Source organism: Chenopodium album, chromosome 20, assembly GCF_948465745.1.
Source record: "Chenopodium album chromosome 20, dcCheAlbu1.1, whole genome shotgun sequence".
Lineage (NCBI taxonomy): Eukaryota > Viridiplantae > Streptophyta > Magnoliopsida > Caryophyllales > Amaranthaceae > Chenopodium > Chenopodium album.
In genome coordinates, this window is record NC_137853.1 from 39995993 (window position 1) to 40139566 (window position 143574).

Below are 143574 nucleotides of genomic sequence, written 5' to 3' on the forward strand. Positions count from 1 at the left end.
ATCACTACAATTCATTTTAATAATTGTAAGCCACACCACGACGGGCCGGAATATACATGAACATTACAAAAAATTCACCGACGCCGATAGGTTGTTCTCCGGCAACACATTCACCCACGGCGTTCGCATTTTAACCAACACCTTATCGCACCGCCATCAATCTGTTTCACGCTGAAATTTAGAAAATCAGATTTGTATATTGTTCTTCATTTGTTATTTACACAGATACATTAGAGGGGAAACATTAGGAGAGAGAAATTGAAATGTTAAGTTAAATCAATATTTTATTTACATTTTATTCATTGTTCTTCATTCGTTATTTACACAGATACATTAGAGGGGAAACATTAGGAGAGAGAAAAAAAATGAGGTAAAAAAATCTGATTTTTTTTTTTTGGGGATTATATACTACATTAATTTGGATAGGTGAAAGGATAGATAAATTTGAAATTCAAAAGTTGAAATTTAAAAAACAAGTTTGAAATTCAAATGAAAATGAAGGTGGCCCACAAAAAAGAAATATTCCCAATCAACCAATAGAAAACTTGTGTACAAGATTCCTTTTGTACACTAAGTGTACCTTAAATTGTTAGAAAATATGAATATAGCGAAATGATGACGCTTTTGACAATCATCTGATAGATACTTACCCCGTGACACATTTTTGTCAACCTCTTTTTATCCATTTGCCGCACGCGTAATTGCCTTTTCATATACAAGTATATTATTTTTGTACATTATTAGAAATATTATTTTCTTAAAAAAAAAAAGTGAACTCTCTTTAAATAATACGAAGTACGACTTACTCCACTAATAGTGGGTAATATTGTAATTTTAATAATAATTGTATTAAATTATTAAGGTGATCAACTCCCACGGGAGATGACTTCTTTGAAAGTTAGGATTTTGGTTATTTTAGGACTTGAAACCTAACTCCCATTTGACAAGTGATTGACATTATGTGTTTTTTTTAAAGTTGGGGAAGTCATAACTTATAAAGGTAACGAGCTTAAGCTTACTTGATTATGACATTGGATCTATGGTTCTAAGAGCAACACTAATGACAAGCGAATTTGACAACTAGTTTGTCCTGCGGTCCTGCCACATAAGCTTTTAAGCTAATTATTATTTTAGCTACTTTTTGCTCCAAGGCTAGCTATTAGCTTAGTAAAAAAAAAAAAAAAAAAAAAAAGTTTAGTAGTAGCTGTTGAATAGAAAATACATGGAAAGAGCTTAATCGGCGCAATGAGCTTTTATTTTGGAAAGTTTAATTCCCAAGCAAAAGCTAATTTGCTTAGCAAGCTAATTGAGTTTTCTTGCTCCAATGATTAATCTAATAGCTAGGAAATTATTAAAATTGCAAGCAAGTCCCTAACTACAACCATGGAGTTGCTCTAATTGCGTTGAGAAAGAGGAGAATAATCTTCCTCAATCGTTGATCGAAAGCGTGTCCAAATATGTCATTATATTATTGGTTGATTGCCTTCTATTATTATTGAAAATTACTTTAGATGTTTGCGGGAAGTAAAACATAAGCTTTCAAGCTTTCTTGACTAAGCTAATTACATATTTTTGCTCCAATGGTCAAGCTAGTAGCTAGGGATTATTTAAAATTGCAAGCAAGTTCCTAGCTACAATCATTGCAGTTGCTTAATTGTCCCCTAAATTCTTTGTGATATCTCTCGTATAGCAACAAGTATTTTTGATCATTCACAAGATTGTGCGATACATTACTTACTCTTACCCAAACTTACATGAGTTTTCTCATGTCAATATCTATAGCATCCAGTTGGCTTATATCTATAACATCTTCAAACTCACCTTTATGATATCAATTATCAAGCACCCACTCATCTGCATCTTCTTGGTGATTGAAGATTATACTTGTGAAATTGTGGCACCTTCAAACTCACCTTGATGATAACAAGCACTTTTTGACTATGGTACTCTGCAACATGTGTAATGTGTTGTTTACTTTAATAATTTCAAAATCAAATTCAAGTTAAATGGTTTGACTCGACCATTTTACTAATCTTTTAATCCTAATGTTGCTATTTGCTTATCATTCCTTTAATGACAAATGATAAAAATATTAATAATAATAATAATAAAAAAAATAATAGAATTGTAGACAATCCTATAATATAACAAAACTTTGCAAAATACCTAAAAACTCATATTCTAAATTTCAAACAACCACTCATATGTTGTTTGGATATGTTTGTCTCTTACCTACAACTACAATTCCTTCATAACTTGATTCATTGAACCAAGTACATGAACTAAAACTCTCTAACATAACTTACCGTTTTCACAAAAATTAATTTCCATAAATACTCAATATAAATGAAGTTCATCTTCATACTACAAAGTACATAATACTTTCCATCTAGCTCATTCTACCAATTTTTCCCATTTTGACATTTTTTTTAGATAATCACCGTTCAAATAAGAATAACTTTTAGAGACAAATGGATTACGAGTACCTTTGCTTTTTAGCTTTATCAACCGACTAGATACATCTTCAAATGTTAAATTAGCTCATATAACCCCACAAAATATGACATGGCATAATTCAATTAGTGCTCCTAAGCTCTATCATCCATCCCATGATTAAGACCTAAACAAAGTTAGATAATCCTAAACAACTCCAAAACAACACGTTATTATATACAAGTATCTATACAAATTATCATAATTATTTCTCCCCCATTTTTATTTCTTTACAGCTGCCCAAAAATAAAATTATTTAAAAAAAAAAACCCACTTTTTTTTTTTTTTTTTTTTTAATAATAACCATATTTTTAAAAAAAAAAAAATTAAAAAAAAGTCTACCAAACACCCAAAAATTCATCATTTCATTTCTTTTCTTTTTTTTTTTCTTCTCTCTACTTTCTCTCTCTTACTACTACTTAACAAAAAGAACCCAAACACTCTTTCCCTTCATTCTTTCTTCTTCTTCTTCAAAAATTCTTCCTTTCTTCTTCTTCTTCTTCAACAATGGCGAACAACCCAGATACTCCTAACCAAGATTTCCTCGAACAGCTTCTTGAGATGCAAACTTACGCCGCCGCAGCTGCCGCCGCCGGCGACCCTAATTTGGCGGGAACTGATGTGAATTTGGGTCCCGGAGCTCCGATGATGCTCCAATTAAGCTCCGGCCCAGGTGGGTTTCATGGGCCGCCCGTTTTTCCGTTGGGCTTGAGCTTGGACCAGGCTGGTAAGCCCAATTCTGGGTTTATGAAACATGACGAGGGTTCTAGTAGTGCTAATAAGCGTTTTCGTGATGACCCTCAACATCATCTTGTTGATGCTTCTGCTAATTCTGCTCATAAGAATGTAAGTTTTTGATTTTATTCCATATTTTTGCTGAATTTTGGGATATTATATGTTTGGAAGTGTATAATTGTGTAACACTTTTGATGTATTAGGGATTTAGCATATGGTATGTATGTGTTAAATTTTGGATTAGGGAGTTTGGAGGTTGAATTTTGGGGAAGAAGGGTGTTAATTAAATGGGTTTGTAGGCAATAATGGATAAGAATTAATAATGAATATGATATTGGGTAAAGTTACAATATATGATTGTTGCTCAGTTAAATGAAGGGTGTGAGAAAAGGTTGAAGCTTTACATTGTTTAATTAAAGTTGCTATCTTTATGTTGAGTTGTTGAGGATGTGTTTGGTGTGGAACATTTTTTAGGTATACCATGGCCAACCAATGTCGAATCCTGTTCCTGTGGCGCCGCATCAACCTGCTGTTCGTCCGAGAGTACGAGCGAGGCGAGGACAGGCTACTGATCCACATAGTATTGCTGAGAGGGTAAGATACTGAGATTTCAGTTAATTTGGTGTTAGAAAAGAAGTATTGATTATGAGCCTGACTATCTGTCAAATTTATCTCATTGGTATAGTTTTTGATGTACTTGAGAGTCTAAATGCAACTCTTCCTTCCATCATCAATAGGAGAGAAGAGGTTGTGTCTTTGAATTTCATGTGGATCTGCTTAGACTTCCATATGTCGGTTTATGTTTCTAAATTGGTTATATACGGCTTTGTGAATATAATGCTCGTCTTGCTATTATGTCTTGGATAAGAGAATTCATTCATTGATATTGTCAAGAGTTGTATGTTTGAGCCACTTTAGATGAAAATTATGCCCTACATACTCTCATTTTCTTTCTGAACAGTTGCGTAGAGAGAGAATTGCTGAAAGAATCAGGGCATTGCAAGAGCTTGTTCCAAGTGTCAACAAGGTCAGTTTGCTTTTTTTTTTTTTTCCTCAGAATAACACGGATTGTTTGGTGCTAAGATGTCTTCCCCCTTGTCATATGTGAATGCCTTAGCTTTTATTTTAGATATGGCAGATAGTGTTTGGTTGAATTTGATTAAACCTATAACATAATCTTGGGATTACAAATCTTTGATGCAATACACTCGTCGTGTGATAAGCATCTTGTGTTGTTCTAGATTGGAATTGAGTTCTGCTACTATGACACCACTTTTGAGGCCTCGAGGTTATTTTATGTGGCTTCATGGACATTATCACGATACAGAAGGGTTTAGGTGCAATTGTGACCTTTGCAAATGGTTACACCCTAATCTTCTCAAGATCTCCACATTCCCAGTCTAGTTTCATCCTTCTTCATGTTCATAGGGCTCACATTGGTTCAAATTAAGGGTTTAATCTAATGCAGTTCCATCACACAGAGTGTCCACTATACTTCATTTTGAATGGCAGCATATTACACTATATTGCCTATCATTGCAAAATACCCTGCCTGCAAGCATTACTAACTCATTGACCTACCTATGTAGTTGCATTTTTACTGTTGAAAAGAGTTCATTTCAGGTTGTAATCTTTGCATCGTTACATTTGTTTTTGCAGACAGACAGAGCAGCTATGCTTGATGAAATCGTGGATTATGTGAAATTCTTAAGGTTGCAAGTCAAGGTAACCTTATGTTTGAGTTTGTTTTGCTCATTCTTTGTCTCATGATGGAAGCAGCTGTTTCCTGGTGGAAGATAACTCAAGATTATTCAGCTGCTTAGCATAATGTTAGCATCGTAATTTTAATCCAAAAATAATGTATTGGTCTCTTTTCCCCAGTAGTTAGCATCCAGTGAGTTGCTCCATTCATTATGCTATTCGGTTGACACATGGACCCATACTAATAGCCCGAATTATTAAGCAAATAATGCCCTATGATCCTAGTACGGTCTTTCATCATTTTCTATTATGACTTCATGATACAGTTATCTATAATTCTCATTAGACCCTCAATCATGACCCTATATTTAGGCTCTCAATTTAATATAAGTATCTATAACCCAGAGTCCCAGACACTATAATTAAATCATTATAATTAGATTGTTGTTATTATATTTTAAACTTGTCCTGCTATTTTTAAATTGATTGTTTCCTTCTTTACTTCAAGGAGAAGCTTTCCCTCAATTATATTAGTGTAGTAGTTTTAAATTAAAGTTAGTATGAATGCTGATAATTAACCATTGATTGTCAGGTTTTGAGCATGAGTAGATTGGGTGGAGCTGGTGCAGTGGTGCCACTCGTTACAGATATGCCAATATCATCTGTTGAGGTATAAATAAAATATAACTAAAAGAACTGTCATATTATATCGTTTCTGGTATGAGAAAAAGAAAAGGCAGTAGTTTGACATTTCTCATCTCAGATCACATGATATAATTTCAGACATTACATTAACGTCGTTTTCTTGTACACTTTCCTTTCTCAACAGGAAGAAGGTGGGGAAGGTGGGCGAGGTCAACCCGTGTGGGAAAAATGGTCGAATGACGGAACTGAAAGACAAGTTGCAAAGCTCATGGAAGAGAATGTTGGGGCCGCAATGCAATTCCTTCAATCCAAGGCACTTTGCATCATGCCTATCTCACTCGCATCCGCAATCTACCACACTCAGCCGCCAGATGCAGGGTCACTAGTGAAGCCCGAGTCAAACCCACCTTCATAAATCTCCATATCAGAAGGTGATTTTCCTCAGTTTCCTTCATCTTAACTCGCTAATCTGATCATGGGTCCCACTCTATATAGCTGTCGAAATCCAACCTCTCCAAAGAAATCAGTTCAATCATCTCATCTTTGAATTTGATATCAAAGTCAGATGCCATAGTGCCCAACCTTTTTTTAATTAGTTTTGTCAACAAATAGGGACTAATATCATGGCTTAAAAATTGGAAGCACACCTCTAACATTAGTCTTTGTTGAGTTCAAGTAAAGGCAAGAAATGGGGGAAAATTGTCAAAGCTTAACTTGATTTTCTGAATTTTGAATTCTAATATGGTGGGGGTGAAGAGTTAGTGGTGGATGACAAAAGCACTTTATGTAATATTATGTTAGTGGAGGGTTGTCAATTTTTTTTCCTCTTTGTTAGTGGGTGGTGGGACCTTGATAAAGGAATGGATGAGTACATATATCTTTTGTAATATGTTATGTATTTTTCTTATCAGGAAAGAATGCAGATTTTAGAAAGGATAATGTTTAGTTGTCCAGAATAGCTTCTTTTATTGTATAGTTCAATTCATATCATTTAATTATGTTTTATGTTTTGATCTTTATTTAGGAGGGTGGTTGGCCTTATGTTTTATAAAGTCAGCTGTCAAATTTGATCTCTTTTTAGCCCCATCCCCTGAATAATTATATGCCTGTAGAATCAGTTTTTTTTTTTTCCTTTCTTTTTTGTTTGGGGGGAACCCATTTGCTTACTTTGCAGCTTAGGTGGGTATTTCATTTGTCGTCATATTTTGCTGCCAAATTAGCTGTTGATTCATCTTACCAACCTCTCTTGAAAGGAGTCTAGGTAGGTGTACATACTAGGGGATACCCCTGAGTCGCTTTCTTAAGCACTATGAGTTTACTCTTTTGTTTTCTTGTGCGAAGTGGGGTGGTTGGGTTTTATCTCCAGCCACTCTAGTAGTTAGCGAGCCTGAGCGAGCGAGGGTTATAAGCTATTGGAGGGGTTAGGGAAAAAGGAACATCCACCAAAAGCATCCTACTCAGAGCTAGATAAGATATGAGACGGTTTAACATTAGTATTCTGAAATCAAGGATTATATGTATTAGTGTGTTACTATAAATTCAGTGTGAATTGGTTTTGTTTTAAGTCTAGCTAGTCACAAACCCATACTTGAAGCGCTATAATATTGAGGGGTGGTGTAATCACTTTGCTTCCACAATCGAGTCAGCTAAGACACTAAACACACTGAGTTTAATAATTTGGTTTCCTATGTAAGGGTAGCTGGTTGGTTGGTTATTGTCTTTGTATCAAGCCAGTCTAGTATTGTTTTTGAGGGAGGCTGAGTGGCTGCTAAAGGTCTTTGGGTGATCTCAATTTTTTGGTGGTGAGGGAAAGAGATCAAGGGTGAGTGTGTGTGCGCATATGATGGGGTATTTGGTAGAGTAGGCTCCCTACTTCCCTCCTAGCAAGCTAGCTTGTTTCTGACCTAAGGCTGAAATTGGGAACCAGTGACTCGGGGAGAAGGGGTTCGGCTCAAGGCCTGGGGGGTGCTTTGTGAAGCAGGTTATGGTATTTAACTTACACAGCCTAAGAAATTGGCCTTGATAGGTAATAAATTAATAATCAAGAGAGCATAATAAGTTTATAAGACTAACACAGGGTATCATCTCTACAACATATATTTGACAGTGTATATATGTAACCAATTATAAACATTGTATAATCTGCATCTATTCGAGTGAAGTCACATGAATAAATACTCCACAACCATGTTGTAAACCAGGGGTAGACTGATGTATGGAACAGGGCTGTCTCGCGTAAAAAGCTGGGCTAACTGAGTTAGCCTTGTTGATTTGTGTTTGATCAATTGTTGGAGACTTGGATGATGTTCCAGTCTATGATCTGGTCCATTAGCCACCTCAAGTATACTTCTCTTTGATCGTCTCAGGTTGAAGCACATGCTTTCTTTAGAACTTCCACGAAATCGCCTGGCAATGTGCCTTCTAATTGTAGTTGAAGAATGATGAGTACTAGTAGACTTGGCCCTTGCTAGAGGATGATGAGTACTAGTACACAAACTACCAATTATGAAGATCAACTTCACCTGAAAGTAGGAGATCAAGAATACAAAAGTGACCAATATTTTATAATAGCAGGCGTATATATTAACAGTAAGATCAGAAAAATGAATTCAAGTCGGATGCTTCAAGTACGTAACTCTATCGACAGGAGAACAAATAGTAATGGCTAGATCCTTTTTCCATCAGATTAGAGGAATTAGGGTTGTATAAATTTCAATCTATATTATAATTTAAGAGTCAGTTTTAACGTGAAGCCTCCAAAACCCCAATGCTAAATTCTCATGCCTTTTTCTTCCTTTTTTTTTTTTTTTTTTTTTGAAAAAAACAATAACTACCCATTCATTACTTTATTTATTTATATTTAATTTAACATTTTAAAAAAATAACTACCCATCACACTTCTTTTTTTTTATTTTTTTATTTTTTTGTATTTTTTCATGGAACTACTAAAAATATATTTTTTTTGTTCAAACCACTACTAACATTTTTTTTTGTTCAAAACACTACTAACATTTTTTTTTTGTGTGTTACTTTTTTTTAATTAACAATTCACCATAGCACGGGTATACAATTTCTTTATTAACAATTCACCATAGCACTCAAAATCCCCAACCCTTCATTTATTTGCATTATTTTAGGGACACCTTCCAAACAACTTCAACTTATCTAATCATCAAAACAAAGAAAAAAATGTACATCGCGCTTTTTGCGTGACAAACACCAAATAACTGCTTGCAAAGAACAAAGTAATTCCTAAAGCATTGATGGAATAACCCTTATGACATTAACCGAGTAAGATCCTGTTCTTTTGAGCTTTATAGCAGAGCAAAGAAGACCAATAGGGGTGTTTGCGGTGCAGTTTGGTGCGGTCCATGCGGTTTGTGGTTTAACCATATTTTTTAAATTATAATTATTTTTTTATAACTTCCACTATTATTTTTCCTAATAACACACACTACCCCAAAAAACAACCAACGTAGTATTTTATTATATTACCCAATTTCTTTTTAAAAACACCAATATTACAATAATGTTTTTCCAAAATTATGTGTTCCTTTTTTTTTTTTAGTAATATCGCTACCATAAGTTCCACTATTTTCCTCTTTAAAAATTCTTCCAATTGTTAAATTATATTTTTTAAAATCAGTTAACTACCTTATTATTATTTCAATAATCATTGAAACAAAAGATACATACAGAATGGTTTTTATGTGACAACACTTTTTTTTTTGTTTTGTTTGCAACAAGCAGACTAGAGTATGTTTTTTTTTTTTTTTTTTTTTTTTTTTTTTTTTTTTTTTTTTTTGCGACAAACAGACTTGAGTAACCCCTAAAATATTGACGGAGTAACCCTCTATAACACAAAACACATAACCCTATAACATTGGCAAGATAACAACAATAACACTGAACGGGTAACCCCTATAATATTGACAGAGTAACCCCTATAACACTGATAAAGTAACTTCTATAATAGCTGGCTACACGAAGTATCCAGACACATAAAAGAGTCAGTTACTATAACACAAACAACTTCACGTATTTAAAATATATTTTTGTTATTGGATTTTTGTAATATCTTTCTATAAAATATATATCCCGTGCATTTTGCACGGATACACTCTAGTATGCCAAATTATGCAGTACATTAAGATGCTTTAACTGAACTAATTTTATTTTTTAATTATAATTTTATTAATCAACTTTTGGTATAGAATATGTGTGACTAATGTTATTTTTTAATTATAATTTTACTAATATTCATTTTGCATCAACTATAAACAAATTCTTAAAATATCGTTCACGTAAGATCAATTATAAAGAATTTTTTTTTTTATTTTGGTTAGGAAAACTGCCAATATCATTAGCAGCTTTATATTCAAATCGCTAATAGCTTTAGCGGTTATAAGGGTCATTTTTTTTTGAAATAAATTAAAGAGACCTGTTAAACAAAAAGTCGGGTCTCTTTTGAATTCAAGTGTTTACTACCTCCACTTACCTTGTGTGGTGAGCTTGTCATTTAGTTAATGTTTTAAATTTTTACTAATGAATGGTATCTTTGAATTTTGCATATTGCAAATAGAACCGCTAGTGTAATTAGCGATTTTAAGCTATACCAATGTTTTTTTTAAAAAAAAAAACATTTAAACTAAGTTTGATCTTACGTGGACAATACTATAAGCCATCTTTTATTTTAGCCTTAGCAATATTAGCAAATCGTTCGGCATTATATTATGGGGAGATTATTTTAAGTTTAGGGCCAACGGCCAATATTTAATAACTACAGTATTCCATAATATTATTAAAAACACATAGAGATTACATGTTAAACCGTTCACAAACTCTACTTTGATTAGCTTACGACGACAATTCTTTCCCCAGCCCAACTCAAACGCAAGTCCACATTTCTCAACTGGGCCAAGTTTGTGGCAACCACACTCACCTCGTTGCTCAATTGCTCATCATCTGTATTCACTACACAAAACCATCGTTCTCTTTCTCTCTCTCTCTTTCCTCCCAAATCTCCATTGTTGAAGCTTCCATTTTCTCTCTCCTCCCAAAAATGTTCGCTCGTAGGGCAGCCCAACGGCTGCTGGAGATCCGTCAAGTTTTCCGTCAATCTCCTCAGGTTACTGCTAATCCCTCCATTTTTATCGTCGATTTTTGTTTTCTCTCTCCTCCATTTTCTACCAATCAATCTAATTGTCTCTCTCCTATTATTGTTTTTTGCAGGTTTCTCGATCCTTCTCATCTGCGCTCAACTACGTAAGTTTTGATTTGTCATTTTTTCGGGTTGGGTTGACCCGTTTATTTGAATTTTGAGCTAAATTTAATTATTTAGGTTTGTACTGGAATTTAATTTGATTCATTTGATATGATTCACAGCACATTGATACACCGGATAACAGTCCTAACAATCAATGGAAGTTCACTGAAACAAACAATCAAAAGGTGATTAATTTTTTTATTTTTTTTATTTTGTGTTAATTTAACTTGAATTTCAACAATATAGTTAATTTTATATGCATTTTTCTGTTGCAATTGTGGTGTTTATGAATATAATTAATCATTCATAGATGGAGTATGATTTAAAAGTTAATTGATATTAAGTGTAAGTTTCATGTAATATATTGCAAGTATTTACCAAGCTCATGATTAGTGTATATGATTGTACAATTTGTATGCATAGGATAATCTGATTTAGCTTATGAAGATAATTTTCTTCCACGAGTAATTCTGTAGCCGATTTTTACCCTGAGATGAGATACATTATGTATAACGGGCCAACGATCAATTATTTCATTGAGGTGTAGATGACATTGTATTCATCAAGGGATACAATGTTTACAAACTAAATGAACATGTAAAAACTATCGGACGACAAATTGAATACTTTAGTGCAATCATCAAAGATATGAATGTATTAAATTATAACATAAATGTACCCTAGTTGGCTGTAGCTCATTGTTATTATGAAAGCCCATGAAATTATGATATGCAAACCTTGGATCTAAGAAACATATGCTCTTACTCCTTGCCAATGAGAATGTAAAACGTATCCCCGAGGAGTTTGGACTATTCAAAATGTCAGGTTATGAATGCAAAAGATATTCTGATACCTAGAGACCTGGAGTTTATGATGAAGGGTTTTGCTCTAGAATTTAATCATTACTTTGTCTATGAACGTTGGAAATTTGGGGTTTTAGATTCCTATGGCTTGTCTATCTTCCGTTGAAGTTGGATCATCCCTCCATTCAACTACTTGAGGTGTTGATAAGACGTCTAACAGAATCTCATCCCTCGTATAAGGAGTTGTGTGTTCACATCAGTCTTTCAACATTATGTCATTCTGTTTGTACCAATATTTGCTTCAATCTTTCTCTATCCTCTCTACTAGGTGGTCTACCTGTTATTGATCTTCATTGCTTGAATTTATCTTTACGTTACCTTACTCCCCCACCTCCTCCTTTTCTGTTATTTTGCACTCTTCTTCCAGTTTCCTATACCTAACTATTTATAATGGGGTGTTCTTGTACCACTCTTAGCGCTACTGTTTCAGTTGTTTGCCTTTTAGAAACTGTCTCTATACTACTTGGAAAGTTCTGCCTAAAGTGTCATTTAGCACGTAGAATTTATGATTTTTAGGATTTAGTTGTCTGCTGCTGTAATACTATCTCAGGATATTATCATTTGCATACGCAATGTAAGATGGCTGGCTTTGCATCAGTTTTAACCTTAAAATCCTTTTCTGATTATCTGTTCATTTTCATGTCAGATATGCTTTTAATTGTTTCCATGTAAACTTGAATTCTATTGTTGATAGTCTTGATACCTGTAATTCTAATAATTAGAACAATTAGCATTACAACAATGACGGGCTATTTTCTTGAAATCCTGTGCAGCGATTGTATGTTTCAAGCTTTAATGGTGGCAAGTTATTTTAGCAGTGTTAGAGATGAGTTATGTTTACGACACTTAAATTTGATTGCAGGTGAAGGAAATATTGTCTTTCTACCCATCCAACTACAAGCAGTCTGCTGTCATTCCTTTGCTAGATCTTGCACAACAACAGCATGGAGGTTGGCTACCTGTTTCTGCTATGAATGAGGTATGCCTACAAAATGTCTTGCTTATGGTTTTGTTCTAAATATAATTTAATAATTTTTAAAATTTACTTATTTTAATTAGAATATAATTTGGAGTTTGTGATGGTAAGGAGGAATTGAAGTGGTGCTAGACTCATATAACATGGATGCAATGATCTATAATGTATCGGATTAAATAATTTTCTTACATACTACTTGGCTACAAGCCTACAGTGCTGAAGTGAACTTGATTTAAAGATTTTGAACACATAACCACCCCCCTCTCCCGTGGCCTCACCCAAAAAGGATGTTATTCACTATAAGGCTTGTTGCACTAATGTAGACTTAATACTATATTTATATATAGGGATATCTTTGATGCTCAAAGTCATGGATAATAAAATTTTGGAATTAAGAAGTAAAGTGTTCAACATGTAATTGGAGTGTCAAATTTTGATCTGCTGATATGGACATGGCCAGATGGCCTCAGTTAAGTTACATGCTGTTCCTTGGGTTCTTCTTAAGTTTTTGAATTGATTTTTGGAATGGAGATTGTTGATTGAGATTTCAGCAAATCACACTTACTCCATATATATATATATATGAATATTTTGTAGCACAGTGTCTTGAATTGTGCACCAGATATCATAATAATTTTTAAGCATGCATGCTCTTTAGTCTTTACTGTCCAAAGGGGAAATTAGTAAAGCTATAATGACTGCCATTTGTTTTTAATTTGCCAGAGCTGTGACTGACTCCTGACATCTTTGTCGGTGTATTCTGAAAATTCACATCAATGTAGCAATCTGAGGAACACTTAGTTGTTCTTTCTACAAATATAAAGACACAACTGAATAATATCTTTAGGAATTTCTTTTGGAATAAGTAATTAGCTTCCTTGCATGAATGGATGAACGGAAAATTAAGAGAGTGATTGCTGCATTGTAGCATGTGTCTTCTTTTGCTCAAGATACTTGGATTACTTTATCATTGAATTTTTGTGTATTATGCAGGTGGCCAGGATTATAGAAGTCGCTCCTATCCGTGTATATGAGGTTGCAACTTTCTACTCGATGTTCAATCGAAACAAGGTTTGAAAATTAATGATTGGTTGATTTCCAATTGTATTATGGGATACTTTCCTCTGGCTTCATCAAATAATTGTCGTTTATTTAGGTTGGAAAATATCATCTTTTGGTTTGTGGAACAACACCTTGTATGATCCGTGGTTCACGAGAAATTGAAGAAGCCTTATTGAATCATCTGGGGGTGAAGCGAAATGGTTAGTCATGTGTATCTTTTTTTTTATAAGGTTTCTTAAAGACCCTCCATGATGAGATCAGGAATTGTTTAATAGTTTTTGTTTGTATTCTCATCTACAGAAGTGACAAAGGATGGTCTTTTCTCTGTTGGAGAAATGGAGTGCATGGTGAATGCTTCCTCATTTTTCTGATTGTTTGATGCAGTTTATTTCACTTCTCTGACTTTGATTCTAAATGAAGTAAGAAGTCACCTTTTGCTTTATATTAACAGGGATGTTGTGTGAATGCTCCTATGATAACCATTGCCGACTACTCCAATGGATCTGAAGGATATACCTACAACTACATAGTAAGGCTGCCTTTCTCAATTCTCACTGTTAAGTCATCAGTCAAGGCATGTCTGGAAATTTATGTTTGTGTGCTCTGTCAAATGCAGGAAGATGTCACTCCAAAGCGTGTTGTAGAAATTGTTGAAATGCTGAAGAGGGGAGAGAAGCCACCTGTAAGTCTACTCAGCTGACTCTTTTTTTTCCTCAATAAACCCCTGGACTACTGCTTTGAAGTTTTGTTTGTTTACTCTTATCATATAGCAAGGCTTATTAAGCGGACAATTAGGCAAAAGCTGATACTTTGAATTCTCTATTATATAATATGTCTTATACAATTATGCATGAAAAATGGAAGTGAATCATGTATAAATTTAGTCAGAATTTCGGAAAAAGTAGTAAGAGGCCAGATACAATCCTGGTCAAGCTGTCAATATTGTTTGACATCCTAATTGTAGCATGACAAAGCTACATGTTCTTTCTGGTAGTCACTGTAAAAGAGAAAACGGACCTTCTGGAATCATATTTTTTATCCTAATAAGTTCTACGCTTGCAATATGTTTCTGTACAATCCTGATGAAATTATGATAGTGAGTAGCTCACTGTTACTCTATTACTCTAACTAGTTAGCCTCTATCTCTACCTGTTTCTACCCATGTACCTAGGGCAACTTTCAGAGCTCAAAAACTATCCCTGCAAGGCTGTAATTGCTGTATGGGAGTATCTCATTCCATCTAATACCACACCAAGTCTCTTCATGTCTAGAAACATCCCTGAGCTTTTTAATGGATAGATACTGAAATGGTCTCATTACACGCTCCACAGCTTAAGGGTATGCAGCATCTGTTGCTGCAATTTTTGCTCATCACTGTTTTGTATTGCTGCCAACGCTTCATGTCATTGATCTTGATGCTCCTTTGATTTTGATTTTTCTATGCTTCTCTTCAGTGCTGGATATGATTGTTAATCTTTGGCAATATTTTAATGAATTTGTTTTAATACTATTATTTGTCAGTCTTCACAAACCAAAAACAACAATACATGAAAACATTACTAATATGCTCATGTCTTAGTGCCCATTTTGGATTACAATAGTTATTTTGTATTTCAATACATATGCTAGAAATAGTAACATCTACAATAACTACAGTATATATATTTACAAGGGCTGTGTGATTCTGAATTCTGCACAACCTTTAACTTCTCTAACTTCCATTTAGTTACAGTTACACCCCTGAAAATACCAGTTATGTTAGAAAAACATTGCTTGCCATTCCCTGAAGACCTTTTAAAATACATGGTTGTGAAACTTTTGTACTTATAGATGCACCCAAAAACACTTGATGGTACTTAGGGTTGGAAACAAAAATGAAAGGAGAAATATTTTTCTAACTTTGATGTTGCCTTGAAGAGCATTTTTCATTTGTATCTGCTGTTCTGCCTTTATGCTGACTCTGCAAATGCATTTCTAACTTGACCCTCATCCTTATGTGTGTTTTTTCTAAAAATATAGAGTGATGGGAGTCAAATAGATCCATGTAAAATGCAATGCACTGCTCTTACTCTGATTTTCTGTTTCAGCCTGGCACTCAAAATCCAAACCGATTCAAATGTGCTCCAGAAGGAGGAAATAAAACATTGTTAGGTGAACCAAAGCCGCCTCCATGCAGGGATCTTGATGCTTGCTAAGGTGGCAGCTGCAGGACGATGCTTCAAATAACGCGATGTTTACTTCAAATATACACCCTGTTGCTCTGAAGAGCTTGTAGCAATTTTTTTGTACTGATGCCATCGCTGTTTCCATTTTCACATCTCTGGTGCTTTGTGTTAGTTGTGATTTTAGGTGACAAGATTGTTGTACGGATGAGCTCTTGCTAACCTGCATGAGCCCCGTGATTGGAAGAACATAATAATCCTCGTTACTCTGTATGTACTTCTGGTATTACATGTGGAAAAAGCTTTCAGTTGAATAGTGATTTTTTGGAGCTTGTTGTACTTCACCCTGTATTTGACTTGGTAATATGCATTACAACATTGCCATTTGCCAAACATTGATATTGCCTTACCCCTTCCATCAATTTTATGAGGGTGAAGAAAAATTTAAAAAAGAGTAGGAAGGAGGCATGAAGCTTAACGTTATGTTTCACACTTAGGATGCGTTTATACACAAGCACAAGATTATGCTGATTATCTCTCAACTAAACTTTAGTGATAACTGATAAAGAGTCCTAACCATGGGCATGAAAGCTATTAGCTTATAAGTTATAACCTTGTACCAATTGGGACGTGAAACATGTACCTTGTTATTTTGGGTACTAAATAGTGGATGGATTTTCTCATTTTGACAGCAATGAACAATACCTTATGTATTTACGTGGGTGCACATAAAGGTAGGTGCAATCTTGCATCCAACGGTAGCTTTTTTTTTTTTTCATTTTGGGACCTCCTAGTTAGAGTCTATCTTTTTAAGTTTTTCACTAGGAAGTTAGAGTCTATCTTTTTTAGTTCACTAGGAACAAAAAAACCAGGAGGTCCCAATTCCCAAAAGGTGAAAAACAACACCTTTTGTATTCACCTGGGTGCACATAGGGTTCAACTTCCTAGTAGAGATCTACCTGATTTCGTCACTGCTAAGAAATGTGCTTGATAGGGGAGTCCACTATTCGGATTAAAAACGAAATTCAATTTTTATCTATCTTATCAAATTAACAAGTTCTAATTTTTTTTTTTTTTTTTTTTTTTTTTTTTTTTTTTGGTTGGGAGAATTAATAAGCTTAATTTGGCTCTGTTTTGTTTCTCCTTATAAGTGTATTCAATCTTGGAGTAATTAAGTTATGTGATTTTTATTTTACTTTTTTGTTTGTTGATAGAAATTTGTGTTACTAGCTCTCTATTAACCATTACTAAAACAGAAGATAATGTTGACATCACCAATTCACCACTGCTCGCGTGTCACTTTTTTAATAAATATTTTCCCGCCTATGCAATGATGATATCATCTTTTTTATTTTTTTGAAGAGTTATCATACTCCCTCCGTTACATATTACTCGCAACAAAGGGGTATTATTTGTGAGACATAAAATATTCCTTTGTTGGGAGTAATATGAAACAGAGGGAGTATTTAACATGTTTAAAATTTAAATATTAGAAGATCTACATTACACCTAAAACCTATCAATTCAAGATTAAGTATTAACTAAGGAAACAACTCATTTATAAAAATAATATTATTTTTTATACTATAAAAATAGGCATATTGGGTTTCGGCACTATTTACGAATCCCAAGGCCCTTAAGGCATAATGATTAAGGATGAATTAGATGTTCCGGGGCACTATTTACGACTCCCAAGGCCCTTTGGGAACCCATGGAAGTACTTGGATGCATAATCTTATCAGGTTGAAAAAATGATATACGGAAGCCATATATGAGCTATAATACACGAAATTAATGCGTCTAAACCCGGGTGTCGGGTTTCGGTGTCGGAATTCCACGGAACATTACGGGATGCATCCCGGGGTCATTTAATATTGTTTCGACCCATATATGATCATTATTCGGTTGCGTAGAGGCCCCGTGAAAGCTTATAACCAATATAAGAGGCGTGTACGAAAACGGGTAAATTGATCGTTTTAAGGCAAATTGGATGGTTCCACCCACCCAATTGGACTCCCGGAGGGCATCAGGGACCATGGTAAACATCTCGATAATTTTAATTTTCGGGCACAAAAAAGGTCAAAAAATACCAAATTTGAAGGCTATAATCCACGCTTTTTGAGAAAATTTTGAGGTTACGGGGGCCGGTGGTGAAAAGTGTTGAGACCCTAAGGGATATATCTTGGGCCACTTGGGGTCATATAATGCTGTTTGGAACCATATATGACCATTATATGTTGTCATAATGCCCGTGGTAGGCTTGAGTTCACGAAATCGGTGCAAATTGCGAACATGTAAATTGACCGTTTTAAGGCAAATTGGATGGTTACACCCATCCAAATAGACTCCAGGGGTGTATTAGGGACCATGGTAAGCATCTAGGAAAATTTTATTTCTGTGCAAAAAATGGTCAAAAATCCAAAATTGAAGGCTATTATCCACGCTTTTTGAGGAATTTTGGAGGTTACAGGGCCCGGTGGCGAAAAGTCTTGAGACTTTAGGGGATACATCTCGGGGTCATATAATGCCGTTTAGAACCACATATGACCATTATATGTTGTCATAACTATCCGTGGTAGGATTGAGCTCACGAAATCGGTGCAAGTTGAGAACTGGTAAATTGACCATTTTAAGGCAAATTGGATGGTTGCACCCATCCAAATAGACTCCCGGGGTGTATTAGGGACCATGGTAAGCATTTCGGAAATTATTATTTTTGGGCGAAAAATGGTCAAAAATTCCAAAATTGAAGGCTATTATCCACGTTTTTTGAGGAATTTTGGAGGTTACGGGGCCCGGTGCTGAAAGTCTAGAGACTCTAAGGGATACATCTTGTAGTCATGTAATGTCGTTTGAAACCACATATGACCATTATATGTTGTCATAATGCCCGAGGAAGGCTTGAGTTCACGAAATCGATGCAAGTTGCGAACTGGTAAATTGACCGTTTTAAAGCAAATTGGATGGTTGCACCCATCCAAATAGACTCCCGGAGGATATTCGGGACCATGGTAAACATCTCGACAATTTTAATTTTCGGGCAAAAAAAGGTCAAAAAATTACCAAATTAAAGGCTATAATCCACGCTTTTTGAGGAATTTTTGAGGTTACGGGGCCCGGTGGTGAAAAGTGTTGAGACCCAAGAGGATATGTCTTAGGGTCATATAATTCCGTTTGGAACCATATATGACCATTATATGTTGTCATAATGCCCGTGGTAGGCTTGAGTTCACGAAATCGGTGCAAATTGCGAACTGGTAAATTGACTGTTTTAAGGCAAATTGGATGGTTACACCCATCCAAATAGACTCCCGGGGTGTATTAGGGACCATGGTAAGAATCTCGGCAAATTTTATTTCTGTGCAAAAAATGGTCAAAATCCAAAATTGAAGGCTATTATCCACGCTTTTTGAGGAATTTTTGAGGTTACGGTGCCCGGTGGCGAAAAGTCTTGAGACTCTAGGGGATACATCTCGGAGTCATATAATGTCGTTTGGAACCACATATGACCATTATATGTTGTCATAACAATGCGTGGTAGACTTGAGCTCACGAAATCGTTGCATGTTGCGAACTGGTAAATTGACCATTTTAAGGCAAATTAGATAGTTGCACCCATCCAAATAAACTCCCGGAGTGCATTAGGGACCATGGTAAGCATCTCGACAATTATTATTTTTGGGCGAAAAATGGTCAAAAATTCCAAAATTGAAGGCTATAATCCACGTTTTTTGAAGAATTATGGAGGTTACGGGGCCCTGTGGCGAAAAGTCATGAGACTCTATGGGATACATCTTGGGGTCATATTATGCCGTTTGGAACCACATATGACCATTATATGTTGTCATAATGCCCGTGGTAGGCTTGAGTTCACGAAATCGGTGCAAGTTGCGAACTGGTAAATTGACCGTTTTCAGGCAAATTAGATGGTTGTACCCATCCAAATAGACTCCCAGAGGGTATTAAGGACCATGGTAAACATCTCGACAATTTTTATTTTCGGGCAAAAAGAGGTCGAAAAATTCCAAAATTAAAGGCTTCAACCACGCTTTTTGAGGAATTTTTGAAGTTACGGGGCCCGGTGGTGAAAAGTGTTGAGACCCTAGACGATATATCTTAGGGTCATATAATGGCGTTTAAAACCATATGTGACCATTGTATGTTGTCATAATGCCCGTGGTAGGCTTGAGTTCACGATATCGGTGCAAATTGTGTATAGGTAAATTGACCGTTTTAAGGCAAATTGGATGGTTACACCCATCCAAATAGATTCACAAGGTGTATTAGGGACCATGGTAAGCATCTCGGCAAATTTTATTTCTGTGCAAAAAATGGTCAAAAATCAAAAATTGAAGGTTAATATCCACGCTTTTTGAGGAATTTTGGAGGTTACGGGAATCGGTGGCGAAAAATCTTGAGACTCTAGGGGATACGTCTCGGGGTCATATAATGTCGTTTGGAACCACATATGACCCTTATATGTTGTTATAACTATCCTTGGTAGACTTGAGCTCACGAAATCGGTGCATGTTGCGAACTGGTAAATTGACCATTTTATGGCAAATTGGATGGTTGCACCCATCCAAATAGACTCTCGGGGTGTATTAGGGGCCATGGTAAGAATCTCGGCAATTACGAAAAATGTCAAAAATTCCAAAATGGTAGGCTATTATCCACGTTTTTTGAGGAATTTTGGAGGTTACGGGGCCCGGTGGCGAAAAGTGTTGAGAGTCTAGGGATACATCTCGGGGGTCATATAATACCGTTTGGAACCACATATTACCATTATATGTTGTCATAATGCCCGTGGTAGGCTTGAGTTCACGAAATCGGTGCAAGTTGCGAACTGGTAAATTGACCGTTTTAAGGCAAATTGGATGGTTGCACCCATCCAAATAGACTCCCGGAGGGTATTAGGGACCATGGTAAACATCTCGACAATTTTTATTTTCGGGCAAAAAAGGTCAAAAAATTCCAAAATTAAAGGTTATAATCCACGCTTTTTGAGAAATTTTTGAGGTTACGGGGCCCGGTGGTGAAAAGTGTTGAGACCCTAGGGGATATATCTTAGGGTCATATAATGCCGTTTGGAACCATATTTGACCATTATATGTTGCCATAATGGTCGTGGTAGGCTTTTGTTCATGAAATCGGTGCAAGTTACGAACTGGTAAATTGACTGTTTTAAGGCAAATTGGATGGTTTCACCCATCCAAATAGAATCCCGGGGTGTATTAGGGACCATGGTAAGCATCTCGGCAATTTTAATTTTCGGGCGAAAAATGGTCAAAAATTCCAAAATTGAAGACTATTATCCACGCTTTTTAAGGAATTTTGGAGGTTATGGGGCCTAGTGGTGAAAGTCTTGAGACTCTAGGGGATACATCTCGGGGTCATATAATGTCGTTTGGAACCACATATGACCATTATATATTGTCATAATTATCCATGGTAGGCTTGAGCTCGCGAAATCGGTGCAAGTTGCAAACGGTTAAATTGACCGTTTAAAGGCATATAGGATGGTTGCACCCACCCGAATAGACTCCCAGGGTGTATTGGGGTCTATGGTAGGCATCTCAGCAATTTTTATTTCCCGGTAAAAAATAAGTGGAAAATTGTCCAAAATTGAAGGCTATACACTATTTCAGTTCAATTTTTGACTTTTTTCAAAAAAATGAACAGAATGTGTTGGATGAGTTCTGGGGTCATATGAGGAGGTTTGAAACCATAAGACACTGATAAAGATGTTCATAAGGTACCAAAAATGAGTTATGACTCTATTTTGAAAATCATGAAATATAGTGATGTCATGTAAGTGTAATAATTTGATCTGACTTGACTATAATTATGTCATATATTTATAATGATGTCATATAAGTATATTGAAGTGATGTGACTTGACTATAATGATGTGACTTGGGAGTCGTAAAATGTGACCGGAATTCGGACACAATTATAGAATATTAACTAAGGAAACAAATCATTTGTATACATAAGATTAATTTTTTTTTTTTATATATACATATTCCATATTAACACGTAGTAATAATAATATTTAAAGATATTACAAATCTTTCTGAATAAATTTGGTAAAATTTTAAAATAATGTGACTAGTTTTACAATAAGAAAAAATATTGCTCAGGATTTTTTTGCCTACTTTTGTTTAGTTCTGCATTAGAAGGTATCATTAAAAATTGCAAATACCAAATCAATAATTTATTATTCTTCGACTAATATATAGTTAAAATACTTTTCAATCAACAATCTACAACTATATATAACTATAGCCTATTTGTCATCGTGCATGACACGGGATCTAACTTAGTTTAGTTTTTTTAAAAAATCAATAGTACTAGAAAAGTAGCAATTTCCATTTCTAAATAACCGCCACATTAAATAGCAACTTCTCTTTGAACTGATAAAAAAAATAACGATTTATTTTCCACTAATTTACGTGAATTGTATTTAGGGAATTTATGTAAAAATGACCGTAATTTGGGAATGGAGTCTTTAGGTACTATTTAAAATTAAGTATTTGTATAGTTGTACTCCCTCCGTCCTTGTAAGAACGACCCATTTGGACTAATTTTAGTCCCTAAAAGAATGACCCATTTGCATTAAAATACCCACCAATTTGCAACAATATTTGTGCAAAATTAGCTTCCCCATATAAAAATTAGATTTTCCATGCAATTTTATTACTCTCTCTCTATTTTTTTTACAAACCCCATGTAAGTTTATCTTTTCAATATACTTTTACTTTTTCTTTTTTTATTTAACTTTCATATTACCCGCGTAATCAACCCAAATAGGTCGTTCTTTCGGGGACGGAGGGAGTATTATATAGGGAGTGAGGTCATAAAAAAATAATCACTTCCACAATCACAAAAAAAAAACCCACAAATACCGCCTATACGGCATTGAAGAAAACAATCGTCCCCAAGCTTTGGCGCCGAGAAAAACCCAAAAACAACACAGAAAGCCAACATTCAACACAAAAATGGCAACATTAACAACAACTTTGTGTTGTAAACCTCAAAAATCTCTGAAAACCCTAATAACCATTTCATGTTCATCTCCATTAACCCCTTCAATTATCTCATTTTCTCTCAGGCAAAACATCAAACACTTGGTGTGCAAGACATTGCCGCGATGTTCATTGGACAACCGAGACTCCTACGAGTCTTCTGGAACATACCCACGACCCTCCGACATTCAGTGGAAGAAAGAACTCTGTAATTCTGTTCAACTTATTGGGATTGTTGCATTGCCTGTTCAATTTAATCAACTTAGCTCTGGCAAAGTTGTTGCTTCTACCCGTCTTGCTGTTCGGAAATCTCCCACTGATACTAGTTGGTACTTTTAAATTTTGCATCTTTTTTTAGTTATGATTTTAATTTGCTTAGCATATGATTTGGTTTTATGAATTTTATTGTATTGCTCTGATGATAGCGGTTGCGTTCTTGTAATTTGGTGTTTTCATAGTCAGTGGGAAATTGGGATAGTGCTGGAATTTGTAAATTGTTTATACTTTATCGAGCATGTGATAGGAAGTCGTATGATTCCGTTGTCGTGTTTATGTAATGCCGGGACAAGAGTCACTAGACAGATTGTGTATTTGTGTGACAACTAAATTGAGAATGTGTTTGTAGTTGGTGTTTGGTTCCTAAAGGTTATGAGATTTAGACACGACTTTGATTTTGGTTCTTTCAATTTAGGGGGCGTTTGGTTCACGAAATATAGGTATGAGGTATGGGTTTAGAATGACTAAAACCCATACCATATGTTTGGTTGACAAAAATATGAATTTCAAACCCATACCTCAAACCCATGAGGTATGGGGTTTAGAAACCTTGGGGGGGAGGTGGGTTTGGCTCATTCCATTCCCTTAGGTATCAAATAAAAGGAGAGAATAGTGAGATATTCCATTCCAGAATTAAACCAAACACATGGTATTAAGTATCAAGTTCCAACCCGATACCACCTTAACCCCATTCCTGATTCCAACCCCATACCACTTTGTGAACCAAACGCCCCCTTATATAATGTTTAGGGTGTAATTTGAAGAGACCAAATTTTGTGTAGGATTACTTTGTTGAGAATAAAGAGTGTAAATACCATGGAAACTTGTAAATTTTTAAATGATGCAAATGCTTGATGCTTATCGGAGCTGAAGTATTTCTTTATGGAACCTTTGGGGTCTGGTTACAGGTTGGACATTTTAAATTTGCATTTCGTGCAAGATTTATGTAGTTAGAGATAGAGGTGTTGGTGACAGTAGTTGGAGAAGAGACGTTGGTGACTTAATGGGTTATATTGGTACTTGTAGCATATAGTGGTTATGGACATAAATTATGCGACTTCTCTAGATTTTGGATAGAATTATCTAGGCGTGATAAAATGGAAATAGTATTCATGTAACAAGGAAAATAAGGTTTGGATGTTTTGGTTGATTTATTATGTATAAAAGCAATAGCCTTGGTAGCTGTAATTGTAGGTAAGGCCAGTCTATGTTTGAATTGAGGAATCGAAGCTTTTATATAAGGAACTTATTCGATACATTGATGGTCATTTCGCTAGCTTTTTGGTTGGGTGAGGATGACTTTCCCTCCTATGCATGATGATAATTGGGAAACATGTCTTGACAATTTAAAATTTTTGACTTGCCTGACTAGACAGATGCAATCCTGTGCTGTGTTATTAAATCCTGACTGTGGCTCCCTTTTTTGTAAATCTTTCTACTTAATAACTTGAACATTGTGGCTTGCCACATTTAGAAGGCTGAAATTCCTTAGTTGTATGCATTTAAGGTTCTTCAATATCAACAGTTTGTTGTCAAATGTATTTTTCAATTTTGGCTAATCTATTGTCCATCTTTGTCAAATGCAATAGGATTCTGAAGGTTACTTTCAGTTTGTGTAGTAAAATAAACTAGGGATGTTGTTGGTTGCACTGACACAATAATTTCCAGGTTGTTTACTGATTCGTTGTATACTTGTATTTTCTTGGGGGACTTTGTGTTTCTGATGATTACCCTTTTTTAATTTTAAATCTTTTAGTAAAATATGTGTGGTTCAGTTAGAAATTTTCATCAATTAGCTACTTTTTGTCTTATTTACTGCCAAAATCCAGCTATGTGTACTGTGTAGTTTGTCATCGGTTGCATGTTGTCAAAAATACTTCTTGCTCCTCTTGCCAGAACCAAGACCCTTATAAAAGACTACACTGTGGGTAAATGGAAAAGTGAATGTTCTGCCTTATAACATTGGTGTCTGCAGGAGTTAAGATTATGTTGAGAAAATTAATCTCCTTGCTAACTACTGTAAAATTATGTTAGCATTTGATTTGATTTAATTTCTCTCATGGGATTAAGACTTTGATTGATTAATTGATTTGATTCGTCAAATGCAAACTAAAACCTTTTGTGGTAAAAGTATTAGTCTCTTTATTGGCTGATGAAGTAAGTCAATTTTACTTGTGTTGTAGGATCAATTTAACATTTTGGGAAGATCTGGCACATGTAGCTCATCAGCATTTGGAGAAAGGCCAGCAGATATATGTCTCTGGCCGTCTGGTGTCAGATACTGTTGAAAGTGAAGATGGGAAACAACAGACTTACTACAAGGTTAGTTATATATGATTATAATTCTTGCAGCTTGCTTCATAGCTTTGTATACGGTTTTCTAATATGCAGACTCATAATTCATGATTCTCAGGTAGTTGTTCAGCAACTAAACTTTGTTGAAAGGAACTCTTCTTCTCCAGTGGTCTTATATGATGGCAGCTCTGGTTCAACAACAGGTGATTCATTTATTTAGCACAGTTGCATGGGCATGATTTTGGAATTTTCTTTTTAATTTTGAATGTTTCAACTGACATGACATGACATTTTTTTTTTTTTTTTTCCTGACTTTCTTACAGTTGGGAAGTTTGACAACTCTGCTTCAACTAATAAGCTTTCCACTCAAGAGCTATGGCAAGCATTTTTTGCCAATCCAACAGAATGGTGGGACAATAGGAAGAATAAGGTAGTCCATTGAGCTATTTATTGTTTTCTGATTGCTTTTATTGCTAGGTCAAATATGAACGCTCTAAGGACAGAGAGGGAGTATAATATTGGAAAGGCCTTAGAAAAATGAGTTCAAATCTTCTACAACCTTGCCTTTAGCTTCCTATTGTGAACATATGGTGGCGGACCTGGTGGTATAAAGGCATGTGTTAAGAGAGCCATTAACAGGACTCTAAGAGCATAAAATTTGATTTCTGAATGAGAATTTGCATTTCTGTCCAAAAATATCTCTTATGTGTGCACTCTGAGCTCTTTGATTCATCTTTGACCCAATTTTGGGAGTGGTTTTGGAATGTGGTTTACTGATATAGTTAGCAATTTTAGCGTCTTCCTTCCAACAAAAACTCGATTTATAGGCAAATTACTAGAATGGCTAATAGACTAATCTTAGCGTCTTCCACAGTGTAATTTTAACGTCTTTCAAATATAACAACAGAAACTCGATTTGGAGCTGTGTAAAGACTAATCTATTGACTTGATGGCTAATAGAGGGGTAGAGCCATCAGCAATCTGTAGGACTGCCATTTGTTGTCTCGAATTCCTGATTGCTAATGCCTAATAGAGCCATCTGATACCTCAAGGGTCTTCTATTGTTCTTAAATACTTAGTGAAATTTGTGAATTGTGTTTTCCCCCTTCAGTTTGTAGCAGTGTTACTGGACAATTTTGATATGGTTTTAATTTAAGGCCATCTATGATTTTCCTGACCGCAGCATTCCCTTAAAGTTGAAGGGAAAATTCTACAGGACTGCCATAAGACCAGTGTTGCTCTATGGTACAGAATGTTGGGCTTCTAAGAAAGAGCATATTAAAAAGATGGAGGTTACGGAAATGCGCATGTTAAGGTGGATGTGTGGAAACACTTTAAGAGATAGAATCAGAAATGAGGTTATTCGCAAGAAAGTAGGTGTGGCGGGCATTGTAGATAAATTAAGGGAAAATCGTCTGCGTTGGTTTGGACATGTAAGACGGAGACCCGAGGGTGCACCGGTGCGAAGAGTGGAAGAGTGGGACCATGGAGGGATTAAACGAGGAAGAGGGAGACCAAAGATGACTTGGTTGGAAGGAGTGAGGAAGGATATGAAGTGCATGGATTTACGTGAGGATGAAGTTTTGGATCGTAAGGGATGGAGGAGAAAGATTTATGTTGATGACTACACGGAATAATCAAATTTGGTTCATGTTAGCCGACCCCACTTTTGGGATTAAGGCTTTGATTGATTGATTGATTGATTGATATGATTTTCCTGACCATCAGGGGACCACTCACTTTAGGAGAAAGTCCATTTGCATCTTAACATATAAAGATTTGATTCAAAACTTAAGAAGCACGAACTTAGCTTTATAGAAGTTAGTTTAGGGTCATCTATTCTTCTCATGTCCAGCTTTTGACCTTAGGTGGCATTAAGACCCTTTACCCAGATTTGTGAATTTTTCTTCAACTTTCAAAAGGGCATAACTAGTGTGAGTTATAGCCTTCAAAATCGGATTCACCGTGAATAATTTGGAGGCTTTGATTGCTATTTGGGATTCTATAGTGAGAGAAAATCTGCGATCCTCCCGATTTCAGGTGTTATTTGGGTGCCGACTTGGTTTTGCAGCATGAACCATATGCTTTATTATTCATTATGTAAATCCTTGCATGAAAACTTGCTATTACTTGTAATTCATAGTGTAATTTCTTGAAAAGGTAATTATCTCATGTACTTTGTATATAACTTGTGGCAGAGTCTCACCGATGGAGTGCTAAACTGCTAATTCTTCACTAAATCTTCTGTAATTTGGGCTTTGTTTTATTACTTGAAAAACCATTATCTGAAATTTTGTAAATTAATTAAAATTTATTGGAACTTGTGAAATTTTCAAAAATTATAGGGTTCTTTCCAAACAAATCATGTTGAGAAAATGCGTAAACCCTTAACTAGGTCTCTGGGGTGCAAGTTATGTAACCTTCAATATTGATTTGACTGAAGCTAATTTTAGAATAATTGTCATTTGCGATCTTAAGCTCTTAATGATGAAAGCCTTCCCTTTAGTATTAAATTGGTTATGAACTATGAAGTATAAGAAACTTTTATGATGCTTAAGTCATAAGTGTGATAGTGTGTTTAAAAAATTAGTTTTGAGTTTATATTTACATGCTCACTGAATCAGTTTGTTTCCAAATTAGTTGGGACATTATCTAAGATACTTCAGTGAGTACATTGTTTGAGAATAATACAAGTATCAATTTTGTCATTTTACATTTCTGGATTGTCTACCGTGCACTTTTGTTTAGTGTTCTGTTTTGTTAAAAGTTTTCTTTATGTGTCTCTTGGATTATTTCCTTGTTAGTTTCAGCTAGCAGAAGGTTAAGTCATTTATCACCTGCCTATATGGATTCTGCCCTTGCTGGCACGGTGTTGTTAAAATTTGGATTTGTTCAATTCCTCACTTGCTGCTGCTGATATCTGTTCTGCAGAAAACTCCCAAATATCCTGATTTCAAGCACAAAGACACTGGCGAAGCTCTGTGGGTAGATGCCAGGTATAATCCTCCATGGGTGAAATCTCAATTGGAAATATTGGATTCAAGAATGCAATCTTTTGAAAAGCAGGAAGACTCAAGTTTTTCCAACTATTTCAATGGTGGTTACTAGATGCAGCAACTTCTTTGCTGCTATTAGATCACTTCTGTATAATTTACATGCTCATTCATGGTCCATTTCTGCCCTTTTGTTGGTTGATTTATAAACTTTGAGCTCAGCACCTTTTCTATTGTACAGGATATTATGGTATTAGTGTTCTTTTCAAGTAACCTTTTAGTGTAATGTACATTTTGTCCCGAGTTTATCTTTAGGTGAACTTGTTATCACTGATCTATTCTAAAAAAATCTTGTTGAGTGATGAATTTTGTGCAGTATTTAACATCAGCATGTTTTTTTTACTTGACTTTTGGATGAACCTAAATATTGTGGAAGACCAAGTTGCTGTCAAAATTTGATGGATACCCAAATAATATCACATGATAATAATGTATATGGTTGGCAAGATGCTAAAATGGCTACATGGTAAAGAATATAAACCCTCAATGACATTTTTCCCCTCCCCCTTTTTTCCGGATATGATTTCATTTTTCCTATTCATCGATTTACTGGTTTAAATATCGAGAAAGTGATTTGTTTCTTTGGTTGCTCTATTGACATGGTTGATCCTCTATTTCCCTTAATGCCTTCTTTATTAAGTAGGAGAGTAATTATCTGGTCTGTGATAACTTAGCGTTTGACATGCTTTACTGACTTCTGAGCTGTGTTTCTTAGTGCCTTGAACCTACTTGACAAAGAAGGGGGAAAATCAGTTGGTCACTAAATTTTTGCCCAGAAATGAGTGTAACTGCGGATAACTGGATCTCTTTGTCTGTTACTTTTCGTCTGGCAATAATCAAACCCTTGTATTTATGGTGAGCCACTGAATCTGTCTGAGGTCGGGTTGATGTACTGACAGTTTAGTTTTCTGTTAGCTTTTAATGGTTTTATAAAGCTTTGTTGTGCGTCCCTAAGCTTTAAGGGCAGTTTGACCAACTTATCTCACATTCACATACACTGTACCTTTCTTCATTATACTTTATCATCAATGTTTGAAGGATTAGTGTTGGCTTCCTTGTGAACAAAGTACCTTTTAAGAAGGGTCAACCCTTAAATCACTCTTAATTATTTTCAGATCTAGTTTTGATTTGCAGTTTTAGTCATTTTTTGTTAATGAAGTAATGTGTTATCATACAACTTGCAATCTTCCTGCCTATTTTTTGCACATGGATAACAAGTAGGTTAATGGTGGAAATGGGTACAAAACCTTTTACCAGTGATTTTAATGAACTTAGTCTACTTTGATTTTGAATTCCGCTAGTTTAACGAACTATCCCCTGTTTAAAGATTTCATATAACTGGGATTTAGCTATGATAACTGATTGCAAATCCGTCATATGGTCCATGAACTTTAAGATGGCCAAACATTTTATGTTATAGTTTAGGACAGTCTGAATATTGTGTCTCTTATGGTCATGTTTGATACTTGTTTTAGACATTACATTGTGGCAAAGGCAGCACCAATAATTTCCTAATTTTGGAATACTGATACCATTTTTATAACGAAAACATAGGAGTATGTCCTGCTAAGGTGCTACAGCTAGTCCCTTGCTGTGTCTGTGATAGAACCTCCTGCTTCTGCTTATCAGTAGTAATTTGGTAGAATTGATTACTGCATGAACCTTCATCTAGCTTCTTTCTAGTTGTTTATAGTTCTAGAGAGTTCTAGGGGCTCTTTAGTCTGACTAAATGCAGTCTGAGAGAAGTATGATATGTGCTACTTGGACTTGAAACAAGAACTAAACAGTAGATTTGTACAGATGCAGGTAAATAAACATCTGTTGCCAAGGCTTTCTCATTCTACTGATATTCTGGTCTAGTTGAAGAGATACTAGTGTCATGTTACACTCAGGGGGTGAAGTGGATAGAACTTAGAATTAGACACTCTACTTTGGAATGAAGAGTCTGTGTAACCTAGACTACGATTTTTACTATTACTCAATGAACATTTGGGATGTGATTCTTTGGATTTGTTTTCAACTTCCAAATATATTTGTGTTGTGGCCGAATTTAGCTAAATTTTCTTCAATCTCATGTTTCCTTTTGCTGTGAGATGATGTTCATGACATGGTTGCTTTTTAACATTAGAAATTTTAAACTTTTGAGGTGCTGGATCTTAATTTGTCGAAATCATTTTCTTTTCTACGAACATCAAAGAGTCAGACTATTGTTGTCATATCTTGATTAAGAAAGTAAATTATGAGGATATCTGAAGTACAAATATTGCTAGAAGAGATGAAGGAACACTTTAGAACATAAAGAGTATATATCATGTCAACAATGTCATTGTTACTTTTGGCTTTTTTTTCTGTCATATCTATATTTCTTGCATTTGTACAATTGAATCTTAGGCAAATACATATATATCCAAAGTATAAAAAACAGTACAAGTTTTGACTTTTGTTATCAGTTTGTTGCTGTAAAACCAGAATGAAACTCAAAACCATCCAAGAAGGTCATCACAAGAAACCAAAATGAAAAAAAAAGGAAGAAAAAAAAAAGAAAAGAAAAATCTGATCTGACAATTCCCTGTATGTGTTCCTAAGCCTCTCTTTCAGAGAGACACAAAGTAAAAAACCTCGAGCAGAAGCTTTTTTTTTTTTTTTGTTTGTTTGATAATTTGCTGATTCTATATGTTGTGAGTTTGTTTGTTTTTTCATAGACATCCAAGTCCCTTTGCTTCGGAAGACTTCATGATCCGAAGCCTTTTGCAGGAGGTAATGAACATCTCCCATGGTACATCTCCAACCAGCATCCAGTCACCGTCCTTGTCTTCGTAAGTGGGTGCTACATCAGATCCATTATATCCGTCTCTTTCGGAGTATTGTCCGATACAGATCTTGAACATACTTTCCATAGCCTTTAACAGCTCTGGATAACTCTGGTACATCTTCAGGTCAATCTTCCTCAGGTATGGTGCTCCATCCATGCTTACTTTCACAAACATCCCAGATACATCAGACTCGCTTTTCTTGGTCTGAAGGGTGTTGTTCTTTCTGTATGAACGGATTGGTGGCCATCCAACTATTTGTGCCCTGCATATTTGATGATGAAACTCGTTTAGTTTTCGATTCATTTCGTGTTATTATTGTTTTTTGATTGATTAATATTATTTTCTTAGGTATGATTTATGAATCAGAACTTACTTGGAAGGAGGGGGGCAATCTTCATTTCTAGCATCAGAAACACTAGAGTTGTTTGTTGAAGAGGAATCAGAAGGAAGTTGATCAGGTGATGATCTCTTGATACTTCTAGCCACATTATTAGAGTTAGATTGATTTTCAGGCTCTTTGCTCCCTGGTAATCCTAACCTGAGCTCAGTTGCTTCGAGATGGAGGTCGTTTTCGTATGTCTCAGACCTTGCCATTGTTTCTTGATCGATGATATTCTGTAGAACTAAAATAAGATAAATCCTTGTTAGAGAAACGAAAGACGTACTCCGAGTTTGGTTGTTGGTTGAACTGTTTGATCAATATGAATATGACAGTTGCTAATGATCAGAGAAGAAAACTCCTTTAGGCTATTTCAAAGCTTGAGAGAATGAAATAATATGTGCTGAGTTGTGATGAGGAGATAGGAAGAGGAGGAATACTATTATATAAAAAGAGATTGATTAGGCAAAGGAGACAGAATAAAACACACATCTAAGTCGGAATTTATTCTGCTTTCTTAAGGGGAATTATTTATTTAGCCATCCACACTAGAAAAGCTCGGACCGGGGCCACGCGCCTCTTGTGGACCGTCTGATCACAAGGGGGTCGGTGGGGAAGACGGACCCTTAGATGGATGACCCAAACCCGAAGCACAAGCAGTGTTATATGATCTTTAGTCCTGTGGGGTTTAGTTTTATGGTTAAGGGTCTTCTTTTGTGTTTATGGGCACAATATAAAAACAGCTAATGGGTGTTGGGATATTGCATTGTGGTGAGGAGACAGTGGAGGGACAAAGAACAACCAATTAGTCTAGAAGACTGTGGACCCCGTTTCGAATCAACGGGCGATATGGATCCTTGATTCGATTTTAGAGCCGTTCGATCACGAGGAGAGAGAAACCGAGAGCTTGCTCACCATGTGATCAAAGTCCCCACATGGATGATGATGGATGTTGCAACTGCATACCAATGTTGAGAAGCATGACCATGTGTTTTAGAGGTTATGTTTATATTAAGGGACCTCTTCTTTGGGTAATACTACTATTTCATTATTGATTTCATGTTTTGCCCTTGACATGTGGGGTTTCATTTTAGGTGTTACCCTAATTTATTGCTAACTCATCAGACATTTTAGACTTTGACTTATAATTGCAGTCTGAATTATTATCATCATCATCATATTCTACTGTTATTATATGTTAGTCTGTTATTTAACTCATTGAACCTGTGTTTTAATTCCTGCTTCTGGGTGAATTTCAGTCAAATTTGTTTAGCACCCTTTTGTTGAACATCTTTTTGATTTTGATTTTGTTAATTATTAACCAAATTTAAAAAGAAGTTTCCTACGAACTTTCTCATGTTTCTGCTGAATTTGCAAGAGTTTCAGTTTCAGGTGCCTTCAATTATAAGTATACTACTAGTGTAAAAGTTTTGACATAATTATTTGATATATATAGGAAGTTTCATCAGTATCCCCTTTTCTTTAGCAGTGGAGTTGTTTTGTTGTATATATGAGTCATAACTAATTAAAACTTACTGATATTTTAGTAACTGCTTTTGTTCTTAACATGTTAAACTGTCGTATCCTGCAAGATCCTAGATGATGGGGCTATAAGTCCTGTAACGATATTCTGTGTTGGACCAAGCTAGAACTCGAAATGTCGTTTTCGGAAGTTTTGGGATCTGATGCTCTTACTATATAAAATTATCGTAAATCTTGGGTTTTAGATTATGTAGTTGAGCAGTTGAGCTGCTAAACTATCACTCTTAAAGGGTGTGACTGAGAAGCACTAAAGCATGACTATTGGGCTTGACATGATGGTATAATCTGATTTTGAACCGACCTGAAGTCTTGAACGAGTTGATTTTAGTAACTCCTGAGTTTTAAATAGTTGAATTACAAATAGACTTGAATCGAACTGATTACCAAATTGCGTTACTCATTACCTGAACAAGACCCTACCCGAATTAATTAACATGTAACGACTTCTCCATAGGCTAAAATTGTAAAGACTTTCCAAAAAGTTATGATTTTTTAGTAGTTTCTAAAATTTTATTTTAGTGAATCTTGTTCATATGTGATCAATTTGTTGTGGTCCTAGATCAGGCTGCAAAATAATAAATCCCTGAAAATCAACTCTTAAAAATATTGTGCACATTTTCTACTAACACTACAAAAATGGGGAAATTTAGCTACCAAAAATAGCTACGTTTATATAATTGGTAGCTAAAATAGCTACAACTACAATACATTTGTTGCTATTCTACAAATCCCAACTTGTCCATTCAAATTTTGGTTGCTAAAATGTATAGAGACAAAAATTTATCATATTGGTTGCTAAATCTAGACAACTAAAATCTATTCATTGAACACATTGTTAAAAAGAAAAAGAAAAAAGAGAAAATTCTAAAAAAAATTGGTCACTAAATTTTTATTATGGCGCAAAAATAAAAATTTTGGCGGAGCCCAAAATTTTTAGAATGAAAACTTTACTTTTTGAAATAACAAAAGGACCAAAAGCATTTTATGAGTACTGAGTAGCTTCTCTCTCCAACATTACAAACCCTTTACATTCTACTGTGCATAGTTGCTACCTCTTTCTATCTCAATTTCTCCCTAATTTTTATATTTTTGCAAAATTCGTGGTCAGACCATCTCAATTCAGCAAAAGACTTACAATTTGATGAGCATTATGGTTGCTTTGACGAAAGGATTTATGCTTAAGATGGAGAATTAGGGTTAACGTCGTCGACTTAATTTCACCGTCCATTAGTTAGCAATTTCAGGTATTCCAGCCTCTCAATTTATTTGAATTTTGATAAAATTAAACAATTTAGCAATTGTTTGTGATATAGTATCTTAATTTTTCTGGGCTAATCTTAATTAGTTGTACACAACAATTGTGCTTTATTGGTTAATTGTGTGTAGTTCTTGTTGTGATATATCATATGAAAGTAGTTTTGCTTGTTAATTTACAATACTGAGTGAAGTATTATTGGTCACAATCTATCTTTAAATTTGCTATTCAAGTGTTGTTATTAATTTAATTGCTATAGATTTTATGCGATTGTATTTCGTTAATTTACAAAGATAAATGGCTTATAGATAGTCTCTGCTTTGTTTTGATCACACATGAACCTGCCTAGTTATAAGAAAATATCTTACTTTTCATTTGGGAGTTTCATTTATAGAGTAGATATTTAGCTTGCTATTTTTACACCAGAAGTCAAAAATTTTTTTATTTCTTAATATATAATTGGAATATAGCAAGTCAAAGTTTGATTTCTATAATGAGGTGGTTTCCACGTGATTATAGATGTGTTTAGTGAGCTTACATTATTATACACCATTAGAATAATCCAATAATTGACATAATGCGTAAGACTACTATGTCACAAATCACAAGGCACTAATTTGCAAGTTCTTTATAATAATCCTATCTATTTCAATATACACATCATAACTTTGCAATAAGTTTAATCTTTTCACCACTTTATGTTGGATAACGAGTAAACATTTATATACTACAGTACCTATTATATAAGTCAATGATATACTATGAACCAACTATTATATCTAACCACACCTTATGGCATCTTATCAAAGTAACTAGCTACTTTGTTAGTAGAAGTATAGTTTTAGTTTCTAGTTTACTTTAATAAACATGAGTAAACAATTATAACACTTAAAATAAAAAAGAACAAACTAACAAAATTAATTTGCAGCAGTATGAGTTCAGATCGAGGTTGGATGTATAAGAGACTTGATGATGGAAAATTTCTTAGTTCAATTTTTGTTAACAAAGTTGATGAATTCATTGATTTTGCTAGTATCCAAGAAAATGTATTGATAGATGGCTTAATGAAATGCCCTTGTTCAAAATGTGAAAATATCCCATATCAAAGTGTAGACACCATCAAGTTACATCTTTACAAGAATGGCTTTCAACCTGATTACTATCGTTGGACATGTCATGGGGAAGACTACGTTCAAAACACAACTTTAAGTAGTCGTTTCACCACTACACCAGAAGAGTCTAACCCCTACAAGGACATGGTAATGGATGCATTTGGACAAGAATATGTTGTAGAAGATGTTGTAGATGAGGACCCACCTCTAGAGCAAAGAAAGTTCTTTGACATGTTGGCAGCTGCTGAGAAACCTCTATACAATGGATCTAACATGTCTTTGCTTTCTGTTGCGGCAAGAATCACAAATATCAAATGTGAATATAACATCCCTCATATCAAATCTGAATTCAATTATTATAATTGCTCTGAAATCTCATGCTTTGTTATGAAAGTAAGTTAGTTTTTTCATAATTAAGCTTTTTTGTTATACCGTTTGTCTTGTTTTTATATAATTTGATGATGATATATAGAGCAGGTGCTAATAAATTTGCTTTTTCACCTAGTAGTGGTCATATAACTTTCTTGCCCATAAACAAGAAAAATAATATCACATTTGGTAGTACTTGCCACATTTTTGCATTTGTATCTGATAAGGCTCAAAATAAGATCAGGTTTTGATCTTAGTCAAAAATATATATATATATGTATATATATATATATATGTATATATGTATATATATATGAAGTAATGATTTTGGTTTTCTACAAAACTTATTTTAATTAATGTTGTTCCCACGTGTTGCTTACCTATCAACCTTGGTAAATATTATGTTTGTTTCTAAAACTATGTATGTATGTTTTATCTGTTTTATTAGGCTGATTTTGAGAACAAAAAAGCTACTAACTTGGAAAGCGAGGATAAACGCTCAGAAGATGAGTTGTTGTTGGAGGCTTTAGGAGGGTGGAAGCAAGGGAGGATATATGGTCTTGGTTCGGCAGCAACTACATTTTTTGATAAGTCTCAAAAAGATAACAATGCAAAGAAAGCACGAATTGATCATGTTAATCAATTGGAAAGCCACGTTGAGCAACTAAACTCGGAGAATTTGCAACTAAGAAAAGAGCTCGATGCTGCTAATGAGAAGCTTGATGCAACAACTCAAAAGCTAGATGTTACAACCGAGAAGCTTGATGCAACAAACCAGAATGTGAAGACTCTACAGGATCAGTTCCAGCTTATTATAAGTGGGCGTTATACTTTAAATGATCTTGGTTCTTCCTCATCACAACCCCGTCAGCCTTAATATTTGCTCCATCTAAACTATAAACATTGGTATTTGACTTGAGGGCTAATTTTGGTGGAATCATGGGAACATTATTTCAAAGGGGTCATTTTGGCATACAATTGCAGTGCTGAATATGCACATATATGATGTAGTTGGGGCTTTTTTTTGCACATGATACATGATCTTTAGTTTGAACATGTTCATTATAGGCAGATACTTTATAATTGAAGTTTGTGGATATGCTTTTTATAGTGAGCATATAATTATGCTATGAAGTTTTTACAATTGTAATGTGCCACTAACGCTACATTTTGTTAAGTAATGAAGTATATTTTGCAAATGTTTGTACATTTTTACAATTGTATTATTAGCTAGTAGGTTGGAGTATAATGATACACAAAACATAATCCAATTGAAGTATTATTAAAAATATCATTTCTAATTTAAGTGGAGCAACAAAATTTCGTTTTTGGTTGCTAGCTAACTTTAGATACAAAAAATTAATTTTGGTCGCTAATGTTAACAACAAAATTTCATTTTTGGTAGCTAATTTTAGCAACAAAATATTAATTTTGGTCACTATACCACTAAATTAATTATATAATCATATCTTTGTGTAGCAACGAAATATAATTTTATGGTTGTTATTTTAACAACGAAATTTAGTTTTTTGGTCGCTAAAATATAGTGACGGATTTTAAAACCGACTCTAAATTAGCAACCAAAAAATGAAATAGTTAGTCTCTATTTAAGGCTAGCGACCAGCTATTTTATGACCAATGTGATTGGTAGCCAAATTGGTTGCTAACTATTTAGCAACCAATAATTGTTGTTTAGCAACGAATTATTGTGGTAGCTAAATTCCTTATTTTTTGTAGTGTAATAAAGATTTGCCACTACATTTTTCTTATATGATTATTGCTGGTACTTGTCACAACAAATGCTGAGATTTTCACGGGCAACTACCCTTCTTTCAACATCCTTTTGCTAATTATATCTTGATGTTGAAGTTTCTCTACCCAGATTTTCTGATTGATTTGTGGCTAAAAAGCGCGTAAATGGTTCTTTTCATTGGTTCGACGAAGAAGATACATACGTTAAATATTATCATCCAGGATTGTAGCTGGAAATTCTTCCATCAAAATCAGTTTTGTTGTCCCAGATTAGCAAGTTGCTAATCTTTACCTTAAGATTTTGCTTAATATTCTTAATTATTAATTAATTGCAAGTGGAATAAAGTTTAGTTTTATTCTTATTGCTAAAGAAGCAGAAAGCATCACATTTATTGATCCTAAGTTTTTCTGCCATACATATATTTGATTTCCCAGCAACAAAATCTTATAATTATCAAGATAATGATGATTAATACTATTTTTTTTGTCTAATATGTAAAAATTAAATCTTATCAAGAAGATTGGTGATTAATTTAATTATAATGAATTTTCCTAGGGACAAAAAAAATATGGTTTGGGGTTACACATAATTAGCTGTGATCTCATATTTTTGGCTGTGATGTTTTTTGGCAGATATTTCTCACAATATCTGTACTAGTTCAAACTTGAGGATGAGAGTCATGAGACATGTTCCACCTTGCCAGCGACGTACCATTTACTACTCGATAACGAAATATCGTGACACATTGACATGTACTTACTATTATGTAGTTTCGCTACTCATGCATGGTGTCGAACTTTTTGTATTCTTACCTTGAACGAGACGGGGACGAAAACCTCTTCCGTATGTAACTGAATGATTATTGTGAATTATTTTAACTTAAAAAACGGGAGATTAGAGAAACCTCTTAGAACTTGAAGTGGTGGGGTTTTAATACAAAAATGGTTGGAAACGTTTAATAATGATCCACTTTTATTTGGCTAAAATTCTAGATTAGAATTGATTAAAGTTGATTCTCGAAAACCTTAAAAATTTGTAACGACAATCTTTATCACGCAGAAAAAGTAGGTCACTGGTACATACAAGTCAATGAAGTCATCTCTAATTAATCGTACATAAATAGTAATATGGAAAATATTCCACCAAATGTTCATATGGAAGCACCTTAAAATTCAAAAAAATGAAGCTACGTACAAGCTGGTATGGGAGACCAAGAAAAGCCAGTAAATGCAAACCAACATTGTCTATTATAAGCCTAACACAACTTTTTGGGGTGTTACCCACGTAGGGCTTGTGCACATTCATAAATAGATATGTAAACATGGGCTAAAGAAGATTAGATAAGCAATTGCAATTGATCGGACATTTTTGAGGTGTCATTGTCTTACACTTCAAAAGATATGTCTTATTAATATTTCATTAATATTTTTATACAAAAAAATAAAAATAAAAAATGATGAATATATAAAACTTATTCTTCTTTCAAAAAAAAAAAAAAAAAAAAAAAAAAAAAAAAAAAAAAAAAACTGTATTCTATGGTGCTAAAACCACAAGACAATTGAGGTCCACTTTTTTTATTATTAAGTTTTTGGCCTTTATATTTCCCATACTTCAAATTTTTTTTATTTATTTTCTTTTTCAGTTCCTACTTCCCATACTTATCTTTGATTGTATACTCTAGTCATTATTTATATATACGGAGTAGTTTTTAAAAGGGAAGATATAGGCACATTTTGTTGAGTACTAACTACTAAGGGGTAAATTTGAATATTTTGTGATAAATTTTTATGAATGTATCTTTGATTTTGTAACAATTATAATACTATGGATATTAGGTAATTGAAATTTAGATTAACATTAATTTAATAAGATCTCGAAATTTTTCTTATATTTTAATATGCAGATCGTACACATATTACTCCATCTGTCCTTATGATAGACTCTTTATGTATTAACACCCAAATAAAAATAAAATTCAGTCAAATACGAGTAAAAAAAAAAAAGAAAAAGAAAAAGATCAAATCAAATTAGACTACATTAAAGTTACAAATGTGCCTCCAAGAGACAAGATGGACAGGAGAAGGAGCTCGAGGCTTGGTTTTGGGGTATAAGGTATGGTATGTTGGGCAAGAAACGAGCCACAGAACAAGGAATGGTGGAGCTAGGAACGGAGTTGGTGTGGTTCTCGATGAGAGGTTGGCAAAAGAGGTGATCGAGGTCTATCGGAAGAACGATAGGTTGATAAGGCTGAAGTTGCTATGTGGCAAGGAGATTGTGAATGTTATCAGTGCTTATGCTCCCCAAGTGGGTTTAGATGCAGAAGAGAAACGACAATTTTGGGAGGACCTAGACGAGGTGGTGCAGGGTGTCCACCACTCAGAGAAGTTATATATTGGAGGGGATCTAAATGGGCACGTTGGGGCGAGCCGAGATGGCTATGAGAGTGTCCATGGAGGCTTTGGGTATGGGCAGAGGGACGCCGGTGGTGAAGCTATTATGGATTTTGCCCAATCATATGATTTAATTTTGGCTAATACTTGGTTTAAGAAGAGGGATTCACACTTGATAACTTTTCGGAATGGAGCAAATGCAACTCAAATAGACTTCCTGCTCACAAGGAGCATAGATAGACAAAGTTGCATAAACTGTAAGGTTATCCCAGGGGAGAGTGTGGTCACCCAACACCGGCTATTGGTAATGACTATTCGTCTGAAAGAGAAGGCGAAGAAAAAAGTTAGACAAGAAGAACCAAGGATAAGATGGTGGACCCTAAGGGATGCAAAAGCTAAGGTTTTTACAGAAAAGGTAATTGAAGAAGCGGATTGGGATGGAGAGGTGGATCCGGACAAGACTTGGTTACGAATGAAGAACTGTTTCCTAAGAGTGGCCAAAGAGGTCTTAGGGGAAGTAAGGGGAAGAACTTCGGTACAGAGAGATACTTCGTGGTGGAATGAAGAGGTGAAAGCAGTAATTAAGCAAAAAAGGGAATGCTATCAAGCCTTAGGAAAATGTAGGAGTGATGAAACCTTTGCAGCGTATAAGGAGGCTAAGAGTAAGGCAAAGGCAGCTGTTCGCCAAGCAAAAGAAAAGGCATATCAGGAGGTTTATGAAAAGCTTGATTCCAAGGAGGGAGAAAGGATCATTTATAAGATGGCAAAGAGAAGACAAGAGGCAAGGAAGGATATTGGCATGGTGAAGTGTGTCAAAGATAAGAACCAAATGGTCCTAGTGCAAGAGGAGGGCATCAAGGACAGGTGGAAGGGGTACTTCGATGAATTATTTAATGGAAGTAATGGAGTTGTGATAGGAGATACCTCTATGAGTGATGAAGAAATCAACATGGAGTATGTGCGAAGGATTAGGAGAGTAGAGGTGGAGATTGCACTGAGGAAGATGAAACCTAAGAAGGCGGTTGGCCCTGATGGGGTACCGATAGAGGTGTGGAGGTGTTTGGGTAAGATTGGTATTGATTGGTTAACAAACCTTTTCAACAAGATATGGACGGCTACAAGGATCCCACAAGATTGGAGGAAGAGCACCTTGGTCCCGGTTTATAAAAACAAAGGAGACGCTCAAGATTGTTCTAACTATCGAGGAATTAAGCTTATGAGCCATACTATGAAGTTGTGGGAAAGGGTGATTGAACAAAGGTTGAGGGCATGCACAAGCATTTCAGATAACCAATTTGGTTTTATGCCTGGGAGATCTACTATGGAGGCAATCCATTTGATAAGACAAATGATGGAGTTTTATAGGGTAAAGAAGAAAGATCTTCATATGGTCTTTATTGATTTAGAGAAGGCATATGACAAGGTGCCAAGAGAGATACTTTGGTGGGCAATGTTGAAGAAAGGTATCCCACGAAGGTATGTAGACCTAGTTAAGGATATGTATCGGGATGTGTCAACAAATGTGAGGACATGCGGAGGGTTGACAAAAGATTTCCCTATTACAATCGGATTGCATCAAGGGTCTGCATTAAGCCCTTTTCTTTTTGCAACGGTTCTAGATGAATTAACTAGACCAATTCAAGATGAGGTTCCATGGTGTATGCTGTTCGCAGATGATATCGTTTTGGTGGATGAGACTAAGGATGGGGTTAATGTCAAGTTGGAGCAATGGAGGCAAAGGTTGGAATCTAGAGGGTTTAAGCTAAGTCGGAGTAAGACTGAATATTTGGTATGTCGTTTTGGCACTCAGAGGGGGACAAGCAATGAAGTGGTGAGTTTGGATGGAAAGGATTTGACCATGAGTGAATGTTTTAAGTACCTAGGGTCGATCATCCAGAAGAATGGTGACATTGATCAAGACGTGACCCACAGGATTAAGTCAGGGTGGCTTAAATGGAGAGCGGCCACGGGAGTGTTATGCGACCGCAGCATTCCCTTAAAGTTGAAGGGAAAATTCTACAGGACTGCCATAAGACCAGTGTTGCTCTATGGTACAGAATGTTGGGCTTCTAAGAAAGAGCATATTAAAAAGATGGAGGTTACGGAAATGCGCATGTTAAGGTGGATGTGTGGAAACACTTTAAGAGATAGAATCAGAAATGAGGTTATTCGCAAGAAAGTAGGTGTGGCGGGCATTGTAGATAAATTAAGGGAAAATCGTCTGCGTTGGTTTGGACATGTAAGACGGAGACCCGAGGGTGCACCGGTGCGAAGAGTGGAAGAGTGGGACCATGGAGGGATTAAACGAGGAAGAGGGAGACCAAAGATGACTTGGTTGGAAGGAGTGAGGAAGGATATGAAGTGCATGGATTTACGTGAGGATGAAGTTTTGGATCGTAAGGGATGGAGGAGAAAGATTTATATTGATGACTACACGGAATAATCAAATTTGGTTCATGTTAGCCGACCCCACTTTTGGGATTAAGGCTTTGATTGATTGATTGATTGATTAAAGTTACAAACTTAAGATCATAACACATTGCATGACTTTTCCAAAGAATATATGCCCTCAATTTCATTTATATATATTCAATTCCTTATTTTAAGAAATACAGTGTTACTCAACGTCTCAACTATAGTTGTTCTTTATAATTCTGATATTGATTTGATTAAATGCTGCAGGAATTTTTGAAAATTCAAAGTGTATTTTTTTTTTTTTTTAATTTATGTGAATGGTACTTTATATTTTCCACTTAAATTCCCACCAAAAGTGGAGCCCCCACATAGTTTTGGAAGCATAATATGATGTTCCCTAAAGTTTCTTTCAATATTATTGCTAATGTTCCCAAGCCTGCCATCACCCTCGTCTTGACCGTACGTCCTTTTTGGACCCATCTTCTATTCCGTAAATCCAACTGTAATAAAATGATTAATTTGTGTTTCTAATTATCTAGTTAGGGCCTGTTCATATTTACTTAATTTCAGTTCAGTTCAGTTCAGTTCAGCTCCAATCAGTTCAGTTCAGTTCAGTTCAGTTCCAATCAGTTCAGTTCAGTTCAGTTCAGTTCAGCTCTTAATTTCCCTCTCACATAAAATATTCATTTCAGCTTAATTCAGTTCAGTTCAGTTCAGTTCAGTTCAGTTCCAATCAGTTCAGTTCAGTTCAGTTCAGCTCCAATCAGTTCAGTTCAGTTCAGCTCAGTTCAGTAAATATGAACAGGCCCTTAAGCATTTGTTAATTAATTTACTTAGTAAAATGAAGATCTAGACATAGCATGTGGAATAAGGTACTTTATTATAGTTTCGGTACATATGATTATTAATACAAGTATTAGTTTCATGAGCTAGTAAAATAAAGTTGCATTAACACCATTTGATCATTACATGATTTACACATTTACTCTATAGTGCTTTGATCATTACATGATTTACACATTTACTCTATAGTGCTTTGATCATTGATTTTTTGGTTCAATTTGGAGTATAGTTTTACATAGTATGAAGTACGAATTATGGAGAATAATTGCAAATTCTATTACACTTCGTATATATTCGAGTGTGCTTAATACATATGTGATGAAAAGTGGGTTGGTAATTCAAGTTGATCATTGATTGTTATGTTTATTACAATAATGAAACATTTAAATACATTCTTCTAAAGAAATAACTTATGAATGCATGCATGTTTCAGAGTGTGATATTTATTTAGGGTAAAGAGGATCATAATGCCGTAATATAAACAGAATTTAATCGCAATAGATAATTAAGATACGACATATAGTAGTGATTAACTGATTATGCATGCATCTATGACCTATCAAATAATGAATTTGGTCATAGTTCTCATGGAAGTGAGACATTATTTTAGGGCCCAACAAAAAGAGAAGAAAAAACGTTACAAAGAAAATTACGCAAAATAAGGAAGACAAAATGAGGGAGAAGGTGATTTTTGATTTGAAGAAAAGAGGTCTAAAAACGTGCTATGAAAATGGAGACAAGTAAGCAAAAACAAGGACAGAAATTGGGGAAAAGTAAATAGAATTTACTGGTTGAATCAAATCCCTATGTCAATGCTTCTGGAACATCGAGGAAAAAATAAATTTAGAAATTGCATTTTGTTTTTGTATCACACCTCAAAATTTGTTTTTGTAGAACACATATTACAATAATTTAATAAACACATTTGTCACATCTAAGTATATATTTCATACGGATGGAGTATTTTTGACTTATTTAAGAGGAATTAACGAGTATATATATGTAAAGGAAAATTTAATTTGTAATGCACTATTTGCTACATTAGCACATGTATGTCCTTGATCTTGCTAGGGAATAAATTTGGTGCTTATAAGAGTTATAACTAAATCGTACCTAAAATGATCATGTACATACACGTTTTGCGATTGGGAAAGTAGAAAATTAAAAAACTTCTACTTGTAGTACCCCATATGTCATGGCTCGCAAGCAACAAAGTGAGTTAATTTCATGTTTTATATAAGACACATTTTAGACAAGGTTGATAAATTTTAATACATGAACTATATATAGTTCCACAATAACTATTGACATTTATAATTATGTTCGGGTGCTGAAGTAGGTGCATAATCCATCATTTTAAGTAATGGGGTAGGATGTCGTCTTTAGTACTTTTATTTGTAATTTTTCTTTGTAATATTAACCCCTTCCCAATTTAAGCACTATTCAAATTTTAGAGAAATGTTTTCAACCAAACTACTATAAATAGACATTTTAGGTAAAAATATGACCAATTTAATTGTCAAGCAAATTGTTAGGAAATATAAAAATGCTAAAAATCTAAGTTTAATCCTCTCCTCGTTATATAAAGGTATATATATCATTGTACACATACATTTAGTAGCAACTTAATGTGCCACATCAAACCTTTAGTTTCCGATTAATAAAAAAATCAACTAACGGAAAAATAAGTAAATAACACAAGGTTGTTTATTGTTATAGATCTTGTTGAATAAGGTTGTATCAAGAGACATCAAGACACTAACACACATGCATATGTGTCCAAAAACAGGGTAATCTATGTAATGACAATCACATTATCCATTAGTATTTGGGTAATATGTGATAAATCTCTTGTACTGTATAATATTAAAGGCCTACAAAACTTAATGGAAATAAAGACCGCAATGAGAAGGACTAAAGTACTTAATTTGAAAGCCACTTTTTGGTAAAAAAAGGATTGAAGTTATTCCTTATTCTTATTGGAAGCAAAAGCCAAGACTTGTCTGCATTTTATGCTCAATCATAGTTGAATGGAGCTAAAAAGTTGAGACAAACCATGTTCAGAAATTAAAGCTAAAGAAAAGGCTATATTGGAGGGCAGGCAGGCTAGCCTTTTTCGATAATAACTCTTCTGTACTCCGTAATAAATTATTGTACGAGTAATAAACAGTATGTATCGTGTGAAAACTTTTTAGTCAAGCTGTAACAACTAAAAGTGAACTAAATTAATATGTGTTACATTACTACTCTTTTTATCCCTTAAAAATTTACTCATTCATTTTAGGACATCTTCTCTAGTTAATTCAAGACCTCGATCTTATGATATGTTTTTCAATTGCTTTTTAATTCTCTTTTCAATCTCATGTACATATACAAAAAGACTAACCCATGTACAACACCTTTGACCATTTTGTCCGATTTGAACTTTCATAAAGTGAATTTTAGAGATTTTATTTTGAAGATAAGAGAGAATGAAAGGCCCTATTGAATCACAACCTCTCATAGATTAACTCAGTCCGAGTTAGTGGAGTACGTAATAAAAAAAGACGACGGAGACTAGGGGAATGTGGTGTAGAAGTCCAATTTTTAAAATAGTATGTTTTCCATAATATTAAAACCAAAGTGAATAAGATCATCATCCATGCTCATCGACCATCAATGTCAGTGTTGTTGTAAACAACATCCACGTACGTGTGGAGTAATAAATGATGAAAGTGAGATGTGGGAACTTTCCACACGTGGGATAGTGGGCCCAACAAGTTCTTGGACCCTTTGAAGAAGAATATGGGTCATAGGCCCACAGCCCATATGGGAAGGCCCTAACAATGTTCCTACTTTATTTTTATTTTTATATTTATTTTTATCTAATGAAATTGATGGATAATTTAATTGATGCTATATATATGTACATATGGCCTTATTAGCCATTCATGATCCTAAGCTATGTTATGTTCTTTATATATGCATGGCCAACCACCACGTGTCATGGACTTTGATTGGTCGTTTGTTATGTCATTGAGATGTTCAATCTAAATTTCAATTTATATTTATAAATAGTACTTGTATATATAATTTTTTGTTATGTTATATTGGGCTTTTGAATATAAACAAATTGTACTACCATATAACATGATTTGATAAAGACATTGGTGTTAGCATCTTGCAATGTAAAGGCAATCTCATGTTGCTTATGTCGTCCTCCAAAGATTTAGCCTAATTCAACCTAATCATCTTTGAGTTATGAACTAGTTAGGTTAATGAAAGCGACGAAATGATATTACAAGATTATTGAACGTTAGTTTCATTAGGAAATTATTTCTTCGTGATGTTCATGATTTTTGGTTACAAATCTTATTTTAGTATCTTTGGATAATCTATCATTACCTTTTTTTAAAAAAAAAATTGCATATTTAGGCTCAAATCATCTCATGTGTCGCTAACAATTAATTCAAGTGTACTATAGTGTTAATATGACTGCTTATGTTAAATTATGTATCTTATTCAAAATAGTATATTATTGAGGGGTTAAAACAATAATTAGATACTTTATTCAATGTCAAGAGGAGATATTATATATTTAAGCATTTGAATTTGTTCGCGTAGTCTATTCTTTATCCAGAAAATACTATTTCTAATTAAGTCTTTTATTCACAAGACATATTATATAGCTATTTTTATTTTACTAAGCTAGAATCCAATTTGCTTAGCTTGCTTTCATCCAATTAAACTTTAGTGAAGACTGAAAACTTTTTTTTTTTTTTTTTTTTTTTTTTTTTTTTTTTTTTTTTTTTGCTAAAAAAGTAAGTCACTTTTGTTGAGTTGAACTTATTTATCAAACTAAACTTATTCTTGTTGATCATTTTCTCAACATAGCTTAATTATTTTGTTGCTCAATTTAACCTATTATTGTTGAAAAAACTTTTTAAAATTAGCTATATCCAAAATATAATCAAATTTCACAAAGACTAACTCATCATTGAATTAATAACTCTTATATTTTGAGAATTAGAAGAGGAGTGCACAGATATGAAATGAAAATAATGAATAATATTAGTTAGTTTTCTCTTTTATAAAACCGTGCATATATAAATAAGATCTATAAATATAAGTACTTGGTAGAACACTAGAACCGTAGAAGTATACTTGTATACAGTAATATTTTTTTTTTTTTGAGAAAATTGTATACAGTAATATAATAGTGATCCATTGACCAAAAATAAAAAATAAAAAAAAATAAAAAAAATAAGAGGCAGTATCATTAACGAACGCAACTACCAACTATAAATTGCACCGTCAACCAACAGCATTGTTTGTGCAATGATGGAATCTCTGGCCGCAATATCTTTTTCTTTTTTGTTAACAATTAATTAATTACTTATTACTTGTATCTATTTAATTATTTAGTAATTAATTAATCTAACTACACTGTTTCCACTTTAATTTGATGTGTTCACACATCTAAAAAACTGTATTATCATTAACATTTGAATAATTCTTTCTTTTTTATTTTATTTTTTTACTCGTATAATAAAAAGAGAAAAAGAGATATAGATGTTGTTAAATATTGCTTATGACATACTTGGTCAGCCACTGTAATACAAGTATAAAATAAGGAGTGTAATTATTATAACGGAATATTAGACCATTTATATTGGTGAGATTCTGACAAATTCAACTGAACTGCTTAACCTTCTCATTCACAATTCAAGAATATATATAGTTACACAAGATATTCCTAACCCTAACATAATTAGGAATAAGATAGAATATTAACATAACTAGGAAATCTAAAGATATTATACAATATTTCCTAATATTATCTTAACATCCCCCCTCAAGATGGAGCATGTAGATCTCGAATGCCCATCTTGCCAAGTAAGAATTCAAATTGCGCCTTCCCTAACGCTTTTGTAAAAATATCCGCCAATTGAACCTTCGTGGAAACATACGATGGCTTGATCTCACCTTCTTTAATGGCATCCCTGATAAAATGACAATCTACCTCAATGTGTTTTGTCCTCTCATGGAACACCGGATTATTAGCAATATGGAGAGCCGATTGACTATCACAATACATGTTCATACCTTGTTTATGTTCTACACCCAAAGACCGAAGTATTTGTTTCAAGTGTTTGAACTCACATTGCAAACCTGTCATTGCCCTATACTCGGCCTCCGTGGAACTTGTAGAAACTGTTGGTTGCTTCTTGGTTTTCCAAGACACAGGTGACAACCCAAGCAAAACAAACCAACCGGTCAACGACCTACGAGTCAAAGGACAACTCGCCCAGTCTGAATCACACCATCCTTCCAATTGTAATGCACTATCTGATCTTAAAAGAATGCCTTGACCCGGACATTTCTTCAAGTATCGAACTACTCTCAATGTCGCCTCCCAATGTTCCTCTTTCGGACATTGCATAAATTGTGACAAAATATGCACCGAATAAGCCAAATCCGGCCTTGTGACTACCAAATATATAAGACGACCATCAATCGCCTATATCGTTCACCATCTGCGAACTCCTTCCCTTCTGCTAAAGCAAGTTTGTGGTTCTGCACCATCGGAAAGTCTGCTGGCTTTGCTCCTAGTAACCCTGTCTCAGAAATTATATCTAAAGCATACTTACGTTGGCACACATAGAAACCATGTTTGCTACGTGCCACTTCTAGCCCCAAAAAATATTTCACGGCACCTAGATCTTTCATTTTAAAACATTTACACAAGTATGCTTTAAAACTTTCCAATGCCAATGTATTGTTCCCTGCAATTATCATATCATCTACATAAACCAAGACACTCAACTGTATTCCACCTTTCGAAAAAGTGAATAAAGAACAGTCGGAATACGACTGTTTAAATCCATATTTCTTCAAAGCTGTAGACAATTTTTCAAACCAACATCTAGGAGCTTGCTTCAATCCATATAAGGACTTATTCATCTTGCATACCTTATCTGAATTGCCTTTTTGAAATCCCGGTGGTACTTTCATATAAATCTCCTCCTCCAGATCACCGTGCAAGAAAGCATTATGTACATCCATTTGTTGTACATCCCAATTTTTAACCGCTGCTACTGCCAAGAAAGTACGTACCATAGACATTTTAGCCACTGGCGCAAATGTTTCATTGTAATCGATCCCTTCTTCCTGATGATTACCAAACACCACAAGTCTTGCTTTTAATCGTAACAAGTTACCAGCTTCATCTCTCTTTTCAGTGTAAACCCACTTGCTTCCAAGTGCTTTCTTTCCCGCCGGAAGTTTCTCCAAGGTCCAAGTGCCTTGATCTTCGAGAGCCTTTATTTCCAAGGCCATAGCTTCCCTCCAACCTTCATGTTGCATTGCTTCCTTGAAAGACCTCGGTATGCGTGACTCTGTTACTGCAGCAATATAATTTCTATGTTTTTTGGAAAACCGATCATAATTCACAAAATATGTTATAGGATAGGGAGTACCTGACGAGGATGAGGCCGCGGATGAAGATGTGACTTTATTTTTCCGAATAGTGTGTGTAACACAATCCCGCAACTTTGTCGAACGATACTTAACTCTTTTTCCCCGTCCGAGCTCTTCTTCACCCATATTTTCATTCTCTACTCTGTCCCCCCTATCATCGACAATCTGTGCAGCTTGAACTCCTTGCAAACCAAGCTCTGAGTTGCTACTTGGGACTGTTTCGGGGTTGCCAGCACTGCCAGCACGACTCCCAGCCTGCTGGGCAGTCCACTCCGCGGCCTGGCTGCGGCTGGGAGAGCTTTCCCGCGGCCAGGTCGCGGAGTTCTCTGTATGGTGGGTTGGCGAAGTCTGCTGAACAGGGCACTCCGCGGCCTGGCTGCGGCTTGGAGTGCTTTTCCGCGACCAGGTCGCGGAGTGGTCTGGTTGGGGTTCTTGCGTGACCTGCTGGTCAGTTTGGGGACTTTTGGCAGCCTGTGTACCCCTCTCTCGACCATTATCCTCATACACACCCACCAAATCTCCATTATTCCACGCATCAAACTCATCTTCATCATCTATAAAATCAGCCATGGGCACCACCTCTGAAGTACTACCACTATCATTCACAACCTCCTTAAACGGATACTCCCGTTCATAAAACCTCACATCTCGAGACACGAAATACTCCCTCGTCTCCAAGTCAAATAATTGCCACCCTTTTTTTCCAAATGGATAGCCAAGAAACACACATTTTCTACTACGAGACTCAAATTTATCTCCCTTACTTCGTTGATTATGTGCATAACACAAACACCCAAAAACTCTAATAGAATCATATGATGGGATTTTGCCAAAAAGCATTTCATATGGAGTTTTATTTTGAAGAACCGGACTTGGAGTTCGATTAATCAAATAACAAGCAGTCAAAGCACATTCACCCCAAAATTTTATAGGCAATCCCCCTTGAAACCGCAAAGCTCGAGCCACATTAAGAATGTGTTGATGTTTTCTCTCAACTCTCCCATTTTGTTGAGGAGTGCCCACACAAGAAGACTCAAAAATAATCCCATTTCGAACAAAATAGTCTTGAAGATGATTAAACTCAGTACCATTATCACTTCTAACAACCTTGATAAGTCTATCAAATTGGCGTTTAATTAAAGCAATAAAATTGAGAAAAGTAGATTCAACCTCAGTTTTATTACGAAATAAATAAATCCAAACACCTCTAGAGTAATCATCAACAATAGTCAAAAAATACTTCGCCCCACACGACGAAGGCACTTTATATGGACACCACAAATCAATATGAACTAACTCAAACAAATTGCTAGCATTATTCTCACTAATTGGAAAGCTATCCCTAGTTTGTTTTGCACGTGGGCATACATCACAAACATTATTATTTTTCCTAACTAAGTTACTCACAGGAGGAAGTAACTTCAAAACTCTTTCCAACGGATGACCCATGCGTTGATGCCAAAGATCCACCCCACAATCCACTGCTAGCACCTTCACTTGCGGCACACCTCGGAAAAAATAAAGTTCATCTTGTCTTTCACCCACGCCAATCACCATCCTCGTCAACTGGTCCTGAATAACACAAATTTTGTTAGTGAATTGAATTATACATCGTTTTTCATCACTAAGTTGAGTGACTGAAATTAAATTGCAATTTAAGTGTGGAACAAATAAAACATTGTCGAGCACCAAACCACCCTCTAAGGTGACCGAACCCAATTGATTCGCATTCACCGTTTGACCATCCGGCAAGCCAACCGGACAATCTTGTATAGTCTTGATATTTGTCATAATTGACAAATCATTAGTAACATGATTAGAAGCTCCTGTATCCACAATCCATAATACGCTTGTATTACCTTCCAATCGTGACTTGGTTTTGCTCAAAATATCAATAATCTGTTGTGCTTGTTCCGACGATACTCCCGCAAGACCTTGTATAGAATCTGTCAAGGAAGACGAAGTACCTCCTGTATTATGAGAAGCTCCTCCTTGTACGGCATTGGCCCTTGCAGATGCAGGGGCAGCATTAGATGAATTTCCTTGCTCCCCCACATAACCTCGGCCTCCTTTACCTCCACGATTACTAGAGCCACCACGTCCACGTCCTCTTCCACCTTTTCTATTTTCATCCCAACCAGGCGGAAAGCCAATAATCTGATAACACCCCTTCTTTTCGTGACCCATACGATTGCAATGAGTACAAAAAGGTCGTTCTCCATCTCCCGAGTCACTCCTAGCACGGGAATCAACCTTGAAGGCCATCACATTCTCCTTCGGCTTGCTGTCTCGAGTTCGCAATCGCTCGGTATTAATCACCGTTTGATAAGCACTATCGACAAGAGGTAGTGGCGATTGTGCTAGTAATTGTGCCCGTATAGACTCATACGGATCATCAAGGCCTATCAAGAAATAATGCACGTAATCTTCTTCACGAATATCTCCAACTTGCTTTGCAATATTGCACTTACATGCTCCACAAGAACACTTTGGAACCCTGCAATATTGTACCAATTCCTTCCACAATTTTGACAATCTACCAAAATAATCTGTCACCGACTCGGTGGATGCTTGTTTGCAAGTACCCAAGTCTTGTTTGAGTTGACAAACACGAGTCCCACTAACCACACAGTAACGTTGTTGCAGATGTATCCATAAGGCACTAACCACATCATAGTCTTCAATCGTTGATCGAAGCCCATCATCAAGAGTATTGTTTATCCATGAAACTAACATGGAATTGACCGCAATCCAGTGTTTATACTTTGTTGAATCAGCACTCGGTTCTTTGATGGAGCCATCCACAAACCCAAACTTCCACTTCGCAATCAAGGCCCTCCGAACAGCTTTCGACCACTCATCGTAGTTCGAACCCTTCAACTTGATCGGAGTAATTATGATTCCCGGATGATCGCTGGACCCTAGGTGGTAATCTAAATCCACCGAAGGTGGCTGCGGCTGCGGCTGCGGCGGTTCATCATCCTTCGCCATCTCACAGTAGCCTTCTCACGTTTGTTTGGGAAAAATAAAAAAAACTGATTTTGATTTTTTTTTTTTTTTTCAAAAACGGAACCTAAACCTAGCTCTTGATACCATGACAAATTCAACTGAACTGCTTAACCTTCTCATTCACAATTCAAGAATATATATAGTTACACAAGATATTCCTAACCCTAACATAATTAGGAATAAGATAGAATATTAACATAACTAGGAAATCTAAAGATATTATACAATATTTCCTAATATTATTTTAACAGATTCAATTTGGGTCTAAAAAATTTTTCATTAATTTTATCTTCAATGTGATTGGTTACTGTAAAACCCAATTCTATCTTACTTTTAGAGATTGAGTCAAAACTCAAAAGTCCAATGGTGAGATACTCCACGAGTCTTGACCAAAATATATTTTCAAAGCACACCACTCATTAATTCACTATTAACTACAATTGTTCTCATTTTTACTAACTCATCAAATAAGGCTCCTCTTTTATGACATTATATATACTTCTATATCTATATCTATGTCTATACTTATATAATCCCGTTCAAAAAAAAAAAAAAAAAAATCTAAACTTATATGTTAAAAACATTCCTAAAACAAAATATGTGTCACGTGTCACCCTTTTTTCTCATTTAATCGCGTGTTTTATTTCATTTGCTTAAAAGCATGGATTATACAAGAGTTGAACCCTCAGCTTCAAAATTAACTATAAAAGTGTTAGCCAGACCATTTTAAACTATTTACATGTTATCATACCAAAATTAAATATAAATATAGAATTATATTGAATCATGACATTAATGTGATGACCTTGGGCATCTTCAGTGTCCAAAAACTAGTTATGTTTTATTTTCTTGTTGATTACATAGCCAATAAGGCGATAAGGCAATAATAGATCGAGGATTATATTCTTCTTAGTTAATCCAAAATTAATACATACGGAGTACTACATAGGAAAATCATACTTACAACACATTTAACCTACGGGTAGTTAACGTCCTTAACAACCAATCAATTTATAATTATTATCCCCATATATACTAATTAATAATAAAATACTTCAACTATTTAAGAAGATAAAGCAAAGCAGCAACGTAAATAATAATAATACATGTACTATACATGTATTATATATGATTCCATTTCTTTCAATTCTCTTGGACTACCTTTTCCTTTGCAATTCCTTTCAAAAATAAAGTTTCTATCATATCGAAAATTAAACAAGTTGTTAAGTAATATGGAAGAGTGTATCCTCAATCTCGATCAATCCACAACTCAAATTATTAATAATGGCTTTTAAGTGTACTCAATAGTTCCCTATATGTCGGCAATTATATAATCTGCCAAAAATTTGCTAAATTGTCAAGTTATATATGGTGGATATACCTTTTATATATATAGGTGTCACCACTCACCTTAATCAACATTTACTACTTCTTATTAATAATGGAGAATGAATATATACTGCTTATAATTTTCATATATATATACATGCATGTTCTATTTAATAATGTATACTTGTATATTGTAATATTTATGAAACATATAAATAATATTCCAATTCTTATAATAATAAAGGCTAGCTTGTTAATTATTAGAGGAGGGTATGTGCCAAAGAATAATTTTATTTGTATTATTCACCATGCATTTTAATTGGAGAGTAATTTTATTTTGATTATTCTACAATATTTTTTTCTGTCATAAAAAAAAAAAAAAAAAGAAGAAATTTTATTTTCACGATTAGGTTTATTATTTGTTTTTGTTTTTGTTTTTTTTTTTTATTATTTTTTTATTTAGAGTAATGACTTATAATAATAACATGCATTCTATAATGAGGTTTGTTATTACATGCATCCTACTATGAGGTTTGTTATTACATGCATCGATCCGCCTTATGGCAGCAGCCATTATTGAAAGAAAGATGTATACTGCTCGATTGAGGTTTGCATTCGATTAGTTCATATTTGACGAGTATTCATTCTAATTTATATCAGTTCAGTTCAAATTTGAGTCGGGTCACATTCATGTACATATTGTAAAGTAATTAGTAACCAATTATGTTATCACTATGTATTTTTTTTTTTTTTGGTGTTTAGAGAGCCACAAGGGCGGGTGATGAGAATTGATCCCAATATATCTTATAACCGGAAGGGGAGCTCTAACCACTTGAGTTATCTATATTTTAACTTAGTAATCATATTAATTATGTCAATCTAGATCATATTATTGATTATTAGAGTTGGGTTATATCAATTTCTTTCAATCAAATTGATCAGGGTTACTTGACTCTTAAGCCTAGGGACCTAGGGTTGATTGATCTAGTTAGTTTTACAATGTCAATTACGAGTACATACCAATATGGCAATATACTATATTACTTTGAATACAAGTATATATATTACCATATAATATCGTATGTAGAATGATAATGCATGTGTACTCCATAGTACAGTCCATTATTACAACAAAATACAAGTATTTAAAGAATGACTATTGAATAATTATAATAATAATGATAACGATAATGACAATAATAAGTACTCGTATGTATTATTGGTTTATGATTGATGTTAAACAAATTATATATGTTAGTTCCCTAATAAAGATTCTCAATACACAATTAAGTTTAAAGCAATGCATAGAGACGTCGAGCAAGAGTACGTTCAATTCGTAGTCGAATTAGTAGTAGAAGAAGTGTGTTAATACAAGCAATTAAGGTTAATTATACTGTAATGAGTTAGTTAATTAGTTAGCTTAGTTAATAAGGTGGATAATTGCTAATTGTGGTTGCGCAGGTACAGGGGGGAATCCCCTGCAACAGTGCACATGGGATTAATTTTGATAAATTGAAGAAGTTGACACTTTTATAACAACATACATAAGTTTACATACTGCTCTTCCCACTTCCCATCACATGCTTCCATCCCACATGCCTTTCTTACACTTCTGTCCCACTCTTTTTTATACCTACATTTTATTCTATGTATATACATACCTTAATTATTATTACATGTATTATCCTATCTATGTATAATTATATACATACAATTTAGTTTGTGTTATTGTGTATGTTACATCAATGTTTAGTTTATGATGAGTTTATAAAAATTATTAGAGTGAGGTAGGTCTTTATAGAATGATGGTGTGTATAAGTGCGATAATAGCGCACTCTCTCTATACCTACCGGCTTAATTATAGAGAGTAGCTCGAGCTAGCTAGGTCGAGTCTATAAATCATCATACGTCCCCTTGAGCTGTTATTGTACAAGCTTAGCCTAAGATGTCAAATATATATGTGATGTAAGGATACGAGTGTACTATACACAACTACTTAAAGATTAGTTTTATTTAAATCCATATACGAATATAAGGTTATCACACACTTGTCATCTTTTTTTTTTTTTTTTTTTTTTTTGTAAAGAAAATCGATTGCTACCACTTAAAACTAAGGGCCTGTTCACATTTTGCTGAATTGAGCTTAACTGAAATGAATAACTTATGAGAGAAGGAAATTAGGAGCTGAATTGAACTGAACTGAATTGATTGGAGCTGAACTAAACTGAAATTAAGCTGAAGTAAACAGGCCCTAAATCGATCATATATTAACATGAAAAGAATTTGATCCTAAATTCACATTAAGCTAATAGCCTAATATAGATACCTAATGATGATGGTAATGAATATACAAGTAGTTAGCTTAAACCTAATGGATTTGGTTATAAATACAAAATCAATCTTGGTAGTAGTTACACGGGAATCCATAATCGTTAAAAAGCTCATTATTCCGGGATTTGCCTCATTGACCCCGGGATAATGGTCCCTATCTTCTTTCTTATAGGCAAATTGCAACTATATGACTAATTTGAGGTGATTATTATAATAGTGTTCTCTTAAATTAGGTCAGTTCGTTAAGTTAATTAATTACACCACTACACTATCTTTTGCATGCTCTTAAAGACATAACTGTGTATAGTAGTGTAGTAGCTACGTACTCTAAACTTGCTAGAAAATGATGAGCTAACTCGTCATTTATAAGCTCATGCACCCAAACCAAGCTAGCTATATATTATAAGTATAAACATATGAAAAGATTTATGCAAGTAAGGGTTTTTTGAACACATGCAATATACATAGTTATATACCATGGATTGTAAAGATTATAGTAAAAAAAAATAATAACAATAAAATAAAAAAAATCAATGGAAAGTTTCATATTATCCTCTTAACTTTTCTTTCAAACAATTCACTAGCATTCAAACATTTACATGTCTGAGTTTTAATTTTAGAATTAGTCTCTAATCTCTATATATACTGGCTAAGAAAAGTTATTCAAGTTCCATTTTAATCTACTACTAGTTTAAGTCCCGTGCAATGCACGGTTGTTATTAACTTTTATAGAAAGTTATTGTATATTTTATAAAATAAATTATACTCATAATATTAATTCAAAAATAAATATAACTTTAATTTTATACCTAACTATATCAATGTCAAGATTAGCTAGTGACACTTAGAAAAAAGAGGCTTTATTTAAAAAAAAAAAAAAAAAAAAAATCAAAGGTTATATAGCACCTGCACGTGCTGCGTTATTATTAATATAACATTTAAGAGTAGAAAATAAAGTGTATATATATGTCTTAACAAAATGATTTTATTTTTAATTGAATTAAACATTATTGTAAAAGTAACAAAATTGGAAGAAAAAGAAAAGTTCATAGTATTATCGAAAACTAAAATAATGTATAGCAGTATTGTTTAATAATACTCACCTCATTTTTTTTTTTAATAAAAATAATACCTAATATAAAAGATTACGTATATGTAAAAATTTATCAGTTAGGTTTATATATATGGAGAATTATTATTGTTAAGAATTTTAATAGGAAGAAAGATATTTTAAATTATTAGAAAATGATTTCCAACAATAATCTGTAAAAAAATAGAAAGTAAAATTGGGCGGGAAAATTTTTAATGACATTGTGACAAATGTCATTTTAGATTCGCTTTTAGTATAGGTTAATTGATTGATTAATTCTTATAAGATTGTGTTTTATGAACTTATATTTCCTTTGAAATATAAGGCTAGTTAAGTTCAAATAAGTTCATGAATAAGTATAAAAATCACTTACAAAAAAAGTTCAAATAATTATGTGAAAGCCAAGTGAATGAAATAAGAGAATGACATATACTCCCTTGTTTTGTATGTTAATTGAATTTGAGTTCAATATTGTTGTATACTATTAGGATGTGAATAAACAATTTAGACAAGTTCGATCCACTCCCGTCGCACTTATTTTGATTTTTGTTCACCAGTTTTTCACTTATTTTAGAACATTTAAATTTAGATACTTTAGATGTATAAGCTTAGTTTTAGCTTAATTTGCTATGTGACTTTGTAATGGGTAATTTCAATAATGCAAACAAATTATTAACCTCAATTAAATAATATCTTAATTTTGCACTCAATGCCTTAACTAATAATATAATGTATACGACTTAATTTAGACCAGCCATGATTATATATATAGCGATATGAAGTAATAATAACAAATATATAATTAAAAGTCTTGGAGGTGAAGGAATCTTAGGTTTTATATATGTATTGTTAAAGAGTAGACATATTTTTGGTATAAACATAAGAAGTCAATCAAGCTATTTGCAAACTCTATTATAAGCATAAAAATAATAAAGTATTACCACATTGTCCACCAAGTACACAAAAAAGCATGTGAAAGTCCTTAATTACAAAACAGCTTGGTGCTCCTCAAATAGAAGCATTGGGCATAATTTGTGTTAATTAGTACTAAGTGTCCTTAAAGTTAATTATTTTAGAGTAGCAAAATTAACAGAGCATGTAATTAAAAGCTAGGTAGGGTCATAACCCAACATCTGAATTTGCCCTTGTTTTTCTTCCTTGTGTGCTTGCAATTGCCTCCTTTTGTACGTTAAGGTTTACGAGAGGATTCGAGATTGACTCTTTCATTTCCCACTTGCGGCGAAAATAACTCTGGTCAAGGCCAACACATTACTTCCTTTGTCTCTTAAAAGATTTCAAACAGGAGAACATGTAGAGATCGAGGGAATGGCTAATTTGGCCCTAGTTGCTGAAAAATGCATGTCAAAGAGTCTGGTTGTGTATCTTGAAAAATCTTTACTACCTCTACCTCTCTACGTACATGATCGATATGATACTTGGCCACGTCGATTATGCAACATGGTGTCATGCTCATACTAGTCGTACCATACCCAATTTTGGTTATGGTGCCTAGCTAGTCTGATCACACAAGTGATCACATGCTCGTAGTCATGGTCATGCAACTTAGACGACCTATGTTATCTCGAGCCAAAATTGACAAAATTATATAAAATAAGTACCCCTAGGAATTGAATATATAAGAAGGAAAAAAATTCTTGTGCTTTTCAAGATTGTTATTATTAGACCATTAGAGACCCTTTTTATCCATTTTATGTATTGACAATTGAACAAACATTAGTCGAGTCACAAAATCTAGTCCATAGGATGAAACATGCATGTTATGCACTAGAAAAGACCCACCAATTTAAGGTGATTGTGAAAGGCTAGGTGGGTAGACCAAGTTAATTTGCATTTATTTAATATACTCGTATTAGTGAAAGGCACATAGCATGATATGTCTTCCTATGTTTGTGTGGTTTGGGAAATTTGTGTAAAAGTATGAAAATGAAATTTCCCACTATTTTTCATAATTTTACACAAGAATAACCAAACCAAAGTTTGGTGTTCTAAATCCCACTATTACCAAGTATTATTATTCTCTACCTTATTTGGTTATTTTCTTGCTTTTGCCCATGTCATATCCTATTTTGTGTGAGCCAATTAGCTGACACATTAAAATTGTACTTTTGAGTTTTGCCTCTTTCATCTTGCAAAAAGACAATCTTTGATGACCTAATCTATTGAAAAATTAAAAGCTTCAAATGAAGCTTCATTTTTGCATGCATGAAATTTGACATATGATTATGAATTGAACTTGGTTTACCCGTCTTGATGACCTATATGAGTACCACTTGGGCATTGTACCAAATTAAAAGGCAGGTGCGAGGACATTTGCTTGTCGTACGAGCTACGCTATGTATGTGCTACTCCATGTAACTCCCGTTGTGAATTAGGTATTATAATTTTGAAGTTTTGAGATCTTATAATTACGAGTGTAGCATGATTTTATATACACATATAATTTATATACTATGTATATGTAGTTCGTTAGTTGACGTTAATCTGAAGAAGTACAATTCAAATGACACATGCACGATTTATTATGTACATATATATTTTTTGCCATAAAAGACATCTTTTGGTTAAATTTATGTATGTTACGTTCTAGTATGTACTACTCGTACCTTCTTCAACAACTATGAGAAAGATTTGCTCACAAATTCACTTTTTCAATTTTTTTTAAACATGTTGACCCCTTTAATTGCTTTTCTTTTGTATCTTATGTAGCATGTGCATAAAGAAAAAGAATAATATGTACAAGTATATATCCTCAAATTCATCTACAAAATATCAGGAAAAAGACTCACAAACAAAAAGAAAAAAAAATGCATGTAAATAAAGTGGCTAATTAATTAACATCATTAAGCAACGAATATATATAATCAATTACTAATTGCACTTGGCTTAATTTGCTACACTTAATTGCTAGTTAAAGAGGGAGAAATCGATCATTAATCTTTATAATTATGGACTAATTTTTCCTTTATAGGTTTTCCAAATGTATTACAACAACGTAAAACTTGGTCAATGAATTGAACGACATTATATTATATAGGTGAGTACACAAAAATAAGGTAGCATGCATGGTAAGTGTCAATAGGTGAAAGGTATTTCCTTTATACGCGTGCTAAATGTATGATTATAATGATGTGATGCTGATAGAAGAATTATTCATGTTGGTTTATGCCGTGTAGCACCTCCTCGGCTTTATGCATTCCATTCCCATCACAATGTACAGTAATTCCCCTCTTTGATAACTCGTAAGTACGTAATATTCTCGCTTTTTATGATCAAACTTTGATTATTGTAAATTTCACGATGTTTATTTTAAAACAGGGGAAAAAAATGACATTACATGAATCATATGAATACATACACTAATCGAATATCATTTTATGTACGTACTTGTAATTTTTTTTTTCAGCTGTTAAAGAGTAATTTATTAGTATTGAAATTAGACTACAAAAGTGAAGATATATCACAAAATTAGACTACACAAGTATCACATGAGTCGCCATCTAGTTCTAGTCAAATACTCAAAAGAAATTTTCTAACTGTTGATAAAATCATAAGCCATTATAGCTATGAAGGCTAAAAGTTGTAGCGAATAAATTTGTGAGACACTTCATTTTCCATTACAGTGTCAATTTAGTAATTTGGAGTTCTATGACCTATCCCACTTCAAGTCCCATCTAACTAGCGTTTTTCAAGCTATCAAATCATGTTAGTGGTCACACAATTTAAGCTAGTGATCGATCCATGGAAAAACTACTATAACTACTAAGACATGCATAAATTATACTTGTACATACTTTGTATTTTTATACAATATGTGATTCAGATCGCATGATGAGCTTAAATTCTTATAGTCCTAATAGTGTTCATATAGCTCGACACTGTTGTTGATAGGGTTAATACTCCGTAAATCAATTACATGTTATAAGGATCACTGACCTTAATTATTTGTACTTCGTGATAAGATTGTAGCAAATAACCTTGTAAGAATTTTTAATGATAAACTATATGGCGTTTAGAATGCAACACGTAGGACATAACTCTAATTTAATTCATAATCAAGATAAGATTGGTAATTACCCAATGCATGCATCTACATATACGTAATCAAGCTATGAAAATTGCAAAGGATATTTCTAGAATGAGGAGTTGTTAGGCTTAGGAGGACTCAATCTCAAATCCCATGAAAACCATATGATAGTATAATATATTTATACGTACTTAAATATTGAAAAATGGAAAGCAAATAAAAAAGTGATAAAAATAAAATTACTTGTTACGTAAAGAATGAAAGTAACAAGGCCAAGGTAGAAAATGTGAATCCCGTGAAAGACAACGAACTTTATACGAGGATTAAAAAAGGAGAGTTGATATCCCCAATATCCAACTCTGCATGCAGCCTCCAAATTAGTAGCTTGGCTCCTTAATTGGCAACCATTGCCAACTGGATGTCGTGTCCACTTATTTATTTATTTTTTTTTATTATTCCACCTATTTTGATATAATTATTTCCTCTTTTATTATATTTTCTGTCAAAATATTTAGTATTAGATTGTTTTGTATGTGATTATCTATATAATGATCGATAGAAGGGTGAATTTTCAATTTACTATCCATTAATTACTTACTATTTACTATTTGCGCACTGATTATATACAATGTTTTAGTCGACCAATTAGCCTATTGCTCGTGAAAATCAAACAAAAAAGGGCAAGAAATGGAGTATGACTCTTTCAAAAACATAAAACAACTCATTTGGAAGCCTTATAAGATGACAATTTTTGTTGAAGAACTCGGCATCATACATTAAGGTTATATAGGTCATACAGAAAATATCTGTATGACATGTACTTACCGTGAATAATATCAAATTTTGCATTTTAATATAGTTTGTGTATGTTTTGAGGTAAACTTTTATGATCGATCTTAAAGTCAAATTGATGCAAATTTTGAGGTAAACTCATGTTCATTCATTCAAAAAACACTTACATCAACAATAAGATTTGTGAAAACAATAAATGAAATTTTACAATATCATTTGACTAAAATTGTGCAAGTAGAATTAATAATTAAAATGAGTTGAAACTTTTAATTATTCAAATTAAAAAAAAAATGTAGAAACTATCTATCAGCAGACAATGCACCAATCAGCCTATTTATTGCCCACATGGCCCAAAACCTCCCCCCTTCTCTTTATCCCACAGCTTCCTGTTACATTCTCAATTTAATTATTTTTTTGTGACACTTAACAGTAATAAGTAACATTATTATACAATATAACAGAATTATTCTTTATAATAATTTATACAATAATATTATTAAATAAAATATAAAATAAAAACTCCTAGTAATAAGAAGTATAATAATTGTAGTAGCATTATTATCCCCTTCCCCACAATCTATTATCATATTATATAATATTATTATATAAATGTATGTATATTTTGTAAAAAATTTCATATTTAAAAAGAACCAACCAGGAAGCAGCAAATACAACCCAACTAAACTATAGAGGAGAGAGAAATTAAAGAGAGTATTATTATACACAAACCATTCATATATATATAGAAAGAGGGGTCAAGAAAAAGGGAGGAAATAAACTAAGCTTAGCTAAAAACATTATAAATATTTATTTATTAACGAACCATTATCAAAGTTATTAGAAAAAAATAACAGGGGGAAGAAAGAAAAGAGAGAAATTGAAGTAATAGAGAGAAAAAATGGAAGTTGGTCTGAAAATGGAGGAGACAGAGCTGAGCCTTGGACTAGGACTCGGGTTCGGGGTTCGAGGCGGTGGCGGTGGCGGAGGCGAAAAAGGTGAAGTGAAGAGTGGTGGTGGTGTTGGAAGTAAAAGAGGATTTTCTGAGACAGTTGAGTTGAAACTGAACAATAATTCTGAATCAAAAGAACAGACTGCAACATCAGCATCTCCCTTGGATCTGATGAAGAATGATAAAGCTGCTGCTGCTGCTGTTGCTTCTGATTCTGCTGCTAAGGAGATTTCTTCTAAGGTTAATGTTGATCCTGTCAAGCCTCCTGCCAAGTAAGTTTTTTTTCTAACTCGTACTACGTAAATGATTTCATATACTACCTCCGTTAATTTTCAGTTACAACAAAAGGATTTTTATGTCTCACAGTCAATACTCTTTTGTTACAAGACTTACAACTAAAAATTAATTGATGTAGCTTGTAATTTTTTCCATTTTAAATATTTTTTTAAAAATAATTCTTCATAAACATTAACATAATCATAATGATTTGTGGGTAATATAATGAAAACTAGCTATTTAGCTAGGTTTCCATGATTAATTTGGTGCCAGAAAAAAGGGTTATTTTTGCTTAATTATGTAATTAGTTGAAGAGTAGTAAGATGTACATATATATGATGATTATATATTTTCTTGTTACGGTAACTTAGATGATATGGTGATATTATTATTCTCCAATCGACGATGTATTTGATACAACTTAACCAATCGATGTGTTTGTTAGAAATAATAGTGATGCTCGAAAAGGTAACCATGTGGTACGGTGTTAATGTAACGAAAAATAAAACTATGATAATGATCGATATGGGTGAGATCGATATGAATTTGATTACATGCATCTATAGACTCTTGAATTATTGATTGAGATATTTGCAAATACTTTGAACAAGTATATACTAGCAAATCAATTAACAAATTAATAAATCAATGTTAAAGCAAGAAAAAAAGAATGAATAAATTAGTATAGAGTATGGACAGTTTTGCAATAATAGTTTGCACAAATTGAAGGTCTAGGGAAGAAGCAAAAGTTCCGCCAAAAGGGCCGTTTGGTGCTAGTGTGCTACATAACATATAATATATTATTTCCTCATATTATATTTTTTATTTAACATCTTTGTTGATGATAAAAGTAGATTTCTAAGTTAAAATGTTTTATTAATTAGTCTAAAAATTAATCCGATGTTTTTCATCTATGTACATCAAAGTTGGGGATAAAGGTAACTTATTAATATTGGTAAATTTCATAACTTTAAATGACAAAAAAAAAAAAAAAAAAAAAAAACTCATAATCAATATCATATGCATGATTTAGCTCTTGGTTACTTATTTAACACAAAACATGAATTAATATACACGATATTTGAACAAGAAATCAAATACTTGCATAACATAATCTAGCAAATAGTATTAGATTTGATATAAATGTATACAGTTTGTGTCTTTAAAGCCGAAATATAATAACTTAACATGTATTGTTACATACGTTAATAATGTAGGACACAAGTTGTGGGTTGGCCACCAGTGCGAGCATACAGAAAGAACATGCTGGCTGTCCAAAAGAGCACCGGTGGAACGGATTCCGAGACTGAGAAGCCAATGAATGGCGGTGGTGGAGCCCTCGTGAAGGTGAGCATGGATGGTGCACCTTACCTACGTAAGGTGGACTTGAAAATGTACAAGAGTTACCAAGAGCTTTCTGATGCTTTGGGCAAGATGTTCAGCTCTTTCACCATAGGTAAATTTAACTCATTTATTTTATTTATCCATTTATAACATAAAATATGAGTTAAACTCAAAAATATATGCATACTTTTTGTTCGTTACATAAAAAATTACTCGTATTAGTTATTTCAATATGGATAATTTATTTACTTGTTACATATCGACACACCTACAACATATTCTCGTGTAATTTATGAGTTTTTGTGATCGTGTTTAGGCAATTATGGTGCTCAAGGGATGATCGATTTCATGAATGAGAGCAAGCTGATGGATCTCCTTAATGATTCCGATTACGTACCAACATATGAAGACAAGGATGGAGATTGGATGCTTGTTGGTGATGTCCCATGGGAGTAAGTTCATTCCCTATCAAGCTATCATGCATATATATATATAATCCTTTAATGAACATATTTTTATTACTTGATTATCATTATTAAGTAACATTATATACATGTTGAGATTAATAAAAAGTTGATTATCTTATAATTGTGTGCTTGTTTAATTTTTTTACCAGGATGTTTGTGGATTCATGCAAACGACTTCGTATCATGAAAGGAAAGGAAGCTGCTGGACTTGGTAAGTGATCGTTCTTTCTAATTATTTTCATTTCCTTTTCTCAATAATAAATACTCTTATATCAATTAATCAATTAATTGCTCAATTGAAAATCATTCACATATAATAATATATGCATGAATATATAATTGATAAGGATGAACATAGTCCATTAATGTCGAAGTTATCATGTTATCACCTTGCATGCATAATTGAGCTATTTATAATGGAGTTATTTATTAATAAATTATTAGTTACTATTAAATCAAACACTAGGATAATGCAATTGCCTAAAAACCTCTTTGAATTTAGTCATATTACAAGCTTAAACCATACAAAGTACTTTGCATTGATATGAAATCGAATGAAATTATCCACTACTTCAAATATGTGGTCAATTTAAGTCGAGTCAGATTCTTGAATCATCTGACATGAAATGAAACCAACCGATAGGAGCCTAATAAAACACCACCAACCCTCTCTCAAACACTTATTTGGGCCTAAAAATTACATGAGGGCCCAATCAAAATTTATGATAAACATCATGCATGGCTTGAATTTACCTAGTACAATTCCCATTACTTCCACATACATTATTATCCCAAGTCTCCTTTACAAGTCTTGTTGGTCGGATTTCCTTAGCCAACTAAGCTAGTTGCTACTATATACGAATTTCCTTGATTAATCTTGTCGATCTAGTATATCCTAACGAGTTAATATTGTACGTTTTCAGCTCCAAGAGCCATGGAGAAGTGCAAGAACAGGAGCTAAACTAGAAAATGGTACATCAGCCTGCTCCTTTGATCTTAAGGCCAGCACCAAAAGTCAGTTTAAAGAGGGTACCGAGCCTAACAGATGGATTGAGCAGGGTGAATCTGTAATTTCATGTGTACTTGTTTTCACCCCTTTTTTTTTATTTTTTTTTTGGATTTCTTGTACTATGATTTGATATAGATTTATCATATTACTACTTTTAAAAGTCTGTGAGTTGTATGGTGCTGAAATTTATGACTAGACATAGAAACAGTAACTAAATTGTGTCCACAAGTAAGACTATGTTTGGCCCAATATGTTTATGTTTATGTTATGTTTTTTATTTAATTGTATTAATTATATTTTGTTTGGCTTTAAAATTACAATAATTATAGTTTAAGTCATGCTGCTTGTGATAGCAATCAATGGGGTTGATAACAATATTCCTTTTGTTCTCTTGATATAAATAAATACTGTTAGTATGACAATTAATTTAATTTTGTTCATTACTCATAATTATTCATAATTACTTCTTATTGTCTATCGTGATTATTAATATTATTATTATGACTCCCTCCCTTCGTTTTTAAATGTTGTTCTTATACTTCTGAGACTGTATCTATGAGACAATCACCGTTAAAATAGGAACAATATTGCGAAGCCTGATTAGTTCCTTGCCCTGGCTCTTTATCATTGGATTCTTTGAACCAAACAATACCCCTATAATAAGGTGATTTATTAAAATAGTTGTCTGTATCAATAAATAATAGAAAAGTGGGGACTGAAATAATGTGCATGTTCCATGAGTTGGCTAAGGAAGGGAGCAAGATCATGTGGATGTTGATGGGGAGGTTGGCATTTATATATCTTTGCCTATCTGTTTAGGCCACTCTATATATATTCTTCAATTATGATGTAGATTGGTGGTTTCAATGTTAATAATTTATCTTAATCATACTTTTTTTTTTTTTTTCTCACTATATATCTATTTTTCTCATTAAAAAAAAAGTATATTATTATATGAAGAACAGTTCTAATTACTACATATCAATATTGGTACGATTAAGGAGAATTAAACCATTATTTTTTGGGCTAGTAAAGACTAAAGAGGGGGGGACCAATGAAAAAATATTCATGCTAATCATTTACAAAGATTGAAGCTACGTTATCTTAAAGAAAATATATGATATTTTATATTTGATCTGTCGTGGGATTGGGATAGAAATCAAATAATATGCGCTGCTAATTGAAAAGAAAAGAACAGAAAACCTCATTCATTGCTCGGTTTATGGCGATCAAGGGTGTGTTCGATAATATCTTTTGAAACAGTGTGGTGTCGTTTTGACTTGCTAGTTCCAAACATTAGCGTATAACTAAGTTGCCAGTAGTATTAATTTTAGCTTTTAGAATTTAAGATAATTCTAAAATCTCTTACATTGGTTTCTTGACATAGAGATCGATTATATTGTTGAAGGTGACAATCTTTACACCATCAACTCTATTAAAGAACTTTACAAGATCTATTGGTTGATCAACAATATAATTGGAAATCCGAAGTTGTCTTCTTCTTTTTGATCCCTTTTCATCACCCATTTCAAAAGGTGAATCATACGGTGGAGTTCATGAACAATATAATGTGAGTTAGGTTGGTTATTTTTAAGAGCTCAAACAACCTAGCATTCTTTCCTAGTAAAAACTCAAATTTTATTTAGAGTTCCACCACTAAATATGTCAATATCCCAAATGACAATTACTCTAATTTTTTTGGCATGAAGTATTGCAAATTGCAATCAATAAGAAATTCTTAAAGTATTTTAGAGGTTTCTTCCCTTAGATATAATTAATTTTGAATGTTGTATAGTACTTGTTGTATTTAGTAACCTTAAGCATTAAAAAACTCCAACAAACCGACTTTCCGAGCATTAGTTCCATGTTCAAAGATCCATCTTTGGGTGGAAGTTGAATTTTCACTCAAATGGTTTTCAAATGTACATTTAATTGGCCAGACATTGAGGCAAAATTGTGTTCACAACTTTAGATCTCTAGTCTTTATGACAAATTGACACTAGTATTCCAACTTAATGGAGTAGATAAAATTGACACTTACCGATAATCAAATTCATAACCTTATTTATTACCAAAGTTGATAGATTACAAAACCAATTATGGGATTTTAACCATCCAAAGCATGGGTTGTTTTGGTTATTTGATATAATATCAGGGACCAGTGTAATAAAAAGTTAATTGAATATTACTCAATCCATATCAAAAACCGAATCATTCAGTTATATGTGTAACTAAATATGAGCCAATCATATCAAAACCAAATCGAATGACTCAACACCCAAACACCTCCCGAATCAAACCTTACCAATTCACGCGGTCATAAAAGGGTAAAACATAAACGATTTTATCGACTAGAGAGACGGTTTCCGAAAGACCTACAAGAGCTTTGAAGACAAAATGGCAAGGAGTTGATAGAGTAGTAATGAAGTAGGGACAAGAGCCTAGATTAGAATGCATAAGTAATCAACATTAACGAGGAGCAAATTGGTGATACTGCCATGTACGGTTGATCTATAACTTTTGCCTCAATTCAGGGAACTGACTTCAGTAAATCACTCTAAAAGTTGTGTTGACTATCTTTCTTGGATCACGCGTAGCACTATTTCCCATATTACCCTTTATGGAAATAATCAAAGTATACCATTATTTTTATGAATGGAACAATTTTCACCAAATTTTGACAATCAAGTTTTCTTGGAGGGATCCAAGGATTTAGGAGGATCAATTATTAAGTTAAAAAGTCAAGTGCCTACATTTATAAGTAACTAGATTCAACCCCTATTTGACTTTTATTGTTTCTCCTAGTACTAATTTTTCATCAATTTATTTTTGAATGAAGTCAAAGAAGTTCATGATCGATCAATGAGATTATGAGGTTTCGATTGACCTTATAATCAAGTCCGCGTTTTTCTTCGATTTCATGATCATCTCCGCGTTGGGACGATCGTTGTATTCTATCTGCAACATGGAATTTGTATCGAAAGTTAGTAATCAAATCCGATTCATATCTTTTGTCTCACTTTTATATGTTTTGCCAATCTTTCTTATTGGTTTGTGTTACTACCATTAAAGCCCTACCACTAATTTTCTTGAAAATGGCATTCAACTATACAACTAATACAAGTGGTGCAAAATAGTAGGAGAGAGCATTTTGTTTCGCCAAATACGTAGATTCATGGGACTTACCCGCCATTTCGCTTCATCAAGAGACCTCCCAGCTGAAAGATGCATTGAACCAAAAGGAAAAATCAGTAGCGGCAATAGATTAATATTTAAAAACCAAATGTAAACAAGTATACATACACTTTGACATATGCCGTTTGAGAACCCGTTGCATAGATGTGTCAAGATCAACGTCAATGAACCTGCACATTCACAACAGCAATATCACTTGAAATTACCGAATCATTCTTATAGTTTTTGTGGTGCAGATTAATAGAACAAATCATGCATTAGCTTAAACACCCAGTTGAGTATGCTTTCTTCTTACTCGATAGCGTATTTTTTAACTAATCCTCTAATGTCTTAAGCTAATTAGAGGCTTAGGGAACCCGTAGTATTGCTTAACTACTAGAGCATACTTCAGAAACACCCTGGTCAATCACAGACTGAGCCATTCTTCTCAAAACCAGGAGTAACAGAAAATAACTAAATATCAAGTTCCTTAGGGCAATTGTGAAAAGTAGCAGGTATGACGAAACCATACATATTTGTAAATTTACAAACAACAAACTCTTAGCAAACTAGCTAAGACATGCTTGTAGTGGCAACACCACCTGTTACAATGAAAAAACAAGTATTCCCTTATCAATAGTCACATAGTTGAAAAATATTTTAGAATGTCCGAAACAAAGGTTGCCATCTTTCCTTAATCAGTAATGGTCTGTGATTTGACTGGTATAGAGTACAGTTACTACCATTAAGTGATTCAAGATAGAGTTGGTGGAGTTATTGAGTGAACCAGCTATTACAAGGAGTCTTTTAGTACAATTGTATTATATCCTTATTAATGACGGGTTAGAACAATTGACATGTCCGAACAGAGTAATTCTTTTTTACAACCAAACAATGCAGATAAAAGTTATGGGTTTATTTATTCATGACATCCCTCTAAGTTAAACAGTTAGGATCAGATGCTGCACATCTACCACCTAGAATCTACAAACATAATTTTGTTTGCATCACAATTTGTTACTTCTCACTTAAATTCAGACCAAACTAGAAGCATCATATTAACAATGAGATTTACCATTTTTCGTCGAACATGGAAGAAATATCTTTCCAAACCCCTTCATCTAGGAGCAAGTAATTTCCTTCTACGATCACAACTTTGTGCCTGCAGACAAGAAATTCAAACAAAGACTCGTCAGATTTCTCCTCCATTTTAGTTGAACAACTCGTGAAAAGTAAAACAGAAATACATCAAAATTATTGTTAAAGTTGATCTGGAAAGAGACGCCTATCCGACACAGATCCAATCAGTTTCAGCATTCGGTCATTCTAATAGAGATCTGTGACATAAGATAAAAACGCTAACATTTTATGGTTTCCTATCAGAGAACAAATTTGGCATATAGAAGTTCCATGAGTTATTAACTACTTGCATTATCTTATACGGACTACGGAGTACAAAAAAGGTTTGTGGTTCATAACATGACCTAGTCTACTAACCATCAAAAACAATACAAAGATACAAAAAAATAAAGATATGTCAAAAGTTATATGGATGAAAATGTTAGCAACCAGAAATTGTTCTGTGACAGCTGCTGTAACTTTCCAAGAATTATATTATTAGTACTTAAGTAGCAGTTATCAGAAGTGAAAAAAACAGGAGCAGAGCAATAGCATTAATCTCAAACGCCTGTTGCTTAGAAAGAGAACAGACTCAACATAATTCAGAAAGGTCATAGTTTGTGGTCCAAACTAGTGGCTAAAGGATGAAAACAGCTAATGACCCAAATGGATCCCTAGTAAACTACTGGCTAAAGCCATAAAGGCTCTCAACTTCTATTGATATGCACAATTTGTTAAGTGGGCTTGAATATCTTGGGCCAAATGGTAAGGGTTCAAAGTCAAGAAAACACAAGTATCACCAGTAATAGAAAAGGGGCATATATAAACTATTACAAAAGGCATTTACTTACTGAAGGGAGACAAAGATGTCATCTTTAATAGGATCTCCTACGCCATGATCAAATGATGGTGCACAAACGGATCCCTAGCAAATTGATCATGTATCGGAATTCAGAAATATAGTGCAAATACACCAAAGTAAATACAGTCTAAATAACATCCACCTTTAGCATCAATTTTTTCCCATCATAGTATATGCTAACATCATGCTAAGAACTATATTCAATTAGTATCATCTTTCTGAATCACTAGCAGCAAAAGTTACCTGACTTCTCAAAGTCTGAAGACATATAAGTAGCTTTTCCGGGTCAAATGTCCATGGAGCTGATATTAAAAATGGTGAGACTCCGTGTCAACATTTCAAAGATCATAACAAACCATAATGAAAAAAAAATAAAGAACCTTACCTCCTCTTCTTGCATGAGCCTCTTTGGGATCCTAATGAGAATTGGAAAAAAAAAAAAAATTAATGAACACACATTACTTGGAATTTGCTAGCAAATCTGAGACTCATCTAACAATAGAAGATGGTTCCCTGAAGCAATCACATAATACCATAAAAAATTTATGGAAAATTAAAAGGTTCACCAGACTCAACCTACTTAGTGTTTCTGGAAAGTGGAAATAACATAAATTTACAAATCTTCCCAAATTTATTCAACATGTTCAGGAGAGACAAACCTCCATCGCATCTAGTTCACTACGATATAGATGGAACCCATCCATGGGAAGAACAATTGCAACATCTGGTGATCCTACTTGTTCGTCCATGGAAGGTGATTTCTGGGGCCATGACTTGTTTATACGCTGAGCCACTTCATGAGCCACCGTACTTTTCCCGGCACCGGGAGGACCGGCCAAGCCAACAATATATCTGCAGTGTATTCAGCATACATAGTTACTTGTATATTTTTTAAACACATATACAACAATACTTCCTCCATTTCAAAACAATACGGATTAGACTCCAAAAATATTCGATGGCCTGGTCTAAATTCACTGAGTTTTGACAGTTGATTTGTCATGTAATTATTAAAATATACTTAATGACGTAAAACTATCATTGCTAGACTCCATCTTAAAAAGTACTTGCAAAATGTTTTGATTTGAAAACTTTACTATGGTACAGTGTTTGAAACAATAGTCAAAGTCAATATCCTCAAATCCAACATATTTTGTAAATGAGTGATGGATCATCTGTAGAAGTTATAACTCCCAACTGCCAAGCATAGTCAGGTAGGAATTACAAGCCTCAAAACACAGAGTATGCTATGTCCTACCCATGCGCTGCAGCATGTGTTGCTCCTCAGAACAAACACTTTCCTATGAGCGCCAAGTACAACACAATTACAAAAACATCTTCCAAAACTCTGCCAGTGGTACGAGAAGACTTCCATAATGATTTACATGATAGCATATTGTGTATCTGAATTTTGGTAGTTTGGTTTAAGAAACTAGTTATTTGTTTCCTCATAGTGTTTATTTTGTTGCCGTATTCTAGGGTATATATCAATACATAGGTTTCTTTAGTTGTTTGCTTAAGCTCCAAGTTTATGAGTTAGTATATATTGCAATTTGTTTCTGCTAATTAATTCAGTACAATTGACATACTTTCAAAAAACTTTATCATAGCAAAATAGTTAAACTTCCAGGAAAAACATAAATGAGCATAAACTTACTTAAAGTTGGGGTTTGATGTCACGGCTGCGGTAGGAAGAAGACGATGTGCCAAAGCTTCATAGACCTCATCCATAGATCTTGAAATAACATGTGTCAGTTAATCATGAGAAAACAGAATCCCAACAGCTTTAATACATTAAATAAATCTCAAGGCTTTAAGCATTAGAAATTCACAGATAAAATCAACAGACTATATATAATATTCTTAAAAATTGGTGGATAAAATAATATCTAGGACCTAGACATATTAAAAGTAAACATATTTCAGACATGGGATTGAAAAATGACATGCAAAAACCTTTAGGGATACCCATGGAAGATCTTGGACAAGAAAGAATGGTAATACTTTGTGTCATGTTAACCTGTAATGTTCCTCACAGCCCCAAGGTCTATCAGGATCATGAATGACAGAGCTAAGGACACTAAAGAAAGAAATTTCTGGGCCACAATTGGTGCTATGATGTAGCAAATGCCCATAAATCCCTACTTGTGAGTTGTGACAAGGCTCCTAGCATTGTTGTCATACAAAAATCCTCCTCGAGACAAAAGTAGGAAGTTTGAGAAAGAAAGGGTCCATGACTAAAACTTCAATGGATCCCCAAGGTCAATAATTATCATTATGGTCACCAATGACTAGATCCAAAATGTCCCTAGGAAAAGTAAACTATGCTTGAGGGACAATTTAAAATCTGGTAAAAACCTCAAGTACAATTAATGGAAGCAGCCTCAGGTTGCCTAATGGCATCTGAGACCATGCATAATAGAACAGCTGAATCAACTGTAGCTGATATCCACAACACCAACAAATATGCTCTAGAGAGTAGTGACCCCTTTCAAACACATGTGATATATCCACAAAAGCTCAAAGGATTCATGAATCAAAAGCAGCTCAGCTCCTCAAGAAATCAAGGTCTCAACTCTCAAAATTCCAAGGTAGTGATCATAAACATAAACTAAACAAAATCTAGAATAACCTATCAATTGCTCGGATCCTTTGCCAACAAAGAGCCATAAGGTCATGCTTGAGATACTCCAAGAGTCTTGCCAAGTCTTCCAAGTCCTATAACGGCTATCCAGGTGAATATGTCATGACACATGTAATGGAAACAGGAAATCAATTTTGAAGGCTAAAACTCATGCACATCGATTTTTAATCATTATTGTACATGTTAACAATACTCTAACTAATTGACTGGATCGTGATCTCCAGTCATCATAACCAAACAGTTACATAGGAAGCCCATTACTCACACCTCAAACACCTAATTAATTTGAGGTTGGTGATACAAATCATCAAATGCTAGGGGAATGCCTCTTAGGAATTTCTGTGACTTCTGGTACCTTATATGACATAAAACAATTACAAGTTGATGGTGAAAGTGACTTAAGTTCATGACAAAGCTTAAGATTTAACATTAAATCTTTCACGAGTTAAGCTTACTCAAGTAGCTAGAAAGCACACTATAACTGGAATGACCAGTAGTTATAACTTATAGCTCAATATTGTACATCACTGCAGGAGCATGAAAGCTCAATGCCATGGCCGGCAGCCATTCAAAGTTCTAGAGTTTTCCCAGATACACCTCTTCTCTCTACCCCTTTCTATAGTTTTCACAATCATGATATGAACAATAAAGACTTTGGCTATTAAAAGTTTGAGCATGAGAGTTTCTCCAGTTTCAAATCACCATTTTCATTACACCACCCATCAAGGGAGGATAATAACAATAACCAACTGATCAAGGTTAAACAATATAACAATAACTTTCATAAAAAAAAAAAACCAAGACAACATAACAAAGGTTCACATCCGAGTTACCCTACCAACCAACATGCACCTACGAAATCCTCCCTACTTTATTGCAATGGTTTTTATAGTATTATAAACCATCTATATACCTGGCTTCCCGGAGAGAAGCTTCACTCTTGCGGCTACATGATACCTGAAAAAAGTGGGAAGCAATCTTTTAAGAAAAAATAATTAAAAAAAGAAATCCTACTACTCCCTTACTACATAGTACTACAAATTATAAAATGAGACCAGTTCAAGAAATGAACCTTTAGAATGCCTTTATTTTGAATGTTTGATGTGACAGCATACAGAAAAGGCTGAGTTCTATTACCAGTCAACGCTATGGATACAGAAGCTTGATGCCGTGGAAGAATCCCTGCTCCCTTAAGCACATCTAAATAAACAAGCAAAATTAATTGATATGACTAACGTCTAACGACACAAATCAGTGATGCCCACAAAATGAGCACATGTTAAGCATAACCAAAACCCATCCCGTTATACATAAGGGACATTTAGTAATAAATATATTGAAACACATTACAAGTGATGAACTATTCAATTTGCTAAATTAGGCCTTGTTCATAAAAAACAGCATTTTGCCCAACATATTAGCATGATGCGGATCATTATCTTGACCCAGAATGCTAATTAGCAAAATCACCATGAGCAGAAGCATTTTAAAACTACGATGTTAGCAAAACACCAATTTGACCAAACGCTTAGCTTTCCAGGGTGCTAATTACTAGTGTTACCAAACAATATTTCACAATCCACCATCTACAAATCAAACCTGCTAATCCAATCTACTAGTTACGAATTGCAAAACAGAATCACAGTAGATTTTCTTGAAACGGGTAGAGCCATGTTCTTGGATACATTTACTACCAAGTTATCAAAGAATTTAAGATTTCAGTATCAACAAGAAGACTCACTAACAAGCAAATTTTATGGAGAAAAGTCCTTGATTCCATGTGTATTCAAGGAAACCTTCTTTCATAAGCTCAATAACACTGAAATCTTGTGAACACACTCAACACAGGTACAGTCAGTGCCTCAAATAAACCTACCCCCACGCCCCGCCTCCGGGTGTACAACATAACCATGGCATCATCATGGCCTTACTTCATAATGAACCAATTTTAGACCTTTGATTGAATTACCATTGCAATTCCATTATCACCACAACATTATTTAATCAACTTCTTACAACATTCAAACAAATTAAAGTAACCCACTATCAGCATTAGGCTAAGATAACACCAAAATAAACAAAATAATTAACAATCCTATACATTTAAAACCCATCAATTTATCAAAGCTTCAATCTTTATGAAACAAATTTCAATTCAATGTAAATTTAAGAAAAAGCTCCCTATTTTCATACAATTAAAAAACCCATAATGATCGCAGTTCACAAACCAACGAAAAACAATAACACAATCTGAAAAATAACGTAGAACAACAACAAAATATACAAAACACAATTATACCAAGTATAAATCAATTGTGAACATATCCAAACTTTTTTTTAATTTATATTACAAAAACTAAAATATGCATTAATATATACCAAAATAAAATTAAAAAATGAGGGAGGTGAGAGAAAGATAGACCCACCTCGTGAAGAAGGAAAGAGGGTGTGAGTTCCTCTTGATGTTGCTGGAAAACAAGAAACCTCCATTACTTCTGTGTTTTTAAGTTTTTTTTTTTTCAAACTGAAACTATCTTTGTTTTTTTGTTTGTCTTTCTTGTTTGGTGTCACACGTATGCTACAAATCCAGATTAGAAAAAGTGCTTAGGGAGAAAAAAAGTTGTATGTTTATGTTAATTTCCCCTCGCTTAGCGGATCTTATGTATTGTTTTAATTTTTTTTTTTTTTTTTTTGACGGGCAATGTATTGTTTTAATTAGGATTTAATTGAGCATAATAAAGTTTTCGATAAGGTCACAAAGTTTAGATAATGCGTGTTTTTAAAATCCTAACTAGTGAGTAGCCCGGGCGTTGCCTCGGATTACTACTTTTGTACACGTGTAATCGATATTTTTTTTAAGTCTTTAAAATTTTAGTTGTCATGGTCAAACTTAAATTGATTTTTTTTTTTATTTTGTTTTATTTTTTATTCTCTTTTAATTGAACTTTGTGTTTTGCACTTATATAATTTTTTTTACTTATTAATAACCTACTTGATAATTGACTAAGATGGTGAAATGGTTATAGTTGATATGCGAGGTTGAGAGTTCGATCCTCCTTATTCTTATGTTTTTAAATTCAAGTGATGTGTTGTTTGAGTGAGTGATGATGTGACATCATAAGATATTGGAAAGATGACATGGCGCAACAAAAAGGGACTACGTGGCACATCGACGTTCTTAGGAACGCCTTTTAATATATAGTATAGATTAATAAAGGAAATTGACTTATTTGAGTTTTTTATGGTTATAAATTTATAATAAACTTGTAATGTATAAAATTAATCAATTTTGACAATGTTGTTATTTTTTTTATTAATTAATCTTATTTTAAGACAAAAAAAAATATTTAAAATAAATTGAACATGATCAAGTCTATATTTCTTCAAAAAAAAAAAAAAAAAAAAACATGATCAAGGTTATATCCATTTACAAAGTTGAACATAATTTAAGACTATCAATTCACAACTAATAAATTATACTTATAGTTTAGATTAGTAAAGATAATAAATTTTCTAGTAACCAGATTTTTTTTTTTTTTTTAAATATAGCTAGTACAGTTAGACCATTATCACCTAATTTTCACTTATTTGTCAAACACCTTGTGTAAAAAAACCCTCAAAATTTGTTGTTGAGACAAAAAAAAAGTGTGTTTCCAACTCCTACTATATCGGACCATTTGCTTGAATCTAAAATGATTTGTAAACTGGATCAATGAAAACCATACAGTAACTTCGAAGCAAATCAAAGGCAAATGGGGACATGTAACACATGTTAATCATATTTAACACAAGCATCAATTATGTCAAATCATTTGAATTTCCTGAAATTTTCATCTTTTTAGCTTTCATACTTTCTCTACTCTTTTAGAAAATTATATGGCTTATTTTGAACAAGGGAAGAGCCAAAGAAAGCTTTCTTCTATATGCAAAGCACTGCAGCTTTGGGTGTGGGAAAGAGGCAAAGAGCACACTTACATTTATTTAGCAGTTTATAAAATACAGTTTCTATTTTATTTTTGATGAATTACAAAGCAACTTCAACAACTTTGTTCATCCAATATTCTGTTTACACTGTAATTTAAACAAGAGAAAGACAAATGGGGTTATATAACCGAAGGATGGAGTCAATTACTCCCTAAATTAACACTCAAGTCACTCACTGCAACCCCCAGATAAAATACATTGATGTACATAAATCACAGGGAGGGTCATCCCATAAATACAATACATCTTCGCTTTCGAGCTTGGCCTTGCTTGATATCATCAGAAGGCTGCATAAACTGAGAAAGATACATTTAGCATACTTTCAGGGAAAAAGAAGGAAAATAGTGACAGAAGGCCCTGGTATAGTTCAATGTGACATGCTAATACATTAAAGAAAACATCAGGAACAGGATTGATAGCTCACAACAGCACAGCAGCAAACACTAGCTTACTCAAAACACAGGGGACAGTCCACAAGGATCATAAACCAAGGAAGATCATATGATCAGCATCAGATATTTTAGGGAAGTATCATACTAAGGCTTTTGAAGATCAAACACGGATTATTGGATAGAAGCAAATAGTTCAGAAAACAAAGACTAGATGTATATTGGAGAACATTTGAAGTTCATGACAGCTTGACAAAGGAAAAGAAATATGCAAGTTTTGGTTTCACTTCAAAGTTTAGTGAGCTAGCTCACCCAAGTTAAACAATGGTGACTAGAAAAGAATTAAGCACCAGTAGTAGAAGCATAAAAGTCATGAATAACTTTGTATTTTCTGTAATATAGTGTAATAATTACCTGCTGGCTGAGAATGTGAGGAACTCTAACTCTCTTGGATCCATCAGCCATCCGTTTGCTTAGTAAATGGCTTTCTGATGGAGCATTTTCAATCTGCAAGAATTTCAGCAGGGATGTCAGCTCCATAACTAAATAAAGTTTACGCAATCCTAGCACCTAGGATTGTCAAGCTACAGAAAATGGTCTCAACTTCATACAATTACGTCATCTAAAGCTCTATACTAATGCTACCAGGGCACTGACCATGCAACTTAAACTTAAGGTAGATTTTAAATGGACAATATTTCAAAGAAAACCAATTTAAGAAACTTTTCGTACTTTATTATTAACAAGATGAAATTAACAGTGAGACAGTAGATAGGCATAGTCAGAGGATATACCTGTGTTTCAATAACCTCGTGCAGCGATTTTACACAATCAGTTGCATGAACACTTTCTAAATTGGGACACTGAAGAAGTAACCTCTCTGAACAAAGCAAGAATTGACATCAGAAACCTTGAAGTTTGTTAAAATTAGCAGCTTTTACCAAAACCAACCATCAAAAATCAAACATTCCAAATTACTAACCTGGATTCAAATTTCTACAAGAGGTAAGATTCAGGTCACTGAGCTCTGGACAGTTTAAGTATAGAGCCTGCATTTTGTTTAATTCACTAAATCAGAAATGAAACCAGATGTGAAAATTACAAGCAACCAGTCTACATACAGCACAGGGACTCACATCTAAGCCAGAACAACCCCACAAGCTAAGTTTCTTCATCCGACTATGCTTGATAATAAGCTTCTGGTATATATGATGCAACTTGCTACTTTTCTGTGGCTCATTATCATTGCTTTTATCCACGGAAACATCATCCATGTCAGGATCACAGATTGACATACCACAATCCATTAGCTCCAGAAGAGGTAATTGAGCTGTGGCAAATTGAATACCACCTGTTCATAGGCAGAAAGTAGTGTACTTTCAGAATCAAACAGATAATGTGCAACTGAAATCAACAAAAAATATCAAGGTAGCATAATTAAATCCAAACAAGGAATAATAATTTACTTGAAGTAATATTAGGGCAAAGCGCTAGCAATAATCTTGATAAAGTTCGGGAGAACACGTTACATATCATTCCGATGCCACTATCAGTGATGCTAGACCTACATCAACAACAAAACAATCTAAGATTCTTGCAGGTAAACCAAATAGACTAAAAAAACCAAGCCTATCCTGTTAGTAAATGACAAATTTGACTAAGCAATGAAATATGAGATGAGGCTTTAGTGCATTACCCACTCAAGTCAAGCAGCTCTAGCTTTGAAAAGCTGTAAGCAATAGCAGCAACAGAAGCATCAGTGATGCCAGATCCCAACACTAATGAGAGCATTCTCAGTCCCCTGAACAAAAGGAATCAGCAACCAAAAGAATTTCTCAAGCCTCAACATAATATTCAGTTTTATGCTAGAACAAAAGGTGTACAGGCCTTCCTCTTTATAATTAACAAGAATAAAAAAAAAAAAAAAAAAAAAAAAAAAAAAAAAATAATAATAAAATATTAATATATATGTATATTTGTACCAACCTCAAATTTGCTGCCGAGAGAGCAAGAACAGTATCATGAGATAACCTAGGCGATGCAACATGAATGTTCTGCAACCTTGGGCAGAATTTTCCCAAGTTGTCCATCATGGTTGTGACATCAGTACTATCATTATCTTGATGAGAAAAATTCAAAGAAATCTCCCTCAAATTAGGGCAGTTGATAATCTGCAGTGATGAGACCCAAGTAAGCACAAAAAAAAGGGACAGCAAATTGATTTTATAATCGTACAAATTTAGATATTTGGGAGTTGGAATAAAAAGGAGGGAGTAATCACCGTCTTTGATAGAGAATGAAGATCAGAAAGCCAGAGTGTAGAAAGACTACTTGAAGAAACAATGACCGATCCTAGATTAGAGCATCCTTCCATCTTAAGACTAGTAAGACACCGTCTATCAGCAACAAAACGACCCAGCTCATCTCTACAGTACAAAAACAGCAATGTTAATGGCTTGTGATTACCATGAAGGGTAAAAATAGCTAGGAAAAATTACATTCGATAATTTCAGGACATACAATGTAGTAATAATGCTAAAACTAATGAACCCATATGTTCAGATATAAGCAAAAGAAACCCTCCCCCCCAAACTTCATCAGAAGGTTCTTCATTTGGCAAATTGACATAACAATGAGTAAGCAGCTATTTGTCTGCCTGAGAGTAAGCTATCAAGTTAGGTAGCTCAAACCACCACAAACAATAATCAGCCTTGCAAAGTCATTTCAAATAGAGAGCCACATAAAGAGTTCACTGCATTACATAAGTTTCCTGTCTACTAGAAGAGTTTGAACTCATCTATCCTTTTAAAACATATTTGCACAATTTCCTAAATTAAGATGTCAAGTATTCAAAATCATCTTCTAATGTTCAATCATCCAATATCACAAAGATATAGAGAGCAAATGGGGAGCTCATTTCACAAACAAGTCATACCAGAGCCACAAACTGAAAAGTTAAACTAACATGGTTTCCTATACAAGAATTTTTTAGACCAAAATGAACTAAATCAAACAGGAAAAGGTTAATATACCCAGATATACGGTTAATTGATGACTCTGACATAGAGATCTCCATGGTTTCCAGATTGGGGCAAGAGAACGCAATGCAAGCCAGCATTGTTGAATCCATATCACTGCAATGAAACACAAAAGTTGATGAATATAAACCAACACAAAAAAAAAAAAAAAAAAAGTAAATTAAACACATTACATTCTAAAGAAAACACAAGACAACACCAAGCATTTCTTTTTCATCAGAAATTAACAATCACAGGAATCCTGCTTTTAAGACACCTGAGTTTCAGCTCAGGTACAGCAACTAGCACAGAATTGAACTGATTTAAGCTGTAGCAGTATTAAAAATAGATTCACATTTTTCTGCTTCATCAAATGAAAACCAATTTCACTGAACATCAATCTATCGTACCTAAAATAGAATCACAACAATGTAGGTTCCATCCTCACATTAACAATGTAATTCACATATATTTCTTGAACAACTCCACTCTAATCTTATAAAGCAACCAATAACCTTGTCCATTTTAAGTTCGATGGAATATTTCAATACACAAATTTAAGATTCTTATAAGCTACATTTTAATCGCTTAGTTAATCTAACTATCTCATTAATAGTTGAGTAACATAAATCATGACTAATTGGATTAGGGATCATTTAACAAAAACCTCCATTGTTGCAATGGTAAATTGTGTACATCCGGATGATCCGATCCTCCTTACACTACTGAGTGTAAAAGGCTCTGGCATTGGAGAGATGTTTGCGTATAATACTATAATTCATCGATACCTTTTTGTAATAATCATTTGATATGTCAAAACCCTAGATCTAATCACCAAAAAGCTTGTCTTTTTTTTTATTTAAATCAACTCCATTTTAGATCAATTCAATCAAAACTATGAAGGTCTTACTATCCATAAGGAACCCTTGCTAGCTCAACTTCACTCCTTATCCCTTGCTTGCACTTTAGTAAAGTCATTGAAGCTCAACTCAATGTTACATACAACAATCAACACTCCATTTTCAATTAATTTCACCTCAATTAACATGAACAAATCCGATTTGCAACTACAACAACGATCTGATACATTTACTTAATTAGGTTCAAATCAAACCACTCAAAACCCTAGATCTTACTCCACTCAACAACACATACTAAAAATAACACAAACATCAAAATCCAACCATATAAATCCTTTAAACAAATTAAAATAACCCAAAATCCAATCATATTCTAATATTGTAAGTCCAATTATCATTCATAAAACCCTTGATTCATACTTAGTCTTGTATATACCTAATTTAATTTCACAAACTAACACCAATTATAATCATAAACATCATCATCTTATAAAACCACCCCATTTCATCCAGATCAAACCCACAAAACCCTAGATCTAATCCACCCCAACAAAATCAAAAAATCAAAAACAAAAACAAACCTCTCCATCCGAAGAGAGATCCTAACAAGAGACGAACAACACTTCTTCAAGACCGACCCGACAAACCCAACCGACCCATTAGCGGGTACCCGAACCCGCAACTCCTCCGTCGATTTCCAAACCCGACCCGCTATTTCTCTCCACCCTTTACAAACCCCAGAAGCCAACATCACCGATGAAGGCGGCAACCTCTTCATCACCTCCCACACACAACCAGCCGGCAACCCACCTGCAACAATCTCATCAACATCAAAGTAATCATCATCATCTTCATCGTCATCAATCCCCTCATCAATCGGCCTTAACCCGACAGCCGCCGCCTCGGTATCGGACGAATCTCCGACTTCAACATCGTCAAAGGATAACGCGCGTTGCGTCCGAGGTGGCGGCGGTCGGGGGGTCGCCGGAGAATCAAACACGGCGGCGTTGGTGGTGGTGGTGGTGGTGCCGTCGCACACGTGGCCTTTTTTGGGAAGGCCACATCGACCGCAGTTGTAACTGCCGCGTTTTTTGGCGCGTTTGGTGGGATCTAAGTAAGGGGTAACTGGGGTTGTTGGGGCGGAGGAAGCGGCGGCGATGTGGTGGCGCATTTTGAGGAGAGAGAAAGTAGAAAGTAGAGAGAGAAACAAAAATGGTGGATTTGATTTTGGTGGGCTTTTTTGAGAGAAGTAAAAGAGAGGTTTTAATAGAAAATGGAGGTGGCGCGGGAGGGAAAAACAGGGTTTTGGCGCCCTATTTTTGAAGTTTTTTTTAAATTGAAAATTAAAAACAGCGTTTTTAAAGAGCGGATTCTTTTTTTCTTTTTTTTTTGAAAGTGTGAAATTACGAAAATGCCCAAAATGGGGGTGTTGTTTGGGGGGGGTGGGTTTAGGTTGAAGGATAGTTTGGGGATTTTTGAGGGAGGGACTTGGTTTGAAGTTTGGTTTTTGTTTTTTTGGAGGGGAGAATCACATTCATGGGAATATTGAGTATTTTAATTTAATTTGTGATATTTTATTCCATTTGTGTTGATAGGGTTTTTTGGTGGGGAAAGAGATGGATCGTGGAATTTGGACATTGCTACATTGGTATGGTATTGAAGGATGAGTGTACATGATTTAGCTACATGTCTTGATGGTGATATTTGAAGTCCGAAATATTAAGTTAAAAAAAGACTAAATGAGATTAGGTAATTAATCAATAATTATTTTTTAAAATATTACTCCGTATGCTGTATATATGTATAGCTTTGAAATTTGAAAAAGTTATGCAAAGTGTTACATGTAGTAATCTTTTAGTTGACAGACGACAACACGAGTATTTATTATTAGAGCTTGCTTTACGACAATGAGATGATCAAACTGTTTGGATGACAAAAATACTAAATTGTTCTACATCTCTTTTGTGTGAACATAACACTACGTATAAGTTGTCTATATGTTAACCTATAATAAATGCAATTACGTGAGTATGACATAAATCTATTATATATAATTTTTCCGTTTTACAAATATTGCAACAATCATCATTTTAGAAAGTTATACAAATATTGCAACATTTTTCTATTTGCATATGTTTTCTCTATTTCAATCTCTATTCCTCACTACCTCTCCTCTTCATAAACTCCGTGTCCCATCCCCATGTTGCAATATTTGAGGAACGGAGGAAGAATATTATACTAGTGCAATATATTTAGTATTTATACCATATGTAACAACAAAATGTATATCAGTGACTAATTAAATTCAAGATGATTTCCTATTTGAAGAGCTACACATACAAATTACAAGGGAATTTTTTAAAGTGAAATTAATCACAAATCAATTACCGATCCACACACATCATTGATTGCCTTGTGACATTGCTTAAACAGTAACGCAATACGACAACATCATGAAGAACAAATTATGCGTTGACATGTTAAGTGACTAAACATTGGAGAGAGAAACTCGGAATCAGTGTAAAAAAGGGTACAAAAGTATTTGGGCCAACTTTGTAATAGGTTGGGCTTTGGGGTCTAATAGTTTCTATCCCACGGCCCAATCTTCTAATGATGCTTTTGATTAATATAATTCCATTTTTTAAATATATATGTATTATTATCCGAATAGTATGAGTACTTTATTTGGTTATCACCATTGCAACAAATTGGATTGTAAATTTACCAAGACTAGTCGGTCATGGTAAGGAGCTGGGATGAGCTTGAGTTGATGAAGAAAGTCGTGCAAATAGCCGATTAAATCGACAATAATGTAGACAATTTAATTTACTTAAATGGACTCCTAGAAATTTATGGAGTCCATGAAAAACATCGTGACCTATACTCTTTCGAAATCCAAGATAGCTGAAATACATATTATTCGATTATTTCCCAATACCAAATTACTTACATTCGTTAAATGACTTTAAACTCTACTCCGTAAAATTTAGTACTCGCTCGTGCATATATAGTTGACAAGCTGTTGAACGAACATGTGTACATGACGGCCAATAAATTTAGTCCAATGCTCACATCATAGATTGTTACTTGTGTGGGAGTAACCCACACTAGACGTTGTACCTAATGAATTGACAATCAGACATTCGCAAGTTTCTTTAATCTTAGTAACGAAATTTTTAGGAAATTATTATAGTATGAATGTGGAAAAGGCAAAGGTCTTTATAAAAGACATTTTTAAAACCACACATAGCTTGAAAGCCTAAAATGGCAACCAATTTCCAGTCAAATTGAGTTGTCAACCGTCCAATTCAAGAATCTTAGAGACTTAATCAAAGTCGTCATAAATTAATGATCGAAGTTAAGATGACCTCAATGAGATGACAACATATATAATCAATTTTATGATGCATAAATTTGAACCTAGTGAAAAACCAGGGAAAAACAAAGCTAGACTTTCTCAAGTCAAACTCCATCTTAGGGGTATTAAATAACAATTTATTACTTTAAAAATAGTGATTATAGTCACTTGTTCACATTAATTTGTCTACAAAATTGGGTGAGAGTTCTACGCATACCAGTGCTAAGGTCCTATTCACATTTACTGAACAAACTGAACTGATTGGAGCTGAACTGAACTGATTGGAGCTGAACTGAACTGAAATTAAGCTAAATTGAACAGGCCCTAAGGTCATTATTTACTCATTATATATTTACCTAATTAAATTTCACTTAACCAGACTTATCTTAATTAATTAATTAATTTGAACATAATAATAGAAGTATATAGACTTAGTAGAAGTTATTTTAATTATAAATTAAATAAACTTTATTGTGAACCCTTTTTAATCTTTAAACTAAACTACTATCTAATCTGAATTTTTATATTAATTTTATCAAAACTTATGTTCTTTTATAGATACGTGATCCTACACTCATCTACCTTTTTTAAATTACTTCATGTCACTTGTGAAGTACTTTATATATGTTTTGCTTTGACCTATTCAATATTCATCACCTATTTCCACATATTTTTAAATTTATTTTACATATATTCAAATCGATAATATGACTAGGACAGAAGTATGACAATAATAAATAAAATAGATTTAGAATGTAAAATATGATACTCCGAATATGTAAGCTCAAAATTATATGCGATATGCCCGTATTAATTAATAATATAATAAGGAGTATTAAATATCTTTAAACAAAAATTAAGAAGAACAAAATTTCGTAGCTGCACAATAGACCCGCAAACCATTATCAATTATCTGTCATATAGATTCGATAATCTTTACAATATCGCAAGAACAATAGGGACAAAATATATAGGTTCTTGTTTTGTCATTTAGTTATGTATAACTTTATTTTAATATTTTAGCTAATTAGCTAGCTACTAGCCAACTCATCACACATATACTATTGTATCTCAAATTTTCAATTGCTACATTATTGTCTCGAATTGATAATCTCTAAACACTAAAAGACACACACACACACACAAAAAAAAAAAAAAAAAAATTATAAATGTACTTTGAAGCTGCATATTTTACGTGATTGATTTCCCAGTTGCATGAATCATGTGAGTATTTTTCGATTTCCATGCAAATTTACGGTACGTCGGTAGTATCAATACTCTTTTGGCATTGTGAATGGTATAATTGTCATATTATTGTGTATAAAAAGATTATGCTAAACAATAAAATAAAATAATCACTTACTTATATGTTTTTCAAACGAATATAATTTAAGCATTTCATGCTTTTACTCCACTTTGCTCTTTTAATAATTAACTTTTAGTTTCTTACATAGCTACATGCATATCAAGTATCAACATCAACAGGATTCATCACCTAATGTCCTGATCTTCAATTCAACTTTAGACTAATTTTACATATATATATACAATTTCATGCACGAAACTCTCTAGAATGTCATAGTTATTTAATTCTCATAAATACACTTTACTGTAGGTTAGTATTCATAGCCGCTGGATAGCCCTAGGCGAAGATTGATGTCACCTTCATGGCTTTGTCGATCACACATGAATACAAAGGAGAGTTCGTTGGTCCGATCAACTCAAATACAATATCATTATTGACATAAGATAGCACGAGAAAAAACTAGCTCAGAAGGATCGGAGGTATACACTAGTCCTAGTACATATCAACTTCAATTCGGTCCACATATATAGTCCCCTACATGAGTGAAGAACATATATATAGTACTTTTGAACGTAACTTGAAAAATTTATCTATAATAAAGTAAATTTCACAAAAAGATCAATTTTATTAATATCCGGCTATACGCTATGTGTAATGTTAATGACTAAATCAATACAATTGACCATCTTCCTCTATCTCTTTTCTGTCTTAGTCTCACGCTAATTTAGTCTATCAATTAATTAAATCTAATCCCACACATCCATACTTCTAACCCTATCTTATTATATGCAATTTAACATATCCTTATTAGCTTAGTTAAGATAACAATTTACTTCTTTTAGTTTACTACATAAAACTTTCTAATCTTATCTACAAAAACTTGGAACAATATTTTGCACAAACGCAAGTAGGAAACACTTGTCATTGATATTATCTTCTTGTTTCAGTATTGCAATTTAAGATCAAATATGGACAAAAGAAAATGGTGCATTAGTACTATATATTACACCAATACACCCTTTATTTAATTAAATTCATTTAGCTAACGTGGCCTTGTCTAATTACTACCGGACAGTGAAGATTAAAGAACTACTTTAATTAGTACTTTGAAATATATAATTAATATATAACCCGGTCCCACCCCCAAGAAAATCAAACTCCAATAGCATATAGTTTAATGTAAAGTTCCAGTTGCATGAATCACGATACTTGAAAATTTGGCTAAATTTGCTAAACTACATCATTATAAGTTCCTTGAGTATAATCCCTTCAATCTCAAACTTCATTCACCGCGAATATGACTGTATGATCGTCACAATCATATGAAATACCTATACACTACCTGTTCCGGGTGAGTTCCGATACCGAGATGTCTTGGGGGTTGGTAAAGGTTTACCGTCCAATTTGATACCTGCACAGTCAACACAGATAACCTAGCCCGGGGGTTATCCGGGAATAACCGCTCCGATGCTAAAGTTAGTAATCTGAGGAAGAAGGTTTGAAGAGAGAGAAAGAGATTGAGAGATTGTACCTTTAATATGAAAATGTGGCTGGGTATATATAGGGGGATAACCAAGCAGGTGCCACACACCCCTATAGGTGGCGCACCGACCTTATAGGTAGCAGGTGCCTGCGTGGTTTTAAGCTGCTCTCCACGTGGCCGAAAAACCGGCTATTGTGGATGCTAAGCTAGCTTAGTAATTGTACATATAATTTGTAACATTAAGGTGTTTATCGGCCAAACGGCTATGTTGTCGGTATTATCCCATACAACTAGCCCCCCAAGTGGGGACGTTGATAAGGAGTCAACGTTCGCACTTTAACTGCAAAATATATATTTACAGAATGAAAAACTTCCGAATAGTCCCCAAGGTGAGCGAAGTAGCGATAGTGCTATGCTCAACACAAAAATAAGTACTTGGAGATTAAAATCTCCGATTTACCCCCAAGGTGAGCAAAGCACCGATAGTGCTATGCTCAATACGAACATAAGTACTTGGAGATAAAAATCTCCGATTTACCCCCAAGGTGAGCAAAGCACCAATAGTGCTATGCTAAACACAAAAATAAGTACTTGGAGATTAAAATCTCCGATTTACCCCCAAGGTGAGCAAAGCACCGATAGTGCTATGCTCAACACGAACATAAGTACTTGGAGATAAAAATCTCCGATTTACCCCCAAGGTGAGCAAAGCACCGATAGTGCTATGCTAAACACAAAAATAAGTACTTGGAGATTAAAATCTCCGATTTACCCCCAAGGTGAGCAAAGCACCGATAGTGCTATGCTCAACACGAACATAAGTACTTGGAGATAAAAATCTCCGATTTACCCCCAAGGTGAGCAAAGCACCGATAGGTTACTATGTCTTAAATATGTTTTATTTGGGAAATGTTCTGGGCGGGAAAAATTGAAAATAAGCAAAAAGTATGGGGTCACGTGTCAGACGTCTAGCGATTCTTGATGAAGAGGTGCTTTAATCCTCATCGTTGGATTTCATGCACCAAGTGTCAAATCAAACTACTGTTCAACGGGGGTATAAATAAGGAATACGGACAGTTTCTTTATTTCATCTTACTTTTGCGAAAAAATTTCTCAAAAAATTCCCAAAAAATCTCTCAGAAATTCCCAGAAAACGGTTCTGTTGCTACTCCGAGTGATTGTTCGTGCGAAGATTTTTTTGGGTCATACTTTGGTCGACGGAATTTAGCTACTTTCGAGACTTAGTTGCTCCGTACTATTTTTGCGATTCGTCGAAGTTGTTCGCTTCGTGTAGAGGTAAAAAAAAACTTTGAATTTCTCTTTTTAATTTTATTGCTCGATGTTTGTGACTTGTATGTAGTGGGTTTTGATGTTTCTGTGTGTGTTGAGTTGGTTATGCGTGAATCTATAAAAAATTCTATTGCGGGTGAGGCTTGTGAGGCTGACCCGTTTGTGCACTTGTCCTCAGCGTCAGAAAAGGAAGCTGAAAAGCCTTCTCAGCTTGTTAACATTGGTATATTAGAAGACCTTGATCTTGTTGAACTTGAATCTATCAGTGTTATTGAGGACATTGAATCATATATCTTCCTCGACGAATACGGGTCTAATCTCGGTAAAATCGGCGTTCAGAAAATGCCGAGAACTAAACGTCCTAGCGTTGATCCTAACCAGGCCGAGAGCGCTAATAGGCGTCCTGGTAAAGAGCCTCTTGTTGATCCTGAAGCCGAAGCGTCAGGTCCTAATGAAGAAGACATGGGATCTACTGAACGCATCGCAGCATCGGGTAGGGACGAGATTTCAGATGAAGAAGACGGAGGTAGTGAAAATCAGGGAGAGGAAGAAGAAGCTGGCGGAAGTGGACGGCGGTCTGGGTCCGATAACTCAGAGACTGACTCCGATATCAATGATGACATTAACCTAGGCGAACAAATCATCGCCGAGGAAGCATTAGACGAAGGTTACAATTCAGAAGAGGATGATGAGCAATACCGACGACCTCTAGTGATGGCCGATACGCTAAAGGTAAAGACTGTCGTTAATGACGACAAATGGTTAGCAACTGCTGCCGAGAAGGATTATTGCGGTGTTGGGAAGAGGTTTTTCGGGCTTTCTGATGACTATGTTCTTACTCTACCGCCTTCTGGTAGCACTGTGTTTGACTGCCCAGTTGGGCACATTGCAGTGTACGCCAAACATCTGGAGTTCGGACTCCGCTTTCCGCTTCATCACTTCATCGAAAAAATGTTTAGGGCCTGGAATATTTGCATCGCCCAGTTAACTCCTCCTGCTGTTCGCAATATTGTGTCTTTAGTATGGACAATGATTTATATGGATTTTCCGCTAACTCTGAATCTTGTTCGTAAGATTCACCGTCTTAAAAAAGACAGTCAATCACCTGGTTGGTGGTCTCTTCTCACTACTAGTGGTAAAATTACAGTGTGGCCAAAGCTGACCAGCTGTAAGAATTGGCAGAATCAATTTTATTTTCTAAAGGTTCCTGACAACTTTGCTTTGCGAAGAACCTTCTATCCTCCTCATACCTGGTTTGATACACTTAGGGATAGAAGTTTAGGCAAGCTCGAACGAAAAGCTTTTCGGTTTTTTGAATGTATTTATGTTAACGAGGGTAGACAAATTAAGGTCGTTCCAAGGGAGTGGCTGCCCAACTGTAACTATATTCTGGGCAACGCTCCCCTGTCTCATGTCGGTCTCTGCCATACTGACGCAATGGGTATGATTTAGTCATTTATATGCACACAGTTTTCGTGTTTTATGCTTATATTGTAATTCTTTCCTTGCATGCTTTCCCTATATTATTATTATTTTTTGTTTTTAACTTTTCCCTGATTCGTCATTTGTCTGATATTTCCGTGGTTCTTATCGTTGGTTTAACCGTTCATCTGTCACGATTTTAAACAGGTGTTGACAAATTAGACAACGCCCGACTCGGTCTTTATCCTGACGGCAGCGTCAAGCATCAGTGCCCTCCCAACCCCCAGAAAAAGCTCGACAATCTTCCCAAGTTTGCTACCAGAGCTCAAAGGGGTAAGCGAAGAGATAGAAGAGATATGACGGCTGTTTCTCAATCGAAACCAGCGGGATCCACTGTTCTTCCCCTTAGGAGGGGTGGTGGTGCCGGCAGGTCAAAAAGGGCTACGTCAGTCAGCGACCATGATCAGTCCAAGAAGCGAAAGACAACTCCCGCTTCTGACCAACAAACCAGTCAGCCAAAAGCTCCCGCTGCCGAGCTTAGCGTTGTGGATTTGGACGAGGATGACGTCGGTGATATCGACCTGTCGTCCTTGCAGCCGCCCCGCTCTGAAGCCGAGAAGGTCGTTACTGTTACCAAGGTGACCACTCGGGCTAACATCGGCGCATCTGGTCTTAGCGGCCAGAATGCATTTGTTCCTGCTTCTGTGTCGGAGTTCATTGAGGTACCACATGTAAAAATTCCTCAAGAAGTAGCAGATGAGCTCTCGGCCTTCCCAGCTGGTAATGCCAGTGAGCCTTGGCGCCCAACGCTGAGGGTGAACAGAGGTGAGTCTGTTCATTTTGATGATCCGTCATCTGGGGGTAGCCTTGGCTGGCGAATGCTGAAAGATCTACCCACTCCTGCCGATAGGCCTACTGGCCGTGTTGTGGCTCCTTGTGGTGAAATGATGAACAGCCTACTGAAGGTATGTCACTTAAACTTTTATTTTATTTCTTTCTTCTCTTTTATTTATTTATATATATATATTTTTTTTTTTTTTTTTTTTTTTTTTGAAGACCGTCAACTCTGCTGTTGAGGTCGTCCATATGTATAGGCACTATCAGAGGCAGGCAGACAAGGCGGAGCTTGTTCTGAAAAAGGCTGATAATGAACGCAAGGCCCACAATGCTGAGGTTGAAGGATATAAGGGCAAGCTGAAGCTGATGGAGAGCAAAGCCGCTGACCGTGATGAGCTTTTCAAGAAGCTTGAGGATCAAACTCAGCTGAAGGCTCGAATTGCTGATCTTGAGCAGCAATTGGAAGCCGAGAAGAGCGGCAGGAAGAGGGCCGAGGATAGCCTTGAATTACTGCGTTCGGAAAAGCCGGCCATAAAGCGTAGAGCTGTCAATCGGTTTTTACGGTCGGACTTGTACCGTAACAAGTTGGTTGATCGCTATACCGGCGGTTGGGTTGCTGCGCATCGGTGCGTTTGTAAGGCCGAGGAGTGGGATGAGGAGAAATGGCAGGCAGTGGAGGATGCGTACGGTTCTGACCGACATCTATCTCCCACTAGCTATGAGCAGGAGTATTTTGATGACCCTCCCAGCCTTGCTACAATGAAGAATCTCGACCCTCGCGGCCTTCCTGAAGAGGAGTTTGATGACGCCCTTCTTGCTACTCCTCCCCATGATGACAGATTAGGGAAGGAGTCCGATTCCAAGGAGAACTGAAATATTTGGGCCGTCATCTATCTGTTTCAGCTTCAACTTCTTTATTAAAAAACTTATGTCTGTATAATTATGTCCGATAAGGGACAAGCATTTTGCTTATCTAACTGTTTTATTAGCACACTATTTAATTACTATCGGCTGCATATGATAATCCACTCTCTTTTGATGACCATGCTTTTATTTTTTATCTGTGATATTTGCTCCTGTGCTCTTGTTAGCTGTCAATTTTGCTTGTTCTAGTTAATTTTGTTTATTATTCATAATATTCGTAATACGCTTGCCCCGCAGTTTTATGGGTAAATGCCTTAGCATTTATTCGTGAAACTCAGTATTGTCCTTGAACAATATACTGTCGTGATGGATTTGAAGAGAACAAAAATCCATTATTCCTCTTGAATAAATCCGCTCTTGCGACCTTTAGCAGGCTGAGCAACGACAGTGGATCAGACCGTCTATTCAACTCACCTTGAGGTGCATAGTTATCCAACCATCTCGGCACTTGAATGGCTGTTACGGCTAGCTAGGCCGTTTGCCAGTCCATATCGAAAGTGGGCAGATGGTTCTCATTTTTGCTTCTCATTTCTTATTAACGGCTCTCCGCCAAAATTAAATTTGCGTTCAAAGGAGTCCTTAGAAATAATAAGTACAAAATACATACGGAATAGTTATGCCGACATCTAAGTACCAAATAATATCAAATTTAGCTAACTTAATACAACATACATAGGATTAAGCATAATACTTTTTTAGGACAGCTGCGTTCCAAACATTTTTCAACTGGGTTCCCTCTAATGTCATAAGACGATAGGAACCTTGGCGTATTGTTTCGCATATTTGATACGGACCTTCCCAGTTTGCCGTGAATTTACCATCGGTATTCCCTTTTCCCGTTGCAGCTGTTCTACGCAACACCAGGTCTCCATCTTCTAACGGCCTAGGGTTGACGCGCTTGTTGTAGGCTTGGCTCATTCTGTTTTTGTAGGCTGCAGACTTTATGGAAGCCGTTAACCTTACTTCTGGTAAGAAATCTAACTGCTGTCGTAATAATAAATCATTTTGGTCCTCGCAGAAGTGTTGAACTCGAAATGTCGGTAACCCTACTTCTGCAGGGATGACAGCCTCTGATCCAAACGCCAGATTGAAAGGTGATTCTCCTGTCGTCTCTTTTGTTGTCGTCCTGTTAGCCCATAATATTTCCGGCACCAAGTCTGCCCAAAGGCCTTTGGCGTCGTCAATCTTCTTTTTCAGTGCGGTTAGTATTTGTTTGTTAGCGGCTTCAGCTTGGCCATTGGATTGAGGGTGACAAACTGCGGCATATGCGAACTTCACCTTATATATGCTGAGGAAATTTTTGACCGGATCACAGTCAAATTGCGAGCCGTGATCAAATACCATTGCTATCGGCAACCCAAATCTGGTGAAAATGTTTTTCCAGATAAACTTCTTCACCTCATTAGCAGTTATCTTCGCAACCGGCTCCGCCTTGATCCACTTCGTGAAGTAGTCTATTCCTACTATCAAAAACTTACGGCCTCCCGTTGCCGAAGTGAAAGGTCCGACAATATCCATCCCCCATTGGGCGAATGGGATAGGGTTGAGGATAGGTGTTAAGTCGTTAGGTGGTTGATTTATCACTGGACCAAATTTCTGACACTTGTCACACTTCTTGACGTAGGATAGAGTATCTGAGCTCATTGTCGGCCAATAATACCCTCTTTTCATTGCTTCTAAGGACATTGACCTGCCGCCTGAGTGATTACCGCAATCACCCTCGTGTATTTCTTCTATCAGTCTCGCTGACTCATATGCCGTTAGACATCTACGCAGTGGCAGTGAGAAGCCTCTCTTGTACAGCATGCCCCGAAACATAATGAACCAGACGCTATCCTTCTTGATCCTTTGTGCCTCGCTTTTATTTGTCGGAAGTACACCCTGCAATTTATATGCCAGAATGTCATCATACCATTCTCGGCTTTGCGCCACACAATTGACTTCCTTTTGCTCTTTTTCGTCTATACTTTTGTGCTCCAGAACCTCAACCATCACTGTGCGTTCTAAGTTATTGAAACTTGAACTTGCCAACTTTGCCAATGCATCTGCCTGAGTGTTTTGCCCACGTGGTATTAGGTTGATTACGAATTGATTAAGTGTTGCTGTCGCACTTCGGAGATTTTCTAAGTAAGCTATCATTGTCGGCTCACGTGCTTCGTATGTCCCATCAAAATGGCTTGCTACCAACTGCGAATCCGTGGAAAGCTCTACTTTCTTTGCTTCTGCTGCTATGCATAATTGGACCCCGGCCAGTGCTGCTTCATACTCAGCCTCATTATTGGATGCCTTAAACTTGAATCTAATTGCATATTCGAATATATCTCCCTGTGGAGAAGTAAGGATTATACCGGCCCCAGATCCGGTTGCGGCTGAAGAGCCGTCAACGGACACTTTCCAGATGCCGATTTCTTCCTCCTCTTCATTGTAAGAGGTCTCGACTATAAAATCGGACAGGGCCTGGGCCTTGATCGACACCCTGGGCTTATAGATCAGCGCATATTCCGACAACTCAATTGCCCATTTCAGTAGTCGGCCAGAGGTTTCCATCTTTTGAAGAGATTTCTCTAATGGTTGATTTGTTAAAATCTCAATGGTGTGTGCATCAAAGTACGGTCGCAGTTTTCTTGCCGCTATTACGACTGCATATGCGGTTTTTTCTACTAGGGGGTATCGTCGTTCTGCAGCATTTAACACGTGGCTTACAAAGTATATAGGCATCTGCGTTTTCTTCCGTTCCACTAGTAGTACAGCTGCTACCGTTTTGGGGGATGCCGAGATGTAAAGTTGTAGTGTTTCCCCCGTTTCCGGCCTTGCTATTGTTGGTAATGATCGTAGATGATTCTTAACGGCTTCTAATGCTTTGACCTGCTCTGGCCCCCAAGCAAAAGTCTTGTTTTGCCGTAGAACTACGAAAAATGGCAGAGCCTTGTCGGCAGATTTGCTGATAAATCTCGTTAACGCCGCCATTCGGCCTGTTAGCTTTTGTATATCTTTAATTGACCTCGGTTGCGGAAGGCTGAGGATAGCTTCTACTTTGTCGGGATTAGCATCTATTCCTCTTTCGCTAACCATAAAGCCCAAGAATTTTCCGGACTTGACTCCGAACACGCACTTCTCGGGATTCAGCTTCATCCGATAATGTCGTAGAGTATCGAACGTCTCCCTTAAGTCTTTAATGTGATCTGCAGCTAGACGGCTTTTTACAATGGAGTCGTCAACATAAACTTCGACATTTCTTCCTTTTTGGTCGGCGAAAACTTTATCTACAAGTTTTTGGTATGTTGCTCCTGCGTTCCTCAACCCGAAAGGCATGGCTTTATAGCAGTAAACTCCGGCATCTGTGATAAATGCCGCTTTGTTTCGGTCCGGCTGATAGAGGCTGACTTGGTGGTATCCAGAAAAGGCATCCATAAAACTTAAAAGTGCATGGCCTGACGTGGAGTCAACCAGTCGATCTATTCTTGGCAAGGGATAGCAGTCTTTCGGGCACGCCTTGTTTAAATCGGTAAAATCAACGCACATTCTCCACTTTCCTGATGGCTTTCTAACCATTACGACATTGGCTAACCATTCCGGATATGTGCACGGCTCTATAAAACCTGCCGCTAACAACTTGTTCACCTCTGCTTGTATCGCTTCAATTTTTTCTGTTGAAAAGTTCCTTTTCTTCTGTCGTACCGGCCTAGCTCGCCTATCAACATTCAACTTGTGCACCATTACATCTGGGTGAATACCTGGCATTTCGTCGGCCGAGAATGCGAAAACATCCGCATTCTCTCTCAAGAGTTCAATCAAGTGGCATTGCATATCGCTATCCATATCGGAGCCTATCTTCACTGTACGATTGGCAACTCCAGGCTGCAATTCGACATCAATTGTTTCTCCTCCCGGCAGCGGTCTCGGCACAGTTACGGGCCTTGTGTCAAAATTCGTCATTGCCAAATCTTGGGTAGAGGGGGATCGCTCTCTTTTTTGATTGTGCAAGCTCGCTGGACTTTGTCGGCCAGGTTGCTTTAATGCCGATACGTAGCATTCTCTTGCCGTTGTCTGACTTCCTCGGATACGCTCTGCTTTGCCGAAATTGGACACATAAACCATCGTGAGGTGATATGTCGATACCACTACTTGTACATCATGAATCAATGGCCTACCAATAATAACGTTGTATGCTGACGGCACGTCTACAATCAGGAATTCTGTCATCACGTCCCGTGCCATCTGTCCCTCCCCAATTCTTACTTGCAGTATTATACTTCCCTCGGGTCTAACTGTTGACCCGTTAAAACCGATAACCGGGTACGACACCGGCGTTAGGTACTTTCGACCTATCATCATCGCATCAAACACTCTTGCGAACAAAATGTTGGCCGAGCTGCCCCCGTCTACCAACGCGCGCTTGACGTCGCACCCATTAATTGCCAATATCAACACTAACGGGTCGTCATGAGGAAAAACTATACCCTTTGCATCGTCCTCGGAAAATGATACGCGTGGCATTGTCGCGGGTCGAGGTCGTTCATCTACTCCTAAAGCGTTCACCACATGCTTGAATTCCGACAAGCTTTTCTTTGCACCGCTAACGGAACCCCCATGCACGGGCCCTCCGGTAATTACTTCTATGGTTATCTTACGTCCAGGAGGTGCAGTACCTTGCCGATAAGAATCGGTATGGCCTGGACGATAGGTGTCATCTTGTGTTGACAGGTCTCCTTGCTTTCGATATTCGGTTTGTCGGGCCAATGGTGCTGATTGTCGGCTAGTTCCCCCCTGAGACCGGTATTGGGAGAGGTGTCCCTTTCTAATAAGGTCTTCAATGTTTTCTTTCAACTGGATACATTCTTCGGTATAATGGCCGACATCTTTGTGGAACATGCAATATTTCTTTATATCTCGGCCCTTTGTTATCATTGGTGCCGGCCGGGTCCAATCTTCCTTGTGCTGGTTTATTGAATAAATAGCGGCTCTTGGTGTGTTCAGTTGAGTATAATTGTTGTACCGTCCCAGACCTCTGGCAGGTCTATTCGCTTTTTGTGGGTTCTGCCTTCTAACCCCTTCCACCGGGGTTTCTACTGGTACATACGTGTTTTGTCGCCGAGATGAGTCTGCCGAAACAGTCTGGTTGCCTGCTTTCAGAAGTTCTTCGCTCTTGATATACTCATGAGCTTTGCTGAAAGCTATCCCCAGGTTGGGGAAGGATTTCCGCGCCATGTATCTCTTAAAATCACTGTCGGCTAGACCACTCATCAAAGCCATGACGGCTATCTCTTGCTGTAATTTTGGAATTGTATTAGCTTCATTATTGAAACGCCGAACGAAATCTCTCAGTGATTCGTCCCTTCTTTGTCTGATAGACATAAGTTCCCCTGAGGTTCTCTGTCTTGCACTGTTGCTCACATACTGACTTGTGAACATCTCAACAAGGGTCTCAAAACAGTCGATAGACCCAGGTGGGAGATTAGTGAACCAATCTGAGGCAGCCCCTACCAGCGTTGTAGGGAAAACCTTGCACCATACCGCGTCAGTATCGGTATACAGCAGCATATGGCTTTCAAAGGCCGCTACATACCTCTTTGGATCACCCTTGCCGTCATAGGTACACGCCGGCATTTTTATTTTTTCCATTTGCTGATCAAGGACCCCTTGCGTAAAGGGAGACGTTTTTAGTCGGATGATGGCCCTGGCTAAGTGCCTCGGCGGCCCGCTATTGGCCTCCTGTCGGTATGATTCTGATTCCTCCCTTTGCGCAGTTCTTGTGACCTGTCGTTCAGAGGGCATCACCACCTCACGCGGTGGTGGTTGTGGCTGAGGCTGCTGTTCGGCCTGATTGAACCGATCTTCAAGGTTGGTAATTACAGGCGGTGTCGGCCTTCTTTGTGGTTCTCTCGTGGCCGCAATCCCGGCCTCTTTCCTTTTTCGAGACATTGCCTGCATGACTTTGGCCGTTATCTCTAACTCTTCCGGAGTGAACTCTCCCCAGGGATCCGGGGTAGCTTGGGTTCTTTCCGGTGTTAGCGGTATGTTTACCGTATCCTTATAAAGAAGGTGGGTTTCATCCTCCACCGTTATTTCCGGTATAGTGTTTACGGCCCTGTTGCCAGCAGTTGCCAGGATGCCGCTATCAAAATTCCGGTTTTCTGATTCTGGGATGGGTGTAGTTTCGGTATTTCCTTCCATGACTGTGGGAGGTCTTTTTTGGACGATAGAAGTTATTACCCCCTCCTTCTAGCGCCAATTGTTCCGGGTGAGTTCCGATACCGAGATGTCTTGGGGGTTGGTAAAGGTTTACCGTCCAATTTGATACCTGCACAGTCAACACAGATAACCTAGCCCGGGGGTTATCCGGGAATAACCGCTCCGATGCTAAAGTTAGTAATCTGAGGAAGAAGGTTTGAAGAGAGAGAAAGAGATTGAGAGATTGTACCTTTAATATGAAAATGTGGCTGGGTATATATAGGGGGATAACCAAGCAGGTGCCACACACCCCTATAGGTGGCAGGTGCCTGCGTGGTTTTAAGCTGCTCTCCACGTGGCCGAAAAACCGGCTATTGTGGATGCTAAGCTAGCTTAGTAATTGTACATATAATTTGTAACATTAAGGTGTTTATCGGCCAAACGGCTATGTTGTCGGTATTATCCCATACACTACCAAAATTATACTTCCTCTGATTTTATTTAGTTGCAACACACCCTCCTTCGGCACGTATTTTAAGGAAGATATTAAATTATGTAAACGGATAAATTAATTTACAAAATTTTACCACTTATAAGAAGAAAGGGATAAGTTGCTACGGTTTAGATTTCATATATAGCTCAATTCATTCGTTTACCTAGGTGTGTTGCAAGTATAAAAAAACAGAGGAAGTTTGTAGTATTGACAGTATATCACCACAGTGCTCTAAATAAAGTCACAATTTTTTATTATGCATTGAAACATCAAACTAGATTGTATTATTGATCGATCCATGGATCAATGTGATACACGTAGTATTGATATACTATATATCTTTCTAGCAATGTGAAAATAAATCCTATCATATCATTGAAAGTACAGAAAAGATATGCTACTATGCTAGCTAGAATGGTTAATTAATTAGTCTATGCTTTGATGTATTTATTTTAATAATTGGGTAGGGTTGACCCATGCTTTGTATTATTGTAAGGACTTCACGTATCCCACTAGCCTCTTTATTATCCCTATATATGTAGCATCATCACCAATATCATCTTCCTTAGACTATTTCTTAGCTTCCCTCTAAATCAAAATAAATGGCCATTCCTCTCTCAAATATGCAAGCTACTCTCCCCTTCATCACAAACCATAATCTTTCCCTAAGATCCGAAAACCCGTTTCCTATAACATTTACAACCCGAAATCACCCTTTTAGAAGTTCGGAGGTGGGAGCTCTTACCATTAAACCGACCTCAGAAGTACAAGTTTTATCAAGTGATGCGTTGACATCATCTAGAGTGATTGAAGAGCCTTGGAGAGAAACAGGAGTAGAGTATGGATGGAATGTGTATGGGCCAACAATGAAGGAAAGGGCCGAAAACGAGTTAGTGGATCGTTGGAAGGAGATCCATGGGGAGGATGATTGGGTTGGGCTACTTGATCCAATGGATTCTCTCTTACGAGCCGAGCTTATCCGATACGGTGAGATGGCCCAAGCCTGCTATGATGCCTTTGACTTTGATCCTTTCTCAAAGTATTGTGGAAGTTGTAGGTATCCAAGACACTTGTTCTTCAAGGGTCTTGAAATGGAAGATTATGGGTATGATGTAACAAGATACTTGTATGCTACATCCAATATTAACCTACCAAACTTATTTAGGCACTCGAGATGGCCCAAGGTTTGGTCCAAGAACGCTAATTGGATCGGGTATGTGGCGGTATCCAACGATGAGATGTCCAAGAAATTGGGCCGTAGGGACATCAGTATTAATTGGAGGGGCACCGTGACCCGGCGTGAGTGGGTCCATGATCTAATGGACTTCCTTAGGCCAGTCTCCGACGAGAAGATCCCATGTCCAGACCATAATGTCAAGGCTGAATCCGGGTTCTTGGACCTATACACCGATAAGGTCTCGGATTGCAAGTATTGCAAGTTCTCAGCCCGTGAACAAATCTTAACCGAGGTGAAACGTCTATTAGAGTTGTACCACAATGAAGAAGTGAGTATAACTATAACAGGTCACAGCTTAGGGAGTGCCCTAGCTATTTTGAGTGCCTACGACATAGCCGAGACAGGCATCCACATTGGATCAAACAACCAGGCAAGACCCATATCCGTGTTCTCATTCTCGGGTCCACGTGTCGGGAACTTGAGGTTTAAGCAGAGGTTGGAGGGGCTAGGGGTGAAAGTACTTAGGGTGGTGAATGTGCATGATATGGTTCCTAAGGCACCAGGATTAGTAATAAATGAAAATTTACATCCGGAGTGCTTAAAATTCGCACAATGGTCACCTTGGAGTTATTGTCATGTAGGGGTTGAGCTTGCTTTGAATCACAAGAATTCTCTATTTCTTAAAGACACCAACGACCCAGCTTGTGCGCACAATTTGGAGGCCCACTTACATCTACTTGACGGGTTAGTAATCTTATTATATACTCCATTTTTTCATGTATATCCTCTTCTTATTTGTATATTACTATTCCCCTATAATGCATGGATAAATAATCATATAATACTACCACAAGTATTAAACTTAAATTCACATGTTTATTTTTATTAAACAAAAGAGTAATGTACTAAGAAATTCCATGTTGAAATATATTTTGATTTTGTATGATTCTATATTATTATGCAGGTATCATGGAAAAGGGAAAAGATTCCACCTAACAATGGGAAGGGACATAGCATTAGTGAATAAATCATGTGATTTTTTGAAGGATCACTATCAGATCCCTCCTTGCTGGAGACAGGATCACAATAGAGGGATGGTAAGGAGTAAGGATGGCCGTTGGATCCAGGAAGAACGTCCAGTTCTAGATGATCATCCTGATTATACTCATCATCACCTTAGACAGCTCGGACTTGCACACTAATATTCTTCCTAAACATTTGATTAGAGATCGAATCTTGTCTACATCACTATCCCTATAACTCTTTATACACCCCTTCCAAAAGATACTCTCATAGTCTCATGTACTAGTGTGCATAAGCCGAAGCTCCATTCTAGACTGTAAATCTCAAAATCATTAGATCTCTATCTGTAAATCAGGTACAAAGTGTGTATAATATCGTGTATAATGTATTTGTTTGTAGTTGGTTTATAATATACTACGTATTGGTCTTATTCCCTTTTATTGGAAATAATCAACAAATAAGTACTTACTACGTATTTGAAACATCCAAAACAAATGAAATTGATAACTAAAATGGGACAGCAAGATAAGATACTTATTAACACAATTAAGGCTGAAAGAAACTCACTGAACAATCTAAACAGCTCATAAATTATTGCTTTGTCAAAATCTGGAAACATATTTCCGAATGATGAAATACAAATGCAGAGTCCTACTTCCAAATAACAGAAAAAGGAAAATGGTGCAAAAACAAAAATCAATCAAGATCCCAACAAATCACAATGTACAGTGTCAAATTGGTAAAGGACAAGGGACAACGAGGTATACAACAGAACAATCAACCTTCAGTAAGCACAATTGCAATTATATGCACATTATTCATAATTACAACAAAATAAACTCCATTACCATGAAGATTTTTAAGTTCTGGTTGAAGTCTTCCGCTTTTGTAACCATAAAAGCTCCATTGTTCATGATCGGGAGGATGGATCCCCCTCTGGAGGCAAAATTGACATGGAAGGTTCATCACAGCGACCATCTAGTTACTGTTGCAAAGATATGAATTGTTACAGGACTACAATGACAGGCAAACCAAATGTTAAACTTAAAGAAAATGTAGGTGTAAAAAGATGACAAGAAGATGCATCAACATGTTCATTCTATCCCAGGCACAAAATTCTTGTCCATTTGTTCAGGGTTATTGTCTAAAGTTCTTCCATTTAAGGGTTGTCTTTTCTCACAGAACTAGAAAATTTCAAAGCAAAGTAGCCATTACACAAAAAACATTATGTATTCTTCTTCAAGTTTCAACTTCGTTAAAGTTCACATTGGCAATGGGGTCGTAGTGCCCAAACAAGATGTTTCGAAAGAAACAGCATTGTTCTTTACAACAAAAACAATTAATGTATAGCTTATCACAAAGCATGCTATGAGAATTTGGTAAATTTACATGCAGATCATTAGCTAAGGTTACAAACTTATTTCACTCAGCTGTATAAATAAATCAATCCAAAAAACTGAATGTTCATTAAACAAAAGTACCGGAGAAAAATGTTATTTTGAAGGAAGCAAAAAAATGTTTCTGATCTAGAAAATTGGAGGCATTAACTAAAGAACCTAGATAGCAAGAGGTATCAGATTGCAATAGAATTAGACTACAATGCTTAACTTCTATATTTCCACTCTTCACAAAGCAACATGGGTTTACGAAATCAGCATGAAAGAATACATGGATGTTTATGTATGGTGTACCTTGGTAAGTGTTTTGATTCTGATTCCCAATGCAGCCTGTGCACAAGCCTAAACTCCTGCAGCAGCTTTAGACTCGGAATCCTTTTTACCCTGAACAGTGAACAGGGAGGGTATCAGAGCTCTATTAGAAAAGCGAATTGATCTAACATCAAGATATAAAACATACAATACACATGGTTTACAGTATCGCACTAATTATTCTCACATGGTATGATATTGGAAAAGAGTCTTAAGACAATAGTGTCCTGATAGTATAACGGATATTCATAGCATAATACGATGTTGTGACTTCTATCAGTAAATAATTACCATAATCGCAAACCAAGTTTCTAACCTTTGGCAGTCCACTGCGAATTTGGCGCGTAGGCGTCCTCATTGTGACAAACTCTTCTGCTGCTGTGGGATGAATTCCAATTGTTGAATCAAAGTCTGCCTTTGTCAAGCCAGCTTTCACTGCAACTGCAAACCCCTGAGATTTCACAGATTTCAGTCAAATAACAGCTGCTTACATAATTGTATCACAACATAGCCTCAAGACAGGTTATGCATAAACCTGAACTATCTCTGGTGCATCATCTCCACACATGTGCAACCCAACGACTTTGTCAGTCTTCACGCAGACTATAAGTTTCATGTAAACGCGATCTGGAAGACCAGATAATGTGGCCTTTAAAGGCCTGAAATTTGCAGAGTAAACATCCACATCACCGTATGTTTCTATGGCCTGTAAAACCCAGCATTTCTTTAGTAAACTAATCAACAATTACCAACATTCTAGAGGTAGATAAAGTTCTCACTTGCTCCTCTGTGAGGCCCACTTGGCCGAGGGGTGGCTGAGAAAACACAGCAGATGGTATAGCTCTGCACAAAGGTAAACAGAAACATCTGTCACAAGTTGCTATAAATTTCACAATTTGTGATTTGTGACAAGTGAAAACCACAGATTAGCTCAAAGACATAGAAAAAGGAAAGAAAAGAAAATCAGTAATCATAATTCGATTTAAAGGATCAGTCATAATATCAGATACGTTGAGAAATTTTCCTCAAGGTCATTAACAATCTAAAATATGTGAGGCACAACCTTGAGAATAACAATCGCCAACTAGATATCTATTCTATGCTTCAAGCCATCAATCAATTAATTAACTTTCCTAAATCGGCCAAATAAATTTAACAGCTTGAAGTGTCAATTGGAAACATAAAATAATTTATGATCAAGAAAACATGAGACAGCTTGAATCATGATCTAATAATATGACAAGATTTGCCAAAGAGTTCACCAGGTAGGACTTAGAGAGGGCTTTCTCATGCAAAAGTGGATGTAAGGTATAGCTTATAAATCAATCAAGGGCTAAAGTCACAAATGGTCTACAAATTTTTGTAAGCAAGCCTATTCATAAAGCACTGGCTATGCCATGTAAGACCCTTATGATCTACATGGCAGAGTAAGTGCTCTACGAATGGGATTGTTTATAAAACTAGGCGAGACAAAGACATGGTAGTATACTAAATCAATTATGTATAATACAGGTCTACTTCCAATTTGTAAAAAGTTTGCCACTAATTGATAATGAATTGGTGTGTGTGAGCTTTCCTAGTACTGCTACTTATTATCTAGATTTCAGCAACTAGGGTGGACTCATTGGCATGGACAACATCCATTTTGGTAGGCCAAAACTATAGTGCCAGCTGTCCCACTAAAATTAGCCGATCAAAAGGATATATCATACAATTTTCATATGCCTGCTTGTTTGCATCTATAAACTCGTATCTTATTCAAAAGTATCTGTAGAGGTCTTCCAGACGTGATCAACTCTAATAGTCTTCCAAAAGTAGCACAGGCCATTGGACATCCTTAAGTAGTTAAGTGTAAGGGGCTTCTATCTGACTTTAGTGGTCTAGGTCTTGCAAAGTATTCATATTTTAAGTTGGGCTTCCAAAGGTGAGAGTGATCCTTTTTTATGCATTTAATGATCAAAATAGCCCAACTAGGCTCCAGCAACATGGAAGAGCTTGGGAAACTGAGAATGGCCTAAGTTAGTACGGAGTTTGGTTGAGGATCCCATCTTTCCTTCCCCATAATCGGATACAGTAGCCTCACAAGTCAGCTATTACATATGAATAGTTGAAAAGTCTTTATATGGAGATAAAATGGGTCAAGTGTAACCAGCTTAAAATGGATCCTATGGTCATAGGAGGTTTTCCATTGTCTCTGACTACCTTCTGAGATTTTCCTCACAATATCTCCTTTTCGAAGGAAGATAATTATGTAATAAACTAACCTAAGGAGGGGCATAATGGGTAGTATAGTATTATTATGTTAATAGTCTAAAGTTTTACGTAGTATTATAAATAGAGGGGAAGGGGAAAGGAAGAGACAGGCAGATTTGTGAGTGAATTCGTAGGAGAATTGTGACCTCAAGTTACTAGGAGGTAGTGACCTAAAGTCACTAGTGGAGAGTGGTAATAGGCTAAACTACCGATTTTGTACAAAACCTTTCAGCAATATTAATCAAAGTTCGACTCTTTCTCTTATTTTCTTTGTGCAATTGTTGAGTAAAATCTGCTGTTTTTTGAGTCCATTACATAACAATTAAGACCTAGAATACATATAAATAGCAGCAAAAAGGAGTTCACAGTATGAATGAAAATTGCATTACTACCATCTGTTTACAGAATAATAAAATTACCGGTAATCAGGTTTTGTTGGCTCATTAGCAAACAGAGTCTTTGCTAATGCTCCTCCCTCCATCAAAGCAACAGGAGTCAAATTCACTCTATCAGTGACATCACCCACTGCCCATATAGAAGGAACTGAAGACTGAGAATACTCATTGACCTGCGGCAACACTACAATGAGAAACACGCAAGAGCATTGTGTAAATGTTAGAAACACCATTGACATTTAAGATGTTACCTCTATGGCGCCATTCTTATCCATCTTTACCCCCAACGCTTCCAACCCCAAGTTCTGCAGTTTATATAAGAGCTCACATGAGTAATGCAGTATCCACATTCCACAGGCAATTACAAAGTTAACACGTAATTGGTGAATCTTTGACTAATATAAATTTAAAACTAGTATAATGGGTAAAAGGCACTGTATGGCTGTATGCAACAAGAGAAGAAAGGATGACCTTAGTGTTTGGTCTTCTCCCTGTTGCAAACATGACGTGGGAGAAACCATCAACAGTTTCCTTGTTGGTTTTTAATGACAAAGTTCCATCTGCAGACTTTGTGATAGCTTGGGGAGACTCTTCTGTGTGGAACTCAATTCCTCTCAAGGCCATCTGGTCAGCAAGAAAATCTCTGATCTGCAAAGCAACATATGTAATTAAAACACAATCCCATATCTGATATGAAAGTAGCCAGAAGCTAAAAAATGTGTGCATCATAGGTGTAACACCACCTCCTCATCAAAGCCTCTCAGAATCTTCTTTTGACGAATGAAAACATGAACATCACTTCCCAAACCATTAAAGATGCCAGCGAATTCCAAACTAATGTATCCACCTCCAATAATTGCAATTTTCTTGGGCTTTTCCGGGAGATCAAGAGCAGCATCAGAATCAATAGCATACTCGCTGCCGGGAATATCAGGAATAAATGGGCGGCCCCCAACAGAAATCAAAATGTGTCTCGCGGAATAACGTTTTCCATCCACATCAACGGTGTGAGGATCAACAATCTGTTTTCAATAATAAAACATGCTGTTACACCAGTGAGACGTCAATATAAAGAAGCACCTTACTAAGTTTAAACTACCATCATAGCATAATCATCCAACCTTTCCACGGCCTTCAATTAGCGTGACACCTGAATTATTCAGGATATTCTTGTAGATGCCTGTCAGGCGTTGAAGTTCAGCATTCTTATTAGCAATCAAGGTGGCCCAATCATGCTTGGGTTCAGCATCATAACTCCATCCGAACCCATGACTCTCCTCAAATTCATGAGAATATTTAGAAGAATAAACAAGGAGCTTCTTTGGCACACATCCTCGAAGTACACAACTGCATAGAGTTACAATAGACAAACATCAGACTAAAGTTTCTGAATCAACCACAAAAGAATGGTTTCCAAGCCTAGCTACAAACGTATGCAATATAGCAATTTGAGTAATTCAAACTCAAGTGAAGCTATGATTCTAGTTAAGAGTTGCAACTAGCAAGTTCATTTGGAATTTCAAGTTTCAGGGTCCCTTATGATCAAGTCGAGCTCAGACTAGAGCTTTTCTAATTCAAGTCATGCTTACCCACACGGCCACACCTCTTTCTTTGAGCCCTAGCATAATGATCCTTCTCAATGACTCCACTACCATTCTACATTGCCATCAACTAAAAACTAACACAGCTAACATCTGACGTAGTAATCAACAACAATAACTAAAATCCATCAAACATTCTACGGTTCTACCTACAAGAGCTAAAATTAGAAACTTTGACACATGATTTTCTTATGCATTCCGAAATTAATATCATAATCATATATCATAACCGAAAAACAAAAGACGACAATCACCAAAATAATCACTATAGTAACAAACATCAATAATTCACTGAAAACACAAATAAACAAAATCATATGAGCTAAAAGTAAAAACTTTAACGCGTGATTTTCTCCTGCATTCCGAAATCAATATCATCATAATCATCATATATTATAACAGAACAAACATAAGAGAAAAGACCACAATTACCAAAATTACCATAATAACAAACCAAATCATAAATTAATTAATTAAACCTCAATTAATCAACAAAAGATAAAGAAATTACGTTCCACCAACACCACCAGTAGTATCAGACGAAATAGTACTAAAAGGAAGCTCACAAACAGCAACCGAAGCACCAAATTGAGAAGCAAAACGCGAAGCTCTTACGCCGCCGCTACCAGCGCCAATAGTAAAGAGGTCGAAATCGTAGTTACCGCCATTGTCGGAAGACGAAGAAGTTGACGACGATTCAGCTCGAACGGAGAAATTGCGGCGGAGAAGAAGGTGGCGTTGAGGAGAGAGAAAGCGTAGGGTTTTGGGAGAAACGCGAGAAGATGAAGAGAGAGAGTGAGAAGAAGAAGAAGAGGAGAGAGAAAGGAAATTAGGGCGAGGAAAGCGTTTGCAGAGAGATTGGAGGGTTTTAGAGGAAGATGATGAAGAGAAGGTGGTAGTGAGTTTAGGTGTGGTGTTGCTCAAACATGTCGCCATTTTTATGTGGAGTATAGTGTTTCTGGGTTTTTATATGTTTTGGGATTTTACTTAACAATCACTTCTAAAATTAAATATAAAAAATAAATAAATAAATAAATAAAAGTGGAAAATAACAAATTAGAAGAAATCAATCAACTCAAAAGGATGAGGAAACCAAAAATAGAAGGACAAAAAATAAATCAATTCAAAAGGATAAGGGATCTAAAAATAGAAGGAAAATATTGTGTTAAGCTTTGGTGGATATACGTGATTGAATTGTGCTTTGACAGTCAAGAAATTCACTACAGAAGTTGGAATAGTCTTCTACTCGGTAATAATTATACGGAGTAGTTTTAAAGTATGGAGGATTATCCCAAATTGGAAGGAGAAAGGTAGATGATCAACGAGATTAATTGGTTATAGTCTATTAGGCTTAAGGGTCTATACGCAAGAATTAGGGTCTGTTCCCATTTCAGCTTAATTTCAGTTCAATTCAGTTCAATTTAGCTACTAATTTCCTTCTCTCATAAAATATTCATTTTAGCTCTATTCAGTTCAGTTCAATCCAATCACGTCAGGTCAGTTTAGTTTAGCTCTAACCAGTTCAGTTCAATAAAGTGAACAGGTCCTAAGGATCAAAACTATGTTAGAGTACTTGCCTTTGTGGCTCTATTTAGTTTCCACCCCAGACAAAAAACATTGGAAGGAGAATGAGCATTTGGCTTACTCTTGTAGTGCAAAGATATATAAGGAGTGAGTTGATATGGACTGTTCTTTTACTTGTTGCGTTAGTGTGTTGACAGTGGATTTATATGTTTTAATTTAATACTAATTACGATTTTTGTTTTAATTATTAGTTATACCTTTTGGATTGAATTAAAGTAATAGTTATATGTGATTAATTGACAACTGTTTATAGTTTCAATATTTTTTTTGATGGTGATTGGACATTGAAGTATCGTTGTCACCTTCCTTTCCTCTCCAAAAATTGTCATTTCACGTTCATGTAGAGATCCTTGCTTTATTTGCTAAATTGAATCTCACGTCCCTAATATTCATCATCGATTATTACTTTTTAGTTGTTACACACTTACACTATAAGTAACATATTTCTATATACTTTGATATGATAATTCAGAATATCTTTGTTAGGATGAATATAGCTTAATTTTGAGAGTTAAGACTGTCATTATTCAGTAAAACCAACTACAATTGTTGATAGGTAAGTCTGTCATCAAAGGGCACCAGTGGTCTAGTGGTAGAATAGTACCCTGCCACGGTACAGACCCGGGTTCGATTCCCGGCTGGTGCATTTCGTTTTTGGCCATTCTTGCACCCATATATGGTGCATGAATCCAGGGATTTTTTTTTTTTTTTTTTTTTTTTTGCTGCAATGAGGTCTTGATCCATACTACTACCAGTACAACATTTACTACAAAGGCGTGCAATACTGCGATTCACACTTAAAACCTTATTTATTAGTGTCTCGCTCTTTACCTTATTTACAATGATATATATGATTCAAGGTTGGGGTCACCTGGATCTTGGATTACTCATATTTTAGTAATCTTATTTTCAAATGTAACAATGTGTACACCCACAATATCATAAAGTATATTAGCTAACTTACTAGTGAAATCATTCAATAGAAGAACAATAATACATTATCAACAAGCCAAAAGGTAGTAAATTCTTACAACAAACTTGATAAACCATAATATCTTGTCATTTCTACAATCAAAATATAAAAAGTTTACCAAATTCGATCAGATGAAATTCACATCAAAATACATTTGGTTGAGTAGAATATTATGGTCATTTAATTTAGAGGGACAAACCAGACTCCTCATCCTCCTCAAGACCTGAAACATAGATAAAGTAAAATGTCCAAATGAGACCAAACACACCTAAAAGGATCCACCCAAGAAGGTTGTTGCTCAACCCAAAGGGTAGTCCTGTTCCTTCTGTGCTCATTCTCTCATCAACAAGAGCCATTGCTGGGCTCGACATGGCGGTGGCAGCAGCCGCTGCTAGCATTGAGGCACCCATCATCCCCTTGTTTGTGGTGCTTTCTTGGGTTGATGGCTTGTTCTCCATTGAACATGTTACCTTGCCACCCTTCTTTGTGATTGCTGGCAACCCTGAAACATATGGAAGTTTTCACCAATTTATGAGATAGTAGTGATTAAGTTTAATTAATTTGATCAATACACTAGGAACCATCAAGAAATTTCCAGTCTAAGGACAATTCAGAAGTGTGTTCCTGTTTGGTTACTTGTGCTTTTGAATTGATTGTTTACAAAATATATAAAAAAAAAACTGCATTAAACACAGTGAATTACATACTTCAAATAATCGGTCTCATTTTAAAATTTAGTCTTATAATCTTGTTCGAGTTTGTGCCAAGTTATATGTATATCAATGTATCATATCGTTCTGCTGTTGAATTAGACATCTCTAGTTAAAAACTACTATGTACCCGTAACAGCTTCAGGTCCTATCCTCTTATACGAACTAAGATCTACTTTATGACTTATATAGTTATATGCCTAGGACGGCATACAAAATCCCTACAATTAGAGAAGATCGTATAAAATTTATCAATAAGGGATTGAGGGTATAACGAAATGAGAATCAAGCTCTTCACCTCTTAATTGGGAGGCGATCTTTTGACCCAACAACAATTAAATATTCATCATATGATGCTTTCTACCAACAAAATATTGTAAAATTAGTATTTTACCTATGCACAAGCATTATTTGCAAAATAACAAGACTTTGATCCATTCAATAGAAATCAAAATAAGAACACAAGGAAAAAAAGAAACGTTAGGAGACAAACCGAGAACGGGAGAAGATGAAACAGCAACCCTTCTGCTCTGCACAAGACTAGCACGGGCAACCAAAGATGCTGAAGAACTAGCAGTAATGGAGGCCATTGTTTTCTCTCTCTAATGAACTGTGTTAGACCACTGCAAAGCTAGCAACACTTCTTCTAGTTTGATGAAAAGTGTGTAGAAGTGTAGTTTCTAAGTTTGTGGTAGTAATGCAAGTACTTCAAATTAATAATTGATGTAACAAAAATAAGTGGCAATTGAACCACTTAGCGTGGATAGATTGACGGCCCTCATCTCATATCCTTTATCTTCTATGGACCAATTGATAAGCTCCACGTGTTGTATCATCTATATTAATTTATCTTACGTGGCACCATGTATTTGGTGGCTTTTCTTACCCTTGGATTGATGGGACCTCTTAAATTGTCCAAAACAGATAGTTTTGGGGTAACAAATCACAATACGGCAAACAATAGAGCGATTTTCATAAAACATGTATTAAAAAAAAATTGACAAAATGGCAAATAATAGAGCGGTTTTCATGAAATATGCTAAAACAGTAAAACTTGAACTAATTTCTTATGTGCGTTTACATGTAAAATTACAGTAATGTATATGTCAATTGAGCTCCTAAAAAGAATACAACATTTCTCTGCCAATCAACGTTCACATGCTCACATTTTCTTCTAGGATTTCTTAAACAACAAAAATGTGCAGATTCATCAATGATTGATCTACTCACATGCAATTAGCTGTAAGAAACAGAATATAATTATATTACAAATATATCTAGCTCCTTACACAATTAGCTCTAAGAAAGCAAAGATATCATCACTTATCTACAGCTCAGATGCAGTTAGCATATACCCGAGTAAGTTTTGATACGTAGTTACCTGCTGTGAGAGACCAAGAGTTGAGGATTCACCAACACACCAACACCCTCGATATTTCTCGGACTTGAGTAACAGCTTAGCCAAGAGACGGACTGAAAGCAATAGATTTCATTCAAATAAAAAGAATATCATATACCAGTACATAAAAGCTGCCACAACTCTTGATCGAGTTGTATACAAGTAAAGCAACTGTCATTACAAAAAACTCTGCAAGTAATTTCTCATTTTGCTTGCTATTGCTATAAGCTGGCTCAGATCAGCTCCCTAGAATACTCTGAGCAGGATACTGGTAAAGGAAAGAATTATAATCGGCTGAATTTACATCAATTAATTAGATGAAAGAATGAACTATTCTTGTATCTGTTTGTATGACTTGAAGAGTAGTTAACAACAAGCCAAAATTGGCAAAAGAATATACTGTGAGTTGCCGCTGTTGGTCGAAATCCCGATCCTTGATATCATTACAAGCCCCGACAAACCCTGTATTCAAGGAATGAAGAGCCTTCCTTCATGGGGTCAAAGAGCATGTGAGCCAATTTCCAAACTCAACTAAATCATATTACCCATGAAGATTACATTGTTGCATGTAGGGATGATCATAATTCGCGAATTTGTTCCAGTATCCTTTGTACTTCTTTATCCCAATATCCAACCAAGGTTTCATGATTCCATCATAATGTAGAACTGCTGCCTGTTCAATATCCTCCAACCTCAATACTGAATCAAATCCTAGACCCAAAAGATGCCATCTTTGGTCCAAAGCCACTGTCTGATTATAGAAAGTGATCCAACCCAAAGGTAGACTTCCTGCCTTCCAAAGAGGCCTTCCATTTCCCTGCAACCAGATCCAAAGAGGCAAGTCATGCAACGGTGATACACAATAACTAAGGTCATAGCAGAAATGTTAGGAATCCTCAGGTTGGCACTCTCATGAGGAAGATAGAGAAAAACCGAAGGAATGCCATACAAAATTACTGCATCTATGAGACTCATTTTATATTTCTTGAGGGTTGTCAACTATAGTTTTAACAGTTTCACATCAAAGAGACATTTTCTACTAGCATAATTTATTAGTAACTACGACAAGAATCAATGCATAAGTCATTTTGAATAACATGAGTAATTCAAGGAATTTTGTACAGAACACAGCCTAATCTTTGAGAACAAGATGAAGGGAAGACAGAAACAGAAACTGGGAAAATGGTAAGGAAAAGGGGAAAGGGGGTTGGGGTGATGAAAAAAAGGTTGGATGAAAAAAAACATCATTAAAAAATGAACCCAGATGCAACATGACCAATAAAGAAGAACAAAACAAGTATGACATTGACAATATGGTAGAATGAATGAGGAAAAAAATCATGCAATTTACCTCTTGAAGGAATCTACGGTAGCTTGAGGTCAAATCATGATGCCTCCACTGTCTGAGGTCAAACAAATTCACCCCAAAAGCCCAAGTACATGCATTGGCATCAAACTTCCTGGCCACCAGAGGATCTGAAAAATTGATGAACATCGCCATCCGTCTGAACGAAGACTTGTCTTCATGGCATGTCTCTACTGCTCCATTAACTTTCCCCTTCATATCAATGGTCCAGAGACCACTTAAATCTCTTTGAACCACCACATCATGGTCAAGAAATACAATTTTATCTAGCTGAGGGAAAATTTCAGGAAGGTAAAAGCGTAGGTGATTAAGTAGAGACGTATATCTAGGATCACGGGAACCTTGCTTCTCCTGTGATGATTCATATTCCTGCCACCACTGAAAATCTTGCATATTTAGGACCTGGACAGTGGCTTTTCCAGGAGGATTTAACAAAAACCACATGGAGAAGGCAGGAAAATTCAGAGAATCTGTCACCACATGAAAGACAACTCTCTCCGGTTCCTGCAAGCAATACGAATGTAATGTCATATTTAAAGTGATAGTCTGAGGGCAAAAATAAATATACATGTCTAAAATGAGTACGCACATATAGCCAAAAGATTATGGCAGACTTAACAGAAATACAACAGGCAGTTCTTCAATTACTCTCAGAGGTAAACCTAAGCTTAAACCTAACTCTCTGGTCAGCACTATAACGAGCATCTTCACAGGTACTCATCAGTAAGAAACATATATCTTATATTTCTCAAATATAAATTCACCCAAATTTCATTTAGTTGTACTGTACAACCTAGCAACAGCAAGGACTTTGCTAATCTTCTACAAAATAGGATCAACTCATGATTCTCTCCCAACATACATATCAAACTTCGTCAACCGTCAAGATCCCCAACCAGCAGTTCTTCAAGTTTCACCAGTCCAAGATTTTAATATTAGATGCTTTTATGTAGTGCAAAAGACTAATAGAAAAAAACTTCAATACTGACTAACATGCTCTATTAAATTAATATTTAATAGTGCATTCTACTAGAGTCCATCCTGGAAGTAAGGCAATTATTTAATGGAATTAGTAGTTTGCTGAAACTTCAAACTATACTACTAAAGCCTCAAACACTTTTGGCTTCTTTTCATTATATAAAAAAATTTGAGAAAAAACACACACACACACACACACACACACACTTTTGTCACTAATAATGAAGACAATAGAAGGGGAGAAGCAATAATCCTAAAATTAGTGAGATTAAGGCAATGATACGTTCGGATAAAGATCATTTCTACAACAGTCAGATGATCTACCAATGATAAAAGTATACCCTGATTTTTGCACGTCCCATTTAAAGTTTTGACCTGAGACTCCCAAAGCTATGTTAACAAATCTCATTTTTGCACGTCCCATCCATGAACAACATGGTTTAAAAAGTTCAAAATGTACAGTCCTAATAGATATGATGTGCAGTCCATTTCACTACTGATATCAATAAAATATCAACACTCCAAGCCACACAAATAAACCATCAAAACACTAAACAATTTTATAGTAAAAACTAAGCGGCCTGATAGAGTTCATCAAAAGAAAACCTAAGAGGTATTCATGTAGAAAACCATTGTTTATAAGTTTCAAAAGCAGATGTCTGCTCAGAAAATAAAATTTAGATAGAGAGGGGACATGCATGCAAGAGACAAACATGAGTAAACACCGTAAACAACACATAGTGAAAAGGTTTTTCCCAGCCACAAAGAATTTTAGATATCGATAAAAATAAAGTAGAGTGTAGAACCATAGAAAAGATAGAGCAAATGCCATTGGACACTGTGGAGTTCACAATCACTTATGATAGAACCAAACCAACTGAAATTTAGGCAATTACCATGGCATTGGACACTGTGGAGTTCACAACCACTGCAGCAGCCAAGACATTGTCAGAGAAGGTAACATAATGATGAAGATCAGGGTTGTAAACATTCTGCTGCTTGGGAAGCTTCTGTTTTTCAGACTGCAACATAAAGTAATCTGTAGTGAGTCGCATAGAAAGACAATGCAGGCCTTTTGGAGTTGTTCTTCCCGCAAGCTCAGTAAGAAATGTTGTCTGCTTCCTCTGCGATTGGACTTGTTCTTCAGCACTGTGTGTCATTGCACGGAGCTTATTAACCATGTTTGAGCAATCTGGAAATACATGATTTGCTTTTGATAAGGTGTTCTCCATATATTTAATTTTCTGCAGACGGCTGCAAATACCAAAAAATAGTACAACAAAAATTAGAATACATCCCATAAGTTTATGATGACTAAATTTAAGGAGATACAGTACTAATTTTCTCACGAGGCAACAAAAATATACATACATGTTTAACATAAAAAAATTATAGCAATTAGCTACCATAACGAAACTATTTATGTTGATCACTTGCCCACAATTTTCACTACTCGTCTAGTCATCCCCATATACTCCGTTGATAAAAAGTAAAAGAGCTCTGAAAAGAAAACTAGGAAATTCTTTTCAAGATGCAGGTCACAGCACATAAAGCTATGTACAGTCTGACATATTACCTTCTCGATAATTCCGAATCTTTTCTGGCTTCCCCCATTGCTCGTTCAACTTCTTTTATACGTAACTTCAACTCTTTCACTAAATGAGTATTGCTTGCAGCCGTAGCAAAACTCAAGTATGCCCTGGCCCTAATCACCTGATCTTTCATTTGCTTAATCTTCTCATCTGTAGCTCTCCGCATATCAGGACGTGGAGGGGCTCGAGCTACATGATCATGTTGACTAGATATTTGATTCGAGTGAGCCTGATACACCAAAAGGAAATGTAAATATGAGACATATTTAGGACAATAGTTGACAACTCACATTATCTATGATGTTTTCAGCAAGTCTCAGCTCTTCACATTATCTACCTATTACTACCAGCTCAAATTGTTCAAAGAAAGGAGTTATGCTAGTCCATTAGTATCAAAAGTGAAAGTATCAGCAACTGCTGTGAACTAGCCACCTAAATGGTATCAATATATAAAGAATGGAGCTTCACCCTCATCCATGTTGATATTGATCATAGATGGATTACGGGATTTGTCACCGTTAAATTAGTCATGAGACGTACCATTAGTTGCCTAGATAACTCAAATAACTCATTGGTGTCATGTCAACAGCCAGCAATTGATGATTTGTAGATTGCTGCAGCGATTATTAATTTTTAAAATGCTATAAATCACTATTGAGCATCAATTATTTAGTAGATAAGTGGTCAAGTTGACATTTTCAGTCTAGGGTCAAACAGACCAAGATGTGACAGGAATAAGAAACAAAACATCTCAAGAATTGGGTCACAACGTTGTATATTTGACAATATAGGCCCAGATATTTCAACTAGCTGCAACAGCTGAGCCCTACTAACTACTTGTGATAGCCTATAGTTGGTAAAGTGATCCTATCATCGGACTATTGAACAGTACGATTTGACAACCACAAAGACTACACTACTACAGCCAAGTTTTGTGCTCAAAATCCATAACTGAGGCGATCAAACAGGCATATTAAAAGCTAAAATTGTGTTACAACTACTTCGTATATACTACAGCCTTCACAATAACAACATTCAGATATCATGATTCATGATCAATATGTGAAGAATCTGTAACAAGTACCTCATTAGGTTTCGTTACGAGTTCTTCCCTAAGTTGAATTGGCTTGACTTCATCTCCAACAAGTTGCTGAGTTCCTAAAATGCCAAATCAATAACAACACTATCAATCCTCTCATCATTCATAATCATTATATAGCTAAGAATCATCAAGCAAAATACAGTCAAGTCTACTAACCCCGACGTTGTGATCCAGACTCCACCACCTTGCCATCACTCACCCCCGAACCCTGCACCGTTGAAGTCGAATCCCCACCCTGATTCTGATCAAAATTAACTACTGAGTAATTCTGATCTCTATAAACTTCTTGTTTAGGCTCTTTCACACCCTCCTTTGCTTCCTAATTTAGTTAAAATATCGAAAAATCAAAATATTATCACTAAATCAAGCTCAACTAAATTCATCATAATAATAATAATACAAAAATACACACTACATTAATTGCACTTTTATACCTGCTTAACTGCATTTAGTTGTAACGCATCTGACTTATACTGCTGCATCTTCAAAAATAAAAATAAAAAATTTAAATAATCTATTTATTTGACTTAATCATATACTCCGCATTAATTCATATACAAAAATGGAAAGAAATTAAATAAGAACAAGAGAGAAAATACATACAATACTAGGTAAATCTTCAACGAAATTGCTACTTCCTGGAAAAAAATTCACACACAAATTCAATCAAAAACATAAAATTATCATCAAAAACTTAAAAACGAAGATCAATAAACATAAAAATTACCTTCAGAAGTAAGAGTTTTCAGTCGAATGGAGACTAGAACAAGAGGAGCAAATACAGAAAGAGAGAGAAAAAAGAGGATGAAGATCCTCTGCCATCTTCGAAACCGCTTCATCAATAAATTCAAATCAAATCAAATTAATCGAACCAAAAAATCAATCGATTAAGACGATCAAACAAATGAATCGAATGAATGAACAATGTGTAGAAAGAATTAACAAATTAGAGGAGAGAGATCGACAGTTGTGATTGAATTTCTAGGGTTTCCTAAAAATTAGGGTTTTGAAATTGGAAAAAAATAAAGAATAAAAATGGAAATTGATTGAAGAAGAAGTTAGAGAGAGAGAAAGAAGAGGAGGAGAGAGAGAGGTTCTTCCATGTTAGCGCTGTAATGTAATGTATATGTATGTAAGGTAAGGTATCTTATTATTAAAGCGAGTGGTTTTAATTAGGGAGTAAATTACAATTATTAAATTAATTAATTAATTATGATGGGTAATTAAGTGCGGAGAAGTGTTTACTTTCTAGTCATTGAGTGGAACCCACACGCCATGAGTGATGGTGATTAGTTTGTCACTTTTTCAATAGTTTTCCGGGACTACCGACTATGTTTAGAATAGAAGCCGCATACAGTGTTGCGGCCCTACGCTTGGTTTGCATCGCCGACATTAAGGTCAGGTTCGATCCGTGTAGTTGAGCTGGCTTAATGATAAAATGAAATAACAAAATTACTCGTATTAAGTTTCTTTATGTTATTTAGCAAGTTTTATATGCGGCTATCCACACCCATATTATGTGATTGTTTGTATATAAAAAAAAATAAATAAAAAAAAAAAAACATTTATAACATTGACGGAGTAACCCATGTAATACTAATCATGTAACTCTTATAACGTTGATCGAGTAACCCTTATAACGTTGATCGAGTAACCCCAATTTGTGAAAAGAATTTGTGTTTGAACTTATTAACCTATTTATGAATTTATTTTCTTTCGAACTTAACTTATCATTAGACTATAATTATATGAATTTTCATTACGAGATGATCATTATGAGATTGTTCAAATAAATAGTACTATTAATAGCAAGGATGATGTTAAGAGAATAGTCTGTTAGAATTGCAACACTAATTAAGGAGTAACGGGTAATTAGTGAAGAGTGTAGTGCGATCTTATGCTGTAATGATGACACTTTAGTCTATATGAGAGATAATGCTAGGTAGGCAAGAATGCAAGATAGCTTAAACATTAAAATGCGTTCACTTCGTTTTTCAAGAGGATGGTAAAATGGTAATTGGTGAATGATGAGCCAAATTGAAGAATAAATAATACTCCTACATAGAGATGTGTACATACTTGAACATGATACATGCATGATGAATTGATGATTCATCATTGAAGTTTTTGAGATTGTAACTTATTATTGAAATTTTGTTTTGTATTTATTTAGTTTTATGGTTAAGTATTTAGCCAAATATAAGAAAAGTTTCATTTCAAACAAATGTTAAAGTTGTTATAAGTTTTTTATTTAGTTACTTCTTAGGGCCTGTTCTGATATATTTAACCGAGCTGAACCAACTAAATTGAACATAATTGTTTATGAGAGAAGGAAATTAGGAACTAAACTAAATCGAGCTGAACTGAACTGAAATAATTAAGCTGAAGAGAGCAGACTTTTAATGTATCAATTGTCTACATAGTGGATTATACAGCTATTTTCTCATACGTGTGATGAGATTAATATATATAGCGTAATATATATTATATCGTGTGTAATAGCAAAAAAATGTAGATAATGCTCCCACTTTTACCAAGTGTACGAGTGTATAACATGAAAATATACATTATTATTATTATTATTATTATTATTACTATTATTATTATATTATTATTATTATAAAAATATAAAAAAAAACCTACAAAGTCAATCAATAATTATTATTATTATTATTATTATTATTATTATTATTATTATCAATTTACCATTGTACTTTAATTACTCTATGTTATTCTTAGTGCTATCAACTATCAAGTGCATGCAAATATTGATGAAACAAAGTTAAAAACATCCACCTCAAACGAATTTCTGTAATAAGAAATCATTTTCCATTAATTTTAAACATGAAAATTAGCCTTTTATCTCCTACCAATACATGACCCACCTCTTGTTTTATTTGTTTTTCTATAAGCCGTTAACAAAATGGTCACAATGTTATCGTTATGGCATTGAATGTATGAGCCACTATATAAAGCATACTTTTTCCCTAAACAAATAAACATCCTTTAACCTGAAGGTCCTTTAATGGTTCTTTGCTTTAAGAATAGGATTGTAACTGTATTGCCCCAAAAAGTGCTAAAGGCTTTATGACTCTCATTCCTTTTCCTCTTTTAGGCCACATTATATATACCATTCAATTCCTAGACAAAATGTCAGCATTTTTATACGAAGCAGTTAAAAAAGTTCAATTTGTCATTAATGTGACACATGATAGAATAAAGATTTTTACGCAAATTTAGAATATAAAAGTTGTGAGTTTGTGACATACATGTAGCTTAAAACTTTAATAGATCACATAATATCCGCTGATAATAGATGACATACATACGGAGTAATACTACTGTAATAATTGGATTAATGAAGAATTCATTAAGAATGACTAACATAAAACAATAGTAATATAATTTTGCACGAAGTGTGTTTTAAGAAAAATGAATTAGGGTTACAGAGTATATAAAAGTAACGTTCATTGGTCCATCAACACTAATCATCTAACTAATACCATTGACCACGAAGTAAAAAGTTAGCGCTAAATTTAACATTGTTTGTAATCTTAAGTACCAGTATTACTCGATTGATAATACTCCGTATTACGTAGGGCCTGTTCTCTTACGTTGAAATTCAGTTCAATTCAGTTCAGTTCACTTCAGCTCAATTCAGTTCAGTTCAGTTCAGTTCAGTTCAGTTCAACTCCTAATTTCCTTCTCTTATAAAATATTCATTTCAGTTCAGTTTAGTTCAGTTCAGCTGAGTTCAGTTCAGTTCAGTCAATGAGAACAAGCCCGTACTCGTATTATATTTGTATGACATTTCAAATGCTAAATTTATGCTGGTATTTTATTTTGTTTATTTTTTTTTTAAAAAACCCATAATATTTATTTACAGTACGAGTATTTTATTTTAATATCATTGGGCAACTCATAGCCCACATGGAGAGTACTACTAGCTACTGCGAGTAAAATCTGGCAGACAACCTTAAATGATGCTACTCAGATTAGACTTTCAGTGGGCTGCATATACTTGTAGTTTGACATACGATCATTAACTCTATTACTATAAAGTTTCGTATTATTATAAAATTTGGTACGCAATTAATGGGTACTCGTAGCAAATATTTTTTGAGTATGATGATATGATTGAGACATTATAACTAAAATTGTGCGATCATCGTCATCAATATTGACCTTATGTAATTATGCGCATGTACCGTATATGTATGTGCATATTCCTTATGATGACATGACGATCTATGCTAAATTGTATAAAACCTGTTCAAAATTTTGAAAAACTTATTTAAATAAAACCTTCATAAGTCATTAATAAGTCATTTGGTTCTTCATTTTGAATTAATGATGACTTCAACTTTTCTGTAAGAGTATTTGCATATTTTAAAAAACTTATTACGAATAATATTTAATTTAAATTTATTTACTAATATGAGTATATATCTCTACAATGCCTACTCATAAGGTGTCATGACTAATAAGGTCATTTTCAATTGGATCAAGAATACTAGGAGTAGAATCTAAATTATGAAACAAAACACAATTGCAATATATCATTGCTATCTGTATTAAGCCTAATGACAACAAACTACTCCATGAGTAGTTTTTTTTTTTTTTGAGAAACACCGAGCATAAAATTAATTCAAAGGAAGCTTATATACCGGTAATAAAGTTAGAAAACACCTCTAAGAAAGAAATTAATCTCCATGAGTAATTTTTAAAAGTTAGAAAACACCTCTAAGAAATTTTTTTTTACTATAATAAAACAGACTACCGAGTATTATTGATTATAGTAATCAACTTATATATTGGTAATAAATAATGATTAATGTTTGAAATATCTATATAAAAAAAGAAAATGGTTATCAATTTGAATATTGGTGTACAATTCATTCCAATGATATATAAAAAATAAATAAATATGTTTTTTGCCATAAAATTGTATTATAACACAACGAAATACTCCATATGTAGTAAAATTAAATTACGCAAATAATTCAATTCAATTAGTGTGAAGTGTGAAGGTGGGTAGACCACAAATTGGAAAACAGAATGATTTACGAATAGGCCCAATACATAACTAACTGGGCTTGGACAATCACAAGGCCCAATATGTAACTAACTGGGCTTGGACAATCACAAGGCCCACATGCGTTAAGCATTGCTGCATTGGGTACTTCCAACTTATTTTCTCTGTACCCTTTTCATGTATGAGAGGATTTATATCAATAATACTACGTAATTTATTTAATTTTTTTTTTTTAAAAAAAAAACTTGGTACTGTATTACATTATTATGCATTAAAAAGTCAAATTGTTCATTAGTAAAAAAATAATGTTAACACGAAATATTAAAGTTGTACCCGTATAAGTTAGAGTGAAACAACTAAAAATTGATGGAGAAATTGATAAAAAATGAAAAAAAAGTATTAGTATGGAAGATATCTGTCACTTTTAGTTAATCATTGAGTCATTGCACATCTGTACATGGGTGCTTAGAAGGTAGGCCTATTATAACTTGGCAAAATCTAATGAGCGCCCCGGGGCGTTAGATAAGAGAATTAAAAGTAGAAGTATTAGAGTAAAACTAACATAATTACACCGAACGACGCGTGATTTTGTCATGCATTCCTAACTTAATACTCTTTCAACCAATAAAATTATTCCTTAACTAACGCTCCGGGACGCTTGTTAGCAAGATCCTTATAACTTAATAGTTGTACAATATGTCCTAAATTAGTGCTCGTACTACGGAGTAAAATGAAGTAAAAGCTGCCAACTTTGCTTCACTACTTCGCTAGTAATAACTGGAACCTGTCCAATTGACTTGGTAAGGTAAACAACTAAACAATGCTGAAATTGATAAGTGGATGTTAATGCTCATTTAATTGATCATTACCTTGTCAATAAATCATTCTGGTTTCAAAATATTTTGCATTCCAAATTAAATGTGTAACTACCAGAATACTAGATTGATTTTTCTATGAGAACATTATTTAACCTAAAGTTCTAAAGGTTGATTAGATTAATAATCATTCAACTCAAAATAAGCTCAACCGGCCAACCTGATGGGCATCTATTTGCCGATCTAACACCAACCTGATACGAATTCCCAAACTACCTCGCTTTTAGAGAAACGAATCCAACTCAAAATTCCAACTAATCTGACTCGACCCAGAATAACATGGCTTGTAACCAATTCAAACAATCTAATTGTCACCTCTAATCCAAAACGGAAAATCTGTTTACGTTGTGATAATGCCGGGAATGCCCCCGCCCACAAATTTAAACACATCAAGAGTTAGTGAGTCACACAGCAAGCACATCCCTCCGGACCCTCCCCCACCACCTGCCGCTAAATGCCATGCAAAATTTGATGATAACCACCAAACATCGCACTCACACTCTGTTACCAGTTATCACACTTAATCAGTGCCTCATTACCATTAGGGCATTAACCCACCTTTCTCTCTCTTCCTATCCTCTCATTTTTATTCTCTCTTCATCCTACCCTCTTCCAATCTACCTTCTTCACTGTTCAATTCACTTCAATCATGCAAATCATCAATACCCATTTGATAATTTGAAGAAATCTTCAGTACCCATTTGATAATTTGAGCAATATTTGAAGAAATTGTGACTACCCAGTTGATAATTTGAGTAATTTGAGCAATAATTGAAGAAATTGTGACTACCAGTTGATAATTTGAGTATTTTTTTGAAGAAATTATGGCATTGAAGAACATTACTTTGGTTTCCAGCAGCTGGGTTCTGTTCAATTCAGAAGGAGAAAGCAGATTTTTGGACTTGGATAAATATTCAATTCTTAGACGTTTGAGAATTCATGCTAGAGATTTGAGAATTTTGGATCCTCTGTTGTCTTACCCTTCAACTATTTTGGGTAGAGAAAGAGCTATCATTGTGAATTTGGAGGTTAATTTTATATCATTGATTGTGTTGTTTTTAGTAATTTTTATGTTTTTCTGATTTTAAATTCTGATTTTTTGGGTGTGATTTCAGCATATCAAAGCAATCATCACAGCTGAGGAGGTAACCGTTTAACTTTGAGCTAGTAAAGGGATGGATATTCAATTGTTTGACTTCAATTATTGTATAACCTTCTTACTTTTGGAAAAATTGGCATATACTTCGTATCACTTTATGTCTATATGACACGGTGACACCCATTATAACACCTTTGTATTGGGACGTACACCAACTAAAGCGGGTGTACAAGACATCATCAACTATAATATTGGGCGCGTTCAATACGTGCACAAAAGTTTTATTTGTTATGAAAGTTACACTTTTTATTCATTATTTTTGTTAATTGGGTTAGGTATGGCTTCGGGATCCACTAGATGAAAATGTGATTCCCGTGGTTGAGGAGTTGCAAAGAAGGTTAGCTGTCCGAGGAGCATTTTTCGAAGGGCTCGGAGAGGAGGATGAGCAAGCTGCTGGTAATTTGATTAGTTTTATATGATTGACAATTGTTTAGTACTCGTACTAGAATTGTTTTATAGTGATCATATTGAGAAATTGATTGAAAAACGAAAATTGTAATGCCAATAGATTTGATAAATGGTGTAAAACTACTCTAACTTTTGATACCTTTAAAATTGCTAATTATTAATGAGTAACGAATTAATGAAATGGTTAATATAGATTTTCCGTTTGAGTTTCGGGCGCTTGAAGTAATGCTAGAAGCAATTTGTAGCTACCTTGATGCTCGTACCACAGAGTTGGAAACTGATGCATATCCAGCTTTAGATGAGCTCACTTCTAAGGCAAGTTCTCTTCCATGTTTTTTTGTACTGCTGTGTAGTGCATTTATTTGATGCATTGGATAGTTTTGTCTGACTTTAGAATTGTGACTTTGGTAAGAATGATGACAGATTAGCAGCCGGAATTTGGATAGAGTGCGTAAATTGAAGAGCGCGATGACAAGATTGACAAACCGGGTTCAAAAGGTGTAATTGTTGACTATACTTGTTGGAACTGTGAAGTCCACACTTCCTAGTAAATCCTTGCTTGAATATAAATGATGCTTTGTTTCAGTCTTTGAAGTTGATAACAAATTATTTGTGTTAAGCATATTGTTGGGAAATTTCCACAGGACTTATTTTTTTTGTCTTGTAATATAATTGGAGGCTAGGTCAGGGATGAACTAGAACAACTCTTAGATGATGATGAAGATATGGGAGATCTTTACCTGTCAAGGAAATTATCGCGTAATTCTTCACCTGTCAGCATTTCTTGTGCCCCAAACTGGTGTCCTGCCTCACCTGCTGTCCGTTCGAAGATGTCCAGGACAAGCCGAGCAAGTGGGATATCTGCTCATGAGGAAAACGATGTTGAGGAACTTGAGATGCTGCTAGAGGTGAGGATATTAATCTTGCTATATGCCTTTTTCTTTTTGTTGGCAATGATGAACTTAGTTTAAGATAAAATTCTCTGGGGGCACATCACAGGCTTATTTTATGCAAATTGATAGCACAATGAACAAACTGACCACTGTAAGTACCTATCATGCTGTACTGTCCTTGTAATTTTTCAAGTGTTTTTTGATTCCATGTGTGATATAACTGTTACATGAAATATTCTCTTTCCAGCTTCGTGAATATATTGATGATACAGAAGACTACATTAACATTCAGGTAAGAATATGAGAGACTGAAGAACTAGTCTTGTAGTATACATGAGAAATGTGACCTTATTTCAAGAAAGAGCATGTATATGTGCTTTTCTGTTTAGAGGCTCTTTGCAGAGTAATCTGATTATTCATTCTCTCTAATACTGCAGCTTGATAACCACAGAAATCAACTGATTCAGGTACAAATCTTAGTTTTTCATTGCTGCTAAACTAATACTGTATGTTATGTACTCATAATTTCTTAGTTTCGTAAATTTTATGGAGATTGAGCCACCCCTTTGATACTTCTTTGCGTTAAATGTTTCTCCTTCAAATTAATGCAGCTAGAGCTTTGCCTCATCTCTGGGACCCTATCCTTGTCTGTGTATTCCTTGGTAGCTGCGGTATTTGGCATGAACATCCCATACTCATGGAAGGACAATCACGAATATTTATTCAAATGGGTATGATTTCTTTCTTATCTACAACGTAAATAAATTAATTAATTTTTTTAATGAATTCAGGTACTCTGGCACTCCACATATATCACACCTAAATAAAAAAATTAAAATTATGCAAGTTTCTTCAAAGATAGAAGCTTGAAAGTCTATTTATCTTGAATTTTAACTTTGTAACAAGCTGAAGTAACTCCAAGATAAAATTTTTCTCTAATCAAGGAGAAAGCTTATGATGTATTGATTCTTTGAAATCCTTACTTAGGTGGTCATCCTCGCGGGAATGGCAAGTGGATCTGTCTTCATATGGATAATGACTTATGCTGGCCATAAAGGTCTTATCGGGATTTGAATGATAAAAGTGACATGAAGAAAGGAGGTGCTGTGAAAATCATAGGGGGCTATATTACAATATTTACACATTATCAAATTGAAGGAACATGGAGATTTGCTAGCTATAGAGATATCTACATCGGCAACATTCAGTGGAATATTTATGTCGTACTTTATTCTGCTAATTGATACTTCTCATACCCACTGTGAATGACTTTTCATTGTCCTCACGAAGAACTTGACAGATGTATGTATGCAATCATATTCAATGCAAGTCATGTTTCCCCAATTTTATTACCTGTAGAATGGTTTGCTGCAAAGCTTTAGAATATGTGCCCCTTCCATTGATTCTGAATATGTGAAAAATATATAATTTATTAAGCATCTGGCCAAACTCTGTTTAGGGTGCTAGTGTTGGTCGACCTATCTCTTTTTCTTTTGTATGGTAATGGCAGGAGTAACAACAGCAAGCAAACCAGACGTGCACTACAGTGGCAAAATCACCTGCTTTGTTGTGCTTTCCTGCACAGTAGCAGCCCTGGGAGGTGCCATTTTTGGTTATGACAACGGAGTATCAGGTGAGTATTTTTCTCATATTTTCTTCAAGTAGATTTTTATAGAATTTCAAAAATTCTATTTTCAAGGTTGTATTGTCATAGTTACCAGCTGACACCATTGCGGCATAGCCCCATAATCTTGAGAACTCTACAAAGTATTTCCTTCAAATGGTAACTGAGATCCTTATAGGCATCCTTACTGATTAGTGTTATGCAGAACAATGCATAAAGGACAGCAAAGCCTTAACCCTCATCTAATTCTGTAGCCAGGTTAGAGTGTTAACGTCAAACTGATGCTGTAAATTTTATAATGTATAGGTGGAATCAAATCAATGGATCTAGTTCAGAAAAAATTCTTCCCACATGTTACATGTACATGAAAGAGTGGTTGGGGATGGAGAGTCTCAATAACTGCGACAGTACCACCAGCATTTGTCATAACTTTGGGTTCATTTTTCCTCACTGAAACCCCTAACAGCTTGATCCAAAGGGACAATGATCACCAAAAGGCAAAGCTTACTTACAAAGTATGGGGTACAACTAATGTCCGAGAGGAGCTGAATGGACTCATAGAAGCAGCATCAACCTCAACATTCATCAATCACTCACTCAATGATCTACTCTGATAGAAAAACAGACAGCTCGTGATGGCAATAGCAATACCGTTTTTCCAACAAATGCCAGGGATCAATGTGGTGGGACTTTATGCTCCTGTTCTCTTCCGCACCATTGGGTTTGGCGAGTCTCCATCCCTTCTCTCATCAGTTGTAATCGGGGTTGTGCAGATTGCTGCAGACGTTTTCTTGATAGTAACAGCTGACAAATTTGTGCGAAGAAGTTTACTTTTTTGGGGTGGTGTAGCAATGTTAGTTCCATGCTTCCATCTATAGTGGTGGGAAATATACTCTAGGATATTATGGCAGTTTAAGTGAAGGATATTCCTATGTAGTTTTGATCCTTTTGGGCATTAAATTTCTCTTGGGGTCCTCTAGGATGGTTGGTGCCAGGTGTAATCTTTCAGCTCGAGATACTTTCTGCTGCTCAAGGTATGACTGTGGCTCTCAGCTTTATATATACCTTTCTTATTGCCCAAACGCTTTTGTCTATGTTGTGCCACTTAAAGGCTGGGATTTTCTTCTTCTTTGGGGGGTGGACTGTGTTGATGACTGCTTTTATACACTTGTTATTGCTCGAGACTAAGAATGTGCCCCTTGAGAAGATCGGTCTGCTATGAATGGAGCACCGATTCTGGAGTAGGGTCAATTGGTTAGACTGCCAAGGTTACAGAGGAGATTGTAAGAAAAAGGTGAAACCAAAGTGTTCAGAAAATATAGTGATGTTTCCCTCTAGAATGTTCACACATGTCAAAAATTTTAGTTTTTCCACAAAGAACATGTACATGTATTCATGTGTTGCAGATTTGTAGCAATCATTTGAGTATTGAAGCAATTATAATGATGTTTAACTATTTCTTCATTCACATCATCATATATTAATACATACAATCATCTAGTACTCATGAAAGAAAAAAACATTGATAAGTTTGCCCTCATATTCAAATTAGTTGGTTTGCTCATATTTATCTGATGAGTCATTTGGTTAAGTTATTTGGTTTGTTTTGGATTGAGTCTGGTCATATAATCATTACTTAAGTCGATTGATGATTCTAAAATCATAATCCTGGATAATATAATTAATATTACCGTAGTACTTCAAAAACTCGACCATTATATATAAACGGTTGTTTTAGGTTGTGCACTAGTTGTAAGTGGTGCTTGTTATCTTGTGAGCACTCTTTTATAATCAATGTGCATTAGCAGTTTAATTGAACAGTTGATATGATAGGTAACATCTAATCCCTCCCCCCCCCACCCACCCCCCACCCCATTTATTTATTTTCCCTTTAATTGCTGTTAATCTATATGTCATAACATATATTTTCATTGGCTTTACTAATGAAAAATCATGTCCAATCAAAATGGCTGGTGTCCTTGAATCCACCACTACTTTTCTGGCATGGACTTCCCAGTCCACTTTTGTCCCCACTATCAATATCTGTAGAAAAGTCTGGTACACAACAACACACCCAAACAATTTAGTGGCTGAAAAAAAACTTTGCTAAGGGTGTTAAGACTCTTACTGTCAGTCTGTTTCTCTGTTTTTCATTGATAATGGCAGGAGGAATACCTATAACAAGTGATCCTAATGTGCAGTTCAATGGAAAAATAACATGTTTTGTTATTTTTTCCTGCATAATTGCTGCTCTTGGAGGAGCCATTTTTGGCTATGACATTGGTGTATCAGGTATATGTTTATTATCTCAATGTTTTAAGTAGCCTTAATTTGATAAGTGGTGTTATTTATACTGTTATGGTGAATAAAGCCTGAAGTGTATACTGTATATAATAAACCATCATCAAATCATTCATCATTATTGTGTGAATTTATTCAGATCATGTGCTGGTCTATTGGAGATTAGCTTATTAAGTTGATTCAATCAATATTACTCATTAAATTTCGAGTTATGTGTTTTGATTGAATCTTGGGTTTTGGTCAGGTAGTTTAGATTGGGTATTGGCTGTGGCGGTTGATTTTGTGAAATCATAAAGTAGTACGTAACCAGAGTAGAGAATTTACATTAAGCTAATGAAGTATTTTGTGTCAATGTGAAGGTGGAGTTACATCAATGGATCCATTTCTGAAAAAATTCTTCCCACATGTATACATTAAGATGAAAGAAGACACAAAAATCAGCAACTACTGTAAATTTGATAGTGAGCTGTTAACTTCATTCACCTCATCTTTATACTTTGCTGGCCTTTTTGCTTCATTGTTTGCCTCGTCGATGACCAAAGCCTTTGGACGTAAGCTATCGATCCTGGTTGGAGGTATAGCAGTAATTGCTGGTTCCTTTCTAAGTGGTGGAGCTCTTAATCTTTACATGCTCATATTAGGCCGCGTCCTACTTGGAATTGGTGTTGGCTTTGCAAACCAGGCAAGTAAGTTGGTATGATATAGTAGACTAAGTTTTTTATAAAGGTAGTTCTGTGCTCATCTAGTCTAAATATTTCTGCAGGTAATTCCAATGTATCTGGTAGAGATAGCACCAAGTAAATACAGGGGAGCATTCAACAACGGTTTCCACTTTAGTCTTTCCGTTGGCATACTCTTAGCATCCTTGGTCAACTATGGCACTGCAAAGATAAAAGGTGGCTGGGGATGGAGAGTTTCAATAGCTGTGACAGCACTACCAGCATTTGTTGTAACTTTGGGCTCATTTTTCCTCCCTGAAACCCCGAACAGCTTGATCCAAAGGGATCACCAAAAGGCGAAGCTTATCTTACAAAGAATACGGGGTACAACTGATGTCCAAGAAGAATTGAATGAACTCATAGAGGCATCATCAACCTCAAAATCCATTAGCCACCCCCTCAATGATTTACTCTTCCGGCAGAAATACAGACCTCAGCTCGTGATGGCAATAGCAATACCTTTCTTCCAACAAATGACGGGAATTAATTTGGTGGGATTCTATGCTCCTGTACTCTTTCGCACCATTGGGTTTGGTGAGTCTGCATCCCTTCTCTCAGCAGTGGTAATTGGGGTTGTAGCGATTGCTGCAGACGTTTTCTCAATAATAACAGTTGACAAATTTGGGAGAAGAAGTTTATTTTTCTGGGGTGGTGTAGCAATGTTAGTTCCATTTATTGTTGTGGGAAGTATACTCTCAGCAAAGCTAGGAGATTATGGCAGTTTAAGTGAAGGATATTCCTATATTGTTTTGATCCTTTTGTGCATTTACAGTGCTGGTTTTAGTTTCTCTTGGGGTCCTCTAGGATGGTTGGTGCCAAGCGAAATATTTCAGCTCGAGATACGTTCTGCTGCTCAAGGTATAACTGTGGCTCTCAGCTTTATATTCACCTTTCTTGTTGCCCAAACACTTTTGTCTATATTATGCCACTTGAAGGCTGGAATTTTCTTCTTCTTCGGGGGGTGGATTGTGTTGATGACTGCTTTTATACACTTTTTCTTGCCCGAGACTAAGAATGTGCCCCTTGAGAAGATCGATCTTTTATGGAAGGAGCATCGATTCTGGAGTAGGGTCATCGGTGAGACTGGCAAGGAGAATGCAGATAATGTAAGTAGCTGACTGTAATGCCTGTTATGTGTCTTTAGCACCCTAAGCCTTTAGAAAAAGACCCATACATATAATAATGTTGATGTTTTCACCTGAACTACATAATTTGGCAGAGCAATAGAACTAACTGGTCGAATCAAGCCATGTAATTCAGGCTCGAAAATTTCTATAGAACAGGCCTAAGCAAAAAAGATTTAGTTGAGCCTGAGTTTGTTACATTGCAATCAAAGAACAATGTAATAATTTGTTAGACTAATCACTAATGTAATGATTAGTGTTACTTTAATGTATAGTATCAGTTGTTTATATATATATATGTTGATATTTCTGCTAAAAGATTACTTTTGCACATAAAATCTTAACATTCATACGAGCAATCACAGTGAAACAAAACATCACCAAATTAAGCAAAAGTCGACTATTTCAGCAAATCAACCCATCTCTTTAATACAATAAGTGAAGAAGTAACAACAGGATCGGATTGAATACTCTAATGGATGTTCGGGTTTTTAATGGATGGACCAAGTCACCTAGACCAAGTACTGATGAATTAGCAAGTTTGATCAGAAATGACTGAAATTATGGTTCAATTAAACCCGATTGGGTGAGATGTGAGATCCGATAAATTCAACCCTTAAACCCGATTGGGTTTGATGTGAGATCCGATAAATTCAACCCACTTATCATTTCTATATCTCACACTTGTAAGATCTCATGTATTGAAGACGATCTTACAAGTTTAAAGGTTTAGCATTCACTAGGGAGAGACCGAGAGCCTAGATTTTCTTTGTCGTATCATATACGTACTCTTAAATTAGTAAATGTGACAATTTTTTCAGAATATTTAGAAATGAAATATATGTGAATTATAACAACTAATTCTTGACAGACATAGATATGAATGATACAATTTTTTTTTTTGAAATAAATCGATTGAACACCCTATCATAAGAATATTTATAGAATATTACTCATTTAATTAGTCATTAAATAGAAATCATATATGATTAGCCAATATCTCAAAATTAAAATGGAGTATGATTTGAGATCTCACAATGTACTGTAATCATAACTCATAAGTGCATGATTTGTGCACACCCATCCTTTTTTTGGGGCCTTTTATGGTTACTAAAATTATTAATTATACTAATGTATCCTTATCTTCCAATGTATTACATGATTTTATTCATTTAAATTTTCCAATCTAATTCTAATATAAATATATAATTAGGCATAATGCATGTAAAACTATCACAAAACTTTTAATACAAAACATACATTTCAGAATATATAAACACCAAATCCTAGCTAAGCCTCTCAAGAACAAAAAAATACAATGGTCTCCTTCAACCAAAACTCCGTAATATTGACACTATTAATTTCTCTCCTTTGCCTTAACGTTTTAACACATGGCGCTGACAACGATACACTAGTAAAGCAAATGTGCGGCGCAACAAACGAGCCAAACGTATGCATTAGTTGCATAAATGGCGATGGCCAAGATGCTAATACCGACGGAGATGTCATCCAAGGGATGCTTGGATGCGGAGATGATGATGCTACGCAGCTCGAACAAGACTTGAACAAAATACTCGACGATGAAAGCACGGATCCGAAGACGAGAGAGACCTTACAACATATCAACCCATGGATTCAGGCTATTATAATTCAAGGTGGCACGGTACAAGATCAAGCTGCTCATAGAGATTTTAAAGATGCTAGATCAACAATTCGCGACGTAATATATGCGAATCTTCATTCTTGTAATTCTGCGCTTAGTTCGTCTGGAATTAGTATTCCTCCTCCCGTTTTTTCTGGCCTTTTTAATGTTGAAGCTGATTATAGGCTATCTGATCAGTTGATGGCTTCTGGTCAAGGCGTAATTAGTTGAGTTTATCAAGTAGTCGGTTTTTCTAACGAGTGTTCATAAAACTTGTTAAGATGTGACTTACATGGTTGTTTAGATTGTTATGCGCAAGAAAAATAATATTGGTTTTATCATACTGACTTATTTAAAAGGACTCTAATGATATTAATTTATTACTCCGTATGTTAATTTGTCCTTCCTATAATATAATTTGTATGAGAAGATACAATTTACGGCCTTTTCATATCAAATGTCATCGAATTTTCAAAATTCATCAAATATTATTGAATTATTGAATTAATTCACCAAATTTCATTAGTGATTAATGACTGTTTGCTCTGTTAGTCATTAAAATTCATCATAACACGCGTTACATGTGTTATGTTTGATTTTTTTTTTTAATAATTTATATTAATCAATAAAAAAATATGAAACAAATTTCTCAATATGCGTGCTGAAAAATATTGTCTTAAACTTTTGGGGTTATTTTGGCTCTTTATGATATCAGATTACATTTTAGATTGTCAAAATAATAGCATAAATGCCCCGCTATGATTATGATTAAGGGCCCATTCACATTTACTTAATTTCAGTTCAGTTCAGCTCTAATCAGTTCAGTTTAGTTCAGTTCAGTTCCAATCAGTTCAGTTCAGTTCAGTTCAGTTCAGTTCAGCTCTTAATTTTCCTCTCACATAAAATATTCATTTCAGCTCAATTCAGTTCAGTTCAGTTCAGTTCCAATCAGTTCAGTTTTAGTTCAGCTCCAATCAGTTCAGTTCAGTTCAGTTCAGCTCAGATCAGTTTAGTAAATGTGAACAGGCCCTAAGTTATGATCGATTACGAGAAGAAAGAATAATGAAGTGTAATTTGATTAGATGTAAGTGGAATTATGGCTCAACTTAGGGCCTGTTCATATTTACTGAACTGAGCTGAACTGAACTGAACTGAACTGATTGGAGCTGAACTGAACTGAACTGAACTGATTGGAACTGAACTGAACTGAATTGAGCTGAAATGAATATTTTATGTGAGAGGGAAATTAAGAGCTGAACTGAAATGATTGGAACTGAACTGAATTGAACTGATTGGAGCTGAACTGAACTGAACTGAACTGAAATTAAGTAAATATGAACAGGCCCTTAAACCAAGCGGGTGCAATGCGAAATCCAAATAATTTTACTCTTTAGCCATATATTCATGTCCATTTTATGTCAAATGAAGACTACATTAAGAAATGTGACAAAATCTTCTTATTTAGGGCCTGTTCACATTTACTTAATTTCAGTTCAGTTCAGCTCCAATCAGTTCAGTTCAGTTCAGTTCAGTTCAGTTCAGTTCCAATCAGTTCAGTTCAGTTCAGTTCAGCTCTTAATTTCCCTCTCACATAAAATATTCATTTCAGCTCAATTCAGTTCAGTTCAGTTCAGTTCAGTTCCAATCAGTTCAGTTCAGTTCAGTTCAGCTCCAATCAGTTCAGTTCAGTTCAGTTCAGCAAATATGAACAGGCCCTTAATGACATTGGCTTAAAAACCTCAAGTCCTCTTATCATGCCATGCTTTGAATTCTCATGCACTGATTATATAAATTATGTGACAATATTTTCGGAATGTTTGTATATTTATGTGACAATGTGAAGCTGTATAACTATTTTTTCTTGGTGATAGTAATGATACAACTATTATAAAAGGAATCAACCGCCCTATTATAAGACCACAATTGCTAAATTAAACTATTCACGTATGAAGGAGATTTATTTATTTTATTTTTTTTAAAAAAAATTTATAAGAGATTTTAAAATGGATTAAAAGAATATTATAGATTTTTGATCTCACATAAGTTAATCTTAGGCTTGACGTGATTTGTGCACGCTAATCACTGTACCTAACCCAATATATCTTTACCTCCCTATAAATTACATGATTTCATCTACTTTAATTTAGTAATTAGAGATCATATTAATTTCATAATGCATGCACAATTCCATATTTTTAATTAAATCTACAAATTAAGTAGATTTTCTCATTCACCAAATCATACATAATGGGTTCTTATAATGACCAAAACTCCATGATATTGACGCTACTAATTTCTCTCCTTTGCCTAATTGATTTCACAAATGCCTTCGACAATGGTGTACTAGTCAACAAAATGTGCGGTGCAACATACGCCCCAAATGTATGCCTTGACTGCTTAAAGAGCGATAGCAGACAATCTAAAATCGACGTAGATGTCATCCAACAAATGCTCGGATGCTTGGTTAAGGATATTAGGGCTATTATAATTGCTGGTGCCGCAATAAATGAACAAGTTGGGAAGAGAAAGTTTAATGATGCTAGGAGTTTAATTAGGAACGTAATTGTTAAGAATCTAAGCACTATTAATTTTGCAATTAGTAAGGCGGTTAGTAATGATGGAATTAGTATACCTCCTCCTATCTTTTCTGGGATTTTTTTTTATTGAAGCTGATCATAAAATCTCTGATCAGTTGATTGCTTCTGTCAAGGCTTAATTAGATAATTAATCTATACTATATACTAAAGTAATCACCAGAGTTATCCCTTAAGTACACATGTCACATTCACAACAAAAATTTTCCCGCCCAAATATTTTTTAGTTTTTTTTTTAATTTCTTTATTTTCCCTTAAAAAATAACATGATAAAAAAAATTTAATGAATAAAAACTTACAATAATTTATAAAATATTTTAAATAATGTATCTAACAAGAGAATTTTAAGGATAGAAATGATATGAATTCAAATTCAAAAATAAAAAAAATGATATATATAAGCCATTTCATTTAAACTAACTCCATTTTTATTGGCTTTTATTATTTTCAAGTCTTATTATTATAAATCCGTGCATTTGCACGGGAATAAAACTAGTTTATCAAGTAATCTAAAACTATTATTCAACCAAAATTCACTATTAATTTTTTTTTTCCTCCTAAATCGCTTCAATTTCTCTCTTTTTCCCCCCTAAAGTATAGGAAGGTTTTAGTTGGTAATTAAAAGGCTTGTTTTGAGCAGATGGAGGTCAACGGTGAGATTGTTTCCAAATTTGAAAAAAGGTGATATTGTTTTGAGCAGAAATGCGGTGGGATTATTAGTTATCATATTTCCTAAAATTAAATAGAATCTATATAATTTATATTCAAGTACTATTCTTTTTTTCTTGTATACATTTATGTTTAATTGATTTAACTCTATTTTTTTAATAAAAAAGAATTTCCTTAAAATTTTAATATAATCTTTCTACTTAAGTTCAAATGACGGCTTCTTATAAGTCATTCCCTCACTATTTCCCCACAACACTTATAATTGCCACAACATCTATACACTCAAATTATATCATTGAATTGGTAAAGTTGGATATGACAACATAAATAATCACTTATTGTCATGTAGTATCCATTAAATTGAAATTTTGTTACTTTGATATTTATGGATGCAATTGGAGAAGGAATGAATTGAGGTAATTAATTAAACATAAAAATTAGGGTTCTTATAGAGTTATAAAGTTTGTACAAAAGAAAAAATTTAAAAGTTAAAAAGATAAGGACTAGCTAGAATATAAATTTTGATTGCTGTTAAAAATTAAATCAATAAAGGGGATGATTAAAATGATGTGAACCAATAATATTGAGTGGTACATGAAATGAGACACTATAGTGGGATTCAGACTCAAAAAGTAGTACTTGTATTAAAATTTAATTGCATCATTCAAAACCACATTAATTCTCTTTATCATTGGTGAAAATGTTTATTTGTCCAACAATTTATCTTTGGTCTGACATGATTTGTGCACGCCTATCCCTTTTCTTGCCTTTTTTGTTGGTTTATAATTTAAACTAATTTGTAACTAAATCTATAAGAGCAACTCCAATGACAAGCTAATTTGAAAATTAGCTTGTCATGCCACATAAGCTTTTAAGCTAATTATCATTTTAGCTACATTTTGCTCCAACGGCTAGCTATTAGCTTAGTAGTAGGTGTTGGATAGAAAATACATGGAAATAGCTTAATTGGTGCAATGAACATTTTATTTTGGAAAGTTTAATTCTCAAGCAAATTAGCTTGGCAAAGCTAATTTGCTTAGCCAAGCTAATTGAATTTTCTAGCTTCAATGGTCAAGCTAGTAGCTAGGGAATTATTGAAATTGCAAGCAAGTCCCTAGCTACAACCATTGGAGTTGCTCTAAATTACATGTATTCATCTATTTCAATTTTAATTAAATTTTAACACATTTCAAACCAAAACATACATTTCAAAAGCTAAGGCACACCATATCATAGGTAGCCTTCATTCCAAAAACATAATACAATGACTTCTTACAACCAAAACTTCATGATTTTGACATTTCTAATTTCTCTCATTTGCTTAATCGCTTTCACACATGGCGTTGACAATGATGCACTAGTCAAGAAAATGTGTGGCGCAACATATGTTCCAGATGTATGCATTAGTTGCATAAAGAGCGATGTCAAAGATGCAAATATCGACGTAGATGTCATTCAACAAATGCTTGGATGCTTGGTTAACGATGCTACACAGCTCAAGAAAGATGTGAACAATATTATCAATGATGTAAGTGTATGGGATGATATCTGGGCATGACCGATATCCTGCGAAAGCACAACCAGATTTTAATAATCACAAGAAGATGCTGATATGTTGCAAAAAGAGGACATGTCGGCCTGCCGCAATTTAACACGTGACAACAGAAACTCGACACTTGGCACAAAAGGTTGTGCATGGGTGAGAGCCACCTGTCAAGGTAGATTACTATAAATAAGTAGGTAAGACCTCATTAATGAGGATATGAATTACTCTCTCACTCTCTCTCTTTCTCTACTTTCTCTCTCTTACTTATCTTCTCTTCTAAAACACTTTCTGACTTTATCATCGGAGTGGTTATCCCCGGACCACCCCGAGGTTAGCTAACTTCTTCTCATTGTGTAGGTTCTCAGCTTGCCGATAGAAGTATCAAGATCTCAAGTCCGAATTCTTGGGGAAGTCTGGATCAGACAGAAACAATTTGGCGCTAGAAGGAGGGGACAGTTGATCACTTCTATCGCCTAAGAACCTCACACAAAATATATATACAACAACAATAATCATGGCCGGAAACAATTTTAACAATGGAATACCAGTAGGACAACCCCAGGTGGAGATAGTAGATGAAACCCATACCCTAGAGGGTAATCAGTTCCATATGCCGATAACCCCCCTGCAGGAGGAGGGGAGGCAGAGGATCCTATGGCGGCATTTACTCCAGATGAATTGAAAACAGCCGCAAGGGTGATGAGTGCAATGAGTAAGAAGAGAAAGGAGGCTGAGGCGGCACGGGCTGAAAGAGAAGCTGCCCAGGCCGATAGAGGAACATCGCACCGTCACCAGGAGGAACAACACAATCAGCTGGAGAACTCGTCAAGGAGACCCCGACATGAGTCGTCAGTAAGGACGCATACAACATCACGGCAGGATGAGCAATCCTCGAGTCGTGTTGTGAGTACCAGAACTCAGCAGCAAAGAAGCTCACAAGTAGTAGGTCAAGCAGTACGCACGGTAGTGCAGTTAAGGGCATCCCCATTTGCCCAGCACATCTTAGATCAACCAATGGAGAAGGTGAAAATGCCGACTTGTAGATATGATGGAAGAGGGGATCCGGCAAGATTCATAACGTCTTATGAGGGACACATGATGATGTACACAAACTCAGATGCAGTTTGGTGTAAGGTCTTTCCGACAACTTTGATTGGGGTTGCAGCCGATTGGTTTAACAACCTTGAAGTTGGATCAGTAGATAGCTTTGAAAGACTGACTGAGATGTTTGTAGGGCAATATGTCAGTAATAGCGTGAGGCAGAGAACTTCTGGAGAATTGATGGCTGTGGAGCAGAAACCAGATGAATCTTTGAGGGATTACATCAGGAGATTTAACAATGAAGCAAACACTATTCCGAAGTTACAACAGGAGATAGCCGTGATGGCTTTGATGAATGGGTTAGTTGATTCGGATTTCAAAAGGTATCTTACAAGGAAGAGTCTGCCGACATTGGCGGCAGCGTTCAGCAAAGCTCACGATTACATAAAGAGTGAGGAGCTGTTGAAGACGAGTAGCAGGCATATGGTGGCTGGAAAGGGGCAAAGTCAAAATGAGGGGACCTCGTCTGGAGGGAGCAGGCCGAGAACTCCTGCCCCAGGAAGGGGAGGAGGAAGTCGGCAAGATACCAGACCGACAAGGCTGCCAATGAGATACAATACCTACACCCCCCTGAATACACCAAGGGCTGCAATCTACTCAGTGAATCAGAACAGAGAAGATTGGTCAAGGCCGATTCCCATGAAAGCAAGGTCGAGGGACGTGAAGAAGTACTGTATGTTCCATAGGGATGTGGGGCATTATACAGAAGAGTGTACCCAATTGAAGGACAACATTGAGGAGTTGATCAGGAAAGGGCACCTAACACAATACCGGTTGAATACCGGCAGAAATCAGCAACCGACACAGGCTGTTGAGAGGCAACAGATAGAAGCAAGGCCTGAAAGAACTCAAGGAATAATAGTCCGACAAGGGGACGCAGGAATACCACCGTTATCTACCGGAAGAGTAGATGTGATAACGGGAGGACCGATTCACGGAGGAACGATTAGTGAGGCAAAGAAGCATTTAGCGGAGCACCGACATCTGGTTTGTGCTTTAGATGTAGATAACCGTCCTCGGCCGGCATCAATACCACAAGTTGTGTTTACGGAAGAAGATGCACGAGGTGTAGTGTTCCCACATGACGATCCGTTAGTCCTGATAATCAAGATAAATGGCGCCGACATCAAAAGAGTGCTGGTAGATGGGGGCAGCTCAGCAAATGTTTTGTTTGTTCAAGCTTTTAATGAGATGAATATCGGAAGGCAATACCTGAAACCGGTGTCGTATCCAGTGATCGGGTTTAATGGATCAACTGTAAGGCCGGAGGGGAGCATCGTGTTGCCTGTAAGGATGGGTGATGGACCACAAGCAAGAGATGTGATGGCAGAGTTTCTGGTGGTGGATGTCAAGTCGGCTTATAATGCAATTATCGGCAGACCGATAATTCATGACATGCAGGCTGTTGTATCAACCTACCATTTGGCAATAGCCTATATGTCAAACTTGGGAGCTGTGGAAAAGGTGTATGGAGGTCAGGTTATGTCAAAAGCCTGTTATGTTACAGCTTTGAAGAACCCCGTTAGTAATGCCACAGTTCCATGCAACCCGACAAGGGAGGGTGAGCCGACAGTGCAAGATTTGACAATGAAAAACTTTGATGCAAGACCTGAGGAGACACTGAGGCCGTTGCCGGGCGGGGAAACCGTCCAAGTTGAATTGCAGCCAGGCAACCCCAGTAGAACAGTGAAAGTTGGGGCTGATATGGATGTGGAGACCAGGTGTAACCTGATAAGCTTGTTACGAGAGAACGCCGACGTCTTTGCGTTCTCGGCCAGTGAGATGCCAGGCATACATCCTGAGGTAATGGAGCATAAGCTAAATGTTGATAGAAAGTTCAGGCCGATAAGGCAGAAGAAGCGCAATTTCTCAACTGAGAAGATAGAAGCAATCCAGGCCGAGGTGAATAAGCTCTTAGCAGCAGGGTTTATAGAGCCCTGTACATACCCTGAGTGGTTGGCGAATGTAGTAATGGTGAGGAAGCCGACAGGGAAGTGGCGAATGTGTGTGGATTTTACAGATTTGAATAAAGCTTGCCCTAAGGATTGCTACCCATTACCCCGGATAGATAGGCTGGTAGATTCGACCTCTGGTCATGCTATGCTTAGTTTTCTAGATGCATTTTCAGGATATCATCAGGTCAGCATGCATAAGGCAGATAGAAATAAAACGGCTTTTATAACAGATGTAGGTGTGTATTGTTATAAGGCAATGCCGTTTGGGTTGAAAAATGCAGGGGCAACCTACCAGAAGTTGGTAGACAAGATATTTGAGAAGCAGAAGGGACGCAATGTTGAGGTGTATGTGGATGATACGATAGTAAAGAGTAAGGAAAAAGGAGACCATATAGCAGATCTGAGAGAGACATTTGGGACTTTGAGGAAATACCAAATGAAGTTGAATCCAGAGAAGTGCGTTTTTGGGGTGAGATCAGGGAAGTTTCTAGGCTTCATGGTCAGTGAACGGGGAATAGATGCGAATCCAGATAAGGTGAATGCGGTCCTTCAAATGAAACAACCAAAAACCATTCGAGATATACAGAGGTTAACAGGCAGGATGGCAGGGTTAACCAGATTTATCAGCAAATCGGCTGATAAGGCGCTTCCGTTTTTTATGGTACTAAGAAAGAATAAGGCATTTGAGTGGGGAAAAGAACAAAGTGATGCCTTAGAAGTAGTGAGAAATCATCTTAAATCTCTTCCCACAATTGCCAGGCCTGAGAAGGGAGAAGTGTTGCAGTTATACATCTCGGCGTCGCCAAAAACAGTGGCGGCCGTTTTGTTAGTGGAAAGGAGGAAACAACAGCAGCCGATTTACTTTGTCAGTCATGTTTTGAATGCGGCAGAGCGCAGATATCCAGTGATAGAAAAAATGGCGTTGGCTGTAATAGTGGCAGCCAGAAAGTTGAGACCTTACTTTGATGCACATCCGATAGAGGTGCTCACCAATCATCCTCTAGAAAAATCATTGCGCAGAATGGATACATCTGGTAGATTACTAGCATGGGCAGTTGAGTTATCGGAGTATGAAATCAGTTACAAGCCCAGGACATCAATTAAGGCTCAAGCGTTGTCAGATTTTATTGTTGAAACCACATACACAGACGAAGAAGAGGAGTTGGGAACATGGCAGGTATCAGTTGATGGATCAGCCACAGCAACGGGGGCAGGGGCTGGAGTTGTGATAACGGCCCCAGATGGGAAAATGTTTGAGTACGCCATGAAATTCAAGTTTAAGGCGACAAATAACGAGGCCGAGTATGAAGCTGCGGTAGCTGGAATGCAGTTGTCAATAGCAGCAGAGGCAAAACGGCTTGTTTTGACAACTGATTCTCAGCTGGTATCAAGTCAATTTAGTGGGGAGTACGAGACTCGAGAACCAGCAATGGTGAAGTATTTGGAAAAGATGAAGCAGTTAGCAGCCCAGTTACAGTACTTTGAGATCAAATTAGTTCCGAGATTGAAAAATGCTCAAGCAGATGCACTGGCAAGACTGGCAAGTTCAAGCTTCAATGATTTAGAAAGGACAGTTATGGTTGAGATTTTAAAGCAGAGAAGTATAGATGAGGTGTCGGCGAGTGTTTGCTGTGTTGAAGTGGGGAATCAGTGGTATGATAAAATACTGGCATACATCATTCATGGTGTAGGGCCAGCAGATAAAGGGGAGTTGAGAAGGTTGCGGAAGGATAGTGTGTGGTTCGTTATGTACCAAGGCCAGTTATACAAGAGGGGGTTTTCACTGCCGTTGCAAAGGTGCATAACGGATTTCGAATCAGCAAGGTTAATAGAAGAATTGCACGAGGGAAGCTGTGGTAACCATCTCGGAGCAAGAGCCTTGTCCAGAGAAGCAATGAGAAGAGGATACTACTGGCCGACAATGATTGCAGATGCGACGACTTATGTTAAAAAATGCGAAAAGTGTCAAAAGTTTGCTCCAGTTATCAACTTGCCCCCAAATGATCTAACTCCGATATTGAATCCAGTCCCTTTTGCCCAATGGGGAATGGATATAGTAGGCCCGTTCCCATCAGCCACAGGTGGAAGAAAATATCTGATAGTGGGAATTGATTACTTCACCAAGTGGATAGAGGCAGAACCAGTAACGAAGATAACGGCATCGGAGGTGAAAAAGTTTATATGGAAAAACATCTTCACAAGGTTCGG

At 35.5% G+C, this 143574-nt stretch overlaps 13 protein-coding genes and 1 non-coding gene across 17 annotated transcripts; 8 read left to right on the forward strand and 6 right to left on the reverse strand.

Moving 5' to 3' along the window:
- Positions 1-2871: 2871 nt before the first annotated feature.
- Positions 2872-8326, forward strand: LOC145597888 (transcription factor UNE12-like). Its single transcript, XM_081654157.1, has 7 exons — positions 2872-3339; positions 3703-3822; positions 4190-4255; positions 4888-4953; positions 5522-5599; positions 5759-6005; positions 7941-8326. Exons 1-6 carry the CDS (start codon positions 3001-3003, stop codon positions 5987-5989), a joined length of 900 nt encoding a protein of 299 aa, XP_081510283.1. The 5' UTR covers positions 2872-3000; the 3' UTR covers positions 5990-6005; positions 7941-8326.
- A 2192-nt stretch (positions 8327-10518) lies between these two features.
- Positions 10519-16238, forward strand: LOC145597605 (NADH dehydrogenase [ubiquinone] flavoprotein 2, mitochondrial-like). Its single transcript, XM_081653807.1, has 10 exons — positions 10519-10702; positions 10807-10839; positions 10960-11025; positions 12566-12682; positions 13673-13750; positions 13836-13941; positions 14042-14088; positions 14193-14270; positions 14358-14423; positions 15829-16238. Exons 1-10 carry the CDS (start codon positions 10637-10639, stop codon positions 15934-15936), a joined length of 765 nt encoding a protein of 254 aa, XP_081509933.1. The 5' UTR covers positions 10519-10636; the 3' UTR covers positions 15937-16238.
- A 6557-nt stretch (positions 16239-22795) lies between these two features.
- LOC145599094 (protein OSB1, mitochondrial-like) lies at positions 22796-28768 on the forward strand. Of its 2 annotated transcripts, none has more exons than XM_081655508.1 (5): positions 22796-23260; positions 25391-25529; positions 25621-25705; positions 25826-25932; positions 28434-28768. In XM_081655508.1, exons 1-5 carry the CDS (start codon positions 22905-22907, stop codon positions 28608-28610), a joined length of 864 nt encoding a protein of 287 aa, XP_081511634.1. In that variant the 5' UTR covers positions 22796-22904; the 3' UTR covers positions 28611-28768. The 2 variants fall into 2 exon arrangements, with proteins under 2 accessions (XP_081511634.1, XP_081511632.1); XM_081655506.1 differs by having other exon boundaries at positions 25621-25704; positions 25822-25932.
- A 2094-nt stretch (positions 28769-30862) lies between these two features.
- Positions 30863-32165, reverse strand: LOC145597893 (auxin-induced protein 22D-like). The gene is made up of 2 exons (XM_081654162.1): positions 31742-32165; positions 30863-31630 (listed from the first exon to the last, which is right to left on the reverse strand). The coding sequence occupies exons 1-2, from the start codon at positions 31960-31962 to the stop codon at positions 31252-31254; spliced, it is 600 nt and encodes a 199-aa protein (XP_081510288.1). The 5' UTR covers positions 31963-32165; the 3' UTR covers positions 30863-31251.
- Positions 32166-63127: 30962 nt separating this feature from the next.
- LOC145597900 (auxin-responsive protein IAA14-like) lies at positions 63128-66794 on the forward strand. Its single transcript, XM_081654168.1, has 5 exons — positions 63128-63702; positions 64924-65162; positions 65367-65502; positions 65667-65728; positions 66441-66794. The coding sequence occupies exons 1-5, from the start codon at positions 63380-63382 to the stop codon at positions 66476-66478; spliced, it is 798 nt and encodes a 265-aa protein (XP_081510294.1). The 5' UTR covers positions 63128-63379; the 3' UTR covers positions 66479-66794.
- A 2344-nt stretch (positions 66795-69138) lies between these two features.
- On the reverse strand, positions 69139-76907 carry LOC145598562 (putative uridine kinase C227.14). The gene is made up of 12 exons (XM_081654935.1): positions 76752-76907; positions 75398-75525; positions 75239-75282; positions 73339-73416; positions 72341-72533; positions 72067-72097; positions 71925-71983; positions 71671-71744; positions 70776-70862; positions 69830-69891; positions 69713-69744; positions 69139-69484 (listed from the first exon to the last, which is right to left on the reverse strand). Exons 1-12 carry the CDS (start codon positions 76813-76815, stop codon positions 69395-69397), a joined length of 942 nt encoding a protein of 313 aa, XP_081511061.1. The 5' UTR covers positions 76816-76907; the 3' UTR covers positions 69139-69394.
- Positions 76908-78282: 1375 nt separating this feature from the next.
- Positions 78283-83795, reverse strand: LOC145598720 (F-box/LRR-repeat protein 17-like). Its single transcript, XM_081655106.1, has 11 exons — positions 83157-83795; positions 81731-81832; positions 80980-81124; positions 80685-80869; positions 80395-80499; positions 80165-80262; positions 79835-80049; positions 79681-79747; positions 79493-79578; positions 79113-79205; positions 78283-78605 (listed from the first exon to the last, which is right to left on the reverse strand). The coding sequence occupies exons 1-11, from the start codon at positions 83744-83746 to the stop codon at positions 78534-78536; spliced, it is 1758 nt and encodes a 585-aa protein (XP_081511232.1). The 5' UTR covers positions 83747-83795; the 3' UTR covers positions 78283-78533.
- A 16666-nt stretch (positions 83796-100461) lies between these two features.
- Positions 100462-102238, forward strand: LOC145597231 (phospholipase A1-Igamma2, chloroplastic-like). The gene is made up of 2 exons (XM_081653379.1): positions 100462-101780; positions 102001-102238. The coding sequence occupies exons 1-2, from the start codon at positions 100462-100464 to the stop codon at positions 102236-102238; spliced, it is 1557 nt and encodes a 518-aa protein (XP_081509505.1).
- A 388-nt stretch (positions 102239-102626) lies between these two features.
- Positions 102627-109011, reverse strand: LOC145597906 (glutathione reductase, chloroplastic-like). Its single transcript, XM_081654174.1, has 11 exons — positions 108529-109011; positions 107538-107763; positions 107160-107438; positions 106888-107064; positions 106668-106721; positions 106441-106589; positions 104548-104611; positions 104304-104474; positions 104085-104219; positions 103751-103840; positions 102627-103044 (listed from the first exon to the last, which is right to left on the reverse strand). The coding sequence occupies exons 1-10, from the start codon at positions 108951-108953 to the stop codon at positions 103799-103801; spliced, it is 1722 nt and encodes a 573-aa protein (XP_081510300.1). The 5' UTR covers positions 108954-109011; the 3' UTR covers positions 102627-103044; positions 103751-103798.
- Positions 109012-110176: 1165 nt separating this feature from the next.
- TRNAG-GCC (transfer RNA glycine (anticodon GCC)) lies at positions 110177-110247 on the forward strand. Its single transcript has one exon. It is a non-coding gene; the product is annotated as a tRNA-Gly (tRNA).
- A 334-nt stretch (positions 110248-110581) lies between these two features.
- Positions 110582-111991, reverse strand: LOC145597907 (photosystem II reaction center W protein, chloroplastic-like). Its single transcript, XM_081654175.1, has 2 exons — positions 111778-111991; positions 110582-111076 (listed from the first exon to the last, which is right to left on the reverse strand). Exons 1-2 carry the CDS (start codon positions 111872-111874, stop codon positions 110760-110762), a joined length of 414 nt encoding a protein of 137 aa, XP_081510301.1. The 5' UTR covers positions 111875-111991; the 3' UTR covers positions 110582-110759.
- A 767-nt stretch (positions 111992-112758) lies between these two features.
- Positions 112759-118815, reverse strand: LOC145597739 (putative galacturonosyltransferase 6). Of its 3 annotated transcripts, none has more exons than XM_081653982.1 (9): positions 118449-118815; positions 118325-118359; positions 118156-118197; positions 117878-118040; positions 117704-117777; positions 116604-116848; positions 115924-116281; positions 114035-114553; positions 112759-113500 (listed from the first exon to the last, which is right to left on the reverse strand). In XM_081653982.1, the coding sequence occupies exons 1-9, from the start codon at positions 118558-118560 to the stop codon at positions 113225-113227; spliced, it is 1824 nt and encodes a 607-aa protein (XP_081510108.1). In that variant the 5' UTR covers positions 118561-118815; the 3' UTR covers positions 112759-113224. The 3 variants fall into 3 exon arrangements, with proteins under 3 accessions (XP_081510108.1, XP_081510107.1, XP_081510109.1); XM_081653981.1 differs by having other exon boundaries at positions 118156-118203; XM_081653983.1 differs by having other exon boundaries at positions 118156-118203; positions 118325-118352; positions 118449-118466.
- Positions 118816-124159: 5344 nt separating this feature from the next.
- Positions 124160-129171, forward strand: LOC145597910 (magnesium transporter MRS2-I-like). The gene is made up of 12 exons (XM_081654178.1): positions 124160-124659; positions 124747-124776; positions 125066-125186; positions 125392-125513; positions 125622-125696; positions 125882-126106; positions 126198-126242; positions 126339-126383; positions 126529-126558; positions 126703-126822; positions 127079-127724; positions 128022-129171. Exons 1-11 carry the CDS (start codon positions 124456-124458, stop codon positions 127163-127165), a joined length of 1104 nt encoding a protein of 367 aa, XP_081510304.1. The 5' UTR covers positions 124160-124455; the 3' UTR covers positions 127166-127724; positions 128022-129171.
- Positions 129172-129318: 147 nt separating this feature from the next.
- LOC145597909 (hexose carrier protein HEX6-like) lies at positions 129319-132149 on the forward strand. The gene is made up of 3 exons (XM_081654177.1): positions 129319-130007; positions 130376-130698; positions 130780-132149. Exons 1-3 carry the CDS (start codon positions 129875-129877, stop codon positions 131851-131853), a joined length of 1530 nt encoding a protein of 509 aa, XP_081510303.1. The 5' UTR covers positions 129319-129874; the 3' UTR covers positions 131854-132149.
- The last annotated feature ends 11425 nt before the right edge of the window (positions 132150-143574 follow it).

Bases quoted from the DNA above. Each gene is read 5' to 3' on its own strand.
- LOC145597231 (XM_081653379.1), top strand. From the start codon at position 100,462: ATGGCCATTCCTCTCTCAAATATGCAAGCTACTCTCCCCTTCATCACA. The intron at 101,781-102,000 runs GTTAGTAATCTT...ATTATTATGCAG, and splicing joins CACTTACATCTACTTGACGG to GTATCATGGAAAAGGGAAAA.
- LOC145597900 (XM_081654168.1), top strand. From the start codon at position 63,380: ATGGAAGTTGGTCTGAAAATGGAGGAGACAGAGCTGAGCCTTGGACTA. The intron at 63,703-64,923 runs GTAAGTTTTTTT...TTAATAATGTAG, and splicing joins CCTGTCAAGCCTCCTGCCAA to GACACAAGTTGTGGGTTGGC. The intron at 65,163-65,366 runs GTAAATTTAACT...GATCGTGTTTAG, and splicing joins GTTCAGCTCTTTCACCATAG to GCAATTATGGTGCTCAAGGG.
- LOC145597605 (XM_081653807.1), top strand. From the start codon at position 10,637: ATGTTCGCTCGTAGGGCAGCCCAACGGCTGCTGGAGATCCGTCAAGTT. The intron at 12,683-13,672 runs GTATGCCTACAA...TGTATTATGCAG, and splicing joins CTGTTTCTGCTATGAATGAG to GTGGCCAGGATTATAGAAGT. The intron at 13,942-14,041 runs GTTAGTCATGTG...TCTCATCTACAG, and splicing joins TCTGGGGGTGAAGCGAAATG to AAGTGACAAAGGATGGTCTT.
- LOC145598562 (XM_081654935.1), bottom strand. From the start codon at position 76,815: ATGGAGGTTTCTTGTTTTCCAGCAACATCAAGAGGAACTCACACCCTC. The intron at 72,534-73,338 runs GTAAGTTTATGC...AATACACTGCAG, and splicing joins ACATCAAACCCCAACTTTAA to ATATATTGTTGGCTTGGCCG. The intron at 70,863-71,670 runs GTAAGTAAATGC...TCTTGTCTGCAG, and splicing joins GACATCTTTGTCTCCCTTCA to GCACAAAGTTGTGATCGTAG.
- LOC145597907 (XM_081654175.1), bottom strand. From the start codon at position 111,874: ATGGCCTCCATTACTGCTAGTTCTTCAGCATCTTTGGTTGCCCGTGCT. The intron at 111,077-111,777 runs GTTTGTCTCCTA...CATATGTTTCAG, and splicing joins TTCATCTTCTCCCGTTCTCG to GGTTGCCAGCAATCACAAAG.
- LOC145597739 (XM_081653981.1), bottom strand. From the start codon at position 118,560: ATGAAGCGGTTTCGAAGATGGCAGAGGATCTTCATCCTCTTTTTTCTC. The intron at 117,778-117,877 runs GTTAGTAGACTT...TTGGCATTTTAG, and splicing joins GTCTGGATCACAACGTCGGG to GAACTCAGCAACTTGTTGGA. The intron at 116,849-117,703 runs GTACTTGTTACA...TTGGTGTATCAG, and splicing joins TCGTAACGAAACCTAATGAG to GCTCACTCGAATCAAATATC.
- LOC145597909 (XM_081654177.1), top strand. From the start codon at position 129,875: ATGGCAGGAGGAATACCTATAACAAGTGATCCTAATGTGCAGTTCAAT. The intron at 130,008-130,375 runs GTATATGTTTAT...GTCAATGTGAAG, and splicing joins CTATGACATTGGTGTATCAG to GTGGAGTTACATCAATGGAT. The intron at 130,699-130,779 runs GCAAGTAAGTTG...ATATTTCTGCAG, and splicing joins GTGTTGGCTTTGCAAACCAG to GTAATTCCAATGTATCTGGT.
- LOC145597888 (XM_081654157.1), top strand. From the start codon at position 3,001: ATGGCGAACAACCCAGATACTCCTAACCAAGATTTCCTCGAACAGCTT. The intron at 4,256-4,887 runs GTCAGTTTGCTT...TTGTTTTTGCAG, and splicing joins TTGTTCCAAGTGTCAACAAG to ACAGACAGAGCAGCTATGCT. The intron at 4,954-5,521 runs GTAACCTTATGT...ATTGATTGTCAG, and splicing joins TCTTAAGGTTGCAAGTCAAG to GTTTTGAGCATGAGTAGATT.
- LOC145597910 (XM_081654178.1), top strand. From the start codon at position 124,456: ATGGCATTGAAGAACATTACTTTGGTTTCCAGCAGCTGGGTTCTGTTC. The intron at 124,660-124,746 runs GTTAATTTTATA...GTGTGATTTCAG, and splicing joins CTATCATTGTGAATTTGGAG to CATATCAAAGCAATCATCAC. The intron at 126,823-127,078 runs GTATGATTTCTT...ATCCTTACTTAG, and splicing joins ACGAATATTTATTCAAATGG to GTGGTCATCCTCGCGGGAAT.
- LOC145599094 (XM_081655506.1), top strand. From the start codon at position 22,905: ATGGCAACATTAACAACAACTTTGTGTTGTAAACCTCAAAAATCTCTG. The intron at 23,261-25,390 runs GTACTTTTAAAT...CTTGTGTTGTAG, and splicing joins TCTCCCACTGATACTAGTTG to GATCAATTTAACATTTTGGG. The intron at 25,530-25,620 runs GTTAGTTATATA...CATGATTCTCAG, and splicing joins AACAACAGACTTACTACAAG to GTAGTTGTTCAGCAACTAAA.
- LOC145597906 (XM_081654174.1), bottom strand. From the start codon at position 108,953: ATGGCGACATGTTTGAGCAACACCACACCTAAACTCACTACCACCTTC. The intron at 107,439-107,537 runs GTTGGATGATTA...TATTGAAAACAG, and splicing joins TAATTGAAGGCCGTGGAAAG to ATTGTTGATCCTCACACCGT. The intron at 104,220-104,303 runs GTTTATGCATAA...GTGAAATCTCAG, and splicing joins ATGCACCAGAGATAGTTCAG to GGGTTTGCAGTTGCAGTGAA.
- LOC145598720 (XM_081655106.1), bottom strand. From the start codon at position 83,746: ATGCGCCACCACATCGCCGCCGCTTCCTCCGCCCCAACAACCCCAGTT. The intron at 80,500-80,684 runs GTTGGTACAAAT...CCTTTTGTTCAG, and splicing joins CTCTCGGCAGCAAATTTGAG to GGGACTGAGAATGCTCTCAT. The intron at 80,050-80,164 runs GTAAATTATTAT...GCCTATGAACAG, and splicing joins TTGCCCTAATATTACTTCAA to GTGGTATTCAATTTGCCACA.
- LOC145597893 (XM_081654162.1), bottom strand. From the start codon at position 31,962: ATGGCAAGGTCTGAGACATACGAAAACGACCTCCATCTCGAAGCAACT. The intron at 31,631-31,741 runs GTAAGTTCTGAT...TCAAATATGCAG, and splicing joins GATTGCCCCCCTCCTTCCAA to GGCACAAATAGTTGGATGGC.